The 144,179-nt window shown below is 41.6% G+C and overlaps 2 long non-coding RNA genes across 3 annotated transcripts; one reads left to right on the top strand and one right to left on the bottom strand.

Moving 5' to 3' along the window:
• Positions 1-74,135: 74,135 nt before the first annotated feature.
• Positions 74,136-114,568, bottom strand: LOC309348912. Of its 2 annotated transcripts, none has more exons than XR_014159585.1 (3): positions 114,395-114,568; positions 77,661-77,799; positions 74,136-74,478 (listed from the first exon to the last, which is right to left on the bottom strand). It is a non-coding gene; the product is annotated as an uncharacterized lncRNA (long non-coding RNA). The 2 variants fall into 2 exon arrangements; XR_014159586.1 differs by lacking the exon at positions 114,395-114,568 and adding an exon at positions 82,089-82,271.
• Positions 114,569-137,385: 22,817 nt separating this feature from the next.
• On the top strand, positions 137,386-139,393 carry LOC309348802. Its single transcript, XR_014159555.1, has 3 exons — positions 137,386-137,450; positions 138,250-138,322; positions 139,018-139,393. It is a non-coding gene; the product is annotated as an uncharacterized lncRNA (long non-coding RNA).
• The last annotated feature ends 4,786 nt before the right edge of the window (positions 139,394-144,179 follow it).

Genomic DNA, 144,179 nt, shown 5'->3' with positions numbered 1-144,179 from the left:
GCCAGTTAGAATTGAGATGAATGATAACAAATTCTGTTATACCACTACAACATGCATAATTTACAATACAAGAAGATGTAATTGATGTGACCGTATAGGGAATAATCTTAGGCAACAGCTGGCTAGCCTGACCCGATCCTCCCACCTGTAGCTGCCACATTGCAAGCAAGAGCTTTGCTCAGCAGTAAAAACAGTGGCAGCCTATAATAAAAGGTAAGTGAAAACTCCACCCCCCAAGTATTTTCATTTCCATCCCAGCCCCCTTACTACATATTCTTGCTGACTTTGGGGACATGGAATAAAACCTTAAGAGCCATAAGACCTACACTGTACAATAGTACTGTCACTATCCTCTCCGACTATCGTCCCTCATCCTTGTCCACAACAGAGGCGGGTTTAGGGTCACATTACTTGTCCCCCCCCCCACATGGTGCAGGGGCTAAGGGGGTGCCTTCTTGTCTCCTTCCCCAAGCCTATTAAGTGCTGGGCTTTGGGAAGGAGGTGTGAGGGCTCTGACAGGATCCTTGATTCCTTCTGCCTTCTTCTCAAAGCCTAGTTAGCCCAGCTTTGGGAAGGAGGTGGGAGGTCTCTAGGACCCTGCCAGAGCCTCATGCCTCCTTCCCAAAGCCCTGCACTTCCATTACCCAGCTTTGGGGAGGTAGCTTTGGGCTGGGATGTGTGCGTCAAATTTTGGCCTAACACAGGGCATCATATTACCAAGGTCTGCCCCTGTCCCCAAGCCTCTTATATGGCACACCCTAATGCAAAGGGATGTCCCTGTCCAGGAGACCTGGCCATCTCCCAGTTTTAGTTCACGGGGACATGCCAGGTATAAGGAGTGTAGTACCTGATCCAAAATTCAGAAAGCTGCACCGCAAGCTTTATAGGTGGTGGGGTGGTCAACTGAAGTGGAACAATAGCAAATCAGAATACTGCAGTAAGCAGATTGGTCTTATCTATATAAGTCTTGGTCAGTAGCTTTAAGTGATGCAGAAGGGTATTGTACTGGTTTCAGCTGGGGCCCACATTCATCCAGGATGGCGAAGGTTGGCATGGAAAATTTGGGTACTCTTCTAGCTGGCTTGGTCAGTTTCTCATTTGGAAAGGCATGTGGAATATACACACAGCCACAATTGATGCTCATTCTGTCTTGTGCTTAGAAGCCAACCTCTTGATACTGACTTCCTAGCCAGCTACTGTCCCCTTTCCAGCCTTACCATTTGGAGGGGTGGTTGAGTAGTGGGTGGTTCTTAACCTCATTAACAACTGGATGTTATTAACTTCACACTCCCCTTTCAGACTGGATTGCTGTCCAAATATTTCATTGAGTCTCAACCTATTGCTGACAATCTTTGTTTTTTAAAAAAATCAATCATGGTAATTGAACCCTATTGATCCCATTGTGGTCTCTTTACAGCCTTTGATATAGTTGATAATGAAGTGGCACGGTTCTTGAGTTGCCTTGTTTGGCTTCAAAGAAGAAGCATACATAATCATAACCCCAGGATATTCCATGTGTTATCGGATAACCCCATAGTTTATTCAATGTGGTTATAAAACGAGTAGGCCACATTGTATGGACACAGAGTTTGATATCATACAACGTGAGGCAATGGCTTAATAGTGGACACTAGTGTTTAAGTCTGCACGAGCAATAACTCACTCCCATATACTCTTACTGGAGCCTGATAGCAACCTCAGTGTCTGTGAAATAACTGTCTAGGACTGCTGCTATTTACTCCTTCCTCTCACCTTGTCATAGTTGTGCCTGCAAAAGCCATCATACTACTCTGACTTGGATGATAACAGTATGGGGTCTCCTCCTACATCTACAAATTTCATCCTTCTAGAAGCAAAAATGCACACTGGCCATAAGTGAAAGTGAGGAATAAACAAGGATTTTCTAAAATGCCAGTCAGTTCTTCTCTACTATAAAATAATACAATCACACTTCAGCTGCAGCGATGCACAGAACTGTGCATGCAATTATGATGCATCCATAATGCATTCCTTGTCGTGTTGTATGTGTTTCCTTTTGCGTTTGCTTCATATCGCTGCCTTTTTGTAGGTTATTCAGCAGCAAATCTTTCCCCAGAAGGAAAGCCAGGTTTGAAATTGTATTACATGCTTCAAAAATACATTGTAAGTGTTCAGATGCTGTAAAATACCAAAGCAACATCCAAACAGCTTGAGGTCATTTTGGCACCTGAAAGTAGCTGTGGATCAACTTACAACAATCAAGAAGACAGGTTTGGGTTGGCTGTCAAGAATCCCAGATTTCTTTTAGCATGCAGCTAAAAAGGCAAGGGCTGGGAGAAAGTGAGTGTGAACATTAAGACTATGAATACGGAATAATGAAACATTATTCAGAAAATGAATAATTCAATAAAAATAAGTAAGTAAAGATAATAATGATGGAAATGATACAAAAATAAAAGTCAGACGCTTAATTCTGTCTAGAATTTTGACTTCCATTACTATGATTTCATGAACATGGTTTCAACACAGTCCCAGTGTTGACCCAGCGGAAATACTTATTTTGTAGAGCTGTGCCACTAAAGGACTCCCTGGTTTGGCACACCCTGTGAAGAAAAATCTCAGCTATCAAGCCACATAAAGCATCTACAAAGGCCCAAGATCAGTTTTGTATCATTTTACTGTTAGCCGCTCTGAGCCCGGCTTCAACTGGGGAAGGCGGGGTATAAATAAATTATTATTATTATTATTATTATTATTATTATTATTATTATTATGCCATACAAGTCTGAGTTCTGCATTAGAGCCTTATGTCTTCCATGTGTTTTCATCCCTGCTGATAAGATTGAAAACTCAATGCCCCACTTGGAATGCCTCTTCTTAAAAGACTAGAATCACTATCAGAGGCTTGGTGGTTTTTAGCACAACTTGTGGTAATATAGGGCTTACTCATTGGTTGACAGTGAGAGAAGTCAAACGGCAACTGGCAGTGAGAAGAGGGGAAGCTCTACTCGGCCCTCCAGATGTTTTGGGGCTACAACTCCCATCATCCCTAGCTCAGGGATGGTCAGGGATGATGGGAGTTGTAGTCCCTAAACATCTGGAGGGCAGAGTTTGCCTATGCCTGCTCTAAATCCTTACAAGCCCTGTGTGCCTGTTGTGGGAGGCAGCTAAATCAGGAGATGGCTCACACAATTCACTTCAGGCATCTAGTCAGCAGCACTACCATGGGATTAATCACTGTATACTAACAATACACTGCACAGTCTTGAATGTCTAAATGGACCTTTGATCTGATCCAGCAGAGCTTTCCTTATGTTCTTATGAGCTATCACTGGCTTGGTTGCCTCCAACAGGTGTCTACCAGTAATGGTATCAGTTCCCATGCTTTTCTTAGCTGCATCTCAGTGGCAGCCTACTGTTTCACACTCAACCTGAGCTCAGCATCAGTAGCAGAGCATCTGCTCTGCATGCAGAAAATCCCAAGTTCAATGCCCAGCATCTTCAAGTAGAGTTGAAAGAGAGTTCTGCCTGAAACCTTGGAGTACTGCTGCCAGTCAGTGTAATAATAATGATGATGATGATGATGATGATGATGATGCTCAGTTAGATGGACCATCAGATTCCTGCTTCATCAGTTGCCACTGGGTTTGCTCATTCTAATGGGTATCTGATGCATTTTTGTTTTGGGAGTTCGTTGGTTGGTAAAATTGTACGTATGAATTATGAATATAGTGTGCAAAGTGCAAGCCAAGTATTTTTAATCCAAATAATCTGATGGGTATGCATTTTCCTTTAGATGAAATGCCTTATTGGTTGCTGATTTCTGTCACTGATTGCCATTTTCTTTATTTTGCTGGAGAGAAGCGGAAGCAGAGAAGAAAATGGCAGGCATGGTATCGTGGAACATCATCACATGGGTGCAGAAATAGAAAAACTGATTAAAGAATCGCTCGCAAAAAATGTCCTAAGATGGGGAAATGATCACCACTGGTACATTATGAGAGCAATTGTTATCTTTCTATATGGCAAACAAATGAATTTGATCTTAATAATTTTCCTTGTCCACTTGTACTGTAAAAATAGTGGCCGCTTGCACAGGATTTCTAATGCTGCTGTCATTCATACATAATATTTAACAATCTCTTCCTTATCTGTTTTAGAGGGGAATGGGCATTTTGTTCTTTTATATTTTGTGGTATATTGTGTCCTTGGTTCCCACTTCTTATGAAGTGGCAAGTTGGTTCCTCTACTTGCATTTTACCTAAGGTGATTTCTTTTCAACTTCAAGCTTAGTGTGTTGTCCTTTTCTATACGCATAGTGCTGCAAGAGTGATTGTCAAGTGTTGTGACATTTCATTTCTGAGAAACAGGAGGGATGCTGTTTTGAAAACAGAGAGAAATGCTTACAAAATGCCTACTGCCAGATGTGGGAATCTGACAAATATAAGGGTATGATTTAAAATATTGGTTTAGCACAGGCAGGGTGTTATGTACTGCTGTTACATATTTCCTTTCTCTGGGGAGCCAAAAACTTGAAAACCATAATGGAACTTCCCTTCCCTGGAAAACAAGTGCCTCCTCCTCCTGGTTCTTGCACTATATGAAAGTAAGAGGCTGGTTTGCATGTATGAACTGGCCCCACATTGTATATTGCAGTTATTATTTCAGAGTCACTAACTCTAAATTTTGTATAATTTTGGGGAGAAGGGAAGTTGGATCCAAAGAACTACACTCCAGACAGCCTCATGTCAATACAAGGCCAAATTCTATAAGATATTATTAAATGGTATTATTAAATGATACCTGTATCTGGAAAATACAGTGGTGCCCCGCAAGACGAACGCCTCGCAAGACGGAAAACCCGCTAGACGAAAGGGTTTTCCGTTTTGGAGGCGCTTCGCAAGACGAATTTCCCTATGGGCTTGCTTCGCAAGACGACAGCCCATAGGGAAATCTCCGGGACAGTGGGGAAGCGCAGCTCGTCTTCCCCGCTGTCCTCGGACCTCCTCCGAAGCCTGGCGGCGGGGCGGGGACACCTCCTCCCGCCGCTGGGCTTCGGAAGGATGCCCCGATGCCGGGTGGCGAGGCGGGAACGCCTCCCCCCGCCGCCCGGCATCAGAACGATGCCCCGAAGCCGAGCGGCGGGGCGGGAAAGTCTCCCCCCGCCGCTCGGCATCGGAACGGAGTCCCGAAGCCGAGCGGCGGGGCGGGAACGCCTCCCCCCGCCGCCCGGCTTCGGGGCGGGAAAGCCTCCCCCCGCCGCCCGGCTTCGGGGCGGGAAAGCCTCCCCCCGCCGCCCGGCTTCGGGGCGGGAAAGCCTCCCCCCGCCGCCCGGCTTCGGGGCGGGAAAGCCTCCCCCCGCCGCCCGGCTTCGGGGCATCGTCCCGATGCCGGGCGGCGGGGCAGGAACGCCTCCCCCCGCCGCCCGGCTTCGGGGCATCGTCCCGATGCCGGGCGGCGGGGCGAGAAAGCCTCCCCCCGCCGCCTGGCATCGGAACGATGTCCCAAAGCCGGGCGGCGGGGCCGCGAAGCCTGGGCGCGCTGGCAACTCTCCGCAAGGAGCGCTCCCGCTGCTTGCGGAGAGGTCCGCGAAGCCTGTCCTGGACCTCTTCTGAAGGCAGGCGGGGGGCAAAAGTCTTTGTCCCCCCCTGCTTGCCTTCCCAGGGGCTTTTAAATCGCCCGGACAGCGGAGAAGTCCTCCGCTGTCCCGGGCGATTTTAAAATGCCGCCCGCCAGAAGAGGTCGGGGGAAGGCGGTTTCCATAGGAACGCATTAATTGATTTTCAATGCATTCCTATGGAAAACCGTGCATCGCAAGACGAAAAACTCGCAAGACGAAGAGACTTGCGGAACGAATTAATTTCGTCTTGCGAGGCACCACTGTAATGCAATGATTAGTGAATGCTAGTATAGTTTTATTGAGAACAAGCCATTCCAGACCAACTTTTTTTTTAAAGGCTTTTTAAAAATAGGTTTGTTCTCTCCTAGTGGATTGTTTCAGCAAAGCATTTGACAAAGTCTTTGATGACACCTTTGTTGACAAGATGGTAGTATGTGGGCTGGACCATACATCCCTCAGATGGATCCCACAGCTGGTTGGACAATCCAACCCAGTTAGTGCTTATCAATGGCTTTGCGTCAAAGCTGAGGGAGGTCTCAAGTAGGGATGTCTGAGAAATTCTCAAAATTCACATTTATGCATTGATATGTGGTGTTTTGACAACCTGAAGTCTGCCTCAGAGCAAGCCAATGAGTGGAAGCAGAAGGGAAGCAGATTTTGTCTAAATATTGTGAGAAACATTGTAATGCAAGTTGTTCAACAGTGGAACAGATTTCCTTGGGAGGTATTAGGCTCTTCTTTGCTGGAGGTGTTTAAGAAGAGGCTGAATAGCTGTTTTTCAGGGATGTTGTAGTTACACTTTGCACTGCAGATTTTTCATTGAACAGGAATTGAACTTGAGGATCTCTAAGATCGTAACTCTTAATTCTGTGATTCGCAATATAGTCCTCTTAGCATGGGGAGATTGAAAAGGTGAAATTAGGGGATGAAAGATACATGGAAAAATATTAGTCAGTGTGAGCCAGGATAAAACAAAATAATTGAATAATGAATATGCTTGCCATCTCTCGTAGGAAATGACAAATCACATTCCACTTTAGCTTAATCTAGTTATTGATAATATGAGTTCTAATCATGGATATCTCTTACTAGATAAGACAAAGTGGTATTGGTGTGAGGTAGTGCAAATTTTAATACATGTCATTTTGGCTTTGCATATGAACCCAGTTCAGAAAAGGTACTATTTTTTTATGCATAATTGTTGTCATCTTTCAGTTATATTGAAAGATGTTGGGAAATTGTACATAAAGGTGTTGCCTACGCTTTAGTGTAACATTGGCAGACCCATGTGATACTTGAAATATCACTTAATCTAATGTAATCTAATATCACTTAATCTAATGTAATAATAGTAATCTATCTTCTCTATAGCTGCTCTGTATAATAGACTATTTTGAGATTACTAAGATTTTGAGAATGTCGATATCCAGGTAAATTTCCCTTTCATGTTTGAGGTGATCAAAACCTTTTGAAAGGGAAGATACTCTTTTGGTGTAATTTGTATTGTAGGAAAGTACTTACAGAGTTCAGTGTTTCATTGCAGTAGGTCATGACATCCTACTATTACCTAGCTTTTGATACTGCAGGATTTTCTACCTGCATTGCATTGTATTCTACCTTTTAAAAAAAATTTAAGCAAGTAACACATTTGGAGGTACATGAATATTCCGCTTATGTAATGTTCCCATCATGCTTCTGGTCCTCTCAGCATACATAGCTCCAGTGTCTGCAAGGGAATTAAATTTATGGAATAGAGTGGTACCTCAGGTTAAGAACTTCATTCATTCTGGAGGTCCGTTCTTAACCTGAAACTGTTCTTAACCTGAGGTACCACTTTAGCTTATGGGGCCTCCTGCTGCCGCCACACTGCTGCCACACAATTTCTGTTCTCATCCTGAAGCAAAGTTCTTAACCCGAGGTACTATTTCTGGGTTAGCGGAGTCTGTAACCTGAAGCGTCTGTAACCTGAAGTGTCTGTAACCTGAGGTACCGCTGTATCACATTTAGCTATATAAGCCTATGAAGAACAGTATAGCATGTAGGTTTCAAATAGAGGGAAAAGGTTTCATATTTGTGAGTTAACTAAAAGTATATTAGGATGCTTGAATTTCTCCCCCTCCTCAAATTGTATGGTGTGATTAGAGTAATGAGAAACTACCATGCTTGAGGAAGGCACTTGTGTGAGCAGATTCTGTACATGTTTTAACATCCATGTTTTTCCTTCAATGGTTCATTCCATTGTGGAATGGTGGATGGGCAGGGCACAGTCAACTAGAGGTATTCCTAGAGTATTTAGCAAACTGAACCTTAAGAGTTCAATCCAATGCATGGTCAGGCAGGAATTAATTCTTCTGTGCTCAGTGGAGATAGTGTGCTTGTTACCAAGGGCAGTCTAAGAAAATGGGGACAGTGGTAAACACCTACTCTGGCATATGTGTCACCAAATGGTTATATCGCTGGACACAAGGTCAAACCATAAGCCAGATTTTCTACAGTCCATTATCATTAACCTTGAAATGGTTGCCAACTTCATGAGGTAATGATGACCCTCACCTTGAAAAGAGATCTTTCTTCTTCTCTGCTAATATTCTGAAAAAGCAATGGCCTTAAAAATGCCCATCCCTCACATAGTAGAAGCACTAAGATCATGAATTCCCTAAATTCGGGCCCAGTTGCCTTTGCAGACTCAAGCGCTATCTGAGGTACCTACTCAGTATTCTGCCTGGTGTATTATGCATGGCTATAATTAGGTGAGTGTTCAAACGAGTTTCATGCAATGACATTTACTGAAAGTGTCTGCAGCACAGAATGTCCTGTCAAGTTGTTAATACAAAATGCTGGTGATTTATATGTTTTATTACCAAGTATTCATCTTGGTAACATGCTGCAGTGAGGACTGAGATGCTCCTTTTATTATCTCTTTTGGGGAAGGGATGAGAGGGAGATTCCCCCACCCTCCAGTATTTTATTTGAAACCCAAACGCCTCTGCAAATAAAAATAACAATGGAAAAGTCAACCATGTTGCTACAAAGTGTAACCGCATTTATCTTGACCTCGGAAGTGCACATTTGTGTTCCTTTTCTATAGATCAGGGGTCGGCAAGGTTTACCTCGCCTGGGCCAGTTCATTCTTGCAGAGATCACTCTGTGGGCTGGATTGCGATGTCCAGCACCGCGGAGGCGAGTCCCTGTTCCATGCTGTGCCGGTTTAGTGCAGTGCGCAGGGACTCATTGAGCATGCGGCTCGGTTTGGGGGCGGCTCGTGGGCTTTTTAAATTACCCCTGTGGGCCGCTTGTGGCCCATGGGTCACAGATTGCTGACCCCTGCTATAGATGTTACATGTTCCCAGATCAGACTGGAGAGTTCATCAGGCTTTTCTTCCTTGTGATTCCTTGAAGCCCATTGTATTGCTGTGCTGTGAAGGAGCAAGGCCAGTCACCTTTATCTTATGGATTATTGTTTTATTTTTTTTAAAAAAACACTACCCTGCCCTTTGCCGCTATCAATGTACAAGGCAGTTCACAATGGGTGGCAATCAACTACATTTTGAATGGTCATTGAAATTAATAAACATGATTAAGTTAGTGCCATTCATTTCAGTGGTTCTACTCTGAGTAAAACCTAGCTGAAAACCGTGCAATCCGATTCTTTAAAATCCAATAATTGAAGGCAGGTAGGGGTGGAAGAATGTGCTGCTTTCTTTTCTCCCAGTTTCTCATATTTTTCTGAACTTAAATTCAGTCTTCTCGATTTCTGTTGCAACCTCTGACCGTTAAAAATTCTTTGGCATTTTAGTACAAATTTCTCCTGATAAACACAGTTTCATATACTGTTTTGAATTTTTGCAAGTAATTTGCTCAAATATAATGCATCACAAATATATTCATTTTTATGCACACTTCCTGTTGTTGTTGTTGCTGTTATGTAGTTGGGCTTTACATTCTTTTCTGCTGCTTGTAGCTGTGCCTCACACTCCTCTGTGTTTAAGTACTGTTTGTTTTTTTAGTGTGTGAGTTTCATTGTGTATTTTAATATGGTTTAGTTTCTGGTTTGATGCAATTTCCCTTTACTCTTAGCCATCCTGAGCAGTATTCTGTTGGAAAGGTGGAATATAAATATTCTTAATAATTAATAAATGAATGAATAATGTTTTTTTATGAATGTTGGTTCAAGAACTACATTGCAATATTTGGATAAGTGCGCATTTTGAAGGATGGCTGTGTTCCAGTTCTCAAACTTTTGGAAAGTGTAAAATTTGATAAATTCCACTTTAAATGCAAGCTGAATCAAATGTCTCCCCATCCCTAAAGAAAACACAGTACTTAAAATTAACAGTAAAAGACATCCGATGCCACATCCAACAATTCCCCGAACACTGTCTCAGGCACAGATGGTAGGGGAAGAAGGTTATTATCCACATCCAACTATTTTTACATATTTCTTGTAAACCACTTGGAGGTTTTGTTATAATAAGGCAGTACAGTATATGCATTTCTTTAAATGAATGAATGAATGCACTCGTAATAATTGTTTCCAAGCACAATTTAAAGTGTTGGTGCTGACCTTTAAAGCCCTAAATGGCTTCGGTCCAGTATACCTGAAGGAGTGTCTCCACTCCCATCATTCTGCCCAGACACTGAGGTCCAGCTCTGAGGGCCTTCTGGCGGTTCCCTCGCTGCGAGAAGCAAAGTTACAGGGAACCAGGCAGAGGGTCTTCTTGGTAGTGGCACCTGCCCTGTGGAACGCCCTCCCACCAGATGTCAAAGAGAACAACAACTACCAGACCTTTAGAAGACATCTGAAGGCAGCCCTGTTTAGGGAAGCTTTTAATGTTTGATGCATTACTGTATTTTAATATTTTGTTGAAAGCCACCCAGAGTGGCTGGGGAAGCCCAGCCAGATGGGCGGGGTATAAATTATTATTATTATTATTATTATTATTATTATTATTATTATTGCAGCCTTCGACCCACTGGCAGAGGAATGGGTGGGTGGTGGGTGCGGTCCGCCCCGGGTGTCATCCCAAGTTCCCCAGCATTATGCTAAAGGAACAATGTTAAGCAGCAGCAGCAAAAAGAGATTGGGGAGGGTGGGAGATGATGCAGGTGGACGCCATATCTTGTAGCAGAAAATCTCAGGTTGCAGCAAGGCCTAGCACTAGGAAGAAACAATGATGGTTCTCCCTTTCAAAGTGTAGCATTCATCAGTCATTCAGAGCTAACTGAACACACATGACCCTTCTAAAGCAAACAGCAACAGTAAAAAAAAAATGTAGTTGTTTATATATTAGCAGAGATAGACATTCATTTTAGGTGTTCCAGTAGAAGAAGAGTCAATAAAAGACAAATCAGGTAATTTCTACACTAGGGACAGTCTAACCTATTCAAGTCTGCAGAACACCTTCATTCCATCTTAAGGCTATTACAGTTGCAGACTTGGCTTTTCCATCATCATGGCCATCAACATTCTTTCTCCCACCCCTTCTTTTTGCTTAACACTCAGCTTAAATAAGAGTTCTGGTAAACTCAAAGCAGCTCATTATGATGCTTCACTTGGTCCTAATAAAGGCATTAGGCCAACATGGCTTCCTGCAATCTTTGCCTTCCTTTCTAGAATATCAAATTTAGCAGTTCAGGCCCAGAAGAAGATTTCTAGACCTGGAGAAAAGTGATTTTTGACTGTACCTGTGTGTTTGCAGTGATGCCTGAAAATAAAGGCATATTGGTGGGTTGAAGTGTGTGAACTGCTTGTATTAACATTAATCAAACCTGCAGAGGAAAACCCAGTACTGCAGGAACCAGCTATGAAATCAAGCCAGAATGGAGAGAAAATATTCCTGAGAAGCAACCCAAAAGTCAAGGTAAAACAGCTACAAATAAAGAATATATTGTATTTTTCAATTCTTAATAAAGGCAACCTACTGACATTTCCAATGCTTATACAAGCATGTGATAAGAATGCATTTGATGCAATATATACAAAGATTATAAACAAAGATACAAAAGGATAAAAGCTTAGTAAATACAACCTTCCACAGAACCTGTTCTATTCAAAAACCTCAGAAGGCTGAATCCATGAACTATAAGATAATAATAATAGTCAGATGTAAACAACATGTATTAAAAACATGGCAGGTTAAGCGTGATCTGTTGAAATAATTAATGTCCTTCAGTGAAGTTCTCTAAATCCTTTGAATGCCAAATGCATTTCAGCCTGGTCAGCAACCCTTAGTGGCACAAGTTCTCATACAGAAGTTCCGTATACATGAGCTCTAAATGCCCATAAAGCAACTTTTAAAAACATACTTTACCCATATGTCTTCAGTTCCTATGACTTCAAATAATATGCTAACTAATGTCTCAAGATACCACGCTTGCAGATAGCAAGGTGAATAGTCAGCATCTTCAACCGACAAAAAAATTGCAATCTTAAGAACAATTTATCAAACAATATATTAAAAATGTAACCCAAAGGAATGATATAATTATTTGAAATATGTAAACTCACCAACTCATGTATACATTGCGTTTTTGAAAAGTACAGCCCACTTCTCAGTTTTCATAAATGCACACCTTTGTGATACCATGGAGAGCCTTCTGGTAGTCAGAGTAGACAATGCTCAGCTAGTTGGACTCTTTTTTGAGTTGTTTCCTTATTTTTGCTTAGGAGAGAGAGGGCCTGTGACTGAGTGAGATTTCCTAGCTACAAGTAAGACTGGCATCCTTAGTTTTGGCTTTTCTCTTTTTTAAATTTAAATGTATATTCCGTGTTTGTTGCAAACTGAAAAGTACAAATAATTGGGAAAAAGAAAGAAAGCTCCTGTCTGAAACCCTGGAGAGCAGTTGCCAGTCAGCAGAGGCAATACTGGCCTAGATGGACCAATGATCTGACAAAGTATATGACAGGTGGTTATGTCATATACTGACCAGAGATCGATATTTCACACCAACCTGAACAAATCTAAATTAAAATTCCACTATGTTCAAAGATCATTACTCATCAGTACATATTTCAAGAATCATGCGCTTTCAGAATAAAAGGCAGAGACAATAGAGAAATGGTTGTTTCTTGTTTTTGGATTCTTATCATAATAATAATGATTGATTGATTGATTGATTGATTATTATTATTTATACCCCGCCCATCTGGCTGGGTTTCCCCAGCCACTCTGGGCAGCTTCCAACAAAATATTAAAATACAATAGTCTGTCAAACATTAAAAGCTTCCCTAAACAGGGCTGCCTTCAGATGTACAGAATAAAAATTTTAATGTTCTGATTTACATAACTTCTACTTCTGGTTCAGGTTGCAATTCATAAGGAGTGGAAACAATCTCAAAAAGTGTCATGATCGATATATTTACACACCTGGTGCTTCTTTTTTTAAGGGTTTGGCAGCAAATGGGTGGTTAGAAGCACGTTTTACAGTGGAGACACAGATTACTTTTGGATCAGTTTGAAATGAAGTTATTTTGATGTAAATAATAAAATAATAGAACATGATCTTGTAAAGAAGCTGGCCGTAGGATAAATGCATAGAAAAGAAAGCATTTGAAGTTGAAAACAGCATTAAAAAACATTGTTCTGTCACATTCCGTTTGATTACAATAGGCCATCTTTCACTTGTGTTGCACAGCAATCAGGGGAAGGCATTGTGAAACTGCATGTACTGTATGTCAAATAAAATCCTATCTTATTGAATTTCACAGATAGGAATGAGATAATGATATTCAGAAATAGGTTTCATTCTAGGCGACTGACACCTGTTTTTAATAAGCTTGCCTATTCCAAGGTGACATCTCAGAGTAACATGGAGTTTTAAAAACATGGCATTTCTCTATAAGCAGATGTCACCTCAACTTATTAACACAACTGCATCCTTTTTGTTCTATAGGAGTGTCCCCTAGGACGGTATTTTTATTTCCTGAAAACACATCGCATTGCAGCTGCTTTTGAACTTCTCAACATTTTTCAATACCATGAACTATGGCATCTTTCTGGTTATGCTGTCTAAATTGGGTGTGGGAGGCACTGCCTGGCAATGGTTCCACTCCTCCTTGGATGGGCAACTCCTGAAGGAGGCCATTGCTCAACACCTCTACAGCTGTGCTATGGGGCTCCACACAGTTCTATTTTTTACTCATGTTGTTCAGCATTTACGTGACTGGAAGGACAGATCCTGAAGCTGAGGCACCAATACTTTGGCCACCTCTTGAGAAGAGAAGACTCCCTGGAAAAGACCCTGATGTTGGGAAAGATGGAGGGCACAAGGAGAAGGGGACGACAGAGGATGAGATGGTTGGATACCAGCATGAGTTTGACCAAACTGCAGGAGGCAGTGGAAGACAGGAGCGCCTGGCGTGCTCTGGTCCATGGGGTCACGAAGAGTCGGACATGACTAAACGACTAAACAACAACCAGGAGTTCAGTCTGATTTGGTCTGAGGTGTCATCAATGCAAACACATCCAGATTTACCTCTTTTTCATCAGGTGGGACGCTATAGACATTGAGAAATGAGTGCTTGGATGGGACGAGGGTGAAAAACTTGGAACTCAATCCAGACGAGACAGTGGCAGGACCAGGTCTGAAAGGATCAGGTCTGAAATCTGGGTGCTTTTTTTTATCAGCGTTGTCGCAGACATTCAAGGAGCCTCTGTGGTTTGAAGCACCTTTTATCAGATTCATCTTTGGCGCCCTGATATTGAGACTGCTGCAATGTGTTAGAAATGGAATTGACTTTAAAAGAAATTCAGAAACTGAAGTAGGTTCAAAATGGGACCCGTAAGCTTATTAACTGGGGCTGGTTGCTTTGGCCATTTTTCACTTGTGCTGTATTAACAACAGTGCCTCCTGGTTCCAGTATACAGTGGTAACTCGGGTTACAGACGCTTCAGGTTACAGACTCCACTAACCCAGAAATAGTGCTTCAGATTAAGAACTTTGCTTCAGGATGAGAACAGAAATTGTGTGGCGGCAGCGAGAGGCCCCATTAGCTAAAGTGGTGCTTCAGGTTAAGAACAGTTTCAGGTTAAGAATGGATCTCCAGAACAAATTAAGTTCTTAACCTGAGGTACCACTGTACCATGCTATTTTTATCCTCAAAGATATAAGAGCAAGTTACCAGGTTTGTTTTGTTCTTGTTCTTCTTTTTATTATGTATTTTGTGTTTTTATCTTGTATTTTTATACTGTGAACTGCTCTGAGATCTTCGGATGAAGGATGGTATACAAATTTAATGACTAAGCAAAAGCAAAATGTCACTTTCTCCTGTAAATGTCTACCCAATCCTTAAGATCTGCTTCAGAAGTCCTCTTCTGAGTGGCCAAGCCAAATGAAGTGAGGGACTTGTCTGGAGAGGCTCTTTTCAATATGGACACCCTGACTATAAAATATCATCCCCAAAGAGGTGCTTTCCTCACCTCCTGAAGTGGACTTGGCCTCATACCTTGACCCAAATTAGATAGTCTCCCATGAGCTTCAGACTGAGAGATGTTGTTTTCCAAAGCATTGAATCATTGTCCAAATTGAATCTCCTGCTTAGTGCACACCTCTAATATGTATTGAAGCACCAGTATGTGCTCTCTTTAACCTTTGACATAACTCGAGTATGTGCTTTCTTTGACTTTTCCTTTGTATCATTGTAGGTCATTTCGGAGTGGTCACATAATATTCTGGATATTACCCAAACACCCTTCCCTTTCTCTGTTTCCTATTGTATTCTTGGCCCAGTGCGCTACAACTCTACTGCACACATCTAAGGTGATTATTCTTATTTCCCTTTCTCTTTCAAAGCCTTGACAACACTCCTGGTGCCATGTCAGAATATAAATTGGGGGCTCAAAAAGCTTCACCTACCGCTATTGTTTAACTTAACAGCTGCCTGACAGCAAGCTCCTTCTCTAAGAGAAAGCAATTTCCTCTCTGCAGTTCAAGAACAATGGACACCAGTGGGGAGGGATCTGACATCTGATGACACTACCAGGCAAGAAAGTGGCTTCAAAGTCAATAATTTAACAATGGGAAAAATAAACATTTTAAACACCACAGTACAAATTGAGAGAACTTCCCCTCCCTGTCAGTCCAGGGCTTTCTTTGATAGGTGCTCTTTTTAAAGTAAGCCTTCAGCAAACTGAAATGTGGACCCATCGTTTTGTAGTAACCCTGGTAAAACCTGAATGTACTATTTGAAAGAGCAGCACAGAATACGACTCAATTATTTCACAACAGGAATCTTTTAACGGTTGTATGAATGACTGCTTCTATTGAGTCAACCAGGTGGCATATTATTTTATTTCCTATATGTTTGTGTGTGTGTGTGAAAAATAAAAAGTTGCTCTCTCTGCTCTTTAATTCCTTTTTTGTGTTTCACAGAGTCCTGTGAATTTTGAAGCATAGCTGTATTTTGGTTTGCATTAGTTCAAAAAAAAAAAAAAGGTGGAAAATAGGTTGTTTCTCATTAAAATGAAAACAAAATGGCATTTCTCTTCCATCACTGATTACAAGTCAGGCTTCATATTCTCAGAAATGTGGAGTGGCCATTTTTTCCTTGCCCCAGTGTCAGCACAGAACTGAACCCACGAGTGTGCCTTCATCTGAGGTTTTCAGAGATCTATGCACAGGGGTTGGGGGCTGCCAGAACCAGAGAGTCATGGATACAGGCAGAAGGGTAGATTGCTTTCTCAGACTGTCAAATGCAGAGAAGTCTACCTCAGCCCCCTAGCTGTGATACATCTCCCTAATCTCATATCTGGCAGTTTTAGATTCAGTCAGTGTACTTGTGTGTGATCATTTATATTTATTTTTTTTACTCCCTTCACCAGAATGTCTCCTCTGATGCAAAGAAGTGCTCCAAATGGTTTTTTTTTTTATGATACCCCATGCCTTCAATTGAAAATGCCAGATGTGAGGGTGGGAGGCAGAGGGAATAGCTCACCTAAAAATCTGTTTTAGATCCCTGTAGCATATACTGTATCTCACAGTCTCAGATGCAAGCAGGTAGTAGTCATATTTATTTTGAAGTTTCTGGGAAGGCAGTATGGTAAGGTTCCTGTTTACCTGCATCGGAGGTCACATGCCTATGCTAGACCTCCTGTCCCCCCAATCTAGCAGTCTCAAATACAGGATAGTTGTGGAAAAAAACTGCTACAGATTCCACGACTGACTGTAATTTTGGCAAAGAATGACAAATTAATTCCACACCCTTTGAAAATTGAACCAAGTAAAATTTGATGGTGTCCGTCCCAATATTTGTAGTGATCAAATGCCACCTATTGATTTGTGTTGAGTTTCCAACATATTACACTAGCAGCTGAGAATTAGTAGGGACTGTACCAGAATCACAGTCCATCAGAACTGACAGAGAGACAGAGAATCTGCCTCTGTTTCTAAGAAGCAGCTAGCTGCTTGGATTCCTGTTTCCTTAAGGACCCAGATGCCCCTAGTCATCCTCATGGTCCCTTGACCTGAGCTCCAGTTCTAGAGTCCTCCAGTGTGGGCATGCAAGGATTGAATTCTTTTTGGCCATGACATTTCTTATAATCTTCCTATTACCGCTGACAACCTTGGGTGTTGCTTGGTGCTTTTCTTAAAGCTCCGCTACTAAACTCACGAATCCTTTAGCAACGCATTTTATTTCATTTCAGGGTGCTTCTATCCTTCATGTTTATGGAGCGAAACCCTGTGAGGGAAATGATCTAAACATTCCTATAAGATTCTAAAAGCACCAGTCTTTAAAAGAAAAATAAAGCCCTGGAACATTTTAGCAATTCAGCTTTGATACATAATGTCTAGGGACTTGAGTCATGAAGTTTTAAATACACGTGCCGTATTGTGTATAGGTTTCTATAGCCACATATTTTGCACTTTGAAAGATGCAATATAGGGACGCTATTCTGTATATGCATCTTTTGCTATGAAGATCACATGCTTTTCAAGCATTCCCACAAGACCTGCAGATGTGCAGAGCCATAAAACCCATGTTATAATCTCCTCCCAAACCTCTCTGGTTCACAGGAAAGTGCTTCAAAATCAGTGCCATGATGTCTCTCCCACCCCTCTCCTACAAATTTCAAGGAATATTCCTTTCAAATCTTCATTCATTCAAATAACCCCATGGATTTTATAAAGCAGCAATAATATAACAACTTGCTTTAAAGGAGCAACATGCACAAAGGAGGAGAAATACCATATTTTTTGCTCTATAAGACTCACTTTTTTCCTCCTAAAAAGTAAGGGGAAATGTGTGTGTGTGTTATGGAGCAAATGCAGGCTGCGCAGCTATCCCAGAAGCCAGAACAACAAGAGGGATCGTTGCCTTCGCTGCGCAGCAATCCCTCTTGTTGTTCTGGCTTCTGAGATTCAGAATATTTTTTTTCTTGTTTTCCTTCTCCAAAAGCTAGGTGCGTCTTGTGGTCTGGTGTGTCTAATAGAGCGAAAAATACGGTAATTCTGGGAGATGTAAGGAGTCTACCTTTACTTAGAGTTGTTATTGAATGTTGATAATCTAATGCAGGCCAAACATCTGCAGTAAAGTTGAAAGAATTTCAATCAGTTAGAATTGGACACTTATCTGTGGGGAAATGAATTGTACAGGCTCTGCTTTTAACTAATGTGTTTATGCTTGAACTCTGTTGCACCATACCATTATAGCAATCCACTTTATAATTTTGTGTGTGTGACATAGGCTAACCATGAGCCTCCTTCTTCTAAAACAAATAGGTTTAATAAACAGTGCTGCTCATTTCCCAGTTTGCACATTTGAAATACAAGATGCAATATCAGAAGCACCGTCAACCAAAACAACATAAGATCAGACAGCAGAAAGATTTTAAATATTTTAGACTTCTTCTTGCTCAAATATCTTTAATGTTTTATTCAGGACTGGGAACCCAAGCCACCAAATTTATGAAGTTTTAATTTCTCTCCCCCCCTCACACCCCCACCATGAGAGAGAGTCAAACCCATGCTCATCTCTGCCAGAAGTCAATGGGACCTGGAAGTACTAAACCTCGGTTACATCATGCAATAATGGTATAAATTCGTAATTGGATACAGTTATAACTGGAATGGCAAAGGCATAGCAAAATAAAAAGTGAGAGAGAGAGATTAGAATTTGATTCTATTGTCAAGGCAAGGTAACTGTGTTAAGAACCTACTAGTCTTCAAGAAACTGGATGGGATCCAGTGTCCCCTTTTGGAACACAAGGGACTGAGATCCAACAGAGGCTCCTACTGGTGGAATATTTATTTTTTTATTTTTTTGTGGGTTGCCTTCTGCTCACATGTAGATAGTGTGGGTGATGGTGGGGAAAAACAGGTGGCACACAATATAGGATTGGAACAGGAGGCTTAAACTCACCCATGTGTTTTCCTATGAGCCTGGAAATGGCTATTGTTGACAATCACTGCAGGAGTTATGGCTATTGCATTCTTACACAGGTGTTGAACAAATGTATTTTAAACCCTGCCTGGCCAAAATTCCTTAAAAACAAAAATGGCTCCGTGTTCTCCATTACTGTATTTTCTCCTGGGAACACAAATCAGACAAGGGCATGTGTGTGTGTGTGTTTATTTTAAGTATATTTCTCTGTGGATCTGAACTCACATTGCTGAACTCCATAAAGCTCTACACCTTAAGGTTTAATCCCTGGCTAGTATGATTACATAGTCTACATGTTCCTGAGTGGTGAGACATTATAGAAGTTAGTCCTCAGGATGAGACCCAGAATAGATGGTGCAGTTGTCATGTGATCATCAACCTAGCCAGGGTTTATCTTTAAGAAAAAGAATACAAATAGTAGCTGTGAGGAACCATTTCCTGTTAAGATTATGGTGCTTGGTGAGGTGAAGCATGTATACTGTTTCCTATCAAAAGCCATTCCACAAATGCTGTTTTCCTGGCATATTTCAGGAGTAAATGGCAGCTTGCAGGGAGGGATTCTCAGGAGGGAAAGGACTTGAGGGAAGAATCAGATTCTCCATCTGTATGTGCCATTGTCCCAATCCATGACTACTATTTCTTTTTCTTACCCTCACCTTGCCCACCCAAGAGCAGAGTGGCATCTATCCTAGGTCTTAGTTTCCTTTTGGATGCTGAAATCTATTGTGTCCTTGCAATATTTGGTTTATTTACAATTGTACAAACAAGGTGCTTTGGGATGCAAACAGATATAAGCAGCCTGTATCATACTACCAGAAGGAAACTCTGAAGTTCTCAAGATTCCCCCAGGCCACATCCTTGGTTTTCAGCCAACTTCAGCTAGAAATTCCCAGCTCTCTCATTTTTTTGTAAATTTGTAAAACGGTCACTCTCTCATGCACATACCCTGCAGATTCATATATATCACTTCTGCAGGTGAATAATCCATTTAAAGAAGCCTCTCCTCACAATTAGCTCCCATTGGAGGAATCTGAACAGATTATCTCTTACTATTTCAAGCAATCGGTTTTTAAAAGGGTGGTCTGTCAGCAGCCATAACAATATTTGACCTTACTAAAATGTAAATATGATTCTATGATTTAATGTTTTCTCCCAACATTTGTAATGGGGCTATATGAAGTATGTAATGTGGGCAGCTGCCAATATATTATTTTTAAAAATAATAATCCTAGGCTTATAAGACCCAAACGGGGGGCGGGGGAAGAGTACAGATAATGAGCTTTCACTGATTTGGCAAAGTATGACCCTGTGTTAGTATTTTCATACTTTCTTAGGCAATTGTAAGCACTTGAAAAAAATACGGCCTAGATCCTTTCCCACATGCAAATCCCATTTCTTTTCCTGTAATACTTATTCACCCACTCCCATACTGGCAATAAATCTGCGTAATTTTATGTGTGTAATGTATGCACATCCAGATGCTTGGTTCCCACTACTGACAGCATTAGAGCTGGTGACAATCCTTATGCATCATCACTGTCTCCTTCTGCTTTCCCAACCAGTATCCCCAGGTGGAAGTCTGGAAAGGAGTGACAGACTGCGCTGTGCTAAGGGAAAGGAAGACTTCTTTCCCTCCGGCACAACTTGGCCTCATTCTCATTTCAAATTCTGGAAAAGGGGGAGGACATGACATCAAGAGGAGCATTCCCACTGTTACTTATATGCTCACGCCCAGGAAAGGTCTGTAGGTCAGTGGTAGAGCATCTCCAGGTAGGCTTGAGAATGTGCTCTCCCTAAAACCCTGCTGCTAGCTAGTGCTGACAGTACTGGACTAAATGAACCAATAGTTTCATTCAGTATAAGACAGCTTCCTTGGATGCTAGTTATTTCCTCTCATATATTTCAGGAAGTTGAGAAGAGAAGGAGGCTTAGAGAAGACTATCACCTGAGGGGGACATCTGTTGGTGCTTAAAGGTAAAGGTAAAGGGACCCCTGACCATTAGGTCCAGTTGTGACCGACTCTGGGGTTGCGGCGCTCATCTCGCTTTACTGGCCGAGGGAGCCGGCGTACAGCTTCCGGGTCATGTGGCCAGCATGACTAAGCCACTTCTGGCGAACCAGAGCAGCGCACGGAAACGCCGTTTACCTTTCCGCCGGAGCGGTACCTATTTATCTACTTGCACTTTGACGTGCTTTCAAACTGCTAGGTGGACAGGAGCAGGGACCAAGCAATGGGAGAGCTCACCCCGTCGCGGGGATTCGAACTGCCGACCTTCTGATCGGCAAGGCCTAGGCTCTGTGGTTTAACCCACAGTGCCACCCACGTCCCATCTGTTGGTGCTTACACTGTGCCTAAAGTCAATCCCTGGTATCTCCAGTTTGAAAAGATTCCCAGATTAAAGGGAAATGGCTGAGGCCTTAGATAGCAACTGCCAATCAGGGAATTCATATTGTGAATTCCACCATTGGTTCATCTAGCTCAGGGGTTGTCAACCTGGTCCCTACCACCCACTGGTGGGCGTTTCAGGATTCTAGATGGGCAGTAGGGGGTTTTATGGCACAAGCTGAATCCTCCTTCCATCGAGCACTGGTGGGCGGTAAGGAAAATTTACCATCAAGAAAGATGCATTAAAAGGTTGACTGCCCCGATCTAGCTCAATATTGTCAGTTCCATATGGAGAACAAGGACCGCAGTTGCATCCCAGACATGGTTCTTATGTAATCTAGAAAAAAACTGTCCCATAATGTATGATATTTAATAAGGAATATATAAGTAAATGTTTAAATGAATAGAGGAAAAAAATGAATGAGCAAATGTATGCTGGTTGTATATAACATGAAAATATTAAAATGGGCCTCTGAATCAGTATCAGGAACTCCCAAGTTTTCTTCTTCTGTAGAACAATTTTGCTAGGGGTATGCATTCAGTATAGATGAATTCTGAATTCTGAATCCTGAATGGAAGTGAGATATTTTCAAGAGATTTGGTGGTTGTTTGAAGTGTAGCATTACAGGCATTCCTCTTCTTTAAAATATCAAAATTTAAAGACTGGTTGCATAAAACTGCCTGCACTTTTAGCATGAAATCTGCCAGTCTTCGACTATTCAGAACAAGCTGTTATGCCTGCGACTTTCATCTAAGTACAGCCATTTCCCCTTGTAAGTCAATGGGGAGACATATAAAGCTTCAGGTTTTCTGAAGTGAGATTCTAATTTGGACCCACATCCCCTGAATTGATCTGAGCTAAACCAACCCACTTTCTCAAGTGGGATCTGAACCAAATATTGTCCTCAGAGTTATAAAAATTATACTCACCATAGCCATTTTTTGCCATTATGCACAACACAAAAAGCGAACTTCCTAAAAACAATATATCTCCCTTCCCCTTAAAATAAAATAAAATCCATGAATAAAATTATTCACCAATAGCCAAAACTCTGGTAATGAGAAATGTGACGCACGGGAATATTTATGACATGCAGAGGCAGAATGTATGAACTTGAAGGAACTGATGCCTTAGGGGAAAGGAAAATCAGTCCACAGATCAAGGTGATAGCTGGGGACTTTGATATAATTTGAAACTCCCACATCACAGGATTCGAAATGCCCCAACATGAATAGCGATCAAAGTAAAAATTCTACCCATTTCAGCTTCAACTCATAACACAAACAGGCCATAAAGAATAAAAACATTGTCACTGGATACCATTATTTGCGTCGGCTTTTTGAAACTTAAGAAACTACCTAATAAGAAAACAAGAAACAGTCCTTTTTTAAGTGAGTGGGGAGTGCAGGCAATATATTGAGGAAGCTGTTTTCAGGAGTTCTTTTTTCAGATTATAGTGGGACAACAGCAGGTGGTGAGGTGATTTCATGAGCAGAACTGCTGACAGCCATTGCCTTTATATCAAAGGAGGAGGGGCATCCCATCCCAACCCTTTAAGCACAGCTGGGAGGAAGAGATGGAGATTGATGCAGGGGCACAGTCGCTTATTGCATACCTGTCAGCTGCTCTGGAAAAATAGGACATCCTGTTTTTGCTCACAAGAAGACAGCAGCCCAAATGACCACTGTGATCTTGTTTGATTACGGGCCTCACTTTTTCCAGCAGGCACCCAAAAACATGCGTTTTGGTGCACTATGCAAGATCACCACCCTGAAAAACTGCTTTTCTGAGACGGTGATCTTGCACAGCACCCCAAAATATGTAGTTTTGGATGCTGTGCCCAGAAAAAGCTCTTCTTGGGTGGTTGCGATCTCGCATGGGTCACATGACTCATGTGGGAGGGGGGTCCCGAAAGATGTTGTCCTGGTTTGGGGCTGCTTAATATCTGAAGGTATGTTATTGAGCAGTTGTCCTGATGTAGACACAGACTGCTAATGTCACCAGGGCAGCCATTCAGCCACCAATTGTGCCCTTGCATGGAGCTGGCTGTGGCATCTCTGTTTGCTTCTGTCAGCACCTCACTGGATTTAAAGCATAGACAGGATCCCCTTTCCCCCTTGATTGCTTTACAAAGGCCGTCAGTAGTTTCATCAAGCAAAGTGCTAACTGACCACTGCTGCAGAGGCAGTTTTAGGGTGGCGAGGCCAGTTTGGCTGCACTGGGCACCACACTGCAGGGGACACCACAGCAATGCTATAGAAGGGAGTGAGAGAGGCAGGGGGCTGCCAATTTTTAGTGCCACACAGGGTGCCACTGAAATTTGAGAGCCCCAAATCCCCCACTGACTATTGTACTGGGCTTTGCATGTGGAATGTAATGCAAGGGTCAAAGGCCTACACTGCACCAGACTCAATTGCATATTGCAAAATCACAATGTCACCTGAAAAGGACTTGCTATGGCTGCTTTATATACCTTACATAGAAACACACCTCTCTGCTCACTCTAAAGGGCTCTTGTTTTGTGTTTCTGAAATTGGAATCTGGATAGTATTAAGCTGATCTATGTCATGCATAGATATATTAACTGGGCGCAGGCGGCTGGTGAACACATGCTGAGCAGAGTGATTTCTGCCAATGCCATCCCTTGATTGCTTTCTCTTACACATGGCTCCAGGCAGTTTCACATCGAGGCCTGCTCAGTATGAATGTCTCATTTGCCTCCAGACTTTTCTCTGGTCTTTCTTCCACAATATACTCTAACCAGTAGTAGTGGTATGATGACTGATACTTTGAAATCTCTCAATGCAACAGGAGTTAAGGCAGTCATAGGCAGTCCTTGCCCATTTTCCCCAACACCCAACACCCAGACCTGTCATCTCCTCTTCCATGATGTGCTGTAATTGATCAGGGCTCCAACCTATACCACACAGCAAGCAGTAAGGGTGTGGGTCACATATGTAGGATGAGAATAGACATGTCTTATCTTCTGCTGGATCAGGATATTTAAAAGGAGATTAACAGATGTCTTTTTGAGGAGGTATTGGGCAATGTGGCTTACATGGGCTCCCTTGCTATCCTGGGGGCCTCACTACTGCCCTCCCTCTCTGCTGCCATGGTGCTTGTTTGCTTGCTATTGTCAGCAGTGGTGACTGGTGCCCATTGGACTGATAAGGTAGAAGGCAAGGAGACCAAACAGCAGAGGCAACCAGAGCCAATGACAGATAGAGCCAAGTCATTACAATTTTGCACCCAAACTCCTCCCTGCTGGATTCTGCAAGGGCATCACTGACAGGAGGAGAAAGCTGACAGTCAGGGCCCTCTGCCTGGGTTGGTTGTAAGTAGGAAGGTAGGCAGTGGGGTCTGGCAAGGACAGTCTGAAATTGGTGGGATGGTGTTCCATGTGCCTTAGTCACCACTGGTTTTCGGTACTCTTCTTCCTCCCTCCCTGCCTAGAGAAGTGGGCAAGAGTGGGTGCCTGTTTGTGCTATGAAGCAGAGTGCTCCACCAACCATCTCTAATGCTCCAGTTGCCCTTTGGTTTCCATGCGCCAGCTCCTTCACTATTCCTGAGCCCTCGTGGGCTTCATGCTGTTGAAGTTGGTGACGTTTACTGATGCTTTCCAGTGCGTTGCTGCTTCAGGCTCTCTGGCCAAATGTTGCAATATGTTGACACGATGAACATAACTCTCTGCTCTTTTTCTTATACTCACCATTAAGGCAGCAATCCTTATCCCACTTAGTTGAAGTAAGCCTTGTGGAATTTAAGAGGACTGGCTTCTGAACAGACAAGGTTAGGACTGCAGTCTAAGACTGCATGCACACCATACTGTAGTTAGAGTGCTGGGAATTGTAGCTCTGTGGGGGTAAACTACAGTTCCCAGGCTTCTTTGGGAGAAGCCATGCGCTTTAAGTGTATGGTGAATATGGAGCCGAAACTTCTTCAAGGCCACATCTATTGAGTCAGGCTTCCTCAAACTGGGCCATCCAGATGTTTTTGGCCTACAACTCCCATGATCCCTTGCTAGCAGGATCAGTGGTCAGGGATGATGGGAACTGTAGCCTCAAAACATCTGGAGGGCCAAGGCTGAGGAAGATTGCATTAAGTGCTTGCAGGCAGCCCTGCACAAATTACGGCACAGCACACCCAGCCACAGACACACAGAAGAATTTATTTACTTGCTTGCTTGCCCACAACATTCTATATTGTGCATAAACAAAAAAACAATCTACAAAATTGAAGATGACAGCAATAGTCTCTTCTTTTGTAAGTACTTATCAGTACTGTATCTGGCAAGGTTTAAACCTGAGATACAAATTATGTTATATATCGGTAGTTATCCTAAGCACTCCCATCTTTGCTTGTACAGACTCGTCATTCCTAAAAACAGGCTTCTTCATCAGCAGCAGGGGCTGAAATGCTACCCTTCCTATCCTTGGCCCTTCTGCCAAGTTCACGCCGAGTGATGGCTTTGTCCTTCAGGGGCAGCCTGCAAAATGTGCCTTTTGCACTGCAAACAATGGGGGGAAAAGCTCATTGGAAAATTGTGCCAGATTGGAGACACTGAGCATCGCCGGTGAGACCCTTTCCCAAAGCTCTTCACATAATGGCTGCCTGCGATTCGTGGCAATTGAAGTGTATGTCTCTCTGTGGGGGTCTTCTGAAATGGAAGAGGCGGCATAGTGCAGGGCAGGCAGGTGTGCTCCCAGGCAGCTCCTCCAGAGTACCTTAAACCTTGACGAGGCCTTCGGTGGAACAAAGACTCCCCGCTGGGTCTAATTTCGTGGCCATTTTGAGATGTGAATTGCAAGTAGCATTATCAAATACACTTGTGTGATCTAAACTGGCATTTAAGACCAGGCCTCTATGGGTGGGTAGACAGTACATTAACCCACTGCCACCAGAAGAATCTCTGTGCTATCTCTTTGCAATGCGGTTCCTAGGGTAAGTCTCATTTCAAAAGCTGTGGGTTCATCTGTTCTGTAAAGTAAAGGGAGTTCACGTCACTTCACTTCACTCAGCAAGTGTTTTGAAGTAGGCAGGCATACTTAAACACATGGCTTAAAAGCTTCTTGTGTTTAAATGCAAAAGAGGAAAAAGAAACACATTTAGTGTTGAGCTGAAACTGGGTAGCTGGGCTGGTATACATTTTGATGAAGATTATTGTCTCTCAATATGTAATTTCTGATTTTTCTCACCCCTCCTTTTTTACAGTGTGCTGGGTGGAACATGTCCTCATTGCTAAGCCATTTTTGTTTCTTAGAATCCTCATTTTAAAAATACTAATTCACACAGTAAGTAAGAGTGGATACCGCATACAGTTGTATCCACAATTTATTTGACTAGCCAGGACAGGATACGGCTGCATATCCAAACTCACTTTCTGTTGTAAGTGCAGTGCAGATGGTCAACAGCTTTTTGTGCATTCAAAAGTTGTCCAACCACACAGCATTGCAGACTGGAGGTGGGCAGTTGTTGTCCCAATCAGTGCTGTTTTTCTAGAAAAAGAGGTGCTGGAACTTATCAGGAACGCCTCCCTTGTTTTCTTATAATGGCAACGGCATCCACCTGAGAGGTGCTGGAACTGAGTTCTGGTGAGTTCTGGCTGAAAAAAAGCCCTGGCTCCCATTTTCAAAAAGAAGGAAAAAGAAGACCCAGGTAACTAGTTACTGTGAGCTTGACACTGATACCAGGAAAGCTTGTTTTCATATGTTCCGGAGGCTAGGACCTGAATCAATGGATTCAATTTACAAGAAAGGAGATTCTGACTAAACATCAGGGAGAATTTTCTGCCCGTAAGAGCTGTTTGACAAGGATTCCACCTGGATGGTTCACCACTTATGCATTACTGTTGCATCATTAGCATGCTTCGGAAAGAACCCCCCACCCCAAACCCTAGTGTGGACTGCCAAAGCAGTGTTTCTTGTTCAATCATTTGGCAGAAAATTGCTCATCATTGGCAAACAGGTGGACGAAGTTTGTACACTTCTCTGTCGGAGACAACCCAGAACAATTAGACTTTTGCTTGTCTGAAGACTATGAAGTGTTCTAAAAGAAGTGATTCCTTTTTCAGCACTAAATGGTTGGATTTCTTTCCTTATAAATGGGAAGATTGAAGAGGCATAAGATAATTATAGCTGGGTGTTGTTTTTCTCCCTTATTGTTGAGCTCTAGTGCCTATTGAGATTGTATCTTGGTGCAATTCAAGGAATTGAGTTAATCTATAAAACTGTATAAAGTTTGGGCTCCTGGTTATTTTCAGATGGCCTGACAAACTATGTCTCCTCAGTTTATGTTGAGGTCAGCCAAAGAACACTTACTAACAGTCCCAAGGGGGACTATCTTTAGTTGACTTTTTCTATATCCTTGAACAGTAATTTCTGTTGATCCACATCTGCTGGAAGGTGGAGGGAGATGCCAGCGATGGATCTACCAATCCAGAACAAGTATTTGCACTCTATAAACCCAAGGACACTCCAGGATCCACGGAGAGGGCACACAGGGAAAACAATGTTGATGACTCTCTCTGTTTCAACATTCTGTAGTGAGACAAGGAGTGCCAACTGTGTCAATTGTAAGCACCCCCAGAAGATTCAGGAATCCATCTGGTTTCACTGGTCTATGGGGTCAGACCATCTTCAGGGGTCCCCCACTCCTACAGGAGGAAGATTCTGCCCCCAGTCTAAACATCGCCAGGAAGTGGTCCACCCATGACAATGGAATTTATTAACTCCTCCAGTTACTGAACCACCACCAGTCTGTACTATATTCATATTTAAAGATAGGATATTCAACGTGATAATGTTCATATTTAAGTTCAGGGCATACAGTGTGATAGTCTTATTTAAGGGTGGTATACATGATATAATAGTATTTTTATTTAAATCTTTATATTTTAAGGTGGTGTATATATCTTTGAACAAACAAGAACCCTAATTATGTGATATGATGCATATGCAGCAAGGGCATTTTGGCACTGGTTGCCTTTTAAAAAGCTAAATACAATTAGTGGTTATGATAATTGGCAAAGCAATCAACCATAATGCCAGATTGCAAGTTATGTCACATTTTTTTGTCCTTAAAGGACAAAACAAAAAACAAAAAACCCACCCCTGAGAAATAGACCTGAGAAAAATTGGATTGCAACTCAAATGAATGATAACAGAAAGAAAACACATCAAACCCTTGGAACAACAACAACAACAACAACAACAACAGCAACAAAACGTATGTCACACCATTTTCCTGTTTCTTCTCAAACAGTATAAGGAAAGTTACCGTAATTCACATGTATCTAAGCAATCCCCAAAGAATGGAGGAGTGCTTTTCATAGAAGACTTAGATCTGGTCATTGTCAAAGGTAATTTTGCCAATGACTTTAGTAGGAATAGAAGAGGTCGTTAATAGTACAGCAAGTTTTTTAAAAAATAAATTATCAGTGTCTTTGTCGGATGACAAAGGAATTGTCTATAAAAGTGTGCTTCATTAGATGTACAACATCAGATATGTCACCATTGCATACTTGACTTTGACATTTTAGCAATTATACCATCATGCTGGCTGTGTAAAACACTGTCCCGTGCTAAATGCAGCCAACTGTCCTATTGATTCTGATGTAAATATGGGCATGTCTGCCAGAGTTTGGCTTTCTTTATTTGTGTCTGATACATTCAATGTCTCATCTGTTTTTCTAAGATCCCAGATCCCAAAATGGTAGATGCAAGATGCAAGGTATTATCTTTTTTAAAAAATAGTAGCTAGGCTGAAATGAAACATTAAAAAAGAGGCAAGTGGGCTTAGGCATTAAGCTCTTTATTAATAATAAAATAATAAATGAAGATTCTGTTGCAATAATTTGAGAAATGGAGCACTGTCTGATCAAAAGAATCTTCCACTTTTTATTGTTGAAAAGTGATGGGGGAGGAGGGGAAATAATTATGGGTAATTTGATATGGTCTTGGAGAAAAAATAAAAATTACACACAGAGATGAAGGAGGAATCCACTTTAAATGGTTTTATATACAGTATATGGAATTTGGAAGTTCTGACTCAGATTAAGATTTGCCACATTGGACCAATTCTTGTACCAGGCATCTGCTTAGGTCTGAGTTGCTTGTGTATTGTCTAATTACATGCAAATCGATAAAAAATATGTATATTATATGTATCATATGTAAAATTGTTTTATTATTTAGAAAAAACATAGAACAATTAATTTAAAAGGCATTTTAAGCTGTGTGCCTGATAAAATTACTGGTAAAGCACATGGGAAATAATTATTAACAAAACAACAAAACAAATACGTCATGTGCATATAGTTTAGTTATGTGTATATTTTTAAAATGTTTAAATAAATGTAAAAAAGAGACAAATTCTACCCAGTACTATTTTTCTGCTATATTAGTATTAATATATATATGCATGTGTGTGTGTGTGTGTGTGTGTGTGTAGGTCTATATGGTTATAATAGTACAATATATATTAATACAAATAATATACTAAAATTGTTTGTATTATTTGCAGAAACAGTAAAAAACATTAACTCACTTTCCAATGAGATCAAGGAATAAGAAGGGAATTAGAAAAAAATCCATGTGGAAAACATGGGGAAGGGTAAGTATCCAAAATCATTCACACACATTCCCAAAACAATATATTTAGTATTGTAGTCCTTGCACAGGTATGATCAACCTCTTCTTCACCTAGTCTCTTTATCTGGCACTCTGGCACTCCCTTCAAGTTATGCAATATTCATAAAACTACGCACTTCTCTGTGGCTGCTCCCAGACTTTGGAACTCCCTTCCTAGAGAAGCTAGACTGGCTGCCTCCTTGTTGTCGTTCTGTGGCCATGGGAGTAGCAATACCTTCTTGAGGTATTAATGCTGTGAGCCCCTGAATCATAGGTTCAGGTTGAATATATGTGTAAATAAACCATATATCATAAAGACACCCAGTCTCAGTTGTCCCTCATTCTGAGGAAACCAAACCCTGGGTAAGCGCCTGGAATCCCTAGAATCTTGCATCATTCCAAGATTGGGGTAGTGTGCAACAATATACAGTGGCACCTTTGTTTACAAACTTAATCCATTCCAGAAGTCTGTTCTTAAACCAAAGCGTTCTTAAACCAAGGCGTGCTTTCCCATAGCAGCGGGGGACTCAATTTACAAATGGAACACACTCAACAGGAAGTGGAACATGTTCAGCTTCCAAGGCAAAGTTCACAAACCAAAACACCTACTTACGGGTTTGCAGCGTTCTTAATTCAAGTTCTTCATAAACTAAACTATTCTTAAACCAAGGTACTACTGTATTTAACTTTCCTGCATTAAATAAAGCAAGGATGCCCTAGGCTTTATCAAGACTGTCAAAATCAAAATAAAAGCTTCTGTGCTATGTATTATTAAATAATAAGCCACAATTCATCCATTGTGAAAACCTAAATCCAGAAACTCAGTGGGAGCTGTGCTATTGCTTCCTTTCAGAACAGGTTGCACCCAGTGGCTGTAGTCTTGTATACAAATGGCACTGACAGACATATGGTATTTTTCGACATTGTGTTCCATGGAGATATTATCTTAGAAGTTGAAACAGTTGAGCTGCCAGATATATTTTCTTGTTTGCTGATAAGGTTTGATAAATATGTAGTGTCACCTCGTTTGGTTTGTTATTCATCAAAAGACATAGATCAATCTTTTTATAATCTATTTCTGTGTTATGAAAGGATTATTTCTTCTTTAAGCAAAGCTTTGAAAAATGATGACATTGTTAAGATGTGCCATTAATGCCTAGGATCTGTCCCTGTCCTCTGACAATCTTTGTTTCCTGTTAACATAGCATTCACTGTTTAGCTGACATTAGAAATGTTAAATCTCAAATTTAATACACCCCCAATGCCCTCTATCCATGGCTGTGCAACATAAATATATGTCACGCCTAGCCCCGAGTTGGTACCAGAAACAGAGTCCTTGGATGATGAAGCAGACACTCCACAGATTGAGGACCTTGAGGAGCAGCAGTGTCCCCTGAAGCTGGTGCTAAGGGTCTCCTTGTAGGACCTTCCAGATTGTGACCAGCTGAAACTACCAGAGGAAGGGGTGGAACCATTTCCCCAATTCTCAAGAATGCCTGTGCTAAAAGGGTTGGGTCCAGGGTGAAGAGCGACAACATAACATAAGTAAGCTTCCCGCCTCCCAGGTCAGCCATTTAAGGAAGCCTCCATTCCCCTTCAGCTCACATGAGCCAGAGTGTTATGGGGGCTTGCTCAGCTGCAGGGTTGGGCTATGTATTTTGACTGCTTCCTCCTCCCCTAAGGTGGGAAGGAGAAAGCAGTTGAGATATATTCCAGGCATCATGATATCTGCATCGCATTTCACAGTATTTAGCTGCTGATCTATCACAATGTTGAAAACAAGATATCGCCCAGTCCTAGTCATGGCATGGTCAGAAAATTCCCGTTTGATTATCTCTGTGATGGCCCTGGCATATATTGAAGGTTATCTGCTAGATAACCTGGTTCTAGGTTGTACAAGCTTTATATGTTAACTACAAGACATTGAACGGTATGCTGATGACAACGTAGTGTGTGCATGCTCAGAGGATGACCTCCAAACCATCCTAAATATCTTTGCAGAAGCTTACAAAAAGCTTGGCCTATCACTCAGCATCCAAAAAGCCAAAGTGCTGCACCAACAAGTACAAAATAACCCCTCTGCAGCGCCACAAATCCAACTCAATGGTGTAACATTGGAAAATGTTGATCACTTCTCCTACTTAGGCAGTTATCTTTCCACAAGGGCCAACATTGATGCCAAAATCCACCATCGCCTGAGCTCTGCGAGTGCGGGTTTCTCCTGATTGAATTGCAGAGTGTTTGAGGACCGGGACATTTGCAGGGAAACCAAAATGCTTGTTTATAAAGCTATTGTACTACCAACCTTATTATATGCTTATGAAACATGGACCACTTATAAATGCCATCTCCAACTCCTTGAAAGGTATCTGAAGAAGTGTGCATGCACACGAAAGCTCATACCAAGAACTGACTTAGTTGGTCTTTAAGGTGCTACTGGAAGGAATTTGTTTTGTTTTGTCCTTGAAAGATTTCATCAATGGTGTCTCCAAAATTTTTTACACATCACTTGGGAAGACAGGCAAACTAATATCAGTGTATTGGAAGAAGCAAAGATCACCAGTGTTGAAGCAATGATTCTTCAACATCAACTTTGTTGGACTGGTCATGTTGTGCAGATGCCTGATGATCGTCTTCCAAAGCCACTACTCTATGCTGGTGGTCAACAAAAGAGGTTTAAAGACTGTCTCAAGGCAAATCTAAAAAAAAAGTAGTATAAACACTGACAACTGGGAAACACTGGCCTGCGAGCGCTCCAGTTGGAAAACAGCCTTTACCAAAGGTGTCATGGGCTTTGAAGACACTCAAACTCAGGACACAAGGAAGAAACATGCTAAGAGGAAGGCACGCTTGGCAAATCCACACCGTGATCAACTCCCACCCAGAAACCAATGTCCCCACTGTGGAAGGACCTGTGGATCCAGAATTGGCCTCCACAGTCACTTACAGACTCATTGTTAAAACCGTGTTTATGGAAGACAATCTTACTCGGCTACGAGTGATCGCCAAGAAGCTTTATATGTTAACTCCAAGACATTGAACACCAGGTGAGATGTTTGTTTTATGAAGCCAAAAGTTTTAAAGTGTTATTTCTTGAGTGTAGATTTGGTTATTTTATAGGGTTTTAAACAGTGTTTCTGGTTCAGGTGTTTAGGCTATGTTTGGCACACTTCAGGGGATTCCCACAAAAAGAAGATGGAGAAACCATTAATGACTAGCTTGGGAAAGCAATTGAAGTGTGCTTGTAATTTTTCCATTCAAAATTTGTGATTACGACCCCCCTTCAACCTCAAAGCCCTTGGGAACTACAGGTAGAGTCTCAAGAACCTGGTCCTCCAGATATTGTTGGACTTATATATATATTTATATATATTGTTGGACCATATATTTACGTGAATCAATCCCCCCCAATAATATTCTAAAAATGCCTCTCCCCACCCTACCATCCACTCAATTTCATCACCCACAAATAGGGTGGAGATTTTGGTGGTTGACTTCTTGAGTGCCTTCTGGACCGCAACATTGTCCTCTGTAAATTTGTGCTACTGCATTTGGCATCTAACAGATGCCTACCTACTTAAGTTGCCCCATGAGTATAATACTTTGTGGTTTGTGTTCAGCCATTATTTTGTTTTTAATTCTAGTTGTCCTTCAGTCCAGGATGTCTGTGACATGTTTATTTCTCATAGTTTTGATTTATATGGCAGTATTTTTCACTTGTCTTTCCCTCTTATGAAATTACGTTGCATTGATTTTATAAATGCTGTTGAGATATACAACCCTTACAGTTCATGAAATATAAAGCATTTCCCTGTCTACAAGGGTTTTTTCCAGGTATTATGGTAAAGGGCACAATCCCTGAGAACATTCTCGGGTTTATGGTTTATGCAGATTGGATACATTCACCCATTTTGGTGTGAAGGATTGTATAAATGAGAATCTGACTGCAAGGCTGCACAATATGTCCTACCTCATTGGGGACATAATTATTACTGGGGTGCGTTGGATTTAGACAAATCTCAATTTCTAAATTGAGGCACGGTGTCTTGGCGGTATCTGTATGAGTTGCACAAGCTGATGTGCACTCCTGATGTACTATCAGGCATGTCAGTGATTTACACATACAAAAAGGCTGTAGACAAGAATCTACTGAAACTGCCTATAAGCTTGCCTCATGAGGAAAATGTTTGTGTGTGAAGGGGTCAGGGTATAAAGTAGTAGTGGTAGTAGTAGTAGTAGTAGTAATAATAATAATACTAATACTTTTTATCTTGCCATTTCTAAACATGGGGGGAGCAGGGAGTTCCCTAGTTGCCTGGCTTCCTAGCCTTTGCATGAGCAACACAACAACCTGTACTATGGAGCTATTTTTTAAATAATATTTTTTATTGATTTTTCAATTATACAAACCAAACAAACATTTTACATACCATTGAATATCCAGTGACTTCCCTCTCCTTCCTCAGTTCATTTTATTTATCTTCTTTTCCTGCATATTTTACCAAAACAATTTTTGTCAGCTCTCCATTTTTACATCCCTCAAACAATAATTACACTGTTGATTTTATCTTTATGCTGCCAGCGTTTTTAGCTGTTTGCAGTTATTTTCCATATGGTCACTAAATGTTTTCCACTCTTCTTTAAATATATGTTCTTCTTGCTCTCTTATTCTATACATTAAACCTGCAAGTTCTGCATAGTCTAACATTTTAAGTTTCCAGTCCTCTTTACCTGGGACCTCTCTCACTTTCCAGTTTGGGGCTAACAAAACTTGAGCTGCCGTAGTAGCATACATAAATATTTTTTTCTGATATCTGGGAATTTCTGTCCAGATTATTCTGAAGAAAAAGGACTCTTTGGGTTTTTTTTGGGGAGGGGGCAGGGAGTTATTTTCAACATTTTTTTTTACCTCATTATAAATCATTTCCCAATATTCTTTTACCTTTTCACATGTCCACCACATATGAAAAAAAGTACCTTCAATTTCTTTACATTTCCAACACATCAGATTCTGATTTATACATCTTGGCCAACCTACTTGGAGTTAGATACCATTGATTAATCATTTCCATATAATTCTCTTTTGGTGAAAAACATGCAGTTAATTTCAAATCATACTTCCAAAGTTTCTCCCAAAGGTTTAAGTCTATACTATGTCCTACATCTATTGCCCAGTGTGTCACTGAAGCTTTAACAAGCTCATCTTTTGCTTCCCATTCCAATAGAAAATTATAAATTTTAAACAAATGTTTATCCTTGTTCTGTAATAATTCTCTTTCAAATTGTGAGCTTTGGTCCAAAAATCCAATTTTAAAATCTGACTTAAACATCTCATGTAACTGGTGGTATTGTAACCAATCCATGACTCGACTCCTTAAGTCTTCCATAGGTTTCAGTCTGCGTTCCCTCACTATAATAGTTCCCTGTAAGTGTATAGTTTAGTGATGTATGGAAGTAAGAGCTGGACCATAAAGAAGGCTGATCGCTGAAGAATTGATGCTTTTGAGTTATGGTGCTGGAGGAGACTCTTGAGAGTCCCATGGACTGCAAGAAGATCAAACCTATCCATTCTTAAGGAAAACAGCCCTGAGTGCTCACTGGAAGGACAGATCATGAAGCTGAGGCTCCAATACTTTGGCCACCTGATGAGAAGAGAAGACTCCCTGGAAAAGACCCTGATGTTGGGAAAGATGGAGGGCACAAGGAGAAGGGGACGACAGAGGACAAGATAGTTGGACAGTGTTCTTGAAGGTACCAGCATGAGTTTGACCAAACTGTGGGAGGCAGTGGAAGACAGGAGTGCCTGGCGTGCTCTGGCCCATGGGGTCACAAAAAGTCGGACACGACTAAATGACTAAACAACAAGTGTATAGTTAACCTAATGGAACTCCTTCATACAGGACGCAGTGATGGCCACCAACTTGGATGGCTTTAAAGGAGGATTAGACAAATTCTGGCCACAATGGCTATATACTCTACATCCAGGGTCAAAGGCAATAGCACCTGAATGCCAGTTGCTGGAAACTGCAGGAAGGGAGAGTGCTCTTGTGCTTGTGTCCTATTTGAGGGTCTCCCACAGGCATCTGGATGGCCACTGTGAGAACAGGATTCTGGACTAGATGGGCCATTGGCTTGTTCCAGCAAGATGCCACATGGAAGCCTGTGTATGTCAAAGAAGAAGGATTGCTTGGCAGTTCCTTCCCATGTGCACCACCACAGGAGCAATGATGCTCAAATAAGCCATCCGCTATTCATGTTTGCAGGAATGAATTGTAGGTTTCCAACCCAATAAAGTGTGAAGCATAAGCCATTGGTTCACGGCAGCTCCTTTAATTTATTTTAGTACCTGAGAAAAAGTCATTCAAATCGAGCATGGTTTTATATGCTAACATCATTTCTATAAGAAGCTGAATATTCTTCCTTGAATTTTTATATCATCCCCAGGGCTGTAGTGCAAATGTATGGTTATTGCACTACTAAACCTTTTTGAGTGATCACATACTTATCTTGCTTCCCAGTAGTAGGACTGTGTGATGTTCTAGTAGAGAACTGATATCGCATTTCCCCCCCCCCCATCTCTAAACAGTACCTTGGGATAATTAACCATTTCTTTTTACTGTAAGTTGTGGGCCTCTTTCTGATAACACACATAATTTTTACTTTTACATAATTTGGTTCCAACAGGAATTAGCCTTAAATGTGCTTAGTTATCACAGTGTAAGAGTCAAAACAAGCAGGGATTTGAAGTTAGAGTATTTAATCCAGTACTGGGCCAGTATTTCAACCACTGGGGTGGGGGTGAATAGAATATAGAGGTGGAAAGTGAGAATATTCTTCCATGATGAATTTTTTTTTTAAAAAAGAGGTAGTTTCTTTTCTTTTCTTTTCTTTTCTTTTCTTTTCTTTTCTTTTCTTTTCTTTTCTTAGTAGCAAAGTTCTCTGACCCTTTGCAGTGCTCCATTTTCTCTCTAGCTTTCTGAGTTCATTCTGCCTACGTGTGTTCTTGTACTCTAAGATCACCCTAAGGGCAATGCAAGTCAGTACCATTTACCTGCATGGTGATCTTTGATCTCATTCTCTCTGTTTTGCTTTTTCATGTCATCATAGGCATAGGAGGTCCCCCCCCCCCCGGGGAATGCAGGAAACCACTTTTGCCATACTTGGACTGTATTGTCACCCCCTACAGAACTGACCTGCAGGGTACCTGTGCTCTGCAGGTCATCTCAAACCTGGGTGTAATATCTGTGAGTCTTGACATTTGAACTGGGATATGGAAGTACAAGCAGACGATTTTCAAGAGGAACTTAAGAACTAGAGACCATGCAGTTTTCAGAACCTCCAAGTAGGAGCCATCTACCCAATGGACTACAAACTTCCAGTCAGCACCAAATTCAGCCACGTCAGAGATCAGAGACCAGACACCAGCTGATATTATTCTTGTACTAAAAAAAAATCCAGCCCCCCATTTCCCATCAGTTAATGAGGAAAGAAAGTTAAATAATCAAAGGGAAGAGAAATGTTGGAGAAATTCTCATGACTAGATTGCCACACTTATCTTACTTTGAGGGGATGTTTGTGAATGTTCTTTCTTCATTTCACTAATAATCTCACCAGTGGTCTGCACTTATCAGCCAGCCTGAATGCTCATGCTTCAGTCAAAGACCGGATAATGAGATCATGAGGTAAACACCTCCCATACAGCCATTTAAGTTCAGGAAGCATAAGCAGTCAGGTACATACTTCCACATATTAGCCAGATGGTGTGGTCATCAGAATGCTAGGCTGCTACCATAGAGACTTGGGATTCAGCTACACAGCTGTAAATAAAATGTTTTAAATGTTTTGTAAAGTGCAATATACACATGTGACACTAGATGGCGACAGTGAGCTATGCAAAATTCAATGTATTTTCAAAACGTTTTTTAAAAGAAGCGTTTTTCATAGCGTTTTTTTATATGTGTGTAGATTCCACCTTGGTTTCAAATGCCTTGTCAGCCATGTTGCTCACTGGGTGACTCCTTATCCAAGCCTAACTCACAGGTGGTTGTGAGGATAAAATGGGTGAACTTCAAATCAATCCTGTGGTTGTCTTCTCTTTCTGCTGTTGTTTGGAGAAATAAAACAGCCCAGGTTTGCCTGCAAAGCAGCACACCCTCCCTTGAGAGTCAGCCGGATTTAACTTGGTTGGGTCTTGCTTCTAAGTAAAATAGGATCCGGCTGCAAGTTTTCCTATTGAAAGCTTAAAGTCTATGATAAATATTTGTATTAATATTTTCTTTCTGCATCTACCCTGCTGTTCTGTTTTTAACTGATGCTACTTTTCCTAACAACTAGTTTTTCTCATCTGTCGTGTTATTTTTGCATTCCTTAAAAAGAACTGCGTAACATAGAAAGTAAGTAAGAATACAAAACAAAAATGAAATGAAACCTCAACCCTAAAAAACCCAAACCCAGATGGAATAACTAAAAAGGCATACAGTATCTTAAAAAACCTTCCTTTCATTTGTATGGTAAATATTTACTAACCTACTGTAGGAGTTATCTACTGTTTCTTGAAGCTGTGAAGAAAAGATTAAAATTTGAAAAGAATTTAATGATCACAAGGTAACTACCAGCCATCTTCAGAGAATGCAGAACATGATTATTGAAAATGTGTTGAGTATTTATTTGCAAGATTGCAAGGAAGAATAAAAAGACTTCAGAAATCCATCTTGCTTCTTTTAAACAAAATGCCAGATACCATTTGCATGGTAGCCAGGATAGCCAAAGAACTTTTATGTGCCTGAGTGATGGTCTGTCACTTTCTAGATAATGGTATGGACATTCAGGGTTACAGACGCTCCATTCTGTTTCCCATCCCACTGGCTTACCTCCCCAAACACCAAGCAGGGTGGTTCAGTCCTCATTGGGCTGATTTGGAGAGAACTGCTTCATTGGTGGTGTATATGTGTTTGTGTGTGGTGATGATGGTGGTCATAAAGGTATTTGCCACTTCTACAGTTGTGCTTCCTATGAAGATATTTCTCCATCTAGTGTGTAGGTGATGATGTTTTACCAACTGGTACCCCAGAGAGCTGAGATTGGTAATGGTACATACAAAATATTCAGGGCTCACTGCCACTTGCTCCTGTCAGCTCCATGCCCAAAAAGCATGCTCAGTCTACGTTTGGCTACTTTTGATGGCTATTTTGGACTTCTTTTTTGGCAGGGGCAGTAGAGTGTCTTTGATTTTCCGCTGATTTTAATGGGAAATTTTAATTCCATTTTCTGGGAACAGTATTTAAAAATAGGCTGTTTCCTGGTTCCCACCGAAAAGCTACAGGGACAATTTGATTTTTCAGCCTACTCTTTTATACCCATGTATACACCACCAGTGTGGTGTAGTGGTTAGGAGCAGTAGATTCGTAATCTGGGGAACCGGGTTCACATCTCTGCTCCTCCACATGCAGCTGTTGGGTGATCTTGGGCTAGTCACACTTCTCTGAAGTCTCTCAGCCCCACTCACCTCACAGAGTGTTTGTTGTGGGGGAGGAAGGGAAAGGAGAATGTTAGCCGCTTTGAGACCCCTTCGGGTAGTAATAAAGCGGGATATCAAATCCAAACTACTACTACTACTACTACTACTACTATTCTTCTTCTTCTTCTTCTTCTTCTTCTTCTTCTTCTTCTTCTTCTTCTTCTTCTTCTTCTTCTATTTGTTGCCATCTTCCTTTTTGAGCCCCACCCTCCTGTCTGTTTTCTTCTTTTCAGTCAGCAAGCATTCTGTGGTCATTAGTCCTTACTGGACTATACAGGGAGATTCCCTCTCTCATTAGCCCCCCCCCCGTTTTTTATACTCCTGTAGACATCCCAGGTTTGCTGATAACTCTCTTGTGTATGTAGGCTACATCTGCATGGCAGGTGACTTGAATAAAACTACCTTTAAAAAGCTTGTTAATGTTTTCTCCCTGAAAATGCTTTTGTTCATGAATAATTCCGAAAGATTGTTGAAAAGGTTTCATCTTTCCTTTGTTTATGAGTAGTGCTGTGGAAGCTTGCAGTATATCTGATGAATGCTATTCACTATAGTTGTGGGCGATGTTGTTTTTAGAAAGCATGCATTCTTTCCATTTGGCATATTATTTCTTTCCCTTTGATAAATGAAACACACTGATGCCTTCCATACTCTCTGTAGAGTTTTTTTTTGGGGGGGGAGGGCCATTTCTGATGATAGATACATAGATAGATGATAGATAGATAGATAGATAGATAGATAGATAGATAGATAGATAGATGAGAGAGAGAGAGATTATAGATAGATAGATGATAGAGGCAGATAGATGATAGATAGATGATAGATAGATAGATGATAGATAGATAGATAGATATAGATAATAGATGGATAGATAGATGATAGACAGATAGCTAGATGATAGAGAGATAAATGAGAGAGAGAGAGAGAGAGATGAGAGAGAGAGAGATGATAGATGATAGATAGATAGATAGATGATAGATAGATATAGATAGATGATATAGATAGATAGATAGATAGATAGATGATAGATAGATAAATGATAGAGATAGATAGATGATAGATGGATAGCACCACTGTGATGCTTGCATTGGGAAATCCAAGTTGTCTTCTGCCCCCCCCCTTTCTTCTTCTATCTTCTTTGTTTCTACTAGCTGATAGGTCTGGGGTGACAATATGTTCTCTTGAGTGGGGAGTTCAGGGTTGGTTGGTTGGATTTACTTAGTGGCTGATTATGGTATCTTTGGCCCATACATTCTGTATATGAGCCAGTATTGCCCCTATCATACTGCCACCAACTCCCATCATCTCTGAGCTTTGCTGCTTGGGCATGATAGGGAGATAAGTTCCAGCAACATCTTGAGGACACAACATTGGTTACCACTGCCATAAAGTAACTTGGTGCCCTTGGGTATAGTGGAGGAGGATGTCCTTTCCCTAGTGTCAAAGTAAGATCCAGCTGCCAGTTGGTTTCTGCACATGGAATAGGGGTGTGGATTACCATCTAATCTTTCACTTCAGGCAGCTAAATATCTTCAGCTGACTCTGCTCACAAACTGTTTTGGTTTGACTTTGTTCACATGAGAGGCAAGAACAATTGGAGGGAAGTGAAACTATCATCTCTGTGACCCCCTGTCCCCCTTGCAGACATGCCCATTGGCATGAGAACCAATTCCTCCTGGTATGACCCTACACTATAGGACATATCAGTGGAATTAATTCAATCACATGGTCAGGTGTCCATTTGTCTTACAATGGACATCCTTGCTCTGGGTAGACTGCTAACTGGATGAGAGAGAACTGTGGGGTGGGTCTTATTCGTGTAGCCTGTCTATGCACACAGGGCTACAGCATTCTAAAGCAGCTGATGCGCCAACCTACCCAGCAGTAGGAGAGAAACATTATACAGACTCCCAAAATGATTGAAAAGTACAGTGGTACCTCGGGTTACATACACTTCAGGTTACATACGCTTCAGGTTACAGGCTCCGCTAACCCAGAAATAGTGCTTCAGGTTAAGAACTTTGCTTCAGGATGAGAACAGAAATCGTGCTTTGGCGGCACGGCGGCAGTGGGAGGCCCCATTAGCTAAAGTGGTGCTTCAGGTTAAGAACAGTTTCAGGTTAAGTACGGACCTCCGGAATCAATTAAGTACTTAACCTGAGGTACCACTGTATACTCATGTATGCATGTGCATACCACACATGCATGTGCACCTGCATGCATGAGTATACTTTTTAAGCATTCTATATAATCTTTCTATCCTACTGGATCAAAAATACCCTACCAATGAGTATCAAACATGAGCTGATGGTTCAAGGATCAATAATGTAGATGTTTCTGTGATCCATGAAGCATAGTTTAGAATGTATCAGATACTTTGTTTATACATGCAGTTCAACCCCAAAGGGTTCTCAGAGTAGCTAATACCTCACAGGAAATTAAAAATAACCAAAGAGAACCAAAATAAGTGATTATGTCATTTTAATTTAAAATAGGTTTTATAACTAATACTAGGCCCATGAAAATTTCAACATGTGATAAAACAGCATGGAAAAGACCCTGGTCAATAAAAAGTCCTTATTATTTGTGTATACCAAAACCAAATACTAGATATTGCTATGTGTTTACCAAATGCCCATTTACAATAAAATACCTTATGGTGGGCCATGAAAACAGAAGAATGTCTTTTGGGATTTATTGTATGGAATTAGAGAAATGCAATATATGAATCAATAAATAACAATGTACATATCACATAACCATTTCTGACTGATGGTTCCCAGCTTAATCAAAGGAACTCATAAGGGCCTGAAATAATGCAATAGGAGGAATACTCATTGCCAGGCTTCCCTATTTGGTACATAAATTATAGTGGCAGGAATCATACATCAAAACTGGTAATAGGTCGGTCTGCTTAAAAAGCCTCCTTCTGTTCCTAAGCATGGAATATGGCTTTTACTTTTAAAGCACCTTTAAAATGTGGTACTTGGTTTGAGGGCAGGAATTCCTTTTTACTCAGTAAATGTTTTATTTCATGGGTCAGGCTTCCCTACAGTAATTTTGTCATCGAGAGCCTGAAACAACTAATCCCTGAAACACTGTAGAATCCAATTTACTCTAGAACTTCAAGGCACTGACTGGCACTGTCAGTGAGCCCCACTTTCAAAGAAACAATGAGCTCACTTTGAGATCCAAGTTGTTCCTCTGGATCAGTGTCCTTACCTCTCTCATGGCTGACGTCACATATGATGTCAGGTGCAGGGGACATGGGAGTGGAGTAAGTGGTCTCCTTGACCGTTTGGGATCCTTGTTGAATCTATATATGGTCTGGAGGTTCATTTCTTCTAGTCTGTAAGTACATCAAGTAAACAGACTATGGGTAATAGCCAACATTAATCAGCTTTCATTTCAGTTAGTCTATTGCATATGACTTGGTTGGACATCACCCAAATTGAAGAAACAAAAGAGACATGTGCGGCACTATTGAGATAAGTGCAAATTGAACAACAGTATGGCTTGATACTTTGTAGAACCTCCAGTAATTTCATGGCAGTTCCCAGATGGACTCTCAAGAACTGCTAGACAGATCAGGAAATGCCCTTTATATTTACATGCAAAAGTAAGTGCAAGCCAAATCTCACTTGTTCCAAATTATACTTAACCAAGACATGGAGGGTGAATGTTGAAGGATGATCTAACTATATAACAACCTCTTTAACTTTCATTTTGTAATCAGATTTCAGAAACATTTAAAATCAATTTGCATCTACCAAATCAATTATTTGGTTGTACAAGGCAGCTTGTTGAATAAATATTTGGCAAATACTTCCAAACATAGTTACTGGCATGGACGCATAGCTAACAGATGTTAAATTAAAGTCGGCTGGTTTTGTGGTATAATTAAATGTCTCTTTAGTTGTGAAGAGCTCAAGTAAAGAGCTCTGCTATGCTGTCAGAATTGCCACCAAATTCAAAGTGTCCTCAAACCTGGGGTGGGGGGAGAGAAACCAGAAAATACAAAAATAGCAAAAAGATAACATGCATGCACCCAGTGACTCCTGCAACACAACCCATGCCGGCCCCTCAATCAGAAACTGCCCTGAACACAGAATTAACCTGTGCCTCCATAGACAGCTGTGAGTCCAAAATGACTTCCAGGCAGTGCACCTGGTCCTTCAGGGGTACAATTGCCCCATTCAGGGGAAAGCCACTGAACTCTGATGGGTAGATATACATCACCACAAGCTGGCTTCTCCCAAGTTATTGCCTTTAATTTTTCAAATCATTCTTGCATTTGAAATACTGGAAGTCACATATTTGGACAGGCTGTGTCAACATTCAGAGATAAACTTACAGTGTCACAATAATGAATATATTATGTGTTCATTGTCATATAAAGTGGAAGAAAGAGGGGGTACACTACATGCACATTTTCCTATGTTCTTCGTCGGGTCCCACAGTGTTTATATGCTCATTTTCAAGGCACTATCATATATCACTATGGTTGTACCAGTTGTCTTCCCAGTGGTGTAGGAAGAAGGTGAATTTGCTATCAAATGCAGCTCTAGGGGAGCGAGACTGGTGCAGTTGAACTGGATATGAAGCTTTTGAGGCACCACAGTGGATGCCACTACTGTTATGTCCAATGAAAGGTGAGGCAAGGGGTACTGGATTTTAGCGTCACACAGGGTGCCACTGAAATTTGATATGCCAAGGTCCACCACTGTTGCTATGGTTACACTTGTTAGCTATCTAGTTCGAAGAGAATCAGTAGTGTCTAATCACATCAAGGCAGGTAAAATCTGGTCAAGGTAAACACAGTTTAAGTCACAGTAGGGAAGGTCAGATTGAGGAGGCAAAGCCTGGACAAGGAAGGAAAAGCCCATGTCACAACATGAAATGTTAGGTCAAGACAGGGAAAATGTAACCAAGGTAAGGCAAGTGAGGACAAATGATCTCTTATGCAGAGGGCAGATAAAAACAACGTAGGGACCCATCTTGAAGGGCGCATAGTATAGTACTATATACATTCAGGACCCAAGGAGTTTAAAGGCAACAAGAAAGTGGTATAAACCCCTTTATGTTTTTGAAAAAAAATGTGCTTCCTTAAACAAAAACAGTTTTCAAAGATGCCCTATTTCAGTAGAAATACCTTTTCCTAATGCAAATGAAACTTTATGCACTGAAGTAATTGAGAGTCAAAGTTAGAGTCCCTTTCCCTGTCTTTTGATCTGAACCTGATCAACATGTTAGGCATTTCATACTCTCTCAGCAGGGGAGACCTTGGAAGGGAGGCTCTAGCATGAACTTCAAAAGAGAAATGAGAAGAACCCGCTGCAAGTAAGTCACGACATTTATTCCTAGCTGCTATCTATTTGTTTAACTTTATATTTCAAGGAATTATTGCAGTCTTTCTTTACCCTTTTATGTCTAGCTAAAGAGAAGAAGAAGGAGCATGTGCTTTATGGACTGCGAAAGATTCCAAAAAATATGAATTAGGGGCCATATGGAGGATTTACTAGGAAGCCAAGGCAGATGTACTAAATGAGCCATCTTCACTGCATGCTTAAATCAAAGAAAATGTTAAGAAGGAAGGAAAAGTAAGATGACCCAGGAAGCAATGGTGCAATTACATTTATAGGTCACACAACTGAAGTTCAGGTTATCTTTGGACTGCAAATGCCAGATAGATAGATAGATGATAGAGAAAGAAAGAAAGAAAGAAAGAAAGAAAGAAAGAAAGAAAGAAAGAAAGAAAGAAAGAAAGAAACTGGGGTGGAGGGGAGATAGATTATTTGCCATTGGGCAGTTCACTAATGCGGGACATGGACTGCTAATTACAAAGTCTGGGTCATCTTTTGTTTCAACTGAAACAAAGTTAATTAAATTTAATCTCTAAGATGCTGGTTTGAAACAGGAAGGATTCTTCAGGGAAACGAAATCGTAAAAGGTTGTTCTTTCTGATTTCAAGCAAAATATCCAACCAAAGAGCTCCATTTTCTCCTCCTGCGTGCTCTTTTATGGTAGCATGTTCTTCTCGGTTATATTCGCCCTCCACCATTTCCTAAGTATTTGTCCTATTTTCAGATTGAGAGTGTGTCCATTAAATGGATTTATACCAACCTCATACACTTTGCAACTAAGGGATTGGTTTTACAGCACTTAGGAAGAACTTCTGGATGCTCTCCAAGTAGCAGAAAACAAAAACAAACCTGCAGTTAAAAAAAATTACCTGCAAAGGCTGTACTTTGGAATGTTCAGTTTTGCTGTCTGACATGTTTAAATGAGAAGTTTGGAAGGAAGGGCGAGTAAAAGTCCTTTGCCAGCAGCAGACAACTTTTGAAAAGCAGGGTCAGTTTTTCAAAGCTGGAGCTTCTGCTTGCTCCTTCTTCTCTATGGGTGCACTGTAGCGCAGCAATAGATCAACAGGGCTCCTTTTCTCTGATGTATTGTTGCAATATATCATAAGAACTGTGTCTGGCAGGAACATGAATTTCAGACATGGACCTATTTTCTGTGCTTTATTTGAGGACAATCTTAAGAAAATCAATGTGTGAGTTTCAGAACTGGCAAGAAGAGCTTAAGAAACTCAGTGATACTTCCAAAATGGTTAAAGGGTTCACAAAAGTTTTTATCAACTCTTAAATGTAAGTGGGACATTATAAAGCTCCTATAAAATAATGACTCACTTTAAGGTTGACCTTGGGGCTTCACTGCAGCCTCATTGCTTGAGTGTCTGAGGTACCTGATTAAAAAAGAAAATATCATGCACCCTCCAAGTCTTTTTGGTCAAATCCACACCAAACATTTAAAGCGCTTTAACAGTCATGGTGTCCACTAGAGTAAGTATCCTAGGAAGTGTAGTTTGTTAAGGGTGCTAAGAATTGTAGCTATGTGTGGGGTGGGTCTTGTAACAACTTTCAGTACTCTTAACAAACTACAGTTTTCTTTCAGGGAAGCTATGGCTATTAAAGGTAAAGGGACCCCTGACCATTAGGTCCAGTCGTGACCGACTCTGGGGTTGTGGTGCTCATCTCGCTTTCTTGGCCGAGGGAGCCGGCGTACAGCTTCCGGGTCATGTGGCCAGCATGACTAAGCCGCTTTTGGCGATCCAGAGCAGTGCACGGAAACGCCGTTTACCTTCCCGCTGGAGCGGTACCTATTTATCTACTTGCACTTTGACGTGCTTTCGAACTGCTAGGTTGGCAGGAGAAGGGACCGAGCAACGGGAGCTCACCCCGTCGCAGGGATTTGAACCGCCGACCTTCTGATCAGCAAGTCCTAGGCTCTGTGGTTTAATCCACAGCGCCACCCGCATCCCTATATCTATGGCTATTAAAGTGGTATAATATAATAATAAAGTGTAGGATGTAGCTGTTACCTTTCCTACCCCCCAATGAATTCTTTGTAGAATAATTAAAATCTAGGCATATGCATGGATGCTCATAATCTGATCAGGATTCAAATGTTTCTCCATAGGAAAACGTGCTAGCATGGGACTCCACTGATGAGTCCCATTGGTGGAAGCCCAGAACATTGCTTATGCAATGGGGCTTCCCAGTGCTTTTTTTCCTAGAAAAATAGGTGCCAGTACTCACCATAAAGTTGTTACGGTAAGTGCCACACCTTTCATCAACAACAAAAAGAGGTGCTGGTACTGTGTACCCTTGAGTAACTCCTGGGGGGGGGGGGAAGGACTGGGCTTCCCTATGCTCCTGGATTTTTTTTAGGGCGGGTGGTAAGGAGATGTCCTAGAACAGCACATGGAAGGTGGTGGTGGGGAATCACTCCATATGGCAAGACAAAGTGGTTTTCCTGATGGAGCAATTGCCTTAGAGCAACATTGAATTCCTTCCTTGACAATGTTGGTCACAACACTAAAAGCCCCTTTCTTCATTAGTGAAGTATAGATCATCTAACTACAGATTAGCTAGCATCATAATGTATGCATAAGAATGTGTGTGTGTGTACACCCCCCCAAAGGCCCATCTAGTCCAGTATCCTCTTCTCACGTTGACCAAGCAGATGCCCATGTGTCCTGTATGCAGAACACAAAATCAATACCATTCTTACCACTTGTGATTCCCAGCAGCTAATGTTCAGAGGTATACTGCCTCAGATGCTGAAATTGGTACTCAGCCATCATAGCTAGCAGACGTTGATAGCTTTTTGGAGAATCGGCACAAGACCTCCATGACATACAAGTAGCCATAAACAGCTTCTGCATAGTGGATTCTTCACACAAGCCCTCTTAATACATGTAGGGCAATATTCATAAAGTCAGCAGAAGCTCACAAAGAGCTGCATGGAAGAAGTTATCGCTGTGATTGGCATCTTAATGACAAGATGCCCAGCCAAATGGTGTGTAGATTCAAGGAGCTGTCCACTTTTGATGTTCTTGGGGCGTTATTGTTCTTCAATGGAAATTGATTGATTGATTGATTGATTGGAAGGTACTAAGCATCAGGTCTACTGGTGGCTGTATCCAACCCCCCACAGAGTCAGAGTCTGTTGGCAGGGAAGGACAATTCTCTACAGGAGAGTGATGGGGAAGAGGGTCTTTGTTTGTATCACTTCAGATGAGAGATGGGGTGAAAATGAGTGTCAGGTTTTTTGGCTTTTCGCCTATTGTTGGATTGTTCTTATTCAGTGGACACATCTACCTCCACATGATTATTGGTTGATAACTGCTTGAGTGTTTTACTGAAGTGAGAGTTGAGTGGATGGAATGCTGTTGTGGGTGCAAGGGGAGTATGATTGTTGAATGATTGGGTATGGCAGCGTAGTTCCTGAATTCCTGTTTCTATTTTATGATTCTCAGCAATCGGATTCTGACCAGTGGGGATTCAGACTAATAGAGATGCCTGGGGAATGTTTTAAAAAAGTTCTAGGTCTGCTCTTTTGCTGTAAGTTTGCTTCCACCTGACCCCTATTTTTATTTAATCTCTTTTCTTTTTCAGCCAAGGGTTTTCTTTTTGTTTGAAGCACCTTCCTCTATTCAAAAAGTAGTGCCAGAATACAAAAAGCTGGTCCTGAGCCTCTGAACCTTTGACATTTTTCTTGGCCTGATTGGAAAGAATAATCACTTCACTGTAAGTAGAAACTTTCTACAGAACACTCTCTTTAAAGAAATGGGGGTAAGAATAATCAGGATAAAATAACTCCTGACTTAGTTTGCCAGTCCGAACATTTGCAGTGAAGAAGAACTTCTCCCTGCTACCATTAAAGGTCTGTTTTGAGTCATATGTCACTTTAGGCATAGCTGCAAAGCATTTGCCTGGGAGGCAGCACGTTACTTGCCGAAGAGGACTCTTTTCACAGAAGAGAGCAGTGCAAATGCATGTGAATCTTTCTGACAGTGCCAAATGGTTGCATTTCCCCCGCAATTCTGTGAGAAACAGAGTATCATTTTATACTTCGAAGATTAAACCGTTCAGCTTGTTTTTCTGTAGTAGAAAAAAGGTAAAATGTTGTTTTCTTTTTGCTCTGTCCTTGTTTCATTTTGTTTATCGGATAGCCCTCATTTCATATCACTCGTCTTTAGTCTAAAATATCACTTTTCCTGAGGAACCTTATGGATGCCTCAATTTCAGACCACAGCATCTCTGTAGTGTTCTACAGGCAAACACATTAGCTTATTTGGAGTTGGTTCCCCCCCCCCCTTTGGACTTCTTGATATGTGCCAATCCTGTTTCAGGTTTTTCATTGCCTATGTGGTCATTTATCATCTGTTGAATGTAATTCAATCCAGTACATGGAACGATTGGCTTTAGGGCTGTGAATTACTTGTAATTCTAAAGAACGACACGTCACTTTCTTCACCCCCAGATGTCTGCAGACATTGCCCCCAGACAAAGCAAATGTGAAATTCTCTGTTGCATTGTTTGGAAAGCGGCTTTGAAGGGCTATCCCCAGAAAAACTGGTCCAGGGAGCAAAAGCTCTCTATTTACAGAGCATTCTTTGGTCAAGAGGGTCCCTTGCAGGTTTTGCTGGGGAGGGCACTTCAAAGCAATCCAACCCAATCACTCATAGGCTGGGGTGAGCTCAACCATCATTAGTATAAAGAAATGCATAGCATTGTCACTTAGTGGCGAGGTTGCTGTCTAGCTACTGGAGATGCAGTTGGTACCCACGGATCTTTAAGCATGACATTGTTTAAGTCCATAAGTAACATGTGATGCTAAATCTTCAGGAATATTGTCAACATGAAGAACTTCCTAGTCACTATTGAACTGCTATGCAGCTCCAGTCAAGCCATGTTTGCTTGGGAGCAAGCTCAATGGGATATAGCCCCAAAAGTTTAAACGGGACTTCAGCTAGTTAGTTCTTAAGCACTAAAGTCTGAGAAACTTGTTTTTTACATCCCTTCAGCATACTGACACATGTTTTGTGCTTGACAAAGGAGAAGACCAACAGGTCCCTTCTCAAAGAAGCATGCAATGTGAGAAATGAAGATAAGAACCTTGGAAAGAACAAAAGAACCTGAGGAAGAGAAAGAGCAGGGAATAAGAATATACAGTCAAACTCAAGATCCTAAATGAAACACTTTACACTGTATCATCATAATGTGTTCTAGATTTTGTATGCAGGCAAGAAGAGCACATTTCATAAGACCAGTCCTCAGCAATAATTCTTCTGAGAATGCTTTATTAGCAGTCGCCAGCTCTTCAGTGACATAGGAAGACTGTGACATACCCCAAAGGCAATATGACAGAATAGGAAGTTATGCTGCCTTTGCACCTTCAACCAGCTCAGCACTCACAGTGCAGGTCAGGTGGGAATTCATTTCTAGACAAACATCATTGCAGGTATCGGAAGAATTGAATCTATTATGTCTTGAAATTCTATTGAAGGGAGTAGTGAATAAAGCCCCAAATGGTCAGGAGCAAGACCCTTGATAGATCACCTTTCCCAGTAACTCGCAGTAATTTCCACCTAAACATTAGGAAGAACCTCCTGACAGTAAGAGCTGTTCGACAGTGGAATTTGCTGCCAAGGAGTGTGGTGGAGTCTCCTTCTTTGGAGGTCTTTAAGCAGAGGCTTGACAACCATATGTCAGGAGTGCTCTGATGGTGTTTCCTGCTTGGCAGGAGGTTGGACTCGATGGCCCTTGTGGTCTCTTCCAACTCTATGATTCTATGATTCTATGATTCCCATTACAGCCTTTAAGATTAGCTGGGGGGACCCTGTAGGTGCAGCAGTGACAGGTGTTGCCTGGTACACAGTGGAATGCAGCAGGACATTCACCATCATGGCATCTCAATAAATGAAACTCCCATCTATTGGACATACAAACAGTTTCCTTTTGTCACTTTCCCCAAGTGTGTTGATGCATTCCAGCTTTGGAAAGAGCTTGATGTCTGTTGCTTAGCATGTTTTATGATGTAAAATGTATGGTATTCACTTTTATGTATTAATGCATACTGCTCTATAATCATCTGGTGCTGTTCTGAAAATAATATGATACTTATAATAATCATAAAACAGTAAGCTTGGAGCTGTTTAAATTAACAAGGAGAACTTAGTTACAATAGATGGGAATGCCTGTTTATAAACAGGCAAGGAAGGGAATGAAGGAACATGAACACAGGAATTTCTTTATCCAATTTCATGTTTTTTTTCCCCCATATAATTTTTATTAATCAACATCAGCAAACAAAACAAAACAAAGTACATTAATTCCACATCGTTTTCATAACTTATTTCTCTTTTGGACTTCCCTCAGCTGTTCCGTAAATCATCCATAGTCATAATTTTAATTACACATTTCTCAAATTTGTATTGACATTATTTATCTCTTTTTTTCTATTCCCTTTAGACAATACTTCTTACTTTTTTACAGTGCTTCTTTAAATCCCTTAAGCGTCATCTGTCCTTCACTTAAACATTCCAGATATTCCACAAATTTCCCCCAGTCCTCGATGAACTTTTGGTCTCTTAAGTATCTAATCTTCCCTGTCAATTTTGAGGAGATTTCACCCCTCCCATACCCAAGAATCTCCTGATCATCTCCTGAGGTCTCTGCTGACTCTACAGAGAGGAGGAGCAATGTACTGCTCTCTACTTAATTAGTCAAGTGAGTGAGTCAGTCTCTGTGTGTGAGAGAGTCAGTCAGTGTGTTGGAGAGAGAGTGCAAGAGATCGTGTTTATAGATAAGATTGCTGCTAGGAGCAGCTGCAGGCACTCAGAGTATAGCATTGATGTATGCTCAGAATTTGTAGCTCTGTATATAGTTTTGTATTATAGCTGTAGCAATAGAATAAAGGAGGATATTCTACAGAGCTGCTCTCCGAGTGGTTTATACTCTGCAAGACTCTGCAAAACGCTGCTGCGCAACGGCTGTATTATTGAGACAGTGAATCCGGTGCTCTCAGCTCCAAGCTGTGAGTCCACAGCACCGTGACCTGTTCCTGTGGGAAAGGAGGTCTCTGGCAGTGCTACCCAGCTCGCCTAGCCCAGTTGGGGCTGTAGTGCATGAGTCCAGTTGGTACACTGGCTCAAGGGCGATGCTGACATCGGTTATGGGCCCAGTCGTCTGACCAGTCGTTGTTCCAGTCATCCCAGTCGTCCCAGTCGCCAGAGGTTTCTGTTGCTGATCGCTGGACGGCGGAACGGAGGCTGCATGTTGGACTGATTTGTGGTGCCTAGAAGCAGAGCTGTGTTGGAGCAGAGTGTTCAAGCTGCCGCTGTTGCTGTTGCTGTTGCTTGATTTATGGAGGTATGTTGCTGACTGCCAAAGAAAGAAGATAGCATCCCTGTTTGCCTGTTAATTGCGCTCTGAGTGGGAGAGAGAGTGGCTGAAGAAGTCCAAGGCTTTATCTGTGTTTGCACGAGGGAAGTGTCTTGCTCTAAGTAATAGGAGACATGGCCTGTGCACATTCTGGCCAGATGGCTCTATCTTTTCCCCTCCTCACACCTGAAAACTATGCAGTTTGGCAAGTTAAGATGAAAGCGCTTTTACAGAGGGAAAAGCTATTTCACACGATAGAAGATGACCCTCCAGATAAAGATGATGATGATTGGGCTGAGTGGCATGCTGCAGATATGAAAGCCCAAGGGACAATTGTTTTGAGTGTTTCAGACCACTTGCTGGTAAACTTAGAGGGTCAAGAGACTGCACAAGCTGTTTGGCATAAGTTGAGAGATATGCATCTGAGACAAAATGCTGGTTCCAGTGTGATTTTCTTCAAGAAGCTGTGCAGGTTACAGTTGGAGAAAGGTGGTGATTTGCCTAGCCATCTATCTCAGTTAAAGCGTCTCAGACAGGACCTTGTTCAGCGAGACCTGGCTATTTCAGAGGCTGTGTTTGCAATGCTGATGATAAATAGCCTAGATGAGTCTTATGATGGAGTAGCTGCCCAGATTTCCACAATGCCTTCTGACCGGCTAACAGAAGATTATGTGTCTAGCGTGCTCCTGAATGAGTGGGATCGCAGACAGGCTGTTAGAGAAAGCCGGGACTGTGCTGCTAAAAATGTGCTTGAAAATGTGCCTGAGTTTTCAGCAGGGGAAGGTGAAAGTGAAACTGCTGCTGTTAAAGCACTAAAGTTGAAGCGGTGCTTTTCATGTGGAGCACAAGGCCATTTGAGTTTTCAGTGCTGCAAGAAATCTTCTAAAAAGAAGGGAAACTTCAGAGGCAGAGGGGGAGGAGGACGAAATCCCCAAGCACCTGCTACTTCAAAGGCCTTGATCTCTCGCTGTTCCAATCAACGTGGGCGGAGTTTCTTTGTGATCGACTCTGGCTGTTCCAACCACGTAGCCAAAGATAAAGATCTCTTTGTTCAGCTTGAGAAGCAAGAGAAAGAAATTCATCAAGCAGATGGGACAGTTCTCACGAGTGAGGCTAAGGGAACTGTGTTCTTAAAGAGCCTGAATGCAACAATTAAGAATGTCCTGTATGCGCCTGATATTCAGGACAATTTGTTGAGTGTTTCCAAGCTTGATCATCAAGGTTTTAAGGTGGTGTTTGCTAAATCTCGCTGTGAAATTCGTCGAGATGGCAAGCTCATTCTATATGCAAAATGTGTAAATGGTCTGTACCAATTGCCTTTTGTTTCAGGTACAGGTACTGCAGAAGCAACTGAGAAAGAGTGTTGCAATTTGTCTGTTGATAAGAATGAGAAGTTGCATGACCAATGTATTCATTATTACCACCGTGTTTATGGTCATTTGAATTTCCAGGCTGTGGCGAAAATGCCTGATTTGGTTCAGGGTATGAAGCTGAAAGAATGTCCCTACCACATGAAATGTGTTTCTTGTGCTGAGAGTAAGGCAAAGCAAGCTCCCAAAGGTACAGAGTCTGGGAGAGAGGCCAAGAAACCATACGAAGTCATTCATGCAGACTTAGTGGGGCCTCTAGCGCTCTCTAGAGGCAATTCAAGGTTTTTCATGGTTTTGATAGACTCCTATTCGAGGTTTGTTTGGGTCTATTTGCTGCAGAAAAAGTCTGAAGCCTTTACTAAGTTTCGTCAGTTTTGTAAATGGCTCAGGAATGTACATAATGAGAATGTACGTTGTATTTTCACTGACAGGGGTGGAGAGTTTTGTTCAGAAGAGTTTGAGGCTTTTCTTTCTGAACAGGGCATTGAGCATAGGACGGCCATGCCCAGATCACCCTGGCAGAATGGTTTATGTGAGAGAATGAACCAGACCCTGCAGCAAGGAATTAGAACACTGTTACATGATTCGGGGCTGCCCAATCCTTTTTGGGCCGAAGCTCTTTCGTTTTTCTGTCAAGTGTATAACAGGAGGTACCAGTCTAGTGTAAATTGCACCCCATATGAGATGCTCCATGGAAGGAAGCCATGTGTGAAGCACTTTAAAATTTTTGGTTCGGAGGTTTGGGTGCACACCTCGCAGGGTGACAAACTGAGTAAGCGTGGAGAACATGGTGTTTTCCTAGGATATGATTATCGTGTCCTGATCACAGACACGAAAACCATAAGGCTGACCAGGAGTATTGATGACAATCCACAATGGGACAGAGTTGGCGTTTTTCAGTGCCATCCCATTTGTGATGATGGTGCAAGAGGGGCAAAGAAAGTTAAGAGGGAGGCAAGTTCTGATGTGATTGATAATCCTGATGCCAATGTAGTTCCAGATGATGGCACAGATTATCAGAGCCCAAAAGCCTCAGGTGAGTCTGACGCTGATTCAGACTTAGCAGCTTCATATACTTTAGCTCCCCATTCTCCCAAAGAGGAGGAAGCACCAGAACAAGAGGATCAAAGAGTTTTGCGCAGATCTGAGAGAACAACCAAGGGTGTACCACCGAAAAGGTTTTCTGAAGAGTTCGCTAAGGCTGCGGTCACATGCAACTCTCACATGGGGTTTTTAAACCTAGCATGAAGTGTGCTGAGAGTAGTAGCACAAAACGCTTCATTTATTTCCTTACCTGACATTTGAAGGATCAGGATTGAAGGAGCAAGCATGTGTTTAAAATGGTTTGTTCAAATCTGCCTAATTAGAAATGTGTGTGAAGATTTTTCCAGAAGCTGCTTATTCATTTGTGTATTCACAATGGGTATTTTGTGTAAACTACAGATTGAGGTTTATGTTTTAACTCTTTCCTAATGGACACAGAGTGGTTGCAGTAACTGTTTAATGATGTGATAAAGTGTCTTAGATAAAGGGGGAGAGAGATACCTGCAGATATGTTACCAAGGTTGTAAGCAGAGAACAACTTTTGGAGTGTGTGTGCAAATTGCAGTTATGTTAAAGATTCTTGAATGGTCGGATGAAATGGGGGAGGATGAGGAGATTTCACCCCTCCCATACCCAAGAATCTCCTGATCATCTCCTGAGGTCTCTGCTGACTCTACAGAGAGGAGGAGCAATGTACTGCTCTCTACTTAATTAGTCAAGTGAGTGAGTCAGTCTCTGTGTGTGAGAGAGTCAGTCAGTGTGTTGGAGAGAGAGTGCAAGAGATCGTGTTTATAGATAAGATTGCTGCTAGGAGCAGCTGCAGGCACTCAGAGTATAGCATTGATGTATGCTCAGAATTTGTAGCTCTGTATATAGTTTTGTATTATAGCTGTAGCAATAGAATAAAGGAGGATATTCTACAGAGCTGCTCTCCGAGTGGTTTATACTCTGCAAGACTCTGCAAAACGCTGCTGCGCAACGGCTGTATTATTGAGACAGTGAATCCGGTGCTCTCAGCTCCAAGCTGTGAGTCCACAGCACCGTGACCTGTTCCTGTGGGAAAGGAGGTCTCTGGCAGTGCTACCCAGCTCGCCTAGCCCAGTTGGGGCTGTAGTGCATGAGTCCAGTTGGTACACTGGCTCAAGGGCGATGCTGACAAATTTATCTAGCTCTGCGTAATCTAACAATTTCATTCTCCACTCTTCCACGGTCGGTATTTCTTGCTGTTTCCATCTCTGGGCCAGTAACACTCTTGCAGCTGTGATTGCATATCGAAAGAATTTGCAGTCTTTCCTTTTTATCTCATTTCCTACTATTCCCAACAAAAAGACTTCTGGCTTCTTTATAAATGTGTATTTTAAAATCTTCTTTAACTCATTGTATATTTTCTCCCAGAAGTCTTTCACTTTCTTACATTCCCACCACATGTGATAGAAAGTACCCTCTTTATCCCTACATTTCCAACACCTATTGCATGTCTTGTACATTTTTGCCAGTTTTACCGGTGTCATATACCATCTATAAAACATTTTCATCATATTTTCTTTTAACGTCATACAAGCAGTGAATTTTAGACCCTCCTTCCATAGTTTCTCCCAGTCCTCAAATTGTATATTATGACCCACATCCCTGGCCCAGCTAATCATCACCGATTTAACTTCTTCATCTTCCAAATTCCAGTCTAACAACAGTTTATACATTTTAGATAATTTTTTACCATCATTATCTATAACCTCACTTTGAAATTTCGATTCCTTATCTGCAAAACCTCGTTCTTTACCATCTTTCTTAAACATCTCATTTGTTTGGAAGTAGTGCAGCCAATTTCATGTTTTAAGGTACATTTTATTTATTCCAAAACATGTGCATGGAAAAAGCATAACAGTGAGTTATTTTCCATGGATGTCAAGGGTACAGAAGGAAAGGAGACTATTATATTTAGTCATGTGTCATTTGCTCTCTGAATCTGTACGCTTTATTTGGAATTAAATCATTTCAAACCAATGTTCTGTGACTTGCATTTAGGGCTAGGTTGTGAGATAACAGCTGAAGGATGCCTGCTGGATCACAAGATATCTATGCACACATCTGAGTAAGACCCAAACAGAGCAAGTTGTTTTGGACAGAAGATCTAGCATAAGTGTCTTTTGAGTGAGAGTCACATACTGCCATAAAACATCAGATGGTCTTAGAGACTTTGGTAGGGTTTTGTTAGTATTTTATATGGGCAAAATAATGCCGTGCACTTGCTTCTGCTGCACATTTAATCTTGAATCATATTTTGAATTCATAAGGAAAACATAGGACATCAAAATTTGGAGAGCTAATTTACACGTATTTGGTCATTAATATACTTGGACACATTTGGCTGTTTGCAAATGTCAAGACCTCTGGCTATAAAATATGCCAGCTTGATTACTTTGAAATATTCTTGCACCAAAGTCTCTTTGACTGGATGCTGTAAATCACTTTTAAGAGGAACTGTTATAGCTACGGAAAGCTCAGCTTTCATATTGGAACCGGGGATGCAAACAAACAGCTGCGGAAATGTGAGATAAACCAAGAGAGAACAGGTATAAGCTTACATATCAACATACCTATCTGTGTACTTGTGGTAAAATAAAATAAAGATCGTTGACATAAGTGACTGGGTACATATATCTTTTCCCCTTAACCTGAAGTTATCTCCATTTTGGTTATGGAAAAGGGCAACAGAAACGAATAAAGGCATGAAGCACCTTCTCTATAAGGAATGACTTATATATATTCCTACAAGGAATGACAACATTTAGAGGTTATCTTGTGTCTATTTTCTCCCCTTCCTTTCTCTTTCCTTGCATACACCATTTCCTACATAGAAACACAGTGGTACCTTGGGTTATAGACACTTCAGGTTACAGATTCCGCTAACCCAGAAATAGTACTTCAGGTTAAGAACTTTGCTTCAGGATGAGAACAGAAATCGTGCGGCGGCAGTGGGAGGCCCTATTAGCTAAAGTGGTACCTCAGGTTAAGAACAGTTTCAGGTTAAGAATGGAACTCCAGAACAAATTAAGTTAATTAAATTCTTAATCCAAGGTACCACTGTATAGGAAGCTCCCTTACACTGCGGCATCCACCTAGCTCAGTATAATCTATGCTGATTTATGGTTCTGATTTATAATCTATGCTGATTTATACTCCAGAATTTTAGACAGGGTACATTCTCAATCCTAATTTGGGATGTCAGGGATTGAACATGGTATTGAACCTGCCATGAAGTAGAAGATTCACCACTGAGATATGGCCCTTCCCTCCTTTCCTATTTTGAGGCAAAGTATGATTTGCTGGAGCAAATATAGATTCTGCTTGCTCGGACAACCAAGTGTCATGGACTGGCAGGACTTCAGGGAGGAGGAAGGGGAGGCAGAGGATCCTGGCATGGGGTGCAGCTGGGAGTGGGTCACACAGGAGCAAGCTGGGGAAGGGGAAGGAGGGTGTGTTGCAAAATGTAACAATCAACACAAATGCAAACACAACACGCTGGCTAATAACTGGTAGTGGAGATATAATTAATTACAATGTCATTCGAAATATACTAATACGCCACTGTTCACTGTTTTGGAATAAAGTATTCATCAGCTGGAAATGGAATAGAAGGCATTGCTAGCAATGAATGACAACAAAAGTGAGCAACCTGCATGTATGTTATACAGTAAAACAAAAATTATAAAGAGGTACATACCGAATAATTATGGGAAATTTTCATACTAGTGGGAATCTTGCTAGTGGATCAGTGCTTACTGGATAGTGTAGCTGCTGATGCTTACAACACAAATGCATAGGACATATAGAGTTGACCACAGGTGTTTCAAATGACAATAAATTGAAGACAATGTAAAGAAACTTAAAGGGACAGTATGTCAATATGGTATCACGATGTAAAGGCAACCCATAAAGTGACAGACTTAAAATAGCACTTTATTCTGAAACAGTGAACTATTCCGGATACACTGTCCTCTTGAGACTTCCTTTTAAGATTTCTGAGAGATGTCTTCCTTTGAGACTTTTATAGACCATCTTCTTTTGAGAGACAGCTTGGCGTTCCTCATTATTCATTGACTTGTTTGACTCTTCATTTGACTCATATATATATGACAACTTACAGTCACTTGTATATTTTGTGAGATGTACTGTATGATATATACATTATTTTGAAGTGGCGTATTAGTATATTTTGAATACTCACAGGGTGACAGAGGATGATGAGGGGACAGGGGCTAATGCACAGGAAGCCGAGCAGCGGGACCCCTCCCCAGAGCCAGAGAGTCCCCCATCCCCATGAACACAGCAGGTCCTAAGAGGGAGGGTCACTTGCCTCATCAAGCCCAGATGCTGCAATCAGCAGACACAGTATAAGAAGGCAGCAGAGCTGAGTTACTGTGTTTGCTCAACTGTCCATGTTGAGGGACCTCGCCTGGGATTCTCCTTGGACCTTCATGGGTTTCTACTTCGAGATTGACTCTGGACTGTATCCTGACTGCTGAATTTGTCTTACTTGGACTGACCCTGGACTGCATGTCCTGATCTTTGGACTTGACTTGTGTGGATTGGCTCCTGGACTTGGAACTTCGTTGTGCGGATTGGCTTTTGAACTTGGAACTTTGTTGTGTGGATTGGTTTCTGGACTTGGAACTTTGTCTTGGCACACTGCCTGCCAGGTAGGCCAGGGGATCAGAACAGCAGGGTAGTCCTGACATCTAGGCTTCTAATTTAGACTTCTTAAAAAATGCTCCAATAGAAAGTTACCATGGGGAAATAGATACTGTATGTGTGCTTGTGTTAAGTGTGGGTGTGAAAGTCAATCTCTCTCTGTCCCTATGTGTTTGTGCTAAGTGTGTGTAAGGACTGCATTTGGGTGCAACACTGTCCCTGTGTGTACATTAAGGACATATGATTTTTGTGTGTGGCCACACCTATTTTTGCTTCCAGCCACTCTGGGCATTGTCTATAGGGTCAGCACACTGATGAGGCTTGGTGAGGCAGTTGCGTCACGTGGCAGGCTGGGGACAGCTGGGAGGAGTGGCAGATCCAGGCCCCCAAAGAACACACCCTCTCAGCCACCACCCACCACTGCTACCTTCAGGCAGCAGCAACAGAGGAGAGGGCAAAAGAGATGGGGGGCAGAGGCAGAGGAGGCAGTGACAGAGGTTGTCATTTTCTGTTTTGCCTCAAAATGTCCTGGGCCAGTCCTGATTGGCTCCACCTGCTTTTGGCATGCAGACCGTTTGGCCAATGTAAGGTGTTCCTCATCCTGATAAAACTTCACTGATCTTTTTCTTCTTAGAATTCCCAGGCAATGCTCCATACATGACTGCTAGTAAGATTGCACTATTTGTTAGTTAAAAGCTTAAGGGCGCTGCAAGAAATATACACTCAGATATACAATTCATAGCCCTTAATGCTAATTGTAAGCTGTATTCACTTGTGAGGGACTTGCACCAACAAAAAAGTGTGAGGATGTGGTTCAATGAATAATTGATTTTCCGCATTGTCACTCCATAACTACAGCATTGCTTTGGTGATGCATTTCATTCTGTTTGACATTTCAGCACTTATATAATCTAACACAGATTTGTTAGGTTTCAGCAGGTTTCCTGCCCCTGAGATCAAAATAATACAAGCAACCAGAAGAATTCAAACATTCTTCTTGACAAAAGTAAATTAAGAGCCAGTAGGATTTTATGCTGTAGAATAACAGCCTAAAATGTCTTTTTGGGTTGGAAAAGGATTGCCTAACTACTCTGATTAATGTGCCTGTCAAAATGCTGAATAGATTATTAGCTTAATAATTTTTACTTTATGGGGTTTTATTTTTCTTTTAAGAAAAGCACTAGTTTCTTAATATGCCAAATATCCTAAAGTATATGTAGAAAAACCTGATTTATCTGAACAGTTTTGCATATTCATCAAAGCTATCCAATACTAATCTGCAACGTGGTTAACTGGACAAAAGGAAATGTGGTGCATTCAAAAATAATAAGGTTCCATTAACATAATATGCAGGTGGAATTCCGAGAAGCAGAAGGTCCAGGTGCTTGTTTGTTTAAAGCCCTTTTAACCTGCCCTTCAACTGATAGGGCTCCCGGAGCTGCTCATGAAAATCAGCGATAAATGCAATCCCTTTCCTCGGGCTGAAAGAAAAAGGAATGGGGAGGGAGGAGAGCAGAAAGCAAGCCAGGGTACCAGTTCTTAAAGTTCTTATAATGACAAGCTGGAAACTGTTCGGGTATTCTAACGGAATGGTTGCTGCAGTTGCAGGAGGCTGAGGGTAGCTGATCTCTAGGTAAAGATGAGCAACTAGCCCTGTTGCTCTTCTCTTCCTGAGCTCTGCAGCCTGATACTGCTGCTAGGTGACTTTTCAGTGGTTTGTTGATCAAATGATGAAAACCCAACTGCTTCATGTGGTGATATTTGTCTATAGACCACTCCTGGGCTGGGATCATTGGCTCAGATCAGTGAATCTCTGATGAGTTCTGGAATTTTCACTGAAATGAAAATAGCAATGAAATGAGATTCCACAGCAGTGGAAATGTGCCTGCCCATTGGCCTGATTAGGTCTTCCAGGCTCCAGCAGAGCTCATTGGCCTCATTGCTGTTCCTCTTGCCATTGTCTCCTGCTTGCCCACTCTATCCTACTAGTGTCATAGCCCATGGGGCAGAAGTGATGAAAACGAAGAGCAACTTCCACTGGCTGCACAGTCATCTGCCCTGCTTTGGATAGTAATGGGGACTGAGGTCAGAGTCACCGTGAAAGCAAGTGGGTGACTGCATGGAGGAGGAGAGAAGACTACCTGAGGGCATCCTCTAAGCGCTTCCCAAAAACTGGAGCTGGCACTGGACCTTATGGTCATTTAGATAGTGTTTGCTCCTTTGTTTCATTGAGGTAGGATGTTTTTGTGGTTTGTTCCGTGTCAGAAATGTAGTTAAGATGCTAACCTGTGACTTTCTGGTTTCCGTTTGACATGGGATGGCGTTCTATTAACACATTCTTTTGTAATTTTGGAATGAAAAGTGGTGCCTCGCTCTTTAAACCAAGATGTAGCTTTGGATCCATACTCCTGCCATTCACAGAAAGAGAATTATGCTCATGGGAGGACCCTTACTGTCAGGTCATTGGCCCATGTAGCCTGGCAGTGTCTGCACAGATTGGCAGCGGTTTCTCCAGGGTTTCAGTCATGGGTCTCATGCAGCCCTACCAGTAGATTGTCAGGGATTGAACACAGGACCATCTGCACACAAGCCAGATGCTCTTTGACTGAGCCATGTCACTTCCCCTCATGGAAGGACCTGCTCCTAAGAGCACAAGTCCCCTCCTGTGAACAGAAGTGCCTTCCAAGTCTAGCACATAAGTGGCAGTCTATACAAATGTGAAGAGAATGTATTGAGGAAGCAAGCAAGCAAGCAAGCAAGCAAGCAAGCAAGCAAACAAACAAACAAACAAACAGGTGTGGCCTTGTATAGTACAGCAGGTATGGGACCTAACCTCTTTCTATTTCAACCAGGGCTGGTACAACATGGATGTAAGTACATGGTTTACAATACAGAGATGCTCAGTAGGTTCTGAAGGTTCTGGCTCCGGGCATTTTCTTTCTTAGAATGTCAGACATTTCTGAAGCAGAGCACTGAAGCACACAGACAGGCAAAACTCCCCAAGACACATAACATGAAGAGGAGAAGTGTGATCCGCTATGTTAAAAGTTGTACTTGTTTTGTAGCTTTGCTTTTATTTTATTCTCATATAGTGCCGTAGGAATGACAGACTTAAAACAGGGAATGACAACACAGATCTGTCTTTCTCTTGGAAGAACCTTCAAACAGGCCTAACACTAGGGAAACTTCTTAACCTTGTGTTAAGGATGCGTCTATCTTCCGAGCTTAAATGATGCATGAAATGGAAACCAAAAAAAGGGGGTGTTAATCCCTCAAGATGCTACTGTGTGAGTGTTGACGTGTTTGGCTATTTACTGAAATAATAAGCACACACAATTCTGAAAGCTCAGATTGATAAAGCCAGAGAAGAAAAACAGAAACTCTTTCCCATTATTTTTTAATTTTATTTGCTAGTATGGGATCCCTAGGCAATCCTTGAAGTTAACTGTTTTGTTTTGTTTTTTTGACAGCAAATGGCTCTTCTCAAGTTATTTTGCTAGCTGCAAAATGATGTTTCCAAAAGAACTATATTGTGGAAATTAATTCATGTTCCTTTTGGGCATTTCCCCTTCAAAAAACATATATTTGTAGAATTATTAGCATTTATTTCTTATGTTAATGTGTATTTATATGGGGTGCTTTTGCTATAGCTATAGCACTTCATTTAGTGCTACAATTTTATCCATTGTTTATTGGATTGCTGAACACCTCTGAATGGCCAAAGCTGAACTGATAACATTAATTTCTAACTGATGTTCAGATACAGTAATCCAGGTGCTCAAAAAGAATACAGTCTAACAATTCATATTTTGCTGTTTGTTTTTAATTATATCTTTCATTAAAAGTTTACCAAGGGTGGAACTGAACATCATGCTAATATGATTGCTCCATCAGGCAAGCAGAAATGCTATGTCTGATGGAACACTCTCCCCTCTCCTGCTGTGCACTGTTCTGGGGATACTCCTGACCAGACCCACCCCCACAATCCAAACGGGGCAAGAAGAGGAGGGGAAAGCCCCTTTGCATGAGCAAGAGCTCTTGCACTGGCTTCCACTAGTGCACTGGGTTAACTGAATCCATCTCGCAAAGTATTGTGAAACCATAGTGGACTGAATAAATTAAAATGAAACACCTCCTTGTGTACTTAATTTGGGGAACCAATATAAGAAGTTTAAGCTCTGAAATTATAGAAGCTATAACTGAGCCATCTCTCTCCCAAGTGACCTCTGTGGCCTGTGGCGTTGTTGTTTTTTAATCAGCTTCAGCTGGTAGGCCAGCTGTGATGGTTCTTGGGCTGTGATAGTCTGGCTACATTGGTCCATAAATCAGCAAGACTTGATTACTGTAACACACTTTATGTGGTTCTGCCCTTGTATCTAACCTGGAAGATTCAATTGGTGCAGAATGCAGCAAAAGCAGACTTCTGGCAACATGTTACTCTGCTGCTGAGAAAGGTGCACTGGTTGCCCATTTGCTACTGGGCTAGGTTCAAGGTTTTGGTGTCAATTCACCAAGCCTTAAACAACTTGGGCCCAACATGTGTGTGTGTGTCTATGTATTGATTCTTACTAGGCTAGACCTTGTTAACAGCCTTGTTAAACTACAGTCCCAGGGAGCCGTTGTTGTTGTTGTTGTCACTTCTTAGTTTTTAAAAAAGTCTCAGAGCAACTTCACAGGATAAAATATAAACACATGATAACAAAAACCAGACAATTTAAAACTGCGTACCATACAAAATACCTAAAAGGCCCTTCTCAGTCTCAGTCAGTTTTATTGCACATAGCCAAAGGCTGCCGCAATGTACACAGAATTATTTGACAATTAAAAGAAAATATACTGAATTGATTAAAAAAAAAAGACTTTAAAAAGGCCCTTCTAATAACACAATGATGAGGGCAAGTTCTACCCACCCCACTAAAAGATGAGCATCACCCTAGAGGCCAACTTAGTTACTTCAAGCCTGATACTAATAGGGCTGTGCCCTGGATTCAGCCAAGGCCCGAGCCAAATTGGGCCAATTTGCATACACACCAGTTCTGCAGAACCAGCAAATCTAACCAGCAAAATCAAAGAATAAGAGAAAAGAGTATTCAATGGAGATTGGAAAATGTTTGTGGAATATATGAAGAATCGCTGTAAACGGGTTAAAACGTTAGCAGGTTTAGAGTAAATTCAGCAGTATAAGTTTTGTTAAAAATGAGATAGGTTAAGGATTGACTAGAATATGCAGTAAAAATGGATATTTGGAGGAAACCATGGAAGGGGGGAGGGAAAGGGAAGTCAAAGATCAACGTATAGTTACTTTTATTGTGGAAAATTTGTAAGATGAAAAATTATTTTCTTCTGGCCTTTGTTAAGGTGGGTTGAGACAGCTAGAGATTGCTGATGGTTGGGTTGGATGGTCCAGAGTGATCTGTGACTTTCTCAGGAGAAGGTCGGAGCCTGAGGCTACCTGACTCTGCTTCCTGCCTGATACAACCACACCCTGTAGGATTACTGCCTCTGCCTCTGCTCACTTGCTGGCAGAGAAGCTGTTTGCGAAGGGGCACCCTGCAGAACTGAACCCTCCTGCTTCGGGAGAGGGGGAGGACACAATTTGTAGAGTGGTAGCCTGTTTGTAGTTTGTAGAGTGGTTCTAGCCATTCTATTCAAGCAATCATATTTCATAAATATGGCATTGTGATGGACTTTAATAGAATACATCCAGTGACAATGGCTGATGTATTCAGCAACAGCTTGCAATGGAAACATTTTGAATTTATCCACTTTTGTGATTGTGATATAGTGTGCAATGCCAAACCATTTGTCATTGAGTTAATGGGCTGTAGGCTGCATCCTTTAACGGGCAGTGTAAGTTGCAATTTTTTTACACTGAATTGCACTCCTTATTCTAGGTCGGAGGCAAGAAAGCAGTGAATAAGATGACATTGTATGCTTCAAATAAAAGCATCATAAATCCTTAATCTGTTTTTAAAAGTAAACATTTGATTCTCTCACAAGCAGCTATAGTAAAGCTCTAAAACTTTTTAAAGTCTTGTGCAAACATCCCTCATTTCGAACAACAAAAGTAGTCTGTGCAGAACCTGAAATTACCCTGGAGATACCATGAAGAGCTATTAAAATGCTTCAGCTGCATCAAAACAATTCAAATGTTAAAAATAAAATTCTAACCCTAAAAGGAGCTGTGAAACATATTTTGAAAAGATAAATACAATATGAAGTGTCACTTAATTATTTAGCATTTCTGAAGCACATTTATTCCAGTATGAACAGAAGGTCTGGCATGTTGCAACTATTATTTCTCCTTTTTTAAAGGAAAATATATATACATGGTACAAAGATAACATTTCTCTAAGGAATTTCTTTAAAGTTATCTAGTCATTTGCATATCAGGTCACTGGATTAAAGCACATATGTACTTTTCAGTTCAAAGGAAGGAGAAAAAAGACTATAGGTATACAGTGCTGATTTCCCTAAAGAAGTCTTTAGCAACCTCAGTATTTCTCTTTTCTTGTGTATGTGACCCACATACAGTGCCTCTGCTTTAATAGCAAGCAAGTGCAACATAAGCTATAGGATTCTACAAATTTGCATTATAACTATGGCCATCCAAGACTGGCATATGGTGCACAGGTAACTTTGCTGCATGCGTTCATGGATGTAGAGTAAAAGCAGCATCTTGTTCCCGGATTGGTGTGCTTGCAAGATGCACCTTACTGCACTAAAACTGAGTGTACAATTCCAGGCCAGTTTGTACTTTCTGCAGTGCCTTGAGAGCACCAATCACTTGTTTTGGGGGTAGGAAGATTGATTGTTCCTTCACTTTGAATGAAGACGAAAAGCAGGGTTATAGATTGTAATCAGCACCACAAACTTAGATCTGAAACAGGGTGTTATCATCCACCCCCTAGCCATCTCTCAGTGTAGTCACTATCATTAGGGGAAAGTTTGGAGGGATGTTTCTGGCTGACAATCCTGTTTGTACAATACCACCCTGCCTCTAAGGTGGGATCATCTTTGCTGGCCCCCATTTAGGATAAATGGCATTGAACAGTTGGTGTCTGTTATGCCACCAGGGCCTCAGGTTGCTGCCTTCCCAGATCTGCCTGAGGGGTTAGTTTGAGTAAGTCTTCCTTCACCATAATCCTGCCTCGCAGCTAATCCACGTACCCTACCATGACCACCACCCCTCTGCTGTCTCAGTATTGTGCTCCTTTCTCAGGAGGTAGCCAAAACTGTTCTTTGTACATTGTGGCAGAATAAATGGATGGACAGACATGCATGTCCACAAAAACAAACAGGTGACCACTTGCACTGGACTCGTAACCCAGTTCTATCACTTTGTGTCCTCCTTTCCTGGCCCCTCTTCCTCAAGGGAAAAAAATCACCTTAAGGAAGGAGTAATAGGTGCTGAAGACTTCCATCAACAGCAATTGACCCACAAAACATTGTTTTGTGCTAAGGATCATGGCTGCCACATAGTTCTAGAAAGAAAGGATGCCCCACTAAAGAGGAGGCCCCACAGTGACTTTCATGGGGCAGCAAGGCTGCAACATTTAATAGAATAAAAATGCCAACATGTATGACATCGGTGTATATAAAAGCTTCAAGGTTGTGAACCATCACATTATTGTCATGTGTTTTAAAGGCAGTTATGAACATGCCACTGCAGTACAGTCGAGTCTCATGAGTGGTAAAATTTCATGATAATCCATGTAGGTTGTTTTAAAGTATACAGGAACATAAAGGGGATTAACATTCCCTCACTTTATTGATGAAGGGCAGAGATTCTGTGTGATTTATTGGGATGACACAACACAGAAAAGAAAAGATTTTGCAAATCTGTTTACCTAAAACAATTTCCCCAAAGGCTGGCCGCAGAAACATTGTCAAACAAATCACGAGCTGTGATAGAAAGAAAATAACAAACACAAGACTGATAGCCTGACTACATGATTTTTAGGGAAGAATAATTTTTATAGTCTCACTACAAAGATGAGTTAATAGATCATGGAAAGACCCAAATGGCAATAGTCTGCCCCCAAACTATCAGCAATTTCCAGACTAAAACTATTACAAATGTCCATGATAACCTATTGCTCCATGACAACTCAAAGCTATGCATTAGAGAAGGTAGTTTCGACCCTGACCTTTCCATTATTAGCCATCAAAATTTCCCTCCTATAGCTATCCATTTTATAGCAGAGTTCTTTATAAAGTGCACCAAATTATCTATTGTGTCATTCCTGAACAGATTCTCTTCTACACTGACAGGCTTGCTGTTTACTCTTAGCAACAAATAGCAGGAAAGTGTATGATGGAGAATGTATACCTTTTCCCCGCCCCTGCCCCCATATATATCCAACATGGCAGATGAATGTACAGCAGTTCTCTCGTTCATTACCACCACCACTAAGACTTCTTTAGCAGAGTTGGGCAAGCCACAGCCTTTGGGCTGCATGAGACCCTCAGCCTCCATCTACAGTCCCCAGCGCCCTTACTGTCACTGCCACAATCCTTCTCCTGCTGGACAAAGAGAAGGGAGCTGTTTAAGGGGATGCAAAGTGGGGAAGAGAAGGGAGAATGCTCCATCACACAAAGAAAAATCCTTGTGCTAATGTAACATTCACCTTAGTGCTACGTTGAATGCAAGCCAATGAATGGAAGAGAGAACAAATGGATGGTCAATGAATGGGGTCCATACTTGTGTTGGATGGGTGGGAGCTGCATTCGTGAGAATGAATTCATCACCACACACTTCTGATCCCTCGTACCTACGGGACCACCTCTCCCGGTATGCCCCATGGAGAGCCTCAAGGTCCATAAATAGCAACACCCTAGTGGTCCCGGGCCCTAAGAAAGTTAGATTAGCTTCAACCAGAGCCAGGGCCTTCTCAACACTGGCTCCGGCCTGGTGGAACACTCTGCCTCATGAGACCAGGGCCCTGCAGGATCTGATTTCTTTCTGCAGGGCCTGTAAGACAGAGTTGTTCTGCCTGGCCTTTGGCTTGGAGCCAATTTGTTTCCCTCCCCCTCTTTCTTTTTTCTTTTCCTTTCTCCTCCTGCGATGAGGGCTACATTTTAATATTTTAATGTTTCAATATTTTAATGTTGTATTTTAATTTTGTGTTTAAGTTGTATTCATTCAACTTGTTTTTATTAATGGTTGTTAGCCGCCCTGAGCCCAGCCTTGGCTAGGGAGGGTGGGGTATAAATAAAAATTATTATTATTATTATTATCATTTCATCAACGGAAGTGCTTTTGCTTGCCAGATGGAATGATCTTCTTTTCCTTCCCCTCTGTGCTCTTCCTGTGACCCTTCAGAGAGGATTTGGGGGAGGTACAAGAGCACAGAAAAAGAGAAGTCCTGTTGCACTAGCAGGAGTCTTTAAGCTGGCTTCTGTACTGACGCGCTGGATTTTGGGTGGAGCAGGTGGTTCCCCAGCACAGGGCACCAAGCCGAGGGGGCACGAAATTGAGACGATCCATAACTGGGAAAATCCATATGAGGACACCAAATTTTGGCTTCACACAGGGCAACATATTTTGAAAGATTACCAAAGTCTGCCCTGCGTGCTGGGTTAGTTGAATCCAAGCAAATAATCTTTGAAGCAGTACAAAACAAACAAACAAACAAACAACCTTAAAACGCCGTACAGTGGTACCTCGGGTTAAGAACTTGATTCGTTCTGGAGGTCTGTTCTTAGCCTGAAACTGTTCTTAACCTGAGGTACCACTTTAGCTAATGGGGCCTCCCGCTGCCTCCACGCAGCTGCTACGTGATTTCTGTTCTCATCCTGAAGCAAAGTTCTTTACCCAAGGTACTATTTCTGGGTTAGCAGAGTCTGTAACCTGAAGCGTCTGTAACCTGAAGCATCTGTAACCTGAGGTACCACTGTACTAAAAAATGGTAGGAGAAAGCTTGCCAAATGTTAGGTTTCCAGAAAAATAATGTCTTCAGTCTGGTCATTCTTCATCCAAGCTGACTAGCTCAGCCAGTTACCTTATTAGGTCCAAGTCTCTTGAAATATACTTTTGAACAGTCTTCAGTAACAGTGGAAGTCTGTCCATATGGAAAATATCAACAAGATCTTTAGCAGGGAGATTTCAATAGTTGTTCTGCCAGTGGTTCATTGTGTAAGAGATCCACTGTTCCCTTTTTCAACAGCAGATTGATAAAGTTTATGTCAAATCCCTCTTTGGATGGCCTTCTGTCATGCATGATTTAGCTGAGATTCCTGCATTGGAAGGGGTTGGATTAGATGACCCTTGGGGTCCCTTCCAACTCTACAGTTCTGTGATTCCACGAATTCCATCTGTTGGTGATTAGTATGATCAATTAGTCAGGTATGTGATTAAACAACCACACAAGCTGCTCACTATTTGCGGGAGAAGCAGATGTTCCAACAAGCAATGGCAGAAAGGCTTTATAAATCCCATACCACTTTACAACATCTCCAGTAAGAGGGAACAATAGTTAACAACCCAGCCTAACAAGCGTTTCCTTTAGGTACATCTACTGATAGAACTTTTTTTTTTTAAAAAGGTGAAATCCAGTTCCCAACAGACTTCCAGTTGAGCAGCATGGCTTCCCCATTCCACTTCTCCCCACAGCCCCTGCATACCTCTCAAACCTGCTTCATGGGGTCCCCCATATTTGAAGGATTGGAGGTGGGAGAAAAAGCAGAGTAGGTGCTATGGCACGAGTGGAAGTCTATTCCATTTGTGTTCTGCCACCAATAGATGTCACCCATAGTTTGCCAAATATTGTAAGACTGATTTTTTTATTTTTATTTTTTAAAAAAATGTTTCAAAGGCATAATTTATTAAAAGTAACTTAGTTCTGTGAATACTTTGATGATGCCCAAAATCTTCAAAAGAATATGTATACTATGTGAGTAGCATTGTGAGACTTTTCATATTGTGCTGTTTACCTTAGTGTCATCTTTTTTTAAAAGAACTTCCAAGTTAAACTAAGTGAATTATTAAACTGAATTTCTGAATACAGAAACCGAACCAAGCTGAGGTACAGAAACATGCCTTGGGCAATGAATGGAGTTGGACTTTAAATTTAAGAAACAAAACAACTTTGCCTCTCTAGAGTCTAATACTAAGTTTTGAAATGCTAAATCAATTATTAAATCAAGCACAGCAACCTGTGTGCCTTTTACTCTTATGAAAAGCTTTGTAACTTTTATTGTCTTTGCTGGGGGAGGGGTCATTTTTGGAAAAGAAGAACATAACCCTGAGTGGTTCAGGAAGAGAGAAGGAACAACTGTCAATAGATTTTCATTTTAATGTTCTATCTTTAGTTTGTTTTTCTCTCTTAGTTTTATTCCCCAAAACATTCTGCAGAAACTACGTGTGGCAGTAATAAAGAAGCATTGTCTGCAATGGGGTTCAAAGGTCAGAAATGAGGAGTGAAAGCTGAAACTAAGGGCACTGACTTGCATCGCTGACGTCAACTGAAATTTGATAGATGGCTTTGGTGACAAAAGAGCGGGGGCAAAAGATGAATGAGGAAAATATTAATTGGAAAAAAAATATGGTCTGTGGCTTCTTTTAGGATCCTGTCTTGCCAATTAAAGCAAGTAGACAGAAACTGAGGAGTATTTGTGCAATAAAACACAATCTCTGACCCGTCCTGAAGTCCCTTTAAAAAAAACCCCTTTAAATTATCATTTAATAGTTGCATGAATTCCAGAACGTAGAAGATGTATTCCTTAGGTTTAATCATTTTTCTTGGTTCTTACCATTTATTTCTCCATTTAACTTTTAAATTCCCTCTATCTTACTATCAGATATTTGAGATAAAGAATCGAGAATATAACCTAGGCAGGTTAGCAGTATGAAGCATCTTGGTCTTAATCACCTTTCTATAAATCCTCCTGCTGATTAAAGGAGATGCAGCGGGTAATTTTGGATGACCATGTAGTTTTCCCATTGCACAATTTGTGGTGCTAAGACTCAGTTAAGGAGGATAAGATATAAGTGAGGGACACCCCCACACCCCAGGTATACAAAGAAGCTATTCATACTTAAATGCAAACTATAAAGTATATTGTAATGTGATTTCATGGTAGAACGTATTTAAAGAAGCCATAGGTTAAGAGAGTGAAAACCCAAAGCAAAAGAAAAAAAAAATTAGAAAGGGAACATTACAGCAGTCTTCAAATTCATTGTTTATGCAGTGTAGTGCCAGCTAATGGTCCAGATCACATGATTGCCCCCACACCACCAGAATGAAATGAAATGCAATGTGAGCGACATCTTTATTAAGGCCCCATCTGCACTGTACATTTATAGTAGTATCATGACAAGTTGAGCTTGAATCCTGGCAAGATGGAGGCACTGTGGGTGAGTAAGGAGGTCTTGTGTCCATAAAACTGGTCAGCTGCCTACCCTGGGTGGGGTTGCACTCTCTCTGAAGGAGCAGGTATAGCTTGAGGGTGCTTCTGGACCCAGCTCTGTCACTGGAGGCTCAAGTAGCCTCAGGGGATAGAAGTGCCTTTCACCAACTGCAACTGCTTTGACAGCTGTGGCCATTTCTGGACCAGGAAAGTCTTGCTGCAGTAGTTTATGCATTGGTTACTTCAAGACTGGATTACCACAACACACTCTATGTGAGTCTTCCTTCAAGCTTGGTCCGGAAGCTGTAATGAGTGCAGAATGCTGCAGTTCAATTGCTGACAGGAGAAAGGCCTTGTCAGCATATAACACCTGCGCTCAAAGATCTGCATTTGCTGCTGGGCAAAGTTCGAGGTGCTACTTTTAGTATATAAAGTCCTTAACAATTTGGGACCAGTTTACCTACAAGATCGTCTTACCCCATATGTGCCCACTCAACAGCTCCATTCAGCAGAATTGGCACTACTGCAGGAGGTCTGGATGGGGAATAGGGGCCTCCTAACTACTCTCAGTAGGGGCGCAGGTGGCACTGTGGGTTAAACCACAGAGCCTAGGACTTGCCGATCAGAAGGTCGGTTGTTTGAATCCCTGTGACGGGGTGAGCTCCCGTTGCTCAGTCCCTGCTCCTGCCAACCTAGCAGTTCGAAAGCACGTCAAAGTGCAAGTAGATAAATAGGAACCACTCCGGCGGAAAGGTAAACGGCGTTTCCGTGCGCTGCTCTGGTTTGCCAGAAGCAGCTTAGTCATGCTGGCCGCATGACCTGGAAGCTGTATGCTGGCTCCCTCAGCCAATAAAGCAAGATGAGCGCCGCAACCCCAGAGTCGGTCACTAATGGTCAGGGGTCCCTTTACCTTTTAACTACTCTCAGAATCCTAAACTGCTGGATGGGCTGGTGTTCTGCAGGCATAATGAACTTGAGTTCATGTAAATTCTGCACCATCCTTACTATGAGGAATAGCTTGATGTAACATTATTATAAGAGGCATAGCCATTGTGGTGCACTCCATATCTTTTGGACTATGATTCCCATCACCCCTGGCTGTTGGCCATGCTGGTTGGGACCAATAAGAGTTTCAGTCCAACAAAATCTGGAGGGTACCATATTTATAGCAAAATGTGTGGATGTGATATATCTGTCACATCATGGTTATTCTTTTCTTTCCCTTGCTTCACTGATTTCCCAATATCGGGACCAATTTTGCTGATGCTCATAAAGTTTGGCAGTCTCAAGGCTTCCCAACTTTGGAAACGTTTGGGTACAATTTGCTGGCTATGTGCTATCACTGCTGGACAGAGCTGCTGTAAAAGTTCAATCAACAGCTCAGCTAAGCATGAGAGAGAAAGCAGCCCACTTTGAAGTGTGTTTCTTGCCACTCATAACAAGCCAAGACTCCCTCTAATGTTGTTGTCTTGAGCTAATTGCAGATGTTGCTGGACGGATACCTGGAACTAACAAAACTGACTCAACAGGGTGCCAATTTTCTCAGAGTGTTAATTTAAGGATGTGGTTTCCACTTTTTGATCTTAAACTTTTGTTATAAGAGCAACAGTGAAGTCAAACAAATAAAAATACAAACCCCATCCCTGAGACAACTAACTGCATGAACTAGCTGTAAGAGTGATGCACCATCAGTTTGCATGAATATCTGTAATAAGACTGTGTAATTTTATATTAAAGTATTCTAAGAGCTTTGACTTTCAGTGGATTCAAGGGAATTCTTCTTAATTCTGGAATGCACCACAGAAGCTTAAAACGCCTACACGTAACCAAAACAATCCAGTCAAATTTTGGCAGAGAAGCAACCTGCAGTTTTTGTGCCTGCGTTGGCTACAGCTCCTGTGTTACTCTGCAATAGCAATTAAAACTTCATTAATATTTAATCCATTTTGATAAATGACTCTGTAATATAGCTATAATAATGACACTGGGTTTGCCTTGAGCTTTAATTTATAATGTCTGCCTACTCGCTTCTTTACTTTGTTAGGAACAGATTGGGAATTAAATTACGTTGTCCAAGTATAATGCACTGTGTGCCTGATGAGCTGTGGCCCCTATTCACATATCCAGCATACTCCAAGAAGTGTTTCGCTGGGGAAATTACATTCTCTGTCACCGCTATATTAATCGGAAAATGCAGTTGGTTCACCTGAGTGCTGTGTGTATGTCTGAGTAAATAGAGATGGCAGTTGTGTTCTTCAGGCCCATAAACTAGCACCATCTAGCACTCTTGCATTTTCCCTTTGCTTCTGAGTTGCTTGGGGAGAAGCTGGCAAGGAAAGATAGCCTGGTAGGATTTTTCTTTTTCTTTTTTTGCAAACTTTATTGAGAAAGATTCCAAGAGCTTTGGGGTAAATATATTACAAAGCAGGTGTGTGGGCGTGATTTGCATGCTTCAAAGCGCCGAACCAAGTGTTAAGAGCAGCACCAAACTTCTAGAAACTTGAGGAGGAATTTGTCACTCCACAATGACTGTCCATGAAAGTCACCGCTGTTTCTTTCTTAGAAGCACCCGTCTCTTGAAGTGTGATCAATCTTGACAGTGCCAGGAGCATTAATCGCCAAGTTGCTCTTTAGTTTTCCTGGATAGGATCTATTATTAGAGATGACATCACAGCAGCCCTCGTGACACAGCGGAAGGTTCACTCGCAGATCGATGGGAGGATATCTGTCATTGTCTGGAGGTGCCCAAACACAGACATTTGCTGAAGTGCAGCATGGTCCAGCTCTGCCATTAATGCGAAATGAAATTACAGGTACTACATACGGTATGCAAAGTAGTCTCGGAAACCAAACAGCAAAGGTAAAAACTTGCATTGGGGTCCATGTCCATGAGGTAGTTCTTCCACTTCTATGGAAATCTGTGTGGAGAGCTTTCCAGTGTAAGCCATTGTGGCCTGCCAGTTCCCATGAATAGCCTCAAGTCTATATGCCAACACGGAGCTTGCAGTCATACAACTTCACAGCCAGGTCATTCGCACATAGCTAGGCCCTTCCATGCCTCCTTCAGGAAAACTCAGTGGCTTTTTCCATTCTACTCTCCTTGCAGTCTCCACTCTCTCTTCTTCCTGGAATAACTTTGGTTCCCATTTAGAAGCTTCTGTACCCTAGGAGGGGTACAGAAAGACCTTGCCTATGGACCGTTGGCATTTAAAGAATTTGTCTTTTAAAATGTCAGCAGAATTTCACGCAGGGCAAAGCTATATAAAGATGAGGGTTTCACAACACTCTTACTGTTATGTACTGAGTTGAATAGGATCCAAAATGCAGCAGTCTGATTGGCCCTAGAACAATAGGATTCAGAATGCAGCAGTCTGATTGGTCCTCGAACAATAGGATCCAGAAGGGAGCAGTCTGATTGGTCCACAGGAGCCACCTAATCCAGCTCCAGGTGGAAGTGAATCCGCAACCTGATTGGCGTACAGGTGAATCCGGGAATTAGCCAATCACGTGGGGCCTATTGTGTAAGTAATGTATATAAAGCAGACATCCTGGGGAACTTCCATTCCTCCTCATCACTATGAGCTGAATAAAGAGTATGAAATCCACTTTTGACTCCGAGTATATTTCATTTACTGTAGGTCTTGAGCCTCTCCCCAGCTCTGACTCCCCTGACACAATGCTTGGCTCTTCCCTGATAGCTGCTTACAGCTTAACCCGGACAGGACTGCTTATGAGCAATATGTTGAGAAAGTTTGTTATGCATTATAAAATCAGCACCACAGGTACTGAATGCAACATACTGTAAGCAAAGGCCCTTGTGGGCATCCATCACTGTTCCATAATATTAACAGACCTTCCACTCCATCTGGTTCTGACAGCCTGTTTGCAGAAGTCAGCATGTATTGTATATCAAGAATATCAGAGGACTTTCGCTCTGCTTTTTATGAGACGTTACTTTGTATGCCTGCCTGTGGATTCCAGATGTTACTTGATGAGCTTTCATTTTGTTACTGCATCAAGTTGACTCATCTCAATGCTCCTGAGTGGCTAAGCCATTTCCCCCTTTCCTCCCATCTCTGCACCAGGTCCCTCTCACTTTTCAGTTACTCTCAAGCTTCTAGTCCTTATGGTTAAAGGTCACCCCTGGCATCTACTCCTTCATTTCCCTATTGTACATACTATTCTCTCCTTTTCCTCTTCACACTTTGCACATTTCCTTTCTGCATGTCATGCTTCCACAGTCTCTTTTTCAGAGTTTGGTGAGGACACTCTAAATGTATTTAGGAGCATTTAGGAGCCCCTCTTCCTTCTTAGTGCATCCATTTTCAAACTGCTGTCTGATGGTTGCAAGTGACACTACCACTGTGACTTAGATGGGAGCCGGAGTTGATTGGTTAATACAGAACCAAATATAGTTTTGCATCTTTCCCAATTCTTGTTTTGTGAAAATCAGGAAAACAGGTAAATAAATAAATAATTTCCTGCCTCATTTTTCACTTATATATTGGCAATAAATAAATTGTGCTAATGCACACAGACCAAATCTCACTGCAGTAATTGCAGTGTTCTAAGACTCTACAATTCTGGTCTGCTTTTAACAGGAAAATGATTGTACCATTCCTTCCTGGTTTTCTTTTTGCCTTTGCCACTGTGATTTACCCATTTCATTAACTGAAAACACAGCTCTGCTGTTTGCTGCTTAAGCCATTTGGAGTATGAAGAGCCTCGGTGGGATTCATCTTTTGACAAAATTATGCTCTTTATTTTTCTTGCCACATTTTCAGTGCAATTTCAATCATTTTAAGTAGCTATGATTAAAAGCTGTTTCTTTGAAAAATCAAGGTACTACTGTAGTTTCAGCTTGATATAGTAATCCCCCAAGAACAGCAGGCCCCCAGTTTTTAGAAAGATAGGAGGAGGAAAGAGAGAGAGAGAGAGAGAGAGAGAGAGAGAGAGAGAGAGAGAGAAGGTGGGTGACTGGCCCTTCCCATTTTGGTCTCTGATCCCACCCACAACTGGCTTCAGCCCCTTCTGTTATTGCCATATAGCCTCTAGCCCATGCCCCCTGAAACAGTACTATCCAACCTAAACAGAATCATCAGCGTACCAAATGAGGGATACTATACTGATGCTTAATCCAGACAGCCTGGAAATGTGTCTGGCTGAATGGTCCATCTGACTGAGGTGGTAGGATGTTTAAAGTTCTGGATGGGATCTCACACTTTCTTAAGAATGGGGCTCACAGTTTTGAGTGCTGTTTTGGAGTACCTTACTCTGGATACAAAGCACTCTTTGCCAGCTCAGGCTGGTGCTGGTCAGAAGTAGCAGGCTTGACTAACGCAATGTGTCCTACATGGACTGTCCTTGAGGACCTCCTGCAAACTTCAGATGGTTTGAAAGACACCAGTTTGGCTTTCAAATGGTAACTTGCTGAAAAGCTCTACTGGACGTTCCTCTCTATTTCTGAGTAGAATTCAAGGTGCTTATTGGTTGTTAGGAATTGGAGAACTTCTGAGAACATTTAAGACCCATGCAGGAATATAGGAAAGTGCTTTATACAGAGGCAGACCATTGGTCAATCAAGACAGTTTCCTAATCCTAAAAAAACCCACTCTGAGATGTTAAAACTGTAGTCTGCCCAGGGCACAGAAACTGCTAGTTCCAGTTCTGTTTTCAACTCAGGTTCTCCTGCTGAGGCTTTAAATATTTGGTTGCTGTTCCATGAACTTTAGACTTCAACTAAATACAACAGAACTAAGAAAATAATTACATGTGATAACTGAAATGGCAACCTGGAAGTGTGTTAAGCCAGTATATTGAGCAGAGGAAAGACAAGGAGACAGAGGAGTGAAGACAAGTAGAAATTGAACTGTCAGCATGCTGAACAGTACTAACATTTAAATGCGCAGTGCTATTGTAACTCTTGAAAGCACACAGTGACAAAACAGCGAAGCTTGTTTAACTTACAAAACCTGAGCAGGTGTGCATCCTTCACGAGTGACAAGATGAGTGAAGGCAAGATCTACTCCCATGTTACCCTCTTCAGCAGGGATCACACACATTCAGGCTTTGATCCTCGAAGGCCGGCCACTGAAGAGTGCTGTGTCTAATGTATACATATACAAGAGTCCAATTAATTCATGATGCTACTGCGTGCTGCAAACATTTGCAACATGGTAATCTTAGAAATGGGAAGCGGGTGGCGCTGTGGTCTAAACCACTGAGCCTAGGGCTTGCCGATCGGAAGGTAGGCGGTTCGAATCCTCACGGAGGGGTGAGCTCCCGTTGTTTGGTCCCAGCTCCTGCCAACCTAGCAGTTTGAAAGCATATCAAAGTACAAGTAGATAAATAGGTGCCACTCTGGCAGGAAGGTAAACGGTGTTTCTGTGCACTGCTCTGGTTTCACCAGAAGCAGCTTAGTCATACTGGCCACATGACCTGGAAAAACTGTCTGTGGACAAATGTCAGCTCCCTCGGCCAGTAAAGCGAGATGAGCGTCGCAACCCCAGAGACGTTCATGACTGGACTTAATTGTCAGGGGTCCTTTACCTTTACCTAATCTTACAAATGTGCATATGAGATATTTCTATACCAGGTGTGTGTTGTTGTTGTTTTAAAAAACATTTTAATATAAAATATCACTTATTAATAAAGACCCTAGAAGGAACAATTTGCCTCTTCCCCAGTGAAGGATTATAGGTGGGTGTCAAAGCCAGCCTCCTTGTCATTTGAATGGAATCCCTTCGTTTCAGTTTGTAGAAGGAAAAAGAGATGGTAGTCCATGACTTGCCTAGGGAGTAGGAGTGGGGATGTGGCTTGTGTTCAGTGTCCTCTTTCCCTTTATAATGTCTTGAGGAATACCTTCGTCCCTTGGAATGATATGATGATCTCCTTTCCTTTTCTGATACCATTGTTAATCTCAGTTTGTGGATTTTGACCACCGAGAGCTTAGTATCCCAAGGTTGTTGTTGTTGTTGTTTTTCTAAAAAACTAATAATTCTACAGTACATTGACAAATTTATTGAACATGTTACCGTAATTAAAAATGCTAATAGTAATGATGACAAAGTTAAACAGGGTTGGATCCAGTCTGGCTGTTCATTTATGAAAGGCAGCCCATTTCACCTGAATAGAGGAAAGAGATGCTTCTCCCTCACCACCTTCTTCCAGAATGAGCTGAACTCCACTGGGCTTTGGAACCATAGTTGATACTCACTTATGTTAATCCAATCTCACACTTAAATTTACAGTGCTGGATGCCACTAAGTTCCACTTAGAGTAGACCCACTGAAATCAATGCATCAAAGTTAGTCCCTCAGTTTCATTCAGACTGCTCTGGGCAACAGCTCACAATCATTAAAATGTTTATTTATTTTAAAATCATATTTCATAAAAGAGAATTAGGTATATTATTGTCACCTAATACCAAATAGGCTGTTGTTGGTAAAAAATAATAATCCATATCACAAATAGACACATATTTTCTCGGTATTAACATTTGAATTGCAGAAAGCACCCCTTGGTTGTAGTTGTTATTCTTCTAATTAAAAGGAAGAGAATGCAATAAAAATACACATATAAATGGAACCCAGTGTTTGCTTGTTTGTCCGCTTGCTGGATCACTTTCTTTTACTTTTAAAACTAATTGTAAACAAATAAGGCACAATTCCCATGAGAGGCTACATTTTCTAGATGTATCTTGCCTTTAGTGAAATACAAGATCTGCGGATGGTTGAAGATCGTTTACAAAATAAATGCATTCCATTATTGGTCAGTTTTAATCTTAGGCAAAGGGACTGATGGCACAGGCTATAATCTGAACTTGTCTTTATCTTTTAAATTACGAAAAGGTGTACCACTCCTTGCCAGCCTCTACCATGCAAATAGCTATCGCACTGTGAAAGCTGCCAGGACATTAATCAGCCTGATTAGAATTCTGAAAGCAACTGGACACTACCAAATGAAACACAAGGAGGGGGTGCCAAAGGGAGGCACTTTCAGAGCAGCTCTCAGAGCAAAGCATACCATGTGCTGCTTCGTTTTCATTTTTATCTGGATCTTGCTGACCCCTTCTTGTAGAATACCCTGTTCAACATTTCAAAAAAGAAAGAAAGCAATTAGTTAACAGAGAAGGATTCTACTAAAATAATGATGATGTGGTCCGAAGATTAAATTAAGATACTGTTCTCATTAAGGTACAGCACATATGCTGGGCGAATCATCCATTATGTATCTCATTCCAAAATAATGAAGGCTAACCATTTCTTTTTAGAACTTGCTGCATCGTTAGGTAAATGTTTAGGAAGGAATGTGCCCATTTTTGCCCTAGCAAAAAGAGAAGGAACAGAGGTGTGAGATCTGATCAGTTCTACTACTGAGACCAAGGAGGTTCGGCCTGAGCAGTGTCTGGATGGGAATCATAGGTAAACTGGAGGGAAGACAGAATAGAAGTATAAAGAGCGACTGCAATCATATGGCATCACAACTCATTGCATGCAAGTAGATACTATCAATGCTAACTAGAGACCTGCGGATATAGAGCGGTACGCAAATTTAATAAATAATAATAATTAGATACCAGAATCAGATGCCCAGTTGACCTTGTGTATACAGTAGTTTATCAAGGAAGAAAGGGACTCCCAATTTGGGACACAGGGCCTTTTGGGATGCGACTTTGGTCTAGCATATGGATAGAAGAGCGTGTGCTCATTGGAAATAGCTAATAAATAGTTGAATATTATTATTAGGTACTTAATATTATAGGGAACCAATTAAAAGCAAGTAGATTAGATAATTTCAGTGCTTTTTTTCTTTAAAAAAATGTTAGGGGTACTCTCATTTTCCTACTTATATTGAAATACTGCCCCTCAATGAGGCCAAACTTAGATTCACAAAGTGTTTAGGGGTATGCGTCCCCCTTCGTCCCCCCAGAAAAAAAGCACTGGATAATTCTGTGGTTTTTCTCATGTAATTCTGATCACAGATTTTAAGGATCACAAGTAACTTCACAATAGGCATTTAAAAGAAAAAAAAATGGAAACTATGAACCTATGATGAAATTCAAACAATATACCAAGTCACATCCATCTCACAAAACCTCAATTTTGAGTTCATCATTTTCATAATTGATATTTTCTATAATTAATTTTGAACTCAAATAACTTGGCCAGTCTGATTATTAAATATCCAAACAGTAAATATCATGCAACAGTATTTCTATTTCTAAAAATACATAAATTTTGATTTAGCAATATGTACAAATCAACTTGTTCTTGGAACTGGGTTTTAGTGTATATTCTATATTTTAATAGGCGGGTGTATTCCTGCATGAGTCTTACAACACTTCAAATCATTCAGATGTTAATCTTTCCTTCTGACAGGCATGACAGGTGCCCCAAGAGTGATGGTCATATTTGCTAGCTGATGTTAAAAACAAATAGTCTATCATGGAGCCGACTTTCTAATTGGTATCCATTCCTGCCAGCTGACTCAGAGTAACCTTTGCAAGCACAAGCTGTTAAAAGTGCAGTCAGCTCTATCCATCTTACATTTAGTTCCATAAAAAAAGGTATCAAAGTGACATTCAGCCCAGTCCACAGCCTGGTTAGACTGAAGTACATGGATTAAATCCAGATTAGTTCTGTTGGTATCTTAGAGCTTCTTCCCACGTTGCATTTTTCTCTGTGTGTACACGTAAGTTTTGCATAAACTTGTGCCTAAAATTGTAACAAGGAGCACGTCAGACTCTTGGAAATTAACCAAGTTCTTCTGGTGGTGGTGGTGGGAGCAATATTGCAGCCCATTTTTCCAAGTCAGTCTGAGAGTTCAGAAAAATTACCTCATCTATCCTTCTCTAGAAGGGTGGGGAAGAGTAAATAAGTTGCAGGAGTGAATTTCAAGGAATTGGGAGTCCATTGAGTTTACTAAATTGTGCAAGAAATCATTATTGAGTTTATAAAGCAAAAAAAAAGAAGCTTGCATCTCATTAAAGCATCTGGAATAATCAAACAAAGGAGGACAAAGAGAGGGAGAAAGAAGAAGAAAGCAAAAAAATAAATAAATTAAAAATGCCCCCAAATTTGGACTCCATTCTATTTGTTCTAATTATTCTACTGCTGTTCACAGAGTTAGCTGAGAATGGCTGGTAATTCCAGGAGTACTGGGGACATGGGTCAACTATGGTCTGTTCCATATACTGGCATATCTCGCTGGGGTCATTGGAACTATCGATTCTTCATTAATAAATTTGATAAAATAAACTTTGTCAACCTCTCTCTACAAAGGAGCTTTTTCTGATAAGGCACAAAACCCACTATACCAATACACAATGATAGCATTTTACAAATGTTTACAATATATTGGTGGGGTACAACTATCTAGAAGTCTTTCATTTACAGTTCTAACACAGCAGTGAAGATATTCCACCCCACATGCCCAATGAGGTTAGTTTCCAGCTGGAAAATCTGTAGTGCAGTTTGCTGTAACTTCCCGTTGAGAATTGCTGTTTCCTTGGACAGCACCTTTTGATTTCAGACGGCATGGGCAAAGGAAGTAGAAAGGGAGATGCTTCCTTTGCCAGCACAATTTGAAATCAAACCATGTGGCGGGGGAGGGGAGTCTTTACCTGCCTTCATGAGAGATTGACAGGTGAACAGTTCCACCCACCTGTCAAAGTGGCTCTTGAGGATTGGGGGATGTCTAAATCCAGCCCATCAGCCATATCCACTTCTGCACCCAGGCTTTTTAAATCACAGCAGGTAGCTCCATTTTTTACACCGAGTCCCCCTGCTTCCATGCTGGGTTGGAATTGTTTATCTTGTTTTAGCTGCTGGGTTCTGTATTGATTTTAAGTGTTTGCTGGTTTGCGCTGGGCTTATTTTTTTGCATAAGTGATTTCTTGGCTTTACCTTTTATTGCGAATTGTATTTTATTGTCAATACCCAGAGAACTTGGCTGGGTGGTGAGTATACAAATGTTATCACCATCACCATCATAATCCTATTGAGAATCAACAAACGATGCTATGGGATTACAAATAACAAATGAGCAAGATAGGGACTAGTTGTGGGAGTTCAGAACTTAACTGGTTAAGTGTTCTGAGCTGTGCGTCACTTTCTGACGTCAGCTGTAGAAGCTGGGAGGAGTCTGGGAGGAGACTGTACTGTTGTTGTTCTCTCTGTGTGTCTTGTGAGAGACGGACATGTTTTAACATGGCTGCAAGCAGCGATGGGCTGAAATGTTTGAATAAAAGCTGTAAATAGACGGATCTGTCTGTGTATGCTTGCATGGAGCAAGGGAGAAAAAGACTGTTTTTACCCCGCTGTAAGCCACTCTGCTGAGCCGTGGCCAAAGAGACAGCAGACTTTGGTGCGCAGCTGGAAGGAAGCGTGCCGGACGCTGCGAATGATTGATTGGGATCGTAAAGCTGTCTGAGTACACGGCTTCAACGATCAAGCTATCAAGATCGTTATCTCGCACAGGTTATGGAAGGTCAGTAAACGCTCGTAAAACAGTCGGTGTGAGCTCCAGGAACGCTTTGAAGTCGGCACGGAAGCTAGCTGGAGGTTGGAAGCTGCATTCCTTGAGTCTAGCCTAATGCCGGGAAGCAGAGGGAGTTTTTGCCTGCTTCCGAGAGACAGTGAGAGCTTCTGATACAGAGAGCTGGCTGGAGCTGGAAGCTAAGGGCAGCTGCTGTCGTTTCTCCACGGAAGGGTGAGGCAGAGAAGCTGTACCTGATCGTAAGTAAGCTTGGGCCCCCTTGGGAGAACGGGAAGAAAATGGCAGAGAGCCAAGATATGCCGGTGGAAAAGCTCACTTTAAAAAGTTGGGCAACCTGGAGCAGAAGAATAAGGGGCTGGTTCTTGGTCACTGGGCTTTGGGAAGGAAGCCAGTCAGAGCCAGCTGAAGCAGGCTGTGAATCTGCGGTGCCTGGAGATGGCAAGCAGAGAAAGCAACAAGAGCTGAATATGCTCAGAGCATGTGTTGATGCTTCACTGAGACCCCATTTGGAAGGTGTACAGACACCAGGGGCTGCCTGGAATGTGCTGCGAAGTTTGTGTGAAACTGCAGCAGGAGGCCAGGGCCCTGGAGAAGAAATGGAGAGCCCCAAGATGGCTGCGGCCCCAGTTCCCGGTACTTCAGTCTCAAGGAGCACTGTTGAGCAGATCGGGGGGGCGGAGAGTTCCAAAGGCAAGTTTAAGAAACTTTCCACTGTTGCTGAAGCGGAGAGCAACTTCAGCAGGGGCCAGGCTGGTGGGAGGAGCCCCGGGCAGTGTTTTTCCACTGGAGTACAACGTCTGCATGGCAATTGCCCCCACCGGAGCACAGAGCCAAGACAGGATGTTTTCAAGGACAATTCTCATGGGAATCAGTCGGGTTTCCATGGCAACAGGCCTGGGAAGACAGGCAGGCGTGGAACTGAGCCAGGTGGTCGTGGTAAACAACAGGAAGAGTCTTTTCAAACAACTGCCTGCATGGCCTTGTTTGAGCACAACTGTGTGGAAAATTCCAAGCTTAGCTTTGTCATCGACTCAGCAGCTAACTGCAACATGGTTCCAGTGACATCTGCAGTCAAGATGGGGAATTGCACGGCAATTCCGGCCGGACAAACTGTTATGTTCGCAAATGGACAGAGAACCCAGATTAAAACTGTCACTAACGTTTTCCTTTCTGTTTTGCAGGAGACGCTGCAGTTTTGTGTTATCCCAGAGGGGGATCATTGTTTGTTATCTGTGCCTTATTTGTTAAGTAAGGGGTTCAAAGTTTGTTTTGAAAATGATGTCTGCACAATCTCCAAAGGAGGGAGGTTACTTGCCACGGTTAAGAAGGGGCAGAATGATCTTTTCATTCTTAAGACGTCTCTTGGGGGTGAGGGGAAGGTTGAGAGAGCACAGGCGCAGCGTGCTACAGTTCCCAACCAGCGTGCTACAATTCCCGCTCATGTGTCATGTGCTTGTGTTTGGCATGGGAGAACCATTCATGGTTCTGTAGAAGACTTGCAGGTTCTACCCGAGGTTTCCACAGGTTGTAAGATTCGAGATTGCAGAAGTGCCATTAACTGTGACACTTGCAAGCAAGCAAAGGTGAAAGGGTGCAGTTACCCAAAGGTGGAACGGGTAACCACTAAACCTTTTGAGCTGGTTCACATAGATTTGGCCGGTCCTGTCAAGGAACCAAGTCTAGGAGGGGCCAGGTTTCTGCTAACCTTTTTGGATGATTTTTCGCAGAGCACCTGGACCCACGGCCTCAAATCCAGGGAGGATGCAGCACAGCTGATCAAGAGCTGGGTTGAGGGGGTGGAACAGAGATTCTCCACCAGGGTTCAAGCGATCATTAGTGACAGAAATGCTAGGTACACTGGTTCTGCTTTGCAGCAGTTCTTTCACAGAAGAGGGATACGTCACACAGTTACTTCACCCAGTAAGAGGGGGGTGGCAGAGCTGAGAAGTGAAGCTCTGGTTAAGGCTGGACAGGTGATGCTGAAAGACGCCAGGTTACCTCCAAAGTTTTGGCTGGAGGGAATCCGATGTGTGTCATTTACCTGGAATCGTGTCTACAACTCACTGGTAGGTGACACACCGTACTCGTTGTTAAATGGCCGCAAACCTCAGGTTCATTTTCTGCGCAAGTTTGGATCTCCTGCGGTTGTCCCTGTGCCTAAGGCTTTGCAAGGGCCAGATGGAGCCAAAGTCCAGAAAATGATCTTCTGTGGGTATGAGCCAGACGCTCCTGCATGGAGATTTGCATATCCGTCAGGTGATCAGAGTAAGGTGCTGATCAGTAAACACGCTGATTTCTGTCAGGAGGATGTAAAGTCAAAGACTCCTGTCAGGCGTGATGTTCTTTCAGAATGTCTCTCTGATCCAGAGGACAGTTCTGGTGAGGAGGAAGAAGAGGCTGAGTCTGCTGATGACGACCAGGTCACTGACCAGGGTCAGGAGCAGGGTGGGGCGTCTCCACAAGTTGTTAGGAAAGGACAGCCCAAGAGTGAGCCTAGTTCTCCTGTGAGTGTAATGGAGAGGATTCGAAGACGCTTTAAATCAGAGGGGGAATCCTGTGATGCAGAGGACACACCTGCTGGTGACAGTGAGCCAGAGGAAATACCAGAGTTTGTGCCTAGGCGATCCAGTCGCACAACCAAGGGTATTCCACCTGAGAGGTACCAGGCCACAGGTACGTGGGTAAGTTTCGCACAGTGCGATTCTGAGAGTTGTGAGGTGATTCCACAGATGCCCAACAGGTACGCCAAGGTAGGGCGCAAGGCATTGGGGAAGGGATTGATCTCACAGGGTGTTGCTGAAGATGTTACACAGGTTTTGTCAGAAAGCAACGCAAGGGGGTGTGTGGGAGTTCAGAACTTAACTGGTTAAGTGTTCTGAGCTGTGCGTCACTTTCTGACGTCAGCTGTAGAAGCTGGGAGGAGTCTGGGAGGAGACTGTACTGTTGTTGTTCTCTCTGTGTGTCTTGTGAGAGACGGACATGTTTTAACATGGCTGCAAGCAGCGATGGGCTGAAATGTTTGAATAAAAGCTGTAAATAGACGGATCTGTCTGTGTATGCTTGCATGGAGCAAGGGAGAAAAAGACTGTTTTTACCCCGCTGTAAGCCACTCTGCTGAGCCGTGGCCAAAGAGACAGCAGACTTTGGTGCGCAGCTGGAAGGAAGCGTGCCGGACGCTGCGAATGATTGATTGGGATCGTAAAGCTGTCTGAGTACACGGCTTCAACGATCAAGCTATCAAGATCGTTATCTCGCACACTAGTTCTGTCTTTTACTGTCTTTTGCTAGAGATGTGCAGAGTGCACAATGTAGGAGAAATGGAAATACCTCTAAATTTGGTATTAAAAAGATGTAAAAGAAAGGTGTGTTCTCCCCACCAAAAAAAATCTAGTACCAATAGTATCTAACACCACATATATTGAGCTAGATTTATCATTAACACAGTAGCAGATTTTAAACATATATTTTGGAAATGTCCAATATTCCATACAATATGGAACCTTGTTATGGAAATGACAAGATATTTGCTACCATCAGACGTTTTCCTTTTGGGTTACTTAAAGAATTCAATTACAGATGTCAATTTGGTGGTTAATCTTTTTGCTGCTGGCAAGATCTGTATAGCAACAGATTGGAGAGAAAAATAATCCTCCATCAGTCTCAGAAAGGTTTAATAGAGTTTTGAATATTATAATACTCTAAATTAACATACTACCAAAGAGAAAGTAATGGGAGACAACCAAATCAGTTTCCAGAATGACAGATTCTATTTGAGATGCTCTGGAATAACAAGTTTCAGACAATGTGCCCCTTTTTTCTGTTTATATTTTATCAAAAATTTTCAGTGAGGAAATGAAGTGAAGGAAAATGAAAAAAGAAAAAGAAAGAAAAACATGGAATTGTAATACAATATGATATATATAAGTAATACAATTATTCCAACAAGTGTAAAATTATTAACAAGTCATTATAATTTTCATAAATACATTCAGAATATCATATTTATCCATACAAAATCTGCATTTAAAAGCAATCCATTTGTATGTTTAAGAGTTGTCGTAACGTCTATCCATTTATCAAAGAGGGCCATGGAAATATACAATGAATCAATATCAATCTCTTGGCAGAAGTAAGGAGGGAGTCCATTTACACTGACCCATTGTCAAACCCCAAATAGTTGGTATATGGTTTAAAAAAAATATTATAACCTAACCAATTTTTTCTCTCCCCAAAGTAGTATTTATGCATTCTGACTTTATCCATAACAGGCAAAATTATTGTGTCAAGCACTGAGGTGGGGTGTGTGTGGAATTATTTGACTTTTGATGAGCATGAACCTCCCATATGAAGCATGTGAGCCATATATTTAGAAAATATCTAGAAATTCTATTCCTTGTTCCCACTATCTTGAAGCGTGGTTGGTTACCACCTGAGATAGGACCTTCTCTGCAGCTGAAGTGAGATTATAGAACTGTCTGCTGAATAGTGATGTTGCTGAAAGTAGTCATACCTGAACAGAATACAAGTTTATTGGCTCTCAATGCTCAGATGCAACACAAACTGTCCATTATTTCTCTCCCCAAAAAATTGTTCTGCAGCTCAGAATGCTGTAAAATGCATTCTGTGTCCACTTTGGGAAGGTTTTATGCTGTTGGGTTTGTTTGTTTGTTTACTGATTTTAATTAATACATGATTACTGCATAACTTTTTTTATTTTACAAGTCACTTAGAGAATTTTATTGATATAACCTATAATAATAATTGTCACAATGTTTTTCAAAGTTTATGTGTTTTCAGAGAATGCTTTGTAAGCAAGGAGGACTTTTCAAGCTCTAAGTATCAACGGGCACGTCAAGTGATGTCCCCCATGCATTGAGGAAGAGGTTCTGCAACACTGCACTTGCCTGAGTGCAGGTAAAGCGTAAAGGTAAAGGGACCCCTGACCGTTAAGTCCAGTTGTGGACGACTCTGGGGTTGTGGCATTCATCTCGCTTTACTGGCCGAGGGAGCTGGTGTTTGTCCGCAGACAGTTTTTCCAGGTCATGTGTCCAGCATGACTAAGCTGCTTCTGGCGAACCAGAGCAGCACACGGAAATACCATTTACCTTCCTGCCGGAGTGGTACCTATTTATCTACTTGAACTTTGATGTGCTTTCAAACTGCTAGGTTGGCAGGAGCTGGGACCGAACAACGGGAGCTTCCCCCCTCATGGGGATTCGAACTGCCGACCTTCTGACTGGCAAGCCCTAAGCTCTGTGGTTTAGACCACAGTGCCACCCGCTTAATGCTAAGCAAAGCAACCCATAGCATATGCAGAAGCTTTCATTACTAACCATGTTCCTCTAAGCTACATTTTCTTGACCTCTTTGTGGAAATGCAACAACAACAAAAGGCCTCCCACTGAACAGTGAAGCATCCAGGATGATGATGATGATGATGATGATGTTTGTGTGTGTGCATCACTATGTATTAGAGAGGCGTTTCCCCCCCCCCCCCCACACACAATCAGTTCAGTACTAAAGTGCCTTAGGTTTTAGGGAATATCCCCTTCCTAGTTCTTATAAGAGAATTTTGCCACAATGCAAATAGTTGATGCAATATTCTATTCATGTTTGTTTTTAATTTCTTTTTGTTTTTCCCTTTCTATGATTTTTTTTTCATTTTTATGTTTTTCTCTTTGTTGTAAACCACTGTGATATATCTTTAAATATTTTTATTCATAAATAAATAAAGATGGTCTTCAGGTTCATCTTGATTTTATTGGTTCTATGAATCATATTGCCCCATATGAATGGTTTCCCTTTTATCTGATCATTTTAATAATACCCAATACCCCCACACCCCCTATGGCTTTCATTGAAATGTTGCTGTTTTCCAAATGGCCCAGAGGCACGATTCTGTTTGAAACATCCTAGTATGGTGTTGTAGCAGATGCTTCACAGTGGGCCAAAAGGAAAAAAATGTTTAGACGGTTTGCCCTCTCATCAAGAAATCTTCTTTAAATGTCATGAGTCATTCTAATTCTTGTCACACAACCCTTATCCTGCAGGATACCAATCACTCATAAATCAAGCCAAGGTTTTCATAAGGAACTGAGGTTATACAATATATCAAATAGGGTTTGCTGTGATAGGCAGCATAAATTGGCAGATGTCTTGGCAAAGTTAATCTAAATGAATCAGTGCCAGTGTCTGGTGTGCTAGACATCTGTGATTCACTGAAGGGTGGAGATCTGCTCTGCACACTGACAAGATGTTTGGTGAGAAAAATAAAAGGAAGTTGTTTATCTTATAAAAGATTGTCATCTGCTTTGTCGATTTAATTTTTTTTAAAAAAAGAAAAGGATTCAACATGAAAGCTCCTCCCTCTAAAGAACGAAAAGCAAGCCTAAAATTCAGGCATTCCACTCTATCTCTTTTCCCGCTTTATTCCACCTGTTTCCTATAGAAGCATAATGTCTTTTGAGCAGCCTGTTTAATCACTCATGGGTTTGTCCTGTTGTTAAGGCTGCACCCTGACCTTCATTTGTCAGCTTCTGTGTGTCCCACTCAATGCATATTTCCCTCCTACTCCTTTTTCTCCATCACCAGTTTGCATTGCATATTATCAGCTCATTCTCTGCTTTTCAGAGATTGCTTTGTTAAAACCCACATGCGACTATCCGCAGAAGAAGAAATCAATGTCTCTTTATGTAGGTACTCCACCTGAGATTCTTTCTACTTCGGGGGGGGGGGGATCACAAGTTTTGTGTCAAGTTTTCTTCTGACATTCAATGACCTTCCCAACCAGCTGGTGCGCGCTCTCTCTCTCTCTCTCTCTCTCTCCCACCCCCACCCCACTTTTTCAGTAGTTTCTTACTTGTGGGACAGAATAAGAAAACATTTTTGAAGGGGGGCACTGTTCTGCCTCTAACAGAGATTTGATGAGTGTTAATCCCAATTTATTTAGTCATGTAAGATTTGCACAATGTTATTAAACAAATAGCTGCAATGGGCTACCTGCCAGGGCCCCAATGGATTTTTGGCCACTTTCACATAGGAGATTCTAAAATATGGTATTTATTGGGGGCAGTATCTGGGGCTCACCATTACAATACAAGGTGGTACAGGATTCCATTGCTATTATTTCTTTTCAGACACTAAAAAGTTTCCTTCCTGCTCCAAGCACTGGTAGAGCTACAACCAGCAGGAGCAGAGTGGCAATGAGAAGCCTGTCAGAAAGTAGTATTATTCAACAGGGCCTTTGGTGTGTGTGTGTGTGCGCGCGCGCGCGCGCACGCTATCATCACTGGGCAGACTTGTGCCCAGCCTCCAGACACTCTGAAATGGCCAAAAGGTATGGACAGAATGCTTCGGCCCATTGCGAATAAACATACTCATATGATTTCTAAGACTGTAATCAGTGCTTTTTTTTCTAAAAAATATATGTTTAGGGGTACTCTCATTTTGACTCAAGAAAACCACCATTTTATAGTTCAAATCGGGGAAAATAAATACAGTAAATAGACAAAAGTACAAAGAACATGCATTACCTCATATAACACAGCTGACAGCTCACACTAACTTCCACATTCGCATGAGGTTTTGTGCACTAACATCTTCCCGATTCCTCTGCTTGCTGTTGGTGTCTGTTGCCAGATGTCATCCTTTCAAAAACCATGAATTTACATACACTGAAGGCTTAAACAAAGGAGGGCCTACTGATTTCATAAACTTAAGTTGGCTACAGGGTTTAAATGCAATGAAGCTCTTGTTGGAGTCAGTATTAAATTCATCTGAGAGAAGCCATGGTCACACTCACTTGTTGAAATTGGGATGTACTTGATTGTGTTTAAAAGAGGCATAAGAGATGATGGAATATTATTTTCTGAAAGGTACTCAGAAAAGTAGTTTTAGTATCTTCTCCCGTTAGATTCACAAAATGTTTAGGGGTATGTGTACTCCTGGGTCCCTCCAGAAAAAAAGCACTGACTGTAACCAAGCTGAGCGTCTGTTACTGAAGCAATTACACATTCTTGCAATTGCCTCCACTTCTCTTTCCTTCATCCATGGTTTCCTGTGCCAAACTTTAAATGGTAAAGTCCTTGGGGGCAGGGACCAGTTAGTTCACTTGTACACTATAAAGCACCATGCAACATCATAAAGCACCATAATAATTTGTATGTAGGCTTGTAACTTTAGCACTGTGAATACATAAATCTTATTCAAGGCTACAACTTGCTTTTTATTGTGAGAATGGATTCAGATTCATTCTGATTCTGTGGACTGTCCTTCTGAAAATTGGCTGCCCAGATAAATTTGTAAACATCATTCGGCTCCTCAATGATAATATGATAGCAACAATCACAGATAACAATGGCTCTCAAAGAGAACCATACACAGTGGGATCAGGTGTTAAGCAGGTTTGTGTTATTGCCCCAACTCTATTCATTATTTTCATTGCCATGATCCTACACTTTGTTGAAGGGAAACTCCCCACTGGAGTAGAAATCATTTTTTGAACAGATGGAAAGCTCTTCAATCTGAGCAGGCTGAAAGCAAAGAGTAAGGTTACCGTAACTTCCGTCATAGAGCTTCAGTATGCTGATGACAATGTAGTGTGCGCACACTCAGAGGATGACCTCCAAACTATCCTAAATATCTTTGCAGAAGCTTACAAAAAGCTTGGCCTATCATTCAACATCCAAAAAACCAAAGTGCTACACTAACAAGTACAAAATAACCCCTCTGCAGCACCACAAATCCAACTCAATGGTGTAATGCTGGAAAATGTTGATCACTTTTCCTACCTAGGCAGTTATCTTTCCACAAGGGCCAACACTGATGCTGAAATCCAGCATCACCTGAGCTCTGTGAGTGCAGCTTTGTCTCGATTGAAGTGCAGAGTGTTTGAGGACCGGGACATTCACTGGGAAACCAAAATGCTTGTTTATAAAGCTATTGTACTACTAACCTTGCTATATGCTTGTGAAACATGGGCCACTTATAAACGCCATCTCCAGTTCCTCAAAAGATTCCACCAACAGTGTCTCCGAAAATTTTTACACATTACTTGGGAAGACAGGTGAACTAATATCAGTGTACTGGAAGCAGCGAAGATCACCAGTGTTGAAGCGATGATTCTTCAACACCAACTTCGTTGTACTGGTCATGTTGTGCAGATGCCTGTTGATCCTCTTCCAAAGCAACTACTCTATTCCAAACTTAAAAATGGAAAGCATAATGCTGGTGGTCAACAAAAGAGGTTTAAATACTGTCTCAAGGCAAATCTAATTTTTTTTAGTATAAAACAAAATAAAAAAATTCCTTCCAGTAGCACCTTAAAGACCAACTGAGTTAGTTCTGAGTTAATACCTAGAACTAACTCAGTTGGTCTTTAAGGTGCTACTGGAAGGAATTTTTTTACTTTTTTTAGTATAGACACTGACAAATGGAAAACACTGGCCTGCGAGTGCTCCATTGGAGAACAGCCTTTACCAAAGGTGTCATGGGCTTTGATGACACTCAGACTCAGGACGCAAGGGAGAAACATGCTAAGAGGAATGCACACTTGGCAAATCCACACCATGATCAACTCCTGCCCAGAAACTAATGTCCCCACTGTGGAAGGACAAGTGGATCCGGAATTGGTCTCCTCAGTCACTTATGGACTCATTGTTAAAGCTGTGTTTATGGAAGACAATCTTACTCGGCTACGAGGGATCGCAAAGAAGAATACCCAGAAATGTAATGAAGTGATGAACGATAACTGATGGTTAAATCCACAATACAAATCTATGCATCGCACTCATACTATGCAGATATTCAATGTCTTGTCCAACAGCTACTCCACTTTACCTCATGATAAAGCTTGATCTACTACAAACAGTGAATGTGAGCCTTACAGGGTTGAATGCTTTTGTATGACCATCAGTTCTCAAGACTTGTCCCAGTGTTCTTATTTACTTAGTGCAAGGGAAAGGCTCTTTTCTATAGGCAGCCAATTAGAGTTCCAAACTGAGCAACACTATCCTAAGAATATTTCTTCCAGGTTCCTTACTACGTGTCTTTGAAACAAGTAAATGTGTGTATGTGCAGGGGCTGAGGCATCCACTGAGACCTACGCCATGGCTACCCAATTTTGATCTAAGTTCCAAGCTTAGTACATGCGAGAGGCAGGACTTGGGAATTTTTCACTGCTGTGCAAATGTTTAGGCACAGAAGGCATGATCAATACAACTCAGAGCAGTGCATTCTAATGTTCTGATGTGGTGTGCACAAGTGTGTGATGTTGCCCTCCAGTTGTTGGTCCATAGAGATGATAAGTTGGTACAAGCAGTGGAGATGTTACCATTTCTTTACTCAGGCAATAAAGTCCTACATTTCTGAATGTGAAGGACCCAGCCTTTAGTCCCAATTCCCTAAGAATGTGTATTATTTATCTGTTGCCTGCAGTGCTAGGTTCTGTTAATACAGGTTTCTGTTGAGTCTCACTTCTTTGATTTATTATATGCTGAGTTGTAAGTTACATACTCACTTGCAGTTGTGGCTGGCGAAGAGGTGAGGTGGGTTGCTTCTGTAATATAAATAATTTGCAAGGAGCAAAAGCCACTGGCATAAATCCTGAAACACATTCCTATAGTATGCAACAAATTTCCAGAAAGCTGTAGCGTAATATGAAGAAATCTACAATCTCAAGGGATGTTCATAGGTCAAGATGAGCAAAACGATGCATTAAATAGAGCCAAATAATCCCCTGGTTTGGTTTTCCGTTGCACACTAAGAACTAGGTTTGAAGCATGAATCATACATAGATCCCAATCCTTTTATTATATTTCATTACTGAAATAGAAAGAGAGCTTCAGCATGTGCTCAGCATAAAAAGCAAAGTAAATGATAGGAAAAATTAACCAGGAGATGAAGAAAGTATGGAGAGATTCAGATAATCACACTTGTAAAGTGTGTCTGTCATGATTTTATTAATTAGTTTGGTGACCAGAACAAGAATATAAGAGGAATGGCATGTAAAATGGGTTGAGCTTGGGCCACATTTTATTTAAGCAAACATTCATACAGGGAATGAACAGTGTAGAGAACTAGCCTAAATGAGCCATGCCCTGTCCAGAACAGGGGGCACTACAGGGTAAGGACCCCTTTACCTGGCCCTACAGATGGGGAAGAAATTCAGTTTTGTTTTCATTCTAATGAGAAACTACCTAATTCATACTTCTTGAATCAATACATTGTGGCGTTTGCCTCCTAGGTGGGTCATAAGGAAAGGGTTAAATGAGTGTGATGTGATTGGCCAGTGGGAATGCAAGGGAGGAGTAAAAGTTAGTGTGGGAGGTTTTGAAAGTCAGCTGAGGTTTGGGGAGTTGAAGAAGGAAGAGGGAGGAATAGGCAGTGGGTTGGTCGAGTTGTATTGTGAGAGAGTGAGAGGAATTGTCAGGTGGAGTCAGATAGATAGTTGGGAATAATCAATTTGAAGTTGTTAGGAACTAAGATCTAAGAAACTGACAAGAAAAATTAACTGAAACCATAAGCTTGTTCCTGCATTTAAAAATAAACTTGATTATTTGCTAATGTTAACAACTGTCTGGGCTCCGTGTGTCCCTGTGAGATATGGGGTGGTGGCAGTGGAAAAAACAATCGCAGTGGTGGCACAGGGTCAATAGACCGTCAAATGTCCAGGGGCCCTGTGTGTGATCGCCACATACATGAACTGAAAAAACAGCTATCCTTTGAAATTCACACTTCTGTGAATTTTGCAGTGAAGTTTGCCAACCCAACAATGTGTACAGAAATGCATTATATTAGGGGAAGGTGTGAATAAAAGTGCATATTTTGTTGAAGATAGCAAACAAAAAAGTTGCATTAGTTTGGAGAAGCTTGATTTCTCAAAAATGCATATCTTAATCAAAAGTTTGTTGAAAATCCTTGTGGGCTGTATACAGGTGCTATGTATTTATATTCATTTATTATTGAATTTATAGACCACCCTATACCCAGAGATCTAAATAAACCACACTATGGGCCAAAACAAACAAGATGAATTTTAACAGGGAGAAATGTAAAGTATTGCACTTGGGCAAAAAAAATGAGAGGCACAAATACAAGATGGGTGACACTTGGCTTGAGAGCAGTACATGTGAAAAGGATCTAGGAGTCTTGGTTGACCACAAACTTGACATGAGCCAACAGTGTGACGCGGCAGCTAAAAAAGCCAATGCAATTCTGGGCTGCATCAATAGGAGTATAGCATCTAGATCAAGGGAAGTAATAGTATTCTGCTCTGGTCAGACCTCACCTGGAGTACTGTGTCCAGTTCTGGGCACCACAGTTCAAGAAGGACACTGACAAACTGGAACGTGTCCAGAGGAGGGCAACCAAAATGGTCAAAGGCCTGGAAACGATGCCTTATGAGGAACGGCTAAGGGAGCTGGGCATGTTTAGCCTGGAGAAGAGGAGGTGTAGGGGTGATATGATAGCCATGTTCAAATATATAAAAGGATGTCACATAGAGGAGGGAGAAAGGTTGTTTTCTGCTGCTCCAGAGAAGCGGACACGGAGCAATGGATCCAAACTACAAGAAAGAAGATTCCACCTAAACATTAGGAAGAATTTCCTGACAGTAAGAGCTGTTTGACAGTGGAATTTGCTGCCAAGGAGTGTGGTGGAGTCTCCTTCTTTGGAGGTCTTTAAGCAGAGGCTTGACAACCATATGTCAGGAGTGCTCTGATGGTGTTTCCTGCTTGGCAGGGGGTTGGACTCGATGGCCCTTGTGGTCTCTTCCAACTCTATGATTCTATGACATACCTAAAACAAGAGCTGAGAAATGATAGGAAAAACATACTGTGTTCATGTCCTACATGTGGGCATCTCATAGGCATCTGTTTGGCCACTTTGAGAAAATGATACTGAACTAAATGGTCCTTTGGCCTGATTCAGAAGGACTCCGCATATGGTTTCATGCATATACAGGAAGGCAATACCTGATAGAGTCACAAGCACCTCTATGGGCAAGAGCTAAATTCTTGAGAGGAGACTGATGCAACTACAAGAAAGCAAGCTCTGTTTGAGTCACCTTCATCACTCACACCCTCTTTTTCTTTTTGGATATCTGGGACATTCTGCTTTCACATGGCCATTGGTTCCACCATAGGATTCATAAGCACCAACCTGCTTGCATCAATATATATTATACTGGCAGGTAATCACATTCCAGTGAAAGGTTATGCTAAAGCAAAATAATTGCTCCGTGTGACCTTCTCATGTATGTGGCTTGAGGGATCATTTTTCAAAGCTGTCTGCCTTTGAGTAATTGCAGCATACATTAGGCAGCAATCACTCCATATCATCGGAAGACTTTCCCATTGATATATATTATTCCTAGTGTCACCCCAGCTGATGTATAATCAATTGCAACTTAACTATGGTTGTGGAAGATAAGCTTGCTAAGCCATTGCAAAGATGGAAATGTTCAGAAGCAATCACCGTGGTTCTGCCCTTTCTCCTCCTTCCATCATTAGACTTTCTAGGTTAAACATGGAGTCATACCTGTTTTTTATGATATTGATAGCTAGATACAATTTGGTAATGGCATCTGCAGCTAGGTAAGTTTCTTCATTAGGTGGCCAGGTGAAAAAGAGGGCAGGGGTCCTTACAGCTGTTGAAACTGAAATTCTGTAGGAATTTCAGCTGAGATTACCTTGGCATATAAACTGTTGATTCCCTTGCTGCTTAATCTGGATCACTGCTGCTTTTTCTGCTTGCTTTGTCTGTGCATCCTTTGCATAGTAGGTATAGTTCAGCTATGCAAAAGCCAGAGGTTTCTACACTTTGGTCTCTCCATTCAGGGAAACAAGAGTTCAATGCAGGCAAAAGAACTATGTGAAGTGGGGCAGGTGAGGGGTGTGGCCTGGCCAAGGGAGGCCCAAGGGCTAGAGAGAGACAGAGAGGGACCTGGAGAGTTGCATTTGATCCCTGGTCCTGCCATTTCCCATCCCTGCCATCTGGACCCAGGGGTGATGGTGGTGGTAGACAATAGTGAAAAGCTCATGAGGCCCTGTAGGCTTCACCTTGCCTATTCCTTTCCGGGAAGACTGGGGGGGGGGGACCTTACTGGTTACACCCTTCAACTCACCTTCATGATAAAGTGCAAAGCCTCATGGGCACTGCAGGGGGCGCCACAAGGTCTGCCACTGAAGTAATGACTCACATCTGCCATTCATGGGTGCTAAATTCTGAGCCAAGGTGGTGTCTTTTAGATGAGGAAAGGGAAGGAATCTCCATCCTACCTCCTCATTAATCTTCTGTCCACAGAAACGCAGGGAGGTGATATTGCTGCAGATCCCCTCAGAACCCACGTTAAAACAGCTGTGGCCTTTATTGACACTGTATGTTTTGTTTCCATCTTCATTCCAACTGTGGTGGCAAAACAGATTATTCCATGGTGACTCCACTAATTTAGAAGTTAATCTACCCTTCATGGTAAAAGACTGGGAATACTAACCCATAAATCCTGTAGAATTTATTGTGCAGCTCTTGCTGGACTGAACAAATGCAAAATTATTATAATTAATTAATTAATTACACTACCTTTCACCCAAACACCACAGGTGGTTTACAACATAAAAGCCCCAGTGAATAATTCCATATGTGAATGCTCAGAAACCTGTCAAATGTCATCTTCATCACTAAGCGCACAGTAAATCCTACTTACGAACAATAGGGGAAACCTTTAGGCTTAAACTCCTAGGGGAATGCAATACATATTGGGGAAATGTTATATGGAGGATATCTGGACATCTTCGTTCCAAATGGCAACATGTCATTCTGCTGATTGCATGTCTTGCTTGATTGTGTGTCTAATGCTGTGCAAAAGTCTCCAAAACATATATATCCCCAGAGGGCTGCCTCTCATGTTTCTGTCTCAATGTTCATGCCAACAGTGAACACTTTTGCCTCAGTGCTGCAAAAGGTTGCCTCAAAAATTAACAGTGTAATATATCATAGGATGCTGTTTTAAAATTTATAGACAGAGAAAGATGGTGGTCATTGTCTTTGCTTTCCTAAGCAATTGAAACATTGTTAATGTTTTAATTGCACCTCAAGTAACTGACTCTTTACTCTGATAAGTCTCCTGGACAGATGACAGATCATTCGGTTTGATGAGACTTGTGTGTGCATATGCTTTAAAGAGAGAGAATATAACAGATCTAGCTATCAGTCAGCTTACCAGGCTACAGGCAGTGCTTTAATTGAACAGATATGTGATCTATTATTTAACCCCAATAGATTAGGCAGTGTATCAAAGGAAGTAGACACCTGTATCCTGTTGCTTAGAATAGATGACTTGTGGATTATTTACCAGAGGGTGGGGTAGAATGTGTGCTATGCTGGGGGGGGGGGGAGGCAGTCAAAACCATGTAAACTATTTAGGACCAGGATCTCAATGACATTCAAGTGCCTTTCTGTGCTCACACTGAAGTGTGTTATGGACTCTGATTGAAATGTGTGCATGCACCAGGGATTGTAGGATATTGTCAGGACCACACTAGGACTGTGGCTAGCCATAACCAAATCTAAACTGAGAGGCGGTGTATTGAGCAACCAGGGGTCCTGGAGGTAAATGGATGGAGGATGGATGGTGGCTAATGAATTGAGGTTGAATCCTGACAAGACAGAAGTACTGTTTTGGGGGGACAGGGGGCGGGTGGGTGTGGGGGACTCCCTGGTTCTGAATGGGGCAACCATGCCCCGAAGGAGCACGTGCACAGCCTGGGAGTCATTTTGGACTCACAGCGTTCCATGGAGGCACAGGTCAATGCTGTGTCCAGGGCAGCTGTCTACTAGCTCCACCTGGTATGCAGGCTGAAACCCTACCTGCCCACAGACTGTCTCACCAGAGTGGCGGTTCCCTCACCACGAGAAGCAAAGTTACAGGGAACCAGGCAGAGGGCCTTCTCGGTAGTGGTGCCCACCCTGTGGAACACCCTCCCATCAAATGTCAAGGAAATAAACAACTATCTGACTTTTAGAAGACACCTGAAGGCAGCCCTGTTTAGGGAAGCTTTTAATATCTGATGAATTATTGTATTTTAATGTCAAGTTGGAAGCCACCCAGAGTGGCTGGGGAAACCCAGCCAGATGGGCGGGGTATAAATAATAAATTAATATTATTATTATTAACAAATTGCTGGATGTGGAGTAGGGCAACTGAAGACAATCGAGAAAACTTGCCAAACTGGGGAGCAAGAAATTAGATCCTAATGTACAACAAGCAGAGTTTGGGGTGTGTAAGAAATGAGGTTTCCTCCCTCACCCAGAATTCTATTATTATTAATTATTATTATTATTATTATTATTGTTATTAAACATCTTTTCCCCTTCACCATTCATTCCTCAAAACCACATTTGTTTCATGATGCATACATTCATTCCATATGCTCCTGCTACTTACACCAGTTTTCATGTATTTCTTTTTCTTCTACTGAGTTTTTTTATATTTGCCATGCAGCTACTATTCTGGTGAGGATGTGTGTATGAGCTGGCTGCTCCCCCTGCCCCCAAAATATTCCAGAACAATACAATGTGTAGGGCATTTGGGGGAAAGAAAATGGTAGGAGGCACCATGAGGCAGCCACTGACCGACTAGTCCTCCATTTCTGCTGGAGAAAAGTCTTCATCTCCACCCTACCTAGTCTGGATAGGTATGTGTAGTAATGCTCACCCCCAACCGCTTGCCCCTCCCTTCTCCTGCCTCTGCTCTCCGGCCAGGCCAGGACGCCCAGGGCAAGGTTGGCAGGTGAAATTACCTTTTTTGCATAACAGAACAAGTAAGACCCGGTAGGGCTGCCACCACTCCCTCTTGTCCAGGGGACTCCGAATCACGACCCAGGGAGCAGGCTGCGACCCATTTAACCTGGCTGTCCCCCTACTCCACAAGCTGCATCCACAGACTTGCAGGCAGAAGTACTACGGTAGAGCGTAATCAAGCGTAAGGCTAGGACTTAGCTATTCCCTCCGGAAAGGCACACAAACTAAAACAGTTTCATTCTTAAAAGGTTTATTTTAAAATAACATAAGAAACATGCTAGAATAGCAGGCACTCTTTTGGGCGTTACAGATAAGAAAAATAACAAAGTTACATAGTATAGCTAACTATACATACTCACAAGGTCTAACACAAGATAGGATAGCTGACATTCTTTAGGCATCTGCAAGTTGAAGGCTTTTGAAGATCTCCATTTCAAAAGACGAAACGACGGCTATTTACGATGGAACAATGGAGCCGGCATCTTTGCGGATTGCAGAGCAAAGGCAGAGAGCCCAGATCAGGATAATTCCCTGATCCTTTATTCACAATTTGCACAAGGCGTCGTAACTTTCAAACCAATCATAAGACTCAAATTATTTTTGAATACACCAATGACCGGTTTGCTGGTCAATTATTTTACTTCTTGACAGCTGGGCCAATTTAGAATACAACTCCAAATCAAAGGGGTTCCTCCCTTTCGTGGAAATTAGCCAGAGACACATTCCCAAGCAATTCAAGGACAGATAGCATCACTGGGAGGGGGGAGAGGTTCACACTCCCAACCTCAGGTGTTAGTTCTTAAATCAAGACTTCCTTGGGTTCAATAAAGCTTTCAGCTGAGGAGCCAACTAGTCTAGGGGTTAAAGATACACAACTTCTTTCCCAGGGTCCCTGTGGCTGATGAAACTCCCACAAGGCTTCACTCCTTTTACTTGACCAAAGAATAATTTCTAAATAATACTAACTTTACTACAGTATGGATAAGAGAAATGAACAAGGAACCTATTCATGTCTGTAAATTACCACATTTGGTTCAAATATATAAAAATTGAACAGAAGTATCCCATCCAATTCAATGGTTTCATTTGTCCCCAAACAAATGTGCAAGCCTAATACTGTTCTGCTAAGGTCCGTATAGTTAAAGCCATGGTTTTCCCAGTAGTAATGTATGGAAGTGAGAGCTGGACCATAAAGAAGGCTGATCGCTGAAGAATTGATGTTTTTAAATTATGGTGCTGGAGGAGACTCTTGAGAGTCCCATGGACTGCAAGAAGATCAAACGCATCCATTCTTAAGGAAATCAGCCCTGAGTGCTCACTGGAAGGACAGATCCTGAAGCTGAGGCTCCAATACTTTGGCCACCTCATGAGAAGAGAAGACTCCTTGGAAAAGACCCTGACATTGGGAAAGATGGAGGGCACAAGGAGAAGGGGACGACAGAGGACGAGATGGTTGGACAGTGTTCTTGAAGCAACAAACATGAGTCTGACCAAGCTGTGGGAGGCAGTGGAAGACAGGGGTCCTGGCGTGCTCTGGTCCATGGGGTCACGAAGAGTCGGACACGATTAAACGACTAAACAACAACAATACTGTTCTGCTAACCAAGTAAGGTCAGAGAAGGCTAATGACTATTGTTAAATACCAAACCTGGCCAATCCAGAGAACGTTAGACTCAGTAGAATTTTTCACAATGGTGTTTCATATGTCAAGGAGGTTTTAGGGGCTAAACACAGAAAGTCCCAGGAAACAAGGGTCCTGGTTCAATATATATCTACAAGCAACATGGTGCTGCTTTTCTCCCATCTACATTTGTCCAAAATCAGGAAGAGAGAAGTGTAGCATCTCTCATCATACACAGAAGACATTCCTGCACAACATATTACAATGGCCCAGTTTAGACTGATACAAGTCCATTGTTCCATCTAGCGCTGTATTTATTGTCAATTCTGAGAAGTGGCAGTACTCTAGGTTCTCAGGCAAATGGCTTTCACCCCACCTGCTACCTGTTTTAACAGGAGACATGAAGTATTAAATCTAGGATTTTCTGCATGCAAAGCATGTACTTCACAACTGAACTATTGTCCCCCATGATGCTGGCATGTCAGCAACCATCCAAACAGAGTTTCCACAGGGACAACAAACTATTTGTAAAAAAACAGGCTTCTTGTTTAGCATTCAGTGTGTTGGGTGACAAATAAATACTCAATTTCAAGTGCTTAACTCAGTCGGAGAGGTGTAGCCTGGGTCAGCCTGAACCCACTTACAGCAGAGCTGTCTGGAATACTAGAGGAAGCCTGGTTAAATTAGGCCATGGCTACCCTAAAAATGTAGAACCATCTAATCTGCTCCTTTCTCCCTCATTTGTAAATAATAACCCACAACACCCAAACAATCTAGGAACTTGTAAGTATTTAAAGGGTTGACCAAGGCTGGGCTTGGGGCAGGGGCACCTCACAGATGCCCTTTATCTGGGGTAGCTAACCTGAGGTTCTCCAGATATTGTTGGACTCTAAGTCCCATCAGCCTCAGCCCATATGGTCAATAATCAGGGATGATGGGAGTTGGAGTCTGGCAGCATCTAGAGCCATCTAGATGCCTCATCTGTACCCTGTATGGTCTCTTCAGTGTTGAGCAGTTCTGCTGATGGTTGGTGCTGTTTTGTTCTCTCTGGGTTTAACTCACCAGTAGTTTCAGCTTAATAAAGTTTTTTTCTTGCTTTTTTTTTTTTTAAGAAAAGATTCACCGGGGAGGTTTATATACACCCCCACCCCCAAAGTGAGATATTGTCACAAACTAAAGTTTTTAGAAGAGGGCGCACTCTTGCTTAGATATAATAGTGTTTAAAGGGTTGGGGACCAAAGGAATGACCAACATAGGCACCAAGTGTGCCTTCGAAGGGACAGCATTGTACAGATTGGACGCCACCTCCAAGAAGGGGTTTTTCCCATTTCGTAGGGACCTCATTTTGTAGGGGCACCCAGAAAATAGAAGTGAAAAGGTTCCCAGCTCAAGAAACATAGCAAAGGGGTGGGAATTTTCAAGGAAGAGCAGCTTGCCCCTCCCAATGGTCAGATCTGAGACCAATAGTGATATCCAAGGAGCATGGACCAACATCAAGCCCCTATCTACTGGTTTGCACATGAAAGTCAAACCACACATTTCTCTTGAAATATCTCCTTTATCAAAATGTGAGCCCCAAACCCATTTAAAACACTTAGTCATTTAGCAGCAACGTTTTACTCATAAGAAGCTCCTGTAGAATACCAATCTACATTTTAATTAAGTTTTACTCAGTGTAGACTAGTTAAAATGAATGGGCTTAATTTAGTCACATTAATGTGTCTATTCTGAGTAAAACTTAGTTGATTACCACCCAAGGCCAAAATGGTACAGTCCTGGGACAAAGCTTTTGCAAAGCTGTAATATTAAATCAAGCCAAGACTGTATTTTGCAAAAAGAGCTTTCTCTCTCCTTTTTCTTTTGTTGAAAAAAACCAAAAACAGAGATCACCACCAAAATTGGCCAAGGTTAGGAACGTGAAAGAGATCAGATCAGCAACAATTTCCACCCTCATCACTTGAGGTTGAGAGGAAGGCAGATACCTGACCTACATTTTAGAAAGTTTGATTCCTGGAAGTTTCTACAAAGTTTCCTGGGCTACACACTTTGTTTCATCTGAAAAATCAGAGGTCCTAAAATTCACTGTTGGTCACACCACACTGTGCAGATGCCATGACCTTCACTTTGCTTTGCTGTTCCCATCTTAAATGCAAGTTGCTCCGTACAAGAAGAGCAAACACCATTCAAATTTCACAATTATAATGTAAGCTATTTGGTAAAGCCATTCTTTTGTTTCTCGTCCCCATTACTTTTTCCTCCTTTGCTAATCCTGAGAGAAAGTCAAATGAACCAATGTTTACTCTTTCCCAGCCCTCTTACCCTCCTACCGTCGTCTCTGGTGAATCCATAATGTTGGATCATCACATTCATTTCCATGGCAACAGGTGCTGATGCCATAAATAGAGGTTTAATTTCAGGATTAAGCAGGAGGCAAAAGCTGGATAGTGAATTGAAAATTCTTATTCAAAGTCAAATATGAAAAGATAATTGCAAGGTGTAGTACTTGCCTTCTTACATGAATAGTCTTTTATCCAAATAGCAAATATTCACTTTCTGGAACCCTGATCCTTTCTCAGAAGGGCATTTTTCTTCTTGAGAAATCCTGATTGGAGATGATTAAATATGCCACTATTTATCTTACTTTGGATTATTCTTGATTACATGATACCCATCTGTTTTTCCGTATGAGCTGATAAGCTAGTTTGATGTTATAATGCATGAGAAAGTGATACTTAATTATATGCAGAGGCACTTGCATATTATAGATCAGTCACACTGTAAGATTCCGGATAAGTATCCTACATCTATAGGAAATCCAGAAATTGCCAGAATTTACCGAAGATCTATATCTGATCCTGTCTCATGGTCACACTTTCCAGATTTATCCAAAGTGAGCTGAGGGGGCCTTCAGATGACTCTCAATGATTTCTTACATGTTTCTGCAATTTAATACAGAAAGTATAATCTGACTGAAGAATGTAATGGTATTTAAAGTTATTCAATGTGTGATTTACATTTAGGCTACAGTCCTGTTCACAGTTCTCTGGAAGTAAACCTTATTGAAAACCAATGGGAGTTGGTTTATATATGTATAGAATTGTGCCATTGCATTCAAAATATTATGGGACAGAACAAATGCAACAGAAGATATTCATCATTGAAACTATCCATTTTTCTTTACGGGGGGTGTGGCGGGATACACAAACCATTGGAAACTCAGTTTTGATTGGACCAGTGGCATTGGGCTGGATCTAAAGAACATAGGAAGCAAGTTAAAGCTAAGTCAGACCATTAGTCTATCTAGGTCAGCATTCACTACACGTCAAGTGAATGATGTTTTGGACTACAAATCCCATCAGCCTCATCAACGTGGCTTGTGTTCAGGGAAGATGGGAACTGTCTTTCATCAACCTGTTCAACTTCCATAAAGGCATGGATGACTGTCACCTGTCAGGGAATGGTCTGGATCTGAGGACTGGGGAATGCATTCTCAGGCTGATCAGCTTCTCTCTGAAGAAGAGGAGGAGGGGAAGATTCACCCTCTCCTGTTTCCAGCGGTTTCAGGAGCAGAGAGAGAGACAGACACTGAGCAGCTTCCACAGGAGTTGCCTAGTTACAAGATAATGGAAAGGGAAACAGAAAGGAGGAAACAGCCAGCAGAGATGCCATTAGAGAGTGTGGGAAACCCTCCTTCCCCAAGAACTAGGAGGTCCATCCGTATTAGAAACAAAGAATGCAGAGAGGATGAGGAACTTCTCGTTGGCACCCAGGATGTTGCTGGGGACGGAAGGGGAAGGATTGAGAGTAGTCAACTGCTCTCTTTGTGGAGAGATGTGGCTTTTTGCTTGCAACCAGATGACTGAATAAAAAGGACTATAAAATACAAACTGCTTGTTAATTCTTGCTGTGAAGTTACTAAAGGGAGGGGAGGACTGTCCTTAGTCCAATGTGCAATGGAACTTCCTGTCCCCTCATACCTGCATGTGTCCACATCCTCCCCAAATTCACTCGGGAGGGTTGGGAGAACTCTCACAAAATATTTACGGGGTGCAGAGGGGTAGGAGATGGGGAAAGCTCCAGTATACAAGTGTAACTCCTTGCACTTGTTATTTGGATACCACCTCCATATATTTCTACAACTACTGAAACCAAAATGGAATAGAGAATTGTACAAAATAAACTAATTGCAAAAGACTGGAGGGCACCATGTTAACTACACCAGCCTACACTGATTTACTGGCAACAAGCCTCCAGGGTTTCAGACAGGAGTTTTTATGCAGCCCTAACTGGAATACCAGGGATTAGCCCTGAGACATTTTGCATGCAAAGCAAGTGTTCTGCCTCTGAGCCACAGATGTCCCCCAGTGGATTTAACCTTCTCCATTCACACTGTTTTCTAAATCCAATTATAACTTGAAGCTGCTGTGGGGTGGGGGGTGGGGGGACACAGGCACCTAAGTCAAGCCTCTTTTTTTCATAGTGGTGATTTACATTGGGAATAACAATACAGTGGGGGTTTTTTTTAAATGCACCTCTGGAGCCATGACTCTGTTCACAATTGGATCACCACTGCTTCAAAGTATACATTTAAAAGTGAGAAGATCAAGTCAAGAATTTTCTTCTTGATATCTGTTTCAACGTTAAGACTGCAACACAAACTTATAGGCAAAATGTATTTCGGGGGGAAATGGGTTGTCCACTTCAATTCACACTCTTAATGTAGCTTGCTGGAGTTTGGAGGCTTCATACGGCTTGCCTTTTTATTTTATTTTTCTTGACAGCACTATTCCCCCCATACATCACTTTGCAGTTCATCTGAAAGATGTATTTATGTGACTTCACTTTTATACTTTGAGGTCTTTGGCAGTGGGGAGGGAGTACTTTAAAGCAACTGCACAAAGGTTTACAGAAAAGATTAAGCCCGGTCTTTGATATTTGGAAGCCTTTAAGCTGCTGGAGGTAGCAAGGCTTTTCAAAGGATCTATATGGTTCCAGGTTATGTATTTGCAATCCTGATATACCGCCAGAAGGACACTTACATATTTCAAAATCGAATATATAAAAAATCCTCTGTAAAAAGAGGCGGTGAAAACCTGGCCTGTGACTCAGGCATTCACTGCCTCGTGAATTCTCTGTGTCAAAGTACCTGTGGAGCGGACCGTGTTCAGATTCGATATTCTTCCTTAAACTTTCTCTTTTTAAAAGTTACACTTAGAATAACATTGGGGATGATCCACTTGCAACTGAGAAACACGGAGAAAATGGAAAGTTAGAGGGAATTTGGAGTGGGGGTGTCTTTGTCAGGGCTGGCCCAAGACATTTTGGTGCCTGAGGCAAAGGGCAAGATAGAGATCTCCCTTCATTCCCTATTCAGAAGTCAACTGAACTATTGTATCAGAGGGCAGCTCAGGGGGCACAGGGCAGGTTGTGCTGTACGCACACAGCTTTGTCCTCCATCATCTTGCAGCTGCTCCCCACCCACAGCTGCTTCTGTAGCCTGAGGCAGTTACCTCACACTGCCTAACGATAGGGCCAGCTCTGGTCTTAATGAACCTTCCATATCTCAATTTAGTCTTTCCCTTTCATGCTCAAAGCAATAGAAGTTTCTTGGAAGGCATGGAGAGGGATGGATGGATAGATGGATAGATGACAAGGTTTTGTGAGGCACGCATGGACCTCTTTTTCTCTGGCACTACCTACAAAGCACCTTTGCAAGTTCAAAGCCAGAGCAAAGCTTATTTTCAATAAACCTCTTGCAAAGCTCATTGAGAACTTGGTAACATGCTTTAATTGTGCTTTTAATATTTTCTTGGAAGCCAGCTAGAGTGGCTGGGGCAACCCAGTCATATGGGTGGCATATAAATAATATTTTTATTATATTTAATGTGAGGGGCTCTGGTTTGCTGTTTGTCTCTTACAAAGCTTATGTTGATTGTCTTGATTAACTCGCTGATAAGCTGAGAACTGTCTTCACCATCAAGTGTCCTGCATTTTGTAAAGTTTACCTTAAATTTGAGCAGCTGTTAGCCTAACAGCTGTTAACATGACAAACCCTGTTAACATGACAAACCTTTATTTTAAAAGGAAGTGGTTAGATGAAAACAAAAATTACCGGAAAACACATAAGACTCAGAAGTGGTGTAAGTATAGGTTAGAGAGATAATCTATCACCCCCGAAAGGTGAAACTGACAGGCCTATTTTTGTTTTGGGGATTTATTTGCTACATTTGTTATTTAACTGTCCCTGAGTGGTAACTAAAGGGCCTATCGAATTTTCGACCAGGTTCTGATGCATATGCCACTTTAGAGAAAATGGACTATTGCTATAAATATTGGAATGTTGGAGTTTTAGGACTTATGGTATATAATCTATTTGAAGTTAGAGATGAGGTGAACAGAAATGTTTATCTGCCCATACGATTGTGCACAAGTTAGTGTTACTGCAAAAGTCTTCCAGAGGATCTTCACTGGGTTCTTGTATGCCCGTCTTAATCCCTCATGTCGCTCAACTTGAACGACTGGCTGACGAAGTGTCAGAAAAGACTAAGGAGCCAATTCTCACAGAAAATGACTTTGAGCATGACTGTAACCAGCACCGAGGAATGCCAAACTGGACCACTTTTTGTGAGATGGGGCATCAGTGACTGAAGAATTTCTTCTGAGCTTTTTCAACAACAAATCTGAGCCCCGAGGAAGAAGTGCAAATTTAAGGGGCTCTGGGCAAGAGAAACTTCAAGGGTCCCCCACCAGGAGGGCCAGTTACACATCACCAGAGAGAGAGAGAGAGAGACTGAAAAAGAGGACACCGATTTGCATAATGCTAGTGTACTCTCATTTCTGTAAATTTTAGAAATCTTTATCAGTGATTAGCCAGTAGACAATTTTCTTTGCGTGTGTATTCCATTCTGTAGGTCAGGGTGAGGGCCAAGTCAAATAAGTCAATTGAATTGGTCAACTGTGTGTGGGAAAGGAAACAGGTTCACACAGATAGCAAGTACCTTGAGGCACTTTTCAGGCAAACAGAGTTTCTGGATAATCTGCATCACTCATTTAAAGTTCTGGGGCACCAAGGGGACACCAAGAAGGCCTTCCTCATCACCTGAAGACTTGTAGGACACCGGAAGAGGTGAAATTACAGCCACTTTCCCTCTCAGTATGATAGGCTCACCCAATTTTGACAGACTTAGGTGCCTCATAACTATTTTGGAATATTTCCCACACATTGGTTTCATCTATCGGAGGCAGTTTAGGGTATTGCAACGGGTGTGTCTGCACTGGTTGCCACCCTGCAGGAGGCACCAAAACAATGCTGTAGAATGGAGCATGAGAGGCAGGGGGGTCGAATTTTAGCACCGCACAGGGCACTGCTGAAATTTGAGAGCCTACCACTGCCCCTATGCAGATCACAAATAATTAATAAATTGGTCCTAGCTCTAAATTGGTCCTAGCCTTGTGTCTTGCCTGTTTAATCTGCTCTCCTCACGTGGAAGAATAGAAAACCCATCCACAATCTAAAATTACAAACGGGAAGGTCTTCATCTGATGCAAAAAAGCTTGTAATGTCACTGCCAGGCATTCTTCCTTGGGGATGGCTTTGCAAAGTCAGGGTGCCACCACAGGAAAGGCCCTTTCAAAAACCAAAGCAGCACTCCTAAAGTTTTAGATTAGAGGCACGAGCCTCGAAAAGAGACTTTGAGGCAAGTTAGAGTCTTGGGACACCTCTTTTTAAAAGAATGTAAATCAATGTTGTTTTTACTTTCTACTTAGTGTATGATAACAGTATCTCATTTATATGTATATTCACATGAACTTTCATACATATTCAAAAACTGTAGCCCTGCACTTTTTTGTTTGGGAGCAAACCCAAGACCCATTAAACTAACAGGTGATGCATATCCCTGTAGAGTGACAATAGTATGGAACTGATTATATCAATCACCCACAATGTAATAAAAATATGAACTTCCTTAAGGATTTCAGATCTTAGGCCTTCTGGCATTTCTTTTCATAACCTGTCATATATTCTAGCTTCTTGGTTTTAATATGAGCTTTTAATGACAGAGGTATTTGACAGGGCATTTATCAAAGTGGGGGGAGTTTTCTTATTATAATAGTAATTAGAGTAAGATCAGCCCCTGGTTCAAAAGAAATGGCAATTAACTTGTTTTTATCACTGCCATGACATGCACCTTTGTGTCACATCCTTGATTGTCATTTTGTATCACTGTTAGTGTGTTTCTAATTTCATGTGTACAGTAAATAACTATAATCCAAAATTGTTTGGGGGATTTAGACATAAATGTCTTTCGTTTAATGTGATTGCTTTCTTTGAGATTACAATACAAATTCAGTCAGGCCAGAAGGAATGATAACACTAACATTAAAATGATGGATGGCCAACAACCTTGAGAATTTCCATTCCAGCATAATTCTTCAGTGATGACAAAATCAGTCCATTTCCTGCCCTCAAACATAGGAAATCTGGAACAGCTGAAAGCCCCAATGTAAGTCAAGTGTTGTTTTATATACTCTTTATGGGCAGTCATTAAATAAGTCAAACATTTACCCTTAATGTTTATGCCCTTACAAATACAATAGACTCTGAATTGGCTGTTATTCATAAAATGTGTTCTGTTATAAAGGTCTGCTAATAACTCATCAAAATCGGAAGAGGAAATCAGGTATGAAAAACCACAGAAAAACCCAAATCAGGTAGGGTTGCCATATTTCAAGTAGTAAAAACCAGGACACCCCGTATTTCCCCCTGACTGGATTGACTTGACTCCTGGACAAAGCACCACCTTTCAGAAATTTCCCCTGGACATAAATTCTGCCTTTGAAATCCTGGTAATGTATGGCAGCCCTAACTCGGGTGATATTTATAATGAATTCTGGCCACAGGCAACCATCAGCATATGTCCACAGATTAATTTCATAGCTCAACAAGGCAGTCCTATTAACCCTCTTTAGCTGTCTCAGTACTAACAGAGGGTTGGGTTCAGAATTTAGCCAAGGATGAAAGTAGCAGGGAGGGGGTGTATTGGTTTCAATTGGCTCCAGAAAGTAAATCTGCCTTGGATTGTGGCCAAAAGTGAACCACCTCTGGGCATATTTACTTACTTACTTACTTACTTACTTACTTACTTACTTATTGCTTTCTCAGGGTAATATAACATCTTGAATGGGGCAGAATATTAGAACTCCATAAGGAAACTAAAGACAGAATTCATTAGCTGGACCATAAAGAAGGCTGATCGCTGAAGAATTGATGCTTTTGAATTATGGTGCTGGAGGAGACTCTTGAGAGCCCCATGGACTGCAAGAAGAACAAACCTATCCATTCTGAAGGAAATCAGCCCCGAGTGCTCACTGGAAGGACAGATCCTGAAGCTGAGGCTCCAATACTTTGGCCACCTCATGAAAAGAGAAGACTCCCTGGAAAAGACCCTGATGTTGGGAAAGATGGAGGGCACAAGGAGAAAGGGACGACAGAGGACGAGATGGTTGGACAGTGTTCTCAAAGCTACTAACATGATTTTGTCAAACTGCAGGAGGAAATGGAAGACAGGAGTGCCTGGCATGCTCTGGTCCATGGGGTCACAAAGAGTTGGACATGACCTATTGACTAAACAACAATCACATATTATATTATATTATATTATTATATTATATTATATTATATTATATTATATTATATTATATTATAATTATATTATATTATATTATATTATATTATATTATATTATATTATATTATATTATATTATATTATATTATATTATATTATATTATATTTTGCAGTCACCTGCTGTTTTTATACTACTGTATTATAGTTCACCTGGGTGGTCTGCTTCTCAAAGTCAACTTGCATCCTCCAGGTAAGCATGGAATGAAGAACAAGCTTGGGGAGGAAAAGCACTTTAAAATGAGCCTCAAAGGCAGTCAGGGATGCAAAGTGCTTCCAAGTGCTGAAGCCAATGAAGCTTCTGAAATGAGAGATAACATTCAGAGGGCTCCCATGTCTGGGATGCATGCAGTTGTGGCTTTTATTCTCTTTTGTTTAGCATATGTGCAAGGTGACTTCTGGGTGAACTCTGACAAAAATCAGACAAGCTAGGCACAACACAAACTGCTGAAGGTTTACGGTGTTTAAAAACAATCAAAAAGGAGAACAGATGGGGGACCAGGTAGCTTAAAGGAATGGTGGAATCTATTCTTCCTCTTATCATAGAATCATAGACTCTGAGGATCATCTAGTCTAACCCCCTGAAATGCAGGAATATGCAGCTACCATATTAGCTGCAGGGATATTAGTTGCAGGGATCAAACCTGCAACCTTGGTGTTATCAGCACCACACTTTAAACCATTATGAGAGGGTGATGAAATAAGCAGGGTATGGAAGTTCATTTTATTTTTTTTAATGACTTCTGGGTCACTTATGTTACACTGTTTGCCAGACACTGTTTGCAGCCTTTCAAAGTTCTCTTTTGTGCCTGCTTAGGAGAGGAGGGCATATAATTGTGTAACTGCTACATTGCCTCACTCCATTACAGTGCAGGTAAGCTGTAGTGAGACTGGAATTAGGAGGGCAGCCCCCCCCCCCACGCCTGATAAAAATGCATCTACCACTCCCCATGTGGCCAACTGCTGTGCTGCAGCAAGCAAAACCCATCAGGAGATGATCCCAGATATTTTGCAACTCTCCTCTTTGGAGTTCAGGACACAACCATAACTTTTAGAACGTTGATGCTTTAAAAAACTAACTAACTAACTAACTAACTAACTAACTAACTCTATGCTACTTTATAGTGTCTTCTTTGTGCTCCTTATTTTGCTTCTTTAATGCTGGCCACTGACCATAACAATAGGGATTTGGGCTGTGCTCCACCACACCAGCCGCCTCTGCCTTAGACCCTGGCAAAAAAGCTGCTGGTGAGAATAGACAAAGCCAAGATAGAGGGGGAAGTTGCCTGACCTGATATGATGCACATCATGTGATCCTGTGAGTGCTTTGTAACAAAGATAAAGATCGGTTAACCCTCAGCATGGAAGGGAAGCAATTGCTTGCTTCAGTTAAATTGCTCTGTTTGTGAACCAAGAATAAATGTGCTAGGCTGAGTTGGAGGAAAGGCATTTCCTAGTCGGAAGCCTTTCCAAGCCAGTAGTTATCCCTACCACACACACACAAACACACACACAAAAAAAACAACAACAAAAACCCCATGTGCACCCCACACAAATAATCACTTTTAAATAATAGTGTAACTGTTAGTAAGATTCACAAAAGACAGCCCCAGCAGCTGGCCCTCATCACTTTGTGGTTTATCATCAGAGTAATTGCATTTCAGTTATGGATTATTGCTATGCATCATACAAATGAGATGCCTCAATGATGTATTGATGGAGAAGCAGTGGTTGTCCAGGAAGAAAAAGATTGAGGAAGTCAACAACTCAATTTTTGTATGTGAAAGAGGAAAGATGACTCAGAACGAGAGAGGGGAGGATGTTATTAACTACTTCATTTAAGCTGCTGGTGGTGATGCTGCTGATGAATGAAATTTCCACAGTGATTTCTCTGTCATTAAAGCCATCTCTTTCCCTCTCCCTCTACCAAAGACCCTCAAATTGCTTTCCTTTTTTTTAGAAGGTATTGTTCCTATCCAGAGTTTCTTTTTTAAAAAAACAAACAAACCCACAAAACAACACTTTCTAAGCAGGTCCATTTGAATCAACAGTTACAAATTGTTTTCCAGGCTGAGAGACACTTCGGTTGATCACAGAATCCTTAGCTCACTCCCTTCCCTACGGGTAGGCAGTTTTCCACTGACCAATTCGTCATGAAACCCACATACATTCAGGTTCACAGTGTCCATGAAGAACAGTAGTGAACCAAGAGGCAGCAGAGGCAATGGTGGCAGAGTAACCATAGTGCAAGATTAAATGCAAGTTACAAAAGTCTAACATACAAAGAGCATTTCAAGAAGCTCTTGGCAAGCCTCCACCTCCAGCAGTCAAAATGACAGTTTCAAAAGTGCTTTTTCTTAGGTCCATAGCAGCAGCCCCATGCACTAATCTGAATACTTCTTAGTCTCTTACAAGTGGTCCTGTAATTAACTTGAGTTTCAGGGGTGCTGTGTGGCAGACTTCTAAGGGGGCATAGGCAGAATAAACGAAGGTGGGAAGTGTTCCCTCATGTCAGAACCTCTGGGTTAGACTTGAATGGGGAAACCTCATTATCCCGTGTTAGGACTGTCTTCCCCACAAACACCAGTTTCCTCTTTACAGTTTCTATTTAATTGGTTTGGACAATATGATCTCATCTGTCACAGCTCTTTAGAGTGATACTAATGACAACTTCATCATAGATTTGCCAAATATTGCATTGGAAATTTTAACAGAATATTGTGACCTAAATAGATATACACTTCATTGGCTATGTGAGGCATGGGAGTAGGTTTTTGTGCTTATATCATGAAGAAATTGCTAATCTAGTTAAATTGCCCCTCTTTTACCATGCTGCTGTTTCCAAAAGAACTGACCAGTTGTGATCTAAACACCAGAGTAAATGCTTTTATTTACTGTATTTTTATCCTGCTTTTCAGAAGAGAATTGCCCCACACCCCAAAAGTGGCTCACATGAAGAGAGAGAGAGAGATGGCTGCCAAAGAGACAAGACACACAAGAAAAGGAAAACAGGTGGGAAACCCAGATGAGGAAAACCAGTTCTTCATGGTCAGAACAATGAGGTGACTGTATATACCCAGCTGAGGCCAGGCTGATCTTACCTTGCTGGTTCTTCCTTAAATAGCAGTTGGTGGTTCTTGTTCCTTTGGCCAGTGGATGGAGCTACAGCTAGATGGATAGAGGCCTTTATACCATTGCTTCTGCCATGGTGCTGATCCCATCTGAGCACACCCACAGCTGCTAAGGAAAACTCCCATTGTCATCAGGCTTCTTCAGGATGCAAACAGCAGCCTATCGGGATCACGGTCAGAGTAAAAGATGCTTCCTAAACCCACACCACAATCTCAATTCAGATTCTACCCCTGACAGAAACAGTAACTCAGATACTAATTGTGTGACTGATGTCAGGGGTAACTTGGCCTTTAGGAGCTGTCTGTCGGCTGCAATAAAAGCTTCCATTTCATACAACCTCTGTAACCTTAATTTGTAAACAAATGTTCACAAATGAAGTCACTCCAGAAGAAATGATCACCTGTGTGTATTCTACTTTAGATACTCATGGAAGAGATGGATGGAGACAGCTAGGCACCTGGACGATACTGACATTCAGCTGATAAATATTGGGGGCCGAGTTTTTGTTTCATTTCTATCCATTCTAATTTACAGCATCATAATGAGCTGTATGCATGGAGCTATTGAATTCACATTTGGTGGCAGTAACCACCCTGGAAGGCTTATTAGTTTCATCATCCAAATACCCTGAACACTCTAAACAGTTCAGCAGAATTGGCACCATCTCCTTCATTTGGAATAGTGCTCACAATTCAGAAGTGATTTAAACTGGCATGTGGTCCCTGTCAAAGCAGCACCTAAGCTGAGCCACTGTAATTCGTCTCAGTTTCATGAGCATTATGTACACCCAGCCTGCGGAAGAAATGCCAAATTTAACTGCCAGAAAGAATAAACAAGGACCTGGAATGGAGAAACCCACCATTTATTCAGAAGTTCATGCAGATCAAAGATGATACATAAAATTCTATTGGTGATGCTGAGCTCATTTATATATTTCCAATGAGAAGCTCAGTCTTTTCCTATTGATTCTTATTCCACTGTAGCGATGGACAAATCTTCCTAATTCCACCCAATTTCATTGTTGCTAGCACTCAGTCATAGGTCCATGCCTCCCGTTTTGTGTGGATTTTTTAAAAGAATGCATTAAACATTTGCTTTGAAATTATATGTATTATTGCATGCATTGCTGTATGCCTTTCCCTCCAAACCCCCCCCCCATATTTTTCAATACTGTTCAATGTGCTTTCCCATAAAATACATATTTTACATGTCCTTTAACTAGGTGATCAAAAGAGCCATTTATCACAAAGGCAGCAAGCATTCAGGTAACAACAACAACAACTACTACTACTACTACTACTTATTATTATTTATACCCCACCCATCTGGCTGGGTTTCCTCAGTCACTCTGGGCGACTTCCAACAAAAGATTAAAAATACATTAATGCTAATCAGTACCCATTTTTATGCATATGAAATGTCCTACATGCCTCCTCCAGGGACTGGGATCATTGTGGGATGAGCAGAGACAATCTCTTCATTTGCTTCAACTACAGCATAGCTGGTGTTATTTGTAAATGGAACCTCCCATCCACTTCACCCTTTTCCCTGAACCTCCTGGGTTTATACATCTACAGTGGAACTTTCATCCTCTCTTCCTCCTGTATTCCTTTGCCCCTTCTCCAATTGCTCCAAATGGTTGGGAGAATGCCAACAACAGATTGAGGGAATGCATGGGTAGGAGAAGGGAATAATGGTTCTGTTGCAGAAGCAGAAATCTTTGAATGTTTGGAACATTCATGTAGTGCTACTTTGGAAACAACAATTTCTTTATAGCAGATAATGTGAGACTCAACAGTGCCTTTCCCTTTCCTCCATGGGCTCTATTTTCACTCACCAGAAAAAAAGAGTATTTTCTGATAATGATACTGTCTTGTTTCATTCACCAGACAAAATAATAATACCAAAGGTCAACCCTCATGAGAGATGTCTTGATGAAGCAATCAAACCCCTAAAATAGCCACACACTTTCTGTTTCTTTCCATACTGAAGCAAAATAATGAGACAAGAAAATGTATTCCTGATAGTAATGAAGGCACTTTTACACAGAGGGCAACTCTCATTTCATCTGAAGATAATATTTATTTCCTCCTCGTCTCTGTATATTTTCAGATATCCATATTAGTCCCTGGTTAGATACTAAGCAAGAGGCTTATCCAGACTAATCTGTGACTTTTGAGATCATTCTTTACGGTCTAATCCAAACTCGTTTTACCTCACATTTTAAACTCAGAGATGTGTAAGAGAACCTGGATGGTCCCAGGGGCATGTCTGGAACCTAGCGAGAAGAACCAGAAATATAGCTTGGAGGACCATGACATGCCACAAAAGCAGGAACAACTCACCCAGCGGGGTGGAGCTGCAACACTGGCTTCCTGGCAACAGTGGCACTGCTGTTCTTTGAGAGGGAGACAGGGAGGGTCAAGGTGGCAGTAAGGTTGGTGAGAGTTGAGCAGCTCCCATCTGGTGCTCTTGATGGTGTGACCGCACTAGGTGACATCAACACAATCGGTACAAGCAGAAGCTCATGAAGTATGTGCAGAACAGATAACCAAAAAAAGTGCCACCCTGGACAGTCACCTGAAGTTAAAAATAGATTGATCAAGTAATTTCATTTATTGTTTTCTTCCTTTGCCCTGTGTACTCCCCAACCTGGTGGCCACAGTTTCCTGTCATTCCTTTTGCAATTTCATTTGTCTCAAAGCTGACCCAATAGAAGCTCTTCAACTTGGTCCAGCGCCGAGGGCCTTCTGGCGGTTCCCTCATTGCGAGAAGCAAAACTATAGGGAACCAGGCAGAGGGCCTTCTCGGTAGTGGCGCCTGCCCTGTGGAACGCCCTCCCATCAGATGTCAAAGCGATAAATAACTACCTGACATTCAGAAGACATCTTAAGGCAGCCCTGTTCAGGGACGTTTTTAATCTGTGATATTTTAGTGTATTTTTGGTTTTTATGGAAACCGCCCAGAGTGGCTGGGGAAACCCAGCCAGATGGGCAGGGTACAAATAAAAACAAAAACAAAACAAAAAACAAAATACTTCCGCTGCTGCCCTGATGCATAAGATTAGAAAGCAGGAGTTTGTCCCAAATGGTCCACAGCACCTCACATTCCCTTGGTACTGTTATGGATCCTATGCTGTTGAGGTAATGTTAGAAATTCATCCGGAACGTATTCCTCATACTGGTTGTGAAAATGCCTGGTGTCAGCAGCACTACTTTTAATTTAGTCAAATATATGGCTTGCCTGTTCTAGGAATCGTACAAGGGCAGGCACATTATTTGAGAGATGTTTACGCACTGCCTATTCAGAAGGAAGCATCTGTAGACACTTTAATGGAAAAATAAATCTGGTGGGAAGAGCAGGGAAGTTGTTTCTTTTTGTGGTGTTCAAGTGAGCTGATTCATGTGTCAGCTCTTCTTTCCCCCCACTCTAGCCAGCTTTGCATTCTTGAAAGAATGTAGAGGACAAACCAAATGACTTTAATATCCTCAGCTCGTGGTGCTTTGCCCATTTAAACTTGTTGAGATGGGGAATGCTTTTGTGATTATGGCTATTACCACTCTTCTGTGATACGTTCACGTAGAACCCTTTTCAGAAATGTGAGCAATGACATTCATGCCTGTGCCAGTAATTTCTCTTATGCCTGTAAGTTGACTGAAGAGTCATTATTGTATAAGGATGCATCAGTCAAGGATAAATATAAAATTGCAACTTTCTGTCACATATCCGTATATTAGATGTGTTGGATATCCATGTTGAAATAGGATACAAAAAGAAAACACTCCTTAGTCAGATTGATAGGGCAAGTCCTTCAAAAGTGAGCCATCCAGAAATGGGCTAACTCTTAAGCATTCACACATTGGGTTCACTCTTTATAGATCTACCACCGCAGATGACTCTCAATGGATAGTGTATCCCTCTGTGTCTATGCTCTTCTTTTTTGTGTTTCCAAGATACAATAGTCACTTTACAGAGGGTGTTCAAGGTGCTGTCTCAAATGATGGGGAAATGGGGGGGGTCATAAGACAAGATTTGCTATCTCTCAAATTGCACTCCAAATCTGACTTCATTGATTTTCAGCTGATACTCCCAAAAATTTAAGATCCACCTACTTTGGGCGAATTTTGTGATTTCTAGGCAATCATACCACAATTTCTCAGAAACTGATAAACTTCTCTGACTGTCTGTTGACTGACACAATGAATTTCCCTATCATGTACTGGGTACATGACACAAATTGATGGTTCAGCTCATGTGAGAGAAGTGGAGCAGGCAACAGTTTGAGTAAGCAGATAAACATCAGAAAGAACAGCATCCACACCAAAAGAAATCCAAAAATGGCTGGTGGGTATGGCATTTAAAATAACATATAAGTGTTATTCTCCTGTTCCATTAAACTAAAGGGGGGAAAGAATGGAATTAATAAAATATTAGCACAAAAGAATTTATTAATCCACTACTACTCAAGGAAGTTATATCTTAACCCACTTGTTTCTCATACTTCACAGTGAATTGGAAAAAACAAGTGAGTTTGGATAAAACTTCCTTGGGCAATGGCGGATTAAGGAATTCTTTTTGTGTTGATTTTGTGCCCTCAAAATCATGAAACAGTAGAGGCTTGTAAAGAGTGCCTTTTTATCTGTTAATTGGCAGAAATTCAGGAGAAGTGGAATACATTAACTCAGCTAGATGAGAATAAGCATGCGTAAAGAGCTATAAATTTACATTTAACACAGACCATTTTTTAAAGTGTCAGACTGTACAGTATTCTTGTCAAACATAGTGTTTAATTATACTGCAGTATCAGCCCTGGATGTATTAGTCGTCTTCCACAGTCACTTGCTATTTCTCCAGAACACCGAGTCAGTTCACAACAGCCAGTTGACTGGTTGAGAAAGAAGGTTGAACAGAAGTATAACAGGTGCCCAAACAACCATGGGGTTGTCATGCTACCACAGAACTGCCAGAAATGTGGGCTGTTCAGCAGTGAAGTAAACTTGGGTTGAATGAAGATCTGACTATATAGTAAAGCAGAAACACGGTCGCTCTTCTGTACAATGATGCTTACATGCATCTTCTAGTTCTCATGCCCAACTAAGCCTAAGTATGTGCAGCTGAATCAACAACATATTGAATTTTAGACCATGAGCACTGCAAAGCAGGATGTATCCTTTTATATTCTGTAGAGCAGGGGTGGGGAACCCCAGCCTGCATGGCCAATGCTCATTGATGATAGGAACTGTAGTTTAACAATAAAACAATGAACACGGTGGTGATGCAATGACTATTGAGATCGACAAAACGTAATATCACCAAGGCAATTACAGTGGTACCTCGGGTTACATACGCTTCAGGTTACATACGCTTCAGGTTACAGACTCCACCAACCCAGAAATAGTACCTCGGGTTAAGAACTTTGCTTCAGGATGAGAACAGAAATCATGCTTGGGCGGCGCGGCAGCAGTGGAAGGCCCCATTAGCTAAAGTGGTGCTTCAGGTTAAGAACAGTTTCAGGTTAAGAACAGACCTCCGGAACGAATTAAGTACTTAACCCGAGGTACCACTGTATCAGTAAACAAACAATAAACGTCCATAAAAATGGCAAAAGTAGTTTTTCCTCACAAATTTGTTTTATCTTTGTTGTTATTTAGTCGTTTAGTCGTGTTTGACTCTTTGTGACCCCATGGACCAGAGCACGCCAGGCACTCTTGTCTTCCACTGTCTCCCGCAGTTTGGTCAGACGCATGTTTGTAGCTTCGAGAACACTGTCCAACCATCTCGTCCTCTGTCATCCCCTTATCTTTGTGCCCTCCATCTTTCCCAACATCAGGGTCTTTTCCAGGGAGTCTTCTCTTCTCATGAGGTGGCCAAAGTATTGAAGTCTCAGCTTCACGATCTGTCCTTCCAGTGAGCACTCAGGGCTAATTTCCTTAAGAATGAATGCGTTTGATCTTCTTGCAGTCCATGGGACTCTCAAGAGTCTCCTCCAGCATCATAATTCAAAAGCATCGATTCTTCGGTGATCAGCCTTCTTTATGGTCCAACTCTCTCTCTTGGTAATAAGATGTTTTGTCGCTAAAGAGCTTAGTCATTGAGCTTTGTAGTAAATAATATACAGTGGTACCTCAGTTTTCGAACGTTTCAGAAGTCAAACGTTTTGGTTTCCGAACGCCGAAAACCTGGAAGTAAATGCTTCTGTTTTTGAAGGTGCCTCAGAAGTTGAATGGCTTCCGCTGAGTCCCCCCCCCCCCCATTTTCTCTATTGAATTTACAGACAGCCCTTTGCGTCTCGGTTTTCAAATGTTTTGGAAGTCAAACTGTCTTCCTGAACGGATTATGTTTGGAAACCAAGGTACCACTGTACAAGGGAAGACAGCAGGGGTATATCTGTCCCCATCTGCATGTTTCCATCAGGAGAAGTACAGAAAGAGGATGTCTTCCATCTCTGCCTCCAAGCACCTCCCCACATAAAAGGGTGCTTTGCTGGCTACGCATAGGAGAAGGGAGTCGCCAGCATGTGCATATGACATCATATGTCTGCGTCGTAGTGGCAGGCACCCACAATCCTGAGGCCAAGATGGCTCCTCTGGGTCAGATGTATTTGTATATATGATGTGTAAGTGTGTTGGAGGGTCTGGAGCTCTGCTCTGGTTCCTACTGCTTTTGCTCACCATTTTTAAAATTGCCGTTTTAGACTTGCTCAGCCATTTAGCCAGACGTTCCTTCCTGACAAAAGACCAGCGAAGCCCTGGATGTATTATGGGAACAGGAGGCTTTGTCTCAAGTATAAACCACAGGTTTCCCCATACTTATCTGAATCAGGGCTATTCTTTTTTTTTTACATCACATGAAATATCCAGCAATTTTTCAAAAAATGGAATTTGGATGGGATGCTCACAAGTGCCTCCTGCATTAGTAAATTGGCTATTGTGTTTTAAATATTGCTTCTAAAGCCACACGTCTTCCTTTAAGAACCCATGAATATGGAATAATAGAGAGAGAGAGAAAACAACTAGTCTTGCAATCAGTTTTCCAAAATGATATAATCAGCCATGACAATCTTCATGTAATGATCAAATTTAGGTTCTGAAATTGTTTATTAAAGAAGAGGACTAGAGAACAGTGTGTGTGAACAGCATGAAAAATGGAACTGTCTTATTGTTTGATTGAAACCTTCATATCTGAAATGCATAACACACCAGCCTAGCTATTTCAATCAAATTAAATATTTTATAACCATTTTCAAGCTAACCATTAATTTTACATGTATGAATTATTTATCCTGTGCCAATGGTGATAGTTCGTTCAGTTCTACAAACCAACAAAAAAAACTCAATACCCCACTCCATGATATCTAAAACTCCCCAAAACTCTAGTATTTTGTGCATGCTGAGATGGAAATTGCAGGCCAAAGACGGAAAAAGAAAGGAAAATGGAAATGAATTGTACATAGATTTGTAGAGACATGGAGAGAGAGAGAGAGAGAGAGAAGAATCATTAAGCAATATAATGTTATTGATGGACGAAGCGTGTTTTGTGCTGTTTGTATTTCACATGCCATCATCTGCAAAGTAATACAGAATAGCTGGAGGCCATGACCTAGACCAGTCCATCACAACTTGTGATTTACCAATCCTGGTGCAAGACTCCCAGCCATATATTCCCCTCCCAGAGATGCAATTATCAGAATTATCTTGGAAGTTATGAGAATTGTAGCTCTCTGAAGGGAATAGAGGTCTCCTAAAAACTCTTAGCACCCTTAACAAGCTGCAGCTCCCAGAATTCTTAGAGGGGAGCCATAACCTTTCAAAATGGTATGCTGTATGGTGCAGATTGGGCTTTAGGGAGGAATTCAGTGGTAGAACAGTGGAGAAACACTAAGGTGATAGTTCTGTCAGGGCAAGCATCTCATCTTGCCAGATGGAACAATCTCCTTTTCCCACATGCCATTGGGGGGGGGGCAGTCTACCAATCCCTCCCCTGAGCCAGTTTTTAAGTCTTTGCACAGGGCTTCTGCTGACAAGACTCAGCTGAATGACCCTTAGTCATTCCCACTGTCTTGAGGTAAAGCTCTCCTCCTATTTACATGAGAGGGCTGATGGCCCTGTGCTAGTGGTATTTGACAGCAGGAATTGGATGATAGGGATGCCTTGGAAATTCCAACATGAACCAGTGGTCTTCAGTGTGTGCAGACTGGAACATAGTTATCCATTGGCTTTCATGTTTTCCAAACTGAAGTGTAGGTGGGTTCAGGCATGGCCCAAGACCAGATTGCAGCTCAAAAGAATTTATTGTAACAACAGGAACAAGTCCAACAAACAAAGTCACTTAAGGTATACAGTGGTACCTCAGGTTACATAGGCTTCAGGTTACATACGCTTCAGGTTACAGACTCCGCTAATCCAGAAATAGCACCTTGGGTTAAGAACTTTGCTTCAGGATGAGAACAGAAATTGTGTGGTGGCAGCACAGCGGCAGCAGGAGGCCCCATTAGCTAAAGTGGTGCTTCAGGTTAAGAACAGTTTCAGGTTAAGAACAGACCTCCGGAACGAATTAAATTCTTAACCTGAGGTACCACTGTATATATACCTGAAGCCGGCCCAGGCAAAACACATACCTTGCCTGTTATAGGTCGTGTTAATGCTGCAATTAGCAAATTACAACACTGGCCATATTTCAGCAGGGATTGGCTGCCTGACAGCTACTAACAATGTCATTGTAGGATTTTATAATCCTCTTTCTTTTGATATGCAGATGAATCTCCTGAGCTCCAGGAGGCCTTAAGGCCTAGGCCTGCATTGCATGCATACAGCCTGGCTTCAGCCCACAATGCCTGCATACATAACACAAACATTTCTACTCAAAAAGAGTATCAAAATACAATTAAAATGGCCTCCCTTCCTTCTTTTTAAACTGCTTTCTTTTCTTAGAAAATACATATTAAAACCTATATTTTAAAATGTAGTGCAAATTTTTGTGCAGCTTTTTATTTTAAAAAATAGTTTAATGCTGAAAAATACAGCAGAATTGAATTTTGGATAACCACGTGCAAATGTGGCATGGACTGGAAGCAGACTGATTCTTCCACCCTTGAACACATGCATGAGGAGAAAATGTGTAAAATTCTGTTACCCTTAGAAGAGCATTTACTGCTCTTCATTTTGAAATGATGCCTTCAGCCTATTTGGAGTGAAAGTATAGCAGGATTCTCTATGCCCAGCTGACATGAGTTTGTGGTACTGGGGATATGGAAGATATAGTGTACTGTGGAGGTGGAAGATATAGCGTCTGTTGTATATCAGTGCTTATTTTGGGGGGAGACCTTTTGAGAGCAAGAGCTGGCTGGACCCTGATTGATATTCTTTGTGATCTTTTGGCATGCTACAATAACCCTACTACAAACAAGGTTACTACCCTTGCAGTAGCAATTAAAAAAAATTCAACAAAGATTTCTAAAAATGTCTGCCATGTCATAGCTGTCAACTTACAGATTTGAAAATAAGGGACCAGCAGCCTCAAAAATAAGGTATCAGCAGCCAAAATAAGAGATTTTAGTCAAACAGCTCCTTTTCTTTCCCCCATAACAGTCAATCAAAGGAGCCTCCAAAACAAATCCAAAAGCCCCGCCTCCCGCCGCCCGCCATTGTACTCAACCAGCTCCTTTCCTTTTCCCCCACCATGTGCCCCCGCTCCAGACAGACCTTTTCCCCAGCAAGGGTGAGTGAGCCGTTGATGACGTATCCATCCAATTCTGAGCACAGGTATGTTCAACTTCTGAGCCCCTCTGAGCCAAAGGCAGAAAGCCCAGCCAGCAGCCGAACAAAGCCTCAAGTGGTGGTTCCCACAGCGCAGCAACCCGGCAAAGGGGATGCAGCAAGGAAAACCACCGTCACTTCTCCACTGGGAAGCGCTGAGCAAAGGTGAGTCCCCAGGCAACGTGGCCGATTTGATTGGCACAAGGCATGCAAGCCGCACCCCCCCAGTTGTTCTTAGACTCCTTATTGGGTGAGCAACGCAGCTAAGCAACACAGTTGGAGCCTCCCTCCTCCCTGGCCAGCAGGGAGGGAGGGAGAGGAGCTGCTTCCTTTGAAACCCAGGAAATTTAAGGGACATCATCAATAAGGGACAGCAGCGGGAAATGGCATTGGGATAAGGGAGTTTCCCACCAGATAAGGGATGGTTGACAGCTATGTGCCATGTACTGCAAAAACACCAACCACAATTGCATCTTGGTGTTGTTATCAATCCTTGTTTGCAGCACTGCACATCTCTGCCACCACCAGCTGCGTGGTGCAGCTGTAGTGGCAGCATCTGGTCATATCTCACAGAATTCTTGTGGGATCTCGTGAGAACTCCCCAATATCTCACTGGAAACTGCTATAGCCACATGGCACTGGTAAGCGATGCTTCAGTAGGGGGAGGGACTATCCCTTGCCATTTTGCCTCAGGTGGTAAAACAGGATGGGATGCCCCTGAGAATTATTATTTGTGCTATGCTTTGACCCTGCGTTCTTGGTGTTTGTCCTAGCAGCCATGTAGATTTGCTACCAGTATTTGTGATTATGTAAATTTGTGTGCACTTTAATGTGCAAGAATGGCATGACTGCCTGTCTTACCAGAAAAACAAGCAGGGTTGTGCACGATGGCTTCCAGTTTATATGCATAGTAAATATCTACATGATCTTTACATTAAAAATTAGACTTATAATAATGGTGCATGTCTTTTTGCAAATGAAATCTCTCTCTCACACAAATATACACACACACCTCTATAGAGAGATACGTTCATGTGTGAAGAAGCTTTGAGCTCAAAGCCTATGCTGATGATATGACACTGTACTAATGCCCTGGTTAGCAGATAAAAACATGGCTCTCCCTCCATCTAGCTCCTTCCATATACAGTCGTACCTTGGAAGTCAAACGGAATCCATTCTGGAAGTCCATTCGACTTCCAAAACATTTGGAAACCAAAGCGCGGCTTCTCATTGGCTGTAGGAAGCTCCTGCAGCCAACCGGAAGCCACGGAAGCCCCATCGGACATTCGGCTTCCAAAAGAACATTCAAAAACCTGAACACTCACTTCCGGGTTTCAATCATCTGGGAGCTGATTCGTTCGGAAGTCAAGACGTTCGTGATCCAAGATATAACTGTATAGATATTCTATGTACTACCCATGCAGGGGCCAGATGGATTGCATTAGATGTAGCCAATGTAATATTGGCCTCTGGAAAACTCCAATCAACCGCAGCCAGCAGAGTCAATGGACAAGGTTGATGGGTGCTGTCGCCAACTACACCAGAAGATTGGGTACCCTTGGGTTAAATATTTAGGCCTTTCAAGTTTGCTTAATTCAGTTCTGCATGTAGGGGAGTGCTTAAGTGTCAGGCACACATTTCGCCGTCAACTAAGCTTGTGCTCTAATCTTTATTGTCATTTAAGTTTTGTTTCCCATTTGGGGTTACTTTTGTTATATGCAAATCAAGGTGATTTGCAAGGCAAGAAAGATTCATAAATAAATATTTGAACAGTGGATGTTTGGAATATACACAATGATATAAGCAGCCTGCCAAGGAAACAAACAACTCCCAAAATGTCAGTCACCAGTGAAGTGTACTCTAACATACCATGCAAATTTCTCTTCCTTTACCAATATGCAAAAGAAGAAGAAAAGACTAAGCCCTTGATTCAGCATCTTACAATATCTTCTAAATAGTAATTTTGCACAAAAACGTGGTGCCAAATTCTTGACTCCATGTTAAGGTTTTTTGTTCTACATCTCAGAAATGTGACTGGCTTGGCATGCCTTAGAATTATTCAATACAACGCCAAACTAAATTACAGCTTGTATTCCTATTATTAAACACACACACACACACACACACACACACACAAATAGATAATGAGAAATTTTGTGAAGATGTATTCAGTGACTGTTGCATGAACAAAATTCCAAATACTCATTTTTATAAAGGGGACTTTTCATTAGAGTTGAGAGCTCTGCAAACCAATATAGCAATCAGTGTCTCTGTGAAGATGTAATTGAAACTCTGAAATAAACACAAGTCCCTGTGGACAAACTAGGCCATGGCAGGCCATATGGGCATCCACCCTCATTGCCCCTCTGGGACTCAAATCTGCCAAAGAACATGCAATCAGCACACTGGAACATTGACAGCATAACTGTGTAAGGTGATCTGTTCTCACCTCCCATCTCTTGTTTGTTTGGGTACAACAAAAGCCCAATATACTATTTGACCATCCTGGATATTCATTTGCTCAAGGTCCATATCTGCCTATCTTTGAACCTGAGTATGGCTACAGTGGCTGCAGCCCTGATTCTGAATTAGGTTATTTGAAATCTGTGATAAGAAGTTATACAAATGAACTTGCTTTGAATTGTCTTTTTAAGAAGCCGGCAGGTCACTTTAGGTGTTTGTGTAATGCTCATATTAAGGGGAAGGGAGAAGGAAAGATTGGCAGATAGGAAGAAATTTCTTTATATTGAAGTGGTTTACAATATAATAGCATATATAAAACAGTTACATGTGTAAAAATAGTTGAAAGGATTGCATATAAAAACAAATATAAATATAAAAACAGTTTAAAACAACAGGAGCCCATACATAAAATCATAAAAAGTAGGGGAAATTGTTGTATGGGAGAAAGAAAAACAAACAAACACAAAAAGTCAAATAAACTAATAACAATAATAGCAACAATAATAAAATGGAGATCCAATGACTCATTGGAAATGGATAGAAAAATCAATTTTTAGTCTCCAAACTTGATTGGTAATGTATCTAAACTTCCAAGTACTATAAAATCCATGTTTGTAAGTGTGGCCATTGTGTGTACAGGATTGTATCCTAGAAGCATTTTCAAGGCTGTGTGCAACAGGGACTGAAATCAGAACACAGGTATTATAAAGGTATGGACAAGAAAAAAGTTAATGGAAGAAGAACTTATAAAAAATAATAATACTAAGTCAATTATTTGTGGTCAGGTTCTTTGGTGCATTAGGAGTAGATAATCAGCAGTTATATACTGACTGCACTGAAGAAATATTATGGTGAAAGAAAAGATCCTTTTCTATATAAGTCTTGATCAATATGAAGCCATTTCATTTAATAGCCAAGATTTTACACCACCATTTATTTTCAGATTCATTGAGTTTTCTGGCTAGTGCCTTTGTTGATTTTTTCAACTCCCACATCCATAAGTAAATGCAGTGATACCCAAGACCAAGACAGAGAGAAAAATATTAACTTGCTGATGCCCAGTGAGTTCCTTTCATCCACTCTGTATAGTTTTTCCTGCGTAATTAGGCAACTGTGTTGCATTCAACTTTGTTAAGCAAAGGTGTGCAATAGTAATAAGTAAGCTGTAAAAAAATGTTGATTGAAGATGACAAGAACTGTGGAAGGCCAAAAGAATTCCTATTCCTATCCATTTACAACCCCACCTTCACTGAAAAGTTGCTTTAACAAAGGACACGCACAATGATACAAGTTGCAAAAGGGCCCTGAACAGAAACTCAAGAATTAAGATGGTGATAATGTATGGAATAAAAATATATTATTTGATGTACATATACAGGTGTGAGAAAACATAGAAAATCTCAAAGGAAGTCATGACACAATTATATATACATATATTCTGAGTTAAGCAGACGTTAACATTCTTTTGTCAAAAGTTTTCTAGGATACAATAGATGTAGTTGTGTTTGAAACTCACTTAAGAAAGCTTATGTTTCTGGGCTTTGCTGCTGTTATTGTCTGTTCCCTAGGTTGGCATAATGTACTGTATTCGTTCACACTCTTGTTTTCACTCTGTTATGCTTCAATATGGAAGATTCGTTGAGCGCTGCTCTTTACCAAGTTATGTAGAAGCCTGTTTTATCCAGGTGAAACTTCTGGGAGTTAGATAATAGACGTGTGTGCAAAGGATTTGGACAAATGCTGAAGCAAGAAGTGAAGAAAGCCTGTTTGGAAACATCCAGGGCTTGACAAAGCAGGATCTTTTCTAAAGCACCCCACCCTGAGGAGAGACCTCCAAAGAGATTTGGAGATTCAGATGTTTTGAAAAATGTGCCTTCAGTTTGACTGCTAATAGGGAAAGTTTTCAAACTTTTTCTGGATTGTTGTTGTTTAGTCATTTAGTCATGTCTGCCTCTTCGTGACCCCATGGACCAGAGCAAGCCAGGCACTCCTGTCTTCCACTGCCTCCTGCAGTTTGGTCAAACTCATGCTAGTAGCTTCGAGAACACGATCCAACCATCTCGTCCTCTGTTGTCCCCTTATCCTTGTACCCTCCATCTTTCCCAACATCAGGGTCTTTTCCAGGGAGTCCTCTCTTCTGGGTTACCCTGTGCTATCTCCAGTTCACTGTATAATCCAGATTCCAAGATTTTCTGTTTAAAACAAAGCTCTGTGTTGCCCATTCAGTTCTATGGAGACTTCTTTTTTTCTTTTCTTTTTTACCTAGAATTCTTTTTCACTTTCAGGAATCACTGTCAGGAATCCCTCTGGAGTGGATAAAATCTGCCAAATTGTAGACATGTAAGTCCAGGAAACTTTGGCGGGATGTGGAGGGATATTCACTTTCCTTCATATCAGGGCAGTATCTTTACTGAGCCAAGAAAAGCTCCCAAAGGTATACATTTCATATGTCCAGAAATCATTGTACATTTTTTTTAAGAAAAGGAAAACAAACTGAAAACCCATCCAGTGTCATCTACCAGGTAACAGTTCTCACATGCCCTGCAGCACAAAGTCATGGAATGAGACTGTGGGGTGGATCTCAATGCTGGATTTATGTATAGGCTAAGTAGGCTGAAGCCTAGGGCCTCTAAATCTAGGGGGCCTCGCCAGCCCACCCGCTCCCCAGCAGGCAGTTTCCCTTCTCCCAAAATTGCAAACCCAAGACTTAATGCGAGGGCAGGGCAACTCGGGCCTCTAAATCTAGGGGACATTGCCAGCCTGCCCTCTCCCCAGTGCCACAGTCTTCCCTCTCCCAAAATTGCAAACCCAAGACTTCATGCAAGGGCAGGGCAACTCAGGCCCAGCAACTATGAGACTCAGGGCTTACCAGTGGGGTCCAAATTGAAGCAGTGGGGTGCAACTTGATTTTTTTTTTTTTTTTTTTTTGGTAGAGCCCCAGTTCACAGCCAAAGTCTGCAAAATCTTATAGATATAAATAAAATCCATCTAGATTGCCCTGGTGTGGGCCCCGCCTTAGGACTGGCTCGCGGGGCCCAATTTGGCCAACTTGCTCCAATTGCCTTCTTGTCAGCCCTGGTGAGACTGTGCAGGGGTTGGACTGACAAGCCCTGCACCTTCTGGTGTCACTATTCAGAGTACAGACTCAAGGACTTGTTATGGAAGTAAAGGGGGACACTTATTGGGAATCAGTTTTGTCACCTCTCCCCCCCCCCAAACCCTGAGACAATGAGCCCAGCCACCTTTTATCACAGTCACAAAACCACTACACAACAGCATGGTCATAAACCTGTACGTTCAACCGAGTTACTCCTGCCAGGTAAAGTTTTTAGGATGCATCTCACAGAGCAGGGTTTATTTTCTGGTCACAAGTGGCACATGAACAGATATACAAAAAAGTGGTCCTGAGCCTTGTAGAGTTTTCCAGATTAAAACCTGTAAATGGGTCTAGAAACACACAGGCTATCTGTGCAATGGAACAACACAGAGTGTGCATGGTTGCACTTGTGAAAACAGTAAAGAGCCACATTTTGCAAGAATCAGAGAAATAATCTTGACATAGACACATCTAAAGTCAAGATACATTTTGTAGAAATGACTGCTACTCAGACACATGCTTCATTGTTTTTTCAGTGTCATGTGTGAATGCTGTCCGTGTACAATCACAATGGCATAAGTGGGACATTCCCCAATTTGCAGAGTGATGTGTGCACAGAAGACCTGCAGGGTTCTGGATAGGGGCCAACATCAAAATTTCTTCAGAAAAAGGATTTTCTTTTGGCGTTAAATGGATTACATTTTTGCCGGGGGTGGGGGACAATGGAGATTAGAGTGTATCTGAGGCAAAATCATGTTAAAATAGGATCATTGATGTCTGTGAGTCTGTTCCATAATAAGCGGTGAAAGGAAAGAGGCAATAATTTCCAATCTGAAAAGAAGATAAAGTACACCCCAAAGGGAATTGATGTACCAAATGTTTTCAGGATCGAGAATGTGAAAACTGTCATAGGTGTGAAGTTTTAAAGTCATCGCCACTGATTAATTCCTCCAACATAACACACACACACACACTGATTTAGACATGGGAAGAGTGAACAGGAATCCATTAGGAAGCAGAAAATATGGCATAGCTATGAAAATCAATGCATTTGGCAAAACTGAAAACAGAAAAAAGGAGAGGCGTGCAATCATATCTCAAAAAGGCACTGTCAATTGAACAACCATGAAATACAACTGTGGCAGCAATAGGGTACAACACTGTTTTCTATTCAGTGCTGGAAAAAAGGCAGGGTGGTATTCAATTTTATAGCAGCACACAGAAAATAAAGGTATTCATAATACTGATGATATGTCGTAAGAATAGAAATATAAATCTCTAGAATAGTAAAAAGAAAAGAAAAGAAAAAGGGAGGGAAAGCAATTCTAATGCACAATTTCTTTTGGATTGCAATGCCTCAAGCTAACACCATTCCATTATTATTATTTTTTGAGGTTCACTAAAGAAAATGGGGCAGCAAGGTGATTGTTCTCTTAAGCACCCTTAACAAACTACAATTCCCAGGATCGTTGTTAAGCACCCTTAACAAACTATAATTCCCAAATATAATTCCCAAATATAATTCCCAAAGGATGTCTTTTTCTGGTTTGCCTCAGGCAGCAAAATGTCTTGGACCAGCCCCCCCTGGACACTTGTTGAATGCAGTATGCGTACACTCCATTTAACAAGCTGCTCCCTCCCACACTGTTTGGTTGAAAGCTCTGCCTGCACTAACAACACCACAGCTGTAAAAAAATTTTTTAAAAAATGGTTTGCTTGTGCATTAGTGCGAAGGTCTCTCAGTCCTTCAGATGAGCTTTTCAGAGTTAGAATAAGAGGAATCAGTGAAAAATCACCATCCCTCTTCCAGGAGGCACACCCCACAAGTGCAGTTGCACTCACAGGTGTCCCAGATCCGAGTCAGTATAAGCTATTTGCTTCCATAACTTAGTGACTTAATTGTTGCTGCTTTGTGGTTTGAAGTGGACTTTTTAGAAAGCAATTGTGATGAAATTACAGCTCTTGGTGAAGATAAGACATTATCCCACTGGCCACACTCATCACATGGAGCTGCTTGCCTGGCAGAGCTGGGTATACGAATGAGTTGCCCAAGTCAACTAATTCCATTCTGTTTGAAGGACCTGGAACAAAGGCCAGCTTCCTATCCCCGCTCTGTAATAATTACATGTGCTTCGCATTACAAGATTGCAGTATGTCAGTATGACAGCTTTCAATTGACTGTATACCCCTTTGTCTTTTATTCCTCTCTCTGTACTTGCAGCCCCTCTATTCTACTCTTTCATGCTGCTTTAACGAAGTTGACTGCCACATCTATTAGCCTTCCCCATCAATACATTAAAACATTCTTCTGAGAAAAAAAGCGCTGTTAAATATTACCTTGGTTAGTAATGTAATTGAACAGGATAATGACAGCACATTGACATTGTTAAGGTTTGTGACCTAATGATTTATGAGGCAAGTTACAATTGCAGACACATTGATTTCAGTAACTAGGCCATGAACAAGAGCAGTGAACAATTTGCTCATTTCTTTATTGTTTTAAAACATCTTGCCCTATGCCCACCTCATATTATGTTCATCACACAATTGTCTTTGAAAGCTTGCTGACTCCCTAGGGGAGTGATGTAGGAAGTGGTGTTTGCCTGAGAAGGTGAGCTAGTACAGGACTGGTCACAGAGGTCAAAACAGTTTGCAAAAGTACACTAGCTTTCTTCTATTGGAACAGAGGAAACAAACAGCTTCTACACTCCGTTCAACAAGCATGGGGTATTTTCAATGTGCAAATGCCCTACTTCCTCATGGTATGCCTACTGATTTCCTCACCATACTTGATGAGTTATTCAGATGTAAGTTAGTACAAGGAACACTGGAAAATTTACTGCTGGAACAATACTATGAATGTATCAGCATTCACTGAAGTCAGGAACCGACACCCTAAGCAAAGATGGAGACCATGTAGCCCTCCAGATGCTGGATATCTGGACATAGGAATGGAGGAAATTTATCCGGTTCACATTCTAATGTGAACCTAACTACTTCCTGGAACAATACACAGACCATGATCTTTTGAAATTAAGCTTCTCCAGATTTTGCAGTACAGATCTCCGACAACAAAAATGCATTAAAAAGCAAGTATTAGAAAAAATTGTTCACACAAAAAATTGCATTGGTGAAAATAACGTACAGAAATACCATATATTGCATAATGTATGTATACTAAGCTAAATTGTGTATATTAAGTGAAATGCACACAAAAATGTTTTGATTTCTCATGTGGACTTTTTAAAAAATTGTGAAAATGCGGAGAACTGAACTTAAAACTGGAAAAGATGAGACAAATCAAGATAACCCCAAAGTGATAGATTTTGGCATTTCCACCCAGAGGGCCAACAGGCTGGCAGTCTCTACAGTAGAGAAGGATGAGATATTTTAGCATACTGAAGAAGTTCTCATAATTATCTCATCCTTCCTCTCAATAAACCTAGTAGGGCAGATCACTTGCATTTCTATTTTAAAGACGAAAATCATGGATTTGAGGTAGCGACCTGACTGAGATCACCTAAGTGATATATGTAACAAATATTTTATTCTAGGTTTCTACACTTTAGACAACATGATCATGTCAGGTAATAACATGATTTATAGAGTACATTTCCCCTCTTTGCCTTGGCATTTTGAACTTCCTTATTGTCTCGCTTTGCTGGGAAGATGGCAAACATGAACATGTTAATTCACCTTTTCCTTTACCGGGGCCATGCAGCATGGGATGGTGGCAGCAATGGGCTGCCTTCCCTTCATGGAACTGGAAGAAGATGCTGGGAATAAATAGTGGCTATGACTTAGAACAAAGAATTCACTGTACATTCTCAGATCCGGTTTACAAATTATACTCATTTTCTCTATACAGTTAGTCAAATTGGCTTCACACCACATGGAAAAATAATTGCCTGAAATCAAAGCATCTTGCTCATCTGCTGTCAACTCAAGTCACTGTGAGATATAGGCAATGGATCCCTCATATTTGAGGCTGCCATTTTGGGGAAAACGTTACATGTTTTAGAGAGCTTTGAATGGGCAGCTGAGATGTGTGTGTGTCTTTCATGGGAGTTTCTTTGATCAAGTGCCAACATATAAACTCCTGAAATATGAGACATTTTTGAACAGATGGATTAAATACAAATCCACGCAAGAGACAGTGAACACATTTTATATCCTAAGGGCCAAAATATCCCATCAAATTTACCTAAGCCATATTTGGTATGACTTTGAAAGGAATCAGAGCAACCAGATGCTGTCCTCTATCTCTGTAGTTAGAGGCAAAAAGGCAGAAGGCTTGGGAACGGCATATCCCCAAAAGCTTAGTCTTTTTGAGCTTTTGACTGACATTTCATAAATGGTTGGATAACTTTTTTCTATGCACAGTGTTGCTGCAGTGTAAGCAATGAACTAGTCAAACATGCTGAAAATTAGACAGCTGGACAGTTTAAATTATACACGTTCGCTGCAAATTTCATTTCCCCGTCTTCTTTGTCTTCTGATGACCGCGAATAGAAAGGAACCTTGATGGTAACCTATTTTGAAAATTGCTTGCATTAAATGGCAGATGCTTTGCATTTTTTTGTTTTGTTCATACTCTACATTTTATATGTGCAAGTGTTCATTTCTCTGCCCAAAACGATGCCATTAGACAAACAGAGGGTCTCCACAGAGGTGATTCCAGGCTGCATGTGGCTGATACATGGCAACAATTTGCGTGGCAAGGAAGTGATCATATGGCAGAGGAACATGAACTAGCACTCCACAGGTACCGGGAACAATCACGTGTTCATATATCATATTGCCACCATTTTGCCACAGAGTTACACACAAGGGTTTTATACACATCATTTAATTGGCCACAAAATGACCCTCCTTGTTTTGGCATCTACTTTGCCTACTCAAAAGTATGCCTAATAAAGTCAGGTTTGAATATCTTTCTGCTACTAATGTGTAGATGTCAAAGGCCTATATATTCCATGTGACCAGTTTGTCAAGGGGGAGACCAATTCCCTGTTTGTCTCCCTCATTATTGGGGCCATCATTCTTTGCCTTTAAATCCAAGGAGCCAGGCTCCATGTCAGGTCTATAACATTTGTGTTACAGGGGGGAGTAGCCATATGAGGAAACTGGCCTTTTAGGTGATGACTTGCTCACAGCAACTAAAAATAAAATATTATAGGAATAGAGTTATCTTTCTCTCTCTGCTATCTTCTGAGCCTGAGCCTAAAGAAAAGCACTCTGCTGAATCCCAAGAAAAAGAACAGATAAGCGGGAAAGTAGAAACTGGGGTAAATGGTTGTCCAGTTACACCATTTATACAGATGTAATTTTACAACTGAAGAGGGACCCAGCATTGGTGAAGTAGCAGATATTATCCACAGTGAGTTGGGGGATTCTGAATACCTGGGTCACACATCCACACCGTACACTTTAATTAATAATATACTTTAACAGTCATGGTTTCCCTCAAAGAATCCTGGGAACTGTGGTTTGTCAAGAATGCTGAGAACTACAACTTTCAGCATTCTCAGAGAAGAGGAATTGATTCTTAATCCACTTTGTGTTTTTGTTGTTGTTTTTTTAATCTTTTTATTGAGTTTCATTTGTCACACACATACAAGAAAAATAAGACAGGAAAAAAAAAAACAATACAAAACTGGTGCATTTTTTTCCCTCGATTGTTAATCCACTTTGGGAACCGTAGCTCTCTGAGGGGAATAGGGGATTCTCCTAACAGCTCCAGCACCCTCAACAAACTACAGTTCCCAGTATTCTTTGGGGGAAGTCACGACTGTTTAAAGTGGCATTATACTACTTTAAATATAGGGTGTGGATGTGGCCCCAGTTTCCATGTGGCTCAGGTATAATGAAAACTTTAGAAGGAAAGCTGTCTTGAACCCTTTCCTGACCTGGAATATTCCATGGAAGGAGGTAGGGTTGATAAGCTTATCTGTGTCTTGGGAAACTAACTCAGTACAGTGGCAACAACCTATTTAGTTCAGGTCTTTTCTCGTGGGTTTTTGGATTCCTTATGAAGAGCCCAGGGTTCATATAATGTCTTGGAATTTGAGGTCTGAGATTCAAGACGTTGTCCATTCAAAACTAGCAAGAGAGATGGGAGGATCAGTTTTCTGGTCCTTTCATTGTTCTTTCTTTAGGATAACTTAAGATATCTCTGTTTGGAGTTGTTCCAAAACATTTCCTGTGAAATTTCAACATTCATCACTTGTCTTACCCTGCTGTGTCACCTTTGCTTCCATTGAAACGGTTGCACACATGGTGCCTCACTGTGGTCAGAATGTGCTTCTGGGCATGTGTGACATTAAATATGCTTTATGTCTTCTTCCTATTCATCCTGATTATTTCAATCTACAGTTGTCCCTTGGTTTTTGAACAGCTTAGTTCTCATACGTTTTGGCTCCCAAACATCTCTAATCTGAAAGTGAATGTTCCGGTTTGCAAACTATTTTTGGAAGCCGAACATCCAGCGGGGCTTCCTCAGCTTCTGATTGGCTGAAGGAACTTCCTGCAGCCAATCAGAAGCTGCACTTTAGTTTCTGAAGGTTTTGGAAGTCGAATGGACTTCTGGAATGGATTCTGTTCGACTTCCAAGGTACGACTGTATTCAATTTTTCTTCTGAAGGCACTCATTATTTGAAACTTTTCTCTTTGCTGGTAAGATGAAGTCAGGTACGTATTTAGATCTCATGCATCCACTGGGTAAAGTGGCAGAGGAATTTGGATTTCCTCTGCCCCCTGGGGAAAAAAAATCTGAGGACCTTTCTCTGTCTTAAAGTTCCTGGGTGTCAAATTGAAATTACAGGTTCAGCACTACTGTTTGCCTTATTCAAAGTTGTCTGGTTTAAGGATTAGGTTACCATGTGCTATACAGGATAAAATATCATTGACAGAGGTGCGTTTTAGTTTTTCATTTGAATTTAGCCTGCAAGGTTGTTGCCCTAGGCACAGCTTCTTTTTTAAAAAAATAACACACGTTTGGGATGCTTCTTTGGCACGCCCAACATCATTTACTTGGGATCTTATTTGTCTACATTCCTGTGCAATCACACTTTCTTTTTGCAGATAGTATTATTTTTCTTGAAGTTGAGCTGCAGACTCATTCAAATGCTGGTGCTGGTGCTGGATGCAGGTATCTATTTCCAGGGTACCTGATGTACTGAGCAGTGGTATGACACCAGGAAAGCTAATGGAGTTACCAGGAACTTATTTAAAATAAAAATAAAAATCAATCACTAATACTTGCAGTTCACATCTGGGCTGATGTTTTTGCAGATAATATTTTGGTATGATAGCCAAGGATATGTATAGGTTATGAATTAGTTGCCATTCAAAACACCAAAGATGAAATTCAACATTCCATCTACACTAGCATATCAGCTTGCCAGATGTAATGATCAACACTCGCCTCCCCCTGCACACTTCCTCCTCTGGGGGTTCTCCCACTCCTGAACCAATTTCAGGGGTACAGGGTGTACATAGAGGGAGCAGAGGGGGAAAGCCCCATTACACATATGGAAGCCCTTATGCAGGGCTTCCACTGATGTGGCTCTTTAAGTGAATCGTGCCCTAAGAGTTCTGAAGAAATTCTAGGCTTTTGTGCATCAGTTCCATAATCACAACATTCTTTTCATTGCCTACCATGTACCTCAGCTCAATGATAAGAATCCAGGTTTCTTTTCTCATTTCCAGGTGAAGCACTTTAAAATTTTAGCTCAAGAGGCAAAGCCTAAGCCAGATGCTGTGTTTGCATGGCCATGGCATCATGGAAAATCAAACACAGTGGGCCATAGACGTTTCCCCTGGCTCCCAGTACATGTACTATTTGTGCAGTTTTGGAATTCCATTTTTTCAGAAAAGGGGGAAGTTGTCTGATGTTTGACTTGTACCAACAGAACATATTATTCATTTCTCTGTAGTGTTTAGGGAATCAGGCTTCACAAAGGGATCTGTTGTAGGAAATTGGCTGGTTTGGCTTTTCATTCCAAGCTGGATTATACTGGGAACTTTTGTATTAGGAAAATGCTTGAAGGGTCGGCTAAAAAGTCCCCACAACAGCCCAGCTCATGGTGCCCATTGTTGCCATTGCTGAATTTGGTTACCCACATGGCTCTGATTGACGGCTTAATGAGCAATTCTCATTGAAGAAATCACTGTACTGTTCATTCTTTTCATCCAGGTGTGATTGTTTGTTTCTCATTCCTGACCTAACCATATCCAAAGGATAAGGGAAGACATGACTGGGACCTGGTCTGAATAGCTAGTCATGATGCTATATACCAAGAGATGCACAAAACATATTAATGTACGCGCTATCCCACAGAGAGCACAGGATCTTTCTGCAAAATTTGCAGTTGTGCTCTTTCATATAATAGTACTGACCCCTTTCAACAATAGCATAACCTTACAGTATTGCTAAGCAACAAATTGAATGTGACACAAACTTTCCCTTTTCCCCCTTTTTATTTTGCATTCTTTTTTATTCTCATAGAAAATGTGAACTGCACTTCAATATCAGGGCTGGTGGTGCCCACAATGATGGCTTCAGAAAGGTCACCCAATTGGTAAGTCAACATTGCAGCTTTGAATTTATTTTTCCCTTGGCCTCCAACTGTCTGTTCCTCTTCTAGTCCTCTGGTTCCCTGATACATACAAATATAAGAACAACATTTCATTTATTTTTTTCTTGAATGCAGAAGGTAATATAGTCATGGAAATGCATGGAGTTATCAGAAGTTCAGAAAAGCCAAGTCAGATTTAATTATGTATTTAATTCTGCTTGTACAAAGGAATCTCCATTCCCTCTCCTCTCCCCATGTGCACCCCCTCAAATCTGCTTAAGAAGGCTAGGAGGAAACACAAAACAGAGAGCACCCAGGGAAGAGAGAGAGAGAGAAAGCAAGTAATACCGCACAAGCAGAAGTCAATGTGTGAATAAGGTGACTTTGTTGGATACACAACCCAAATATTTTGGTGTGGATATCAGCTCTAGTACAGTCATACCTGGGATCCCGAACACCTTGGTACGTGGACATTTTGACTCCCAAATGCCACAACCCCCAAAGTGAGTGTTCTGGTTTGTGAACGTCCTTTGGACCCCAAACATCTGACAGGGCTTCCGCGGCTTCCTGCAGCCAATCAGAAGCCGCGCTTTGGTTTTCTGAATGTTTAAGAAGTTGAACAGACTTCCGAAACGGATTCTGTTCAACTTCCAAGGTACGACTGTATTACATTTTAGTGTTTTATCCACTCCTTGTAGATCTGGCTGCAGCCCAAGAGGAATTTCCCTTTGCTACCTTGACTTCTTCTCACCGGAAAGGTTTGCACAGGAAACTCTTAACAAAGTTTTCAGCCCATACTTCCAGAAATTGGCTTTCTGAGTCAGACTTTACACCCTGCATCCCACAGAGAATCTAGCACCTTAATGACAAAAGAGAAACAGGCAGGGAGGGGGGTGAGAATGAAAGGAGAGGAAAATATGTTCACCACATGTCAAAACATGAACAGAATAATAAAAGCAAAGCGACATTAGAGCTATCAATAATTTCTTCCACTCAAATATCTGAACTGTAATAAGAGATTACTTTCTGATATCACACAGTTGGTAGTGCAAATAAAAAAATGTCACAACCGTTGATCTTGCTATCCTAATTATTTTGCCTGCATGGAAAGAGAATGACTCAAGTACAGGCAAAAGGCACACACACGGTCTTACCGGGAAGAACTATAACATTTACCATAAAGTATAGTTGTTCCTGTTTACATGTTTTTAGTCTTCTCTTGTTAGGTAAACAGCAGTAATGGAGAAAACCTGATCAGTCTCTGGGCAGGGGGGCGGGCAGGCAATGGAGAGGGAAAATTTAATACTTTCCCTCCCTGCTACAGACGGGAGAGGCAGAATCTTATATGAAGCTGCTGTACAGTGGTACCTCAGGTTACCTACGCTTCAGGTTACATACGCTTCAGGTTACAGACTCCGCTAACCCAGAAATATTGCTTCAGGTTAAGAACTTTGCTTCAGGATGAGAAGAGAAATCGTGCTCCGGCGGCACGGCAGCAGCAGGAGGCCCCATTAGCTAAAGTGGTGCTTCAGGTTAAGAACAGTTTCAGGTTAAGTACGGACCTGAGGTACCACTGTATTCCATTTTACATTCTCCTTGGTATCAATAGAGGTTTCCCTTTAAATGCAAACTGCAACTTTGTAGAGTGATTTGAGTAAGGACTGTGACTATACAGAGACTTCTTAGGATTTCCCATGACTGCTTTTTACATAACAAGCAGTCATAGTTAATGATTTTTGCACATTAACTTCATGTATAGTTTGGCTCAAAGTTGTTCCTATGTCCTCAGACTTACTGTACCTTATTCATAAGTTCTGCCATTCAGGCTTAAGCACAACTGCCTTCCTGTAGGTTTGAGTCAGCATTAAAAACTGAGATATGAAAGCTACGAGCTAAATGGCAACTTAAGCCTAGGTTAAAGGCACAACAATGGAATGTCTAGGTGCGCTTTTTAATAACAAGAATACATAGCTGAAAATGAACTGCACCTAAAATATTATGTTCAGATTTCACATGGTCTAGTCTAGTCCTTCCTCTGCCCAACCCCCCTATTATTCTTAAGAGGGTCTCTTCCCCAGTCTTCAGAGAGTAGCTGGAAGTGAGGAGACAGAAAAAGGTCCTCCTTTCCTTTCACTCTACAGTTTGAATCTGAAATATTGGGCACAGTATTGTCCTCAGAGCTCAGAAACTGCTTGGGCTAAGGAAATTCCCAGTCACAAAATATACCTAAAACAATGGTATTTTGAACCCTGGTTTGAGTACAAAAAGGGCTCATATAGCACTTTATAGTGTTCAAAGCACTATAAATATATCTTAAATAAAGGTGTTGGCAGCAATAATGTGGTTGTGGAACTTCATTAATGTGTGACCCCAAAATTATGGATTCCGCCCCCAAAAAGCTGATGCCATAGTTTTGTGCGCACGCCTGGCCAGGACGGCTTTCCTGTTATATCTTATGGACTTGATGAGGCATGTGACCCTCACCTGTCCTTAGCCTACTCCAGCTGATGAATCACACACCTCCTCACCAAGCTATCGAGCCCCAACTGCTTTGTAGGTCCTTGCCTGCCTTCCATCAGAGGTGACAGCTGTAAGTTCTGGAATCCTGAGCTCAGGGGTTGTACGTCCCATTTTGCCACTTGAGGCAAAACAAGAAATGCCACCCTGCTCTGCCAAACCACCACACCACCACCACCCATGGGACACTCACCACCACTGTGCCACCTGCCGTTACTGCACCAGCTGTACCAACACTGCAGTGCTGGCATTCCCTGAAACAGCTTGCAAGATCTCACCCAAATCTCATGAGATCCTATGATCTCCTTGACATCTTGCAAGACTTTGATGAGATCTTGCAAGATCTTGCAGGAAAGCAGCACCGATACTTGCACCACTTCTCTGGCGTAGGTGGGGGTGTGGCAGGAGAAGCCCATGAGGGTGCTGCCTCAGGAGCTTCTGATGCTTGAGCTAGATACTTCAAGCCATTACATGAATGGGCTTGCCTTGCCTGAGGTCATTATTGGCATGTACACTGGTATCTGTTTACCTGTTAGCAATCACCTTTAGTTAGTTTTTTTATTGTAAAGAAATACAAGTTTCTCAATCCATCAGATTTGCACAAAACAGCAGGTGTGTGTGTGTTGCTCCAAGCCAGGAAAGCTGAGATCCATGGGTATTTGTATACATGTGCACATGCACTTTATGTGATCTACCATGCTTATACAAAATAGCAGTCCAAAAATGAAAAATAAATGATGTCTCACTCCAAAAAGGAATTGGAGTTATTCATATGAAAGGCTCCCTGTTGCTTCATATCCTCCCCCTTTCCTCCTCATCTCCTGTGCCCATGGGCGTAGCCAAGGGGCGGAAGTGGGATCCACAAATATAATTGAAAATCATTGAAAGTAGTCAATGATCTGAGGTTCTGCCCCCTCGCCCAGCAGAAGCCTGCACCCTGCAATGTCCTGTGCCCAGGACACAAGCCTGGCCAAGATGCAGGCTTGGGCATGCACACTGGTATCTGTTTACATGTAAGCACACGACACACACACACAAATTTCTCAGTCCATCAGATTTGCACAAAACAGCAGCTATGCGTATGTGGGTGTGTTGCAGGCCTGTCTTAACCTCCTAGAGTGTATCTCCCACTGCTCTCTATGCCTCAGAGTCCACCTTGTTCTGGCCTGAGACCAGTGGCTGTGAATCTCTAGATCTGCCCCCTGCCTGGCAGCAGGTCTCTTCCATCTGGCTCAGGAGAACTGGGTCTTGGCAGACCACAGTTACAACAGACTGTGACCAAGGCTGCTCAACACCTTAGACCACCAGTTGTAAGTTTTGCAAGTCTTGTGGCTGAAGAAAGTAATGGGTTAATCTGGACACTGGGAGAATTGAAGGACTCACTGTTGGGTCCAAGTGTTTTCCTGATTTCTCCTGCGTGGTTTCTCAGGTGCTCACCATCCAATCTGGCTAGGCTTTAGTAACACAAAACCATTCAGTCAGTAGTCATTTTCAAATCAATCCTCTTTATGACATCAAATGCATTGTGTGTTTTAGCACTCATGAAAGAAAATACCTTATACATTTCAAAATAATGTCTGCATTATCCAGAGTTGCCCACAATTGGCTTTTGAATCTGATCTATTTATTTTCTGTAAATTGTAATATTTTGCCATGTCATAAAATGCTCATTTTGTTGGCTGTAGGTAATTTCTCTTGCATAAATACATGTAATTGTTTTAATGCCTTGCAAGCTGCCATCACCTGATTGAAGAGCCCGGACAAATTGGTTTGGCTTATTTCATGCTAAGATTCTTAGCAGAAGTTGGAGGTGTGCCAAAGGACTAAACTACCCGACAGATGTTAATTGTATATTAGGTTACACTGCATGACTCCATATTGAAAATTACTTGAATTGTTACAGTCACTCAAAAGTAATAGGCTGTGTTACCCACAGAATATCCCAAACTTTAAAAGTCTTCCTAGACACGAAAGTTTGTTAGTGAAATACTTGCATCACATGGTATAATTGAACTGGGAAATTAGGCTAGAATATTGACACAAGCATGATCCACAATCCTATTCCAAAAATAAAAAGAGCTTATTCTTTAAAGAGCAAAGAAATATGGATCATTAAGCAGCTGTGATTTTCCTCTAAATTACATCACGGCATCACCCATAGAGTGCAAGAGCCTCTGTCCCCTTTAGAGTAAGGTCAGCCTAGAGCTGTCAGCTTCCCCTCCCCGCCTGCACTGGGAAAATGCAGCAAATGAAGATCCTAAAATGAAGATAAACTACTTTTGGGGAGGGGCAATTTAGATGAGGGAAATGGTACCCTCTCCCAGAGTACCACTTTTCAAAGCATCCCCATGAGCCTGCAAGTACTCTAATTAGCAAAAGGGAAAATGATGGCAAATCTTCCTTGCTGACTTCCCACATTTCTTCAGGCTTGGTTCTAAACCTGTCATGGTGCTTTTAGGCACAGATGTCAGAAACAAAGCACTTGAATGTATGAAGAATATAGTCTGTCACATGAAACACCAACTAGTCCACCTGGTTGGTATGGTCTACACTGACTGAAAAAGTGTTTTTCGGGGTTTTAGTCCTTCACAGCTATACATGGAGATGTCAGGTACTGAATGTGTGATTGAAAGCATGGGTTCTACCTGCTCAACAGTACCCCCTTCCTCAGAATGTGCAACAAGTTGGAAATGTTAATGCCCATTTGCCCATATTAGTATAATTAGTTAAGATGACTCTTTAAATGTTTTAGTTAAAGTGTGGGGAACCTGTGGCTCTCCAGATATAACTGGACTATAATTTCTATCAGCCCAGCCAACATGGCCCAATGGGCAGGGCTGATAGGAATTGGTCCAGTAATATCTGGAGGGCTGCAGGTTCCCCATCTCTGTTGTAATGCTGCCCTCAGTTGAGGAAGGAAGAAAGAAGAAGGAAGAAAACTTCCCAGCCCTGTTTAGGGAAGTTTTTAATGACTGATGTTTTAATGTATTTTTAATCTTTTGTTGGAAGCCACCCAGAGTGGCTGGGGAAACCCAGACAGTAGGGCGGGGAAGAAGAAGAAGAAGAAGAAGAAGAAGAAGAAGAAGAAGAAGAAAGGATAGATGATGATAGATGATAGATAGATTAGATAGATAGATAGATAGATGATAGATGATAGATAGATGATAGATATAGATGATAGATGATATAGATAGATAGATAGATAGATAGATAGATAGATAGATAGATAGAGATAGATGATAGATAGATAGATAGATAGATGATAGATAGATAGATAGATAGATAGATAGATAGATAGATAGATGATAGTTAGATAGATGATAGATGATAGATAAGATGATAG

The sequence above is a fragment of the Podarcis erhardii genome (assembly GCF_964252035.2).
Source record: "Podarcis erhardii genome assembly, chromosome: 1".
In the NCBI taxonomy this organism is placed as follows: domain Eukaryota; kingdom Metazoa; phylum Chordata; class Lepidosauria; order Squamata; family Lacertidae; genus Podarcis; species Podarcis erhardii.
This window is presented reverse-complemented; position numbering and strand designations above follow the sequence as displayed.